General features: G+C 42.9%; 1 protein-coding gene across 1 annotated transcript; it reads right to left on the bottom strand.

The window, feature by feature from the left end:
• Nucleotides 1-37,598: 37,598 nt before the first annotated feature.
• LOC124595161 (esterase E4-like) lies at nt 37,599-129,111 on the bottom strand. The gene is made up of 10 exons (XM_047133771.1): nt 128,924-129,111; nt 87,931-88,068; nt 87,686-87,845; nt 80,743-80,928; nt 78,647-78,846; nt 71,878-72,046; nt 55,851-56,020; nt 45,830-45,983; nt 38,193-38,322; nt 37,599-38,022 (listed from the first exon to the last, which is right to left on the bottom strand). Exons 1-10 carry the CDS (start codon nt 129,056-129,058, stop codon nt 37,839-37,841), a joined length of 1,626 nt encoding a protein of 541 aa, XP_046989727.1. The 5' UTR covers nt 129,059-129,111; the 3' UTR covers nt 37,599-37,838.
• Between the last annotated feature and the right edge of the window lie 15,068 nt (nt 129,112-144,179).

Raw genomic sequence — 144,179 nt, 5'->3', positions numbered from 1 at the left:
GCGCGCTTGGCATGCTGCGCCAGTGATGGGAATAATTCACATTTCCAGTTAAAGGGAGGAGCTGTCCGAATGGAAAGGTCTGTTGGAATCTAGGAATGTAGCTGACTTAACCGAGTAATCCTCTAGACGGCTGTGTTGGGCAGCTTTCGTCTTCGCTTGCAAATTTGAGAAAATTCAATATGGAGATGTGTCTGTGCTGGACCATTATTCCCTCCCATGTCAATTTTCGGACTGACTGTTTATTCACAATTGCCGCCTTTATTTAGTTGGGGGAACATCGATTGTGGTGTGTGCATCTAGCAGGTGAAGGGCGCGTTTGCTGATCTCTAGACATGAGAAACACCTTAGTATTATGGTAAACCATGCGAAAATACATTTTTCTTGTAATCCTAGAGTCTGGAGCTGTGTGTAGAAAAGCAAGCAAGCAAGCAGGTCCAGACCAGAACCAGTAATGCATTTGCACCGAGGTGAAACGAGCTCGTCTTTGCACTACGGTTCTGAGAGTGAGTTTGATCCACTGAGGGCACTCTGGTCATGCATTGGGAGTGGATGACCACCCAAACTTGCATGGAAATATCTAGTGCTGCAAGTATACCTACAGTGCTGTCTGTCTTTTTGGTATATGTATGAATAATGTTAAAGGGTGATTTTGTATGGTGCAGGAGACGAACTGAATGTTTACTACATCGACACAGTACAGAGTGATATATTGCTGGGTTGGAGATCGGTTTCACACTTTAATATTCAAACTGCTGTCCTCAGTGGGAGACCGGTGTAATTGAGTAAAAGTCTTTCCGTATCTGACACCACGTAGGGCACTTCCTGAGGTTTAATTGTCAGTGCACTATGTCGATCTGTGTAATATAGCTTTTTGCTGCTGAAAGTCTCGTCTACAGAAAGAGAGAAAAAGGTGAACGGTGCTTCCACTCAAGCAGCATCAGTAATTAAGCAGGTAAATTCGAGAAGAGCCAATCATAATACCCTTTCATTCACAAGACATCATTTGTGTTGGGATATAGGAGTCTCCACATAGTGGTGGAAACGTTTACGTATGTTGAAATCAGGAAGGGTAGCACGTGATGGATGGGGTACCATGTTAGGACCACGTTCTGTTAGGGCAAGAATTTCCATGCGTACAAGCCGAGACATCACGAAAGCTCCTACAAAAGCTGCTTTACATCTACATCTACATCTACATGATTACTCTGCAATTCACATTTAAGTGCTTTGCTGAGGGTTCATCGAACCACAATCATACTATCTCTCTACCATTCCACTCTCGAACAGCGCGCGGGAAAAACGAACACCTAGATCTTTCTGTTCGAGCTCTGATTTCTCTTATTTTATTTCGATGATCATTACTACCTACGTAGGTTGGGCTCAATAAAATATTTTCGCATTCGGAAGAGGAAATTGGTGACTGAAATTTCGTAAGTAGATCTCGCCGCGACGAAAAACGTCTTTGTTTTAATGACTTCCATCCCAACTCGCGTATCATATCTGCCTCACTCTCTCCCCTATTACGCGATAATAATTTGCACCCTTTCGATGTCCTCCGTCAATCCCACCTGGTAAGGATCCCACACCGCGCAGTAATATTCTAACAGAGGACGAACGAGTGCAGTGTAAGCTGTCTCTGTAGTGGACTTGTTGCATCTTCTAAGTGTCCTGCCAATGAAACGCAACCTTTGGCTCGCCTTCCCCACAATATTGTCTATGTGGTCTTTCCAATTGAAGTTGTTCGTTATTTTAACACCCAGGTACTTAGTTGAATTGACAGCCTTGAGAGTTGTACTATTTATCGAGTAATCGAATTCCAACGGATTTCTTTTGGAACTCATGTGGATCACCTCACACTTTTCGTTATTTAGCGTCAACTGCCACCTGCCACACCATACAGCAGTCTTTTCTAAATCGCTTTGCAACTGACATTGGTCTTCGGATGACCTTACTAGACGGTAAATTACAGCAGGTCATTTATATAGATCAGGAACAGCAGAGGTCCCAGGACGCTTCCCTGGGGAACACCCGATATCACTTCAAAAAAATGGTTCAAATGGCTCTGAGCACTATGGGACTCAACTGCTGAGGTTATTAGTCCCCTAGAACTTAGAACTAGTTAAACTTAACTAACCTAAGGACATCACAAACATCCATGCCCGAGGCAGGATTCGAACCTGCGACCGTAGCGGTCTTGCGGTTCCAGACTGCAGCGCCTTTAACCGCACGGCCACTTCGGCCGGCGATATCACTTCAGTTTTACTCGATGATTTGCCGTCTATTTCTACGAACTGCGACCTTCCTGACAGGAAATCACGAATCCAGTCGCACAACTGAGACGATACCCCATAGGCCCGCAGATTGATTAGAAGTCGCTTGTGAGGAACGGTGTCAAAAGCTTTCCCGAAATCTAGAAATACGGAATCAACTTGAGATCCCCTGTCGATAGCGGCCATTACTTCGTGCGAATAAAGAGCTAGCTGCGTTACACAAGAACGATGTTTTCTGACACCATGATGATTACATATCAATAGATCGTTCCCTTCGAGGTGATTCATAATCTTTGAATACAGTATATGCTCCAGAACCCTACTACAAACCGACGTCAATGATATAGGTCCGTAGTTCGATGGATTACTCCTACTAACCTTCTTAAATACTGGTGCGACCTGCGCCAATCTGTAGGTACAGATCTATCGGTGAGCGAGCGGTTGTATATGATTGCTAAGTAGGGAGCTATTGTATTAGTGTAATCTGAAAAGAACCTAATCGGTATACATCTGGACCAAAAGATTTGCCCGTATCAAGCGATTTGAGTTGCTTCGCAACCCCTAAGGTATCTACTTCTAAAAAACTCATGCTAGCAGCTGTTCGTGTTTCAAATTCTGGAATATTCCATTCGTCTTCCCTGGTGAAGGAATTTCGGAAAACTGCGTTCAATAACTCCGCTTTAGCGGCACAGTCGTCGGTAACAGTACCATCGGCACTGCGCAGCGAAGGTATTGACTGCGTCTTGCCGCTTGTGTACTTTATATACGACCAGAATTTCTTCGGATTTTCTACCAAATTTCAAGACAGTGTTTCGTTGTGGAACGTATTAAAGGCATCTCGCATTGAAGTCCGCGCCAAATTTCGCACATCAGCAAATTTTAGCCAATCTTAGGTATTTCGAGTTGTTCTGAACTTCGCATGCTTTTTCCGTTGTCTCTGCAATAGCGTTCGGACCTGTTTTGTGTACCATGGGGGATCAGTTCCATTTCTTACCAATTTATGAGGTATGAATCTCTCAATTGCTGATGCTACTGTATCTTTGAATTTGAGCCACATCTCGTCTACATTTGCATAGTCAGTTCGGAAGGAATGGAGATTGTCTCTTAGGAAGGCTTCTAGTGGCACTTTATTCGCTTTCTTAAATAATATTATTTTGCGTTTGTTTCTGGTGGATTTGGAAGAAACGGTATTGAGCCTAGCTACAACGACCTTGCGATCACTTATCCTTGTATCAGTCATGATGCTCTCTATTAGCTCTGGATTGTTTGTGGCTAAGAGGTCAAGTGTGTTTTCGCAACCATTTACAATTCGCCTGGGTTCGTGGACTAACTGCTCGAAATAATTTTCTGAGAAAGCATTTAGGTCAATCTCGGAAGATGTTTTCTGCCTACCACCGGTTTTGAACAAGTATTTTTGCCAACACATCGAGGGAAGGTTGAAGTCCCCATTAACTGTAACCGTATGAGTGGGGTATTTATTTGTTACAAGACTCAAATTTTCTCTTCAGTAACTATATCAACGGAGTCTGGGGGTCGGTTGAAGGAGCCAATTATTAACTTAGTTCGGCTGTTAAGTATAACCTCCACCCATACCAATTCGCACGGAGTAACTATTTCGACTTCACTACAAGATAAACCAATACTGACAGACACAAACACTCCACCACTAATTCTGCCTAATCTGTCTTTCCTGAACACCGTCTGAAACTTCGTAAAAATTTCTGCAGAACTTATTTCGGGCTTCAGCCAGCTTTCTGTACCTATAACGATTTCAGCTTCTGTGCTTTCTATTAGCGCTTGAAGCTCAGGGACTTTCCCAGCACAATTACAACAATTTACAACTACAATTCCGACTGTTCCTTGATCCAAGCACGTCCTGTATTTGCCATGCACCTTTTGAGATTGCAGCCCACCCCGTACTTTCCCCAGGCCTTCTAACCTAAAACACAACCTCCGCTACCCGTGTAGCCGCCAGCTAAGTGTAGTGAACTCCTGACCTATTCAGCGGAACCCGAAACCCCACCACCCTATGGCGCAAGTCAAGGAATCTGCAGCCAACACGGTCGCAACACCGTCTGAGCCTCTGATTCAGACCCTCCACCCGGCTCTGCACCAAAGGTCCGCAGTCGGTTCTGTCAACGATGCTGCAGATGGTGAGCTCTGCCATCATCTCGTAAGCAAGACCGGCAGGCTTCACCAAATCAGATAGCCGCTGGAATCCAGAGAGAATTTCCTCAGATCCAAAGCGACACACGACATTAGTGCCGACATGTGCCACCACCTGCAGCTGGCTGCACCCTGTGCTCTTCATGGCATCCGGAAGGACCCTTTCCACATCAGGAATGACTCCACCCGGAATGCAGCGGAGTCCACTCTGGATTTCTTCCCCTCCTTAGCCGCCATATCTCGCTTTCTGGGACACTACACAATTTCCGAGAGGTCGACTTGGTTCTTAATTTATATAGCCATTTGTCATCAGTATAACACTGAGAACCTTATGTTATATGCTCTTGCGATGGTGTGTAGCTATACACGTGAGTTTTGCGGCGATGCGTCGGTCACGCTGGGCAGTTAAAAGCACAGCTAAATGGAGCTCAAATGTTCAAATGGGATCATGAGGAAGAGAAAGCAGCCTGTGGTATTCTGGGAAGCGCTGGAACAGATTTCTGCAGCATCTGTGAGGGTGTGTCACTCTGCAGTTAGGTCTTTGCTCCCGTCTAGTGGACCGGGAGCGGCTGGCGGTGCATGCACGCATTGTTTGCGTGTCTGTTGCATTAATTTGCGAGCAGGTCTATAGGCTGTGCTATGTGTTATTTGAACAGTTTACGAGTAGCGAGCGTGTCTGCTGAGCGTTTTATATGCATTATTTTGATAATTTACGAGTTGATTTCGTGTCTGCACTTCAGTGTACTGCATAATTTCGGTGATTTACGAGTACTTTACTGGTCAGTATGCTGACAGCTGCATTATTTCTGTAATTTACGAGTTGTTTGTGTGTCTGTACCTCAGTACCTGGCAGCATGCATGGACTGTCAGATCGAAGGCCTGTGGTCAGGAGGGTGCACGACGTCTTAGTAAACCGGATCTTGCAAGCTTTAAGTTGAATGCATTTTGATTCGAGTAGAGAAACCTCCACCATTGTGAGATCTTGCGATTCTCCAGTGTCTTAGGTTCGTGTTGCTGCTCGTAGTGTTGCTGAGGCGAAGAACAGCGAGTGGAGTGCTTGGGGATGGCGGATCTGATTTGCTTTCCTGGACTTGTAACTGCTATTTATTGCATTCCGTTTGTTACTACCGTATTGTTAAGTTCAACTAGTGGTATGTTTCCTGTCTCGTGGCCACTACTGCCACAGTTACCTGCCCTGGGGGTTAGTGTATGTAACGGCAGTGTATGTTTACTCGCCTTGCTGCTGCTGGCCGGTGAGGCATGTAGTTTTGACAGTTTTCTTGATTGTAGGGTGGTTGGCAATTCTTCTACTCTGGTGGTAGTGATTCCTTTCTCGTTCTGGGCGCTCTAAGCACAGTATTCTGCTCACAGAGTCCAGACCGCTGGTTCCGGCTTTGACGTATTTTTACATCTCTACATATGGTTTGTTGGACGCCATTTAGCCTCAGCAAGATTACCATTAGTCTTCGTTAGACTGCCACTAGTCTGAGGTACCATCTTGTGAAGTGAATATAACTCTTGGCTGCCTATCGCATTGCTCACAAAAGTGTTTTTTGCCGGACCTACTCAAAGGTTGATTCCTGTTGCACCATCTGTGACTGTACCTTGTGTTTTATTATTGTATTTGCTGTTTTACTGTATCTTTTTAAAATTTCCTTTATAATTGTCATTTTTGGCGTTACAGCAGGGTTAAATAGTTGTGCTACCAAATTTACCATCATATTGTCTCACCCGTTTGGTGATCAGTTGACTGTCTTTTTAAATTAACCTTTGCTATTGCAATTCTGTTTTACAGTATGTTTGTTAAAATTTTTAATAACTGCCATTCTTGGCCTTAAGCCATGACTGATTACTTTCCTTAAAATTCTAATAGGGATCACACTGCCTTGTTTTTAAAACAGTATTTGCTATATCTGTATTTTATGCACATTTGGTAAACTGTAATGCACTGAAAGCACTATTAATTACACAGTTGTTTAATCCTTCGATAATAACGAGTGATACCTTTATTTGCTGCAGAGATGGAATTACCCTTTAAACAAATAAATGTGTGTAATTGCAAAAGGGAACGAATAGTACGTGATTATGGCCCCATCCACAATCATAACCGAATCCTGCCTTTCTTGACCATCAGGTCACGCATACGGCATTATTTAAGAGTAGTTTGCATGCCTGCAGAATGTGTGCTGGGACCCCAAGCATGTCAGTGTGATAAATGAACTACGTGCAATCTGTCCCTAAATAAATTGTTCGAAAATAAATAAAGTACACTCCTTCCTCTCTCCAGCAGTCCAGCAAAGGCTGTCATTTTCCCGCCATTTTCCCCTCCAGACTACCATCGTGGATTATGTCACAAGAGGGACGACAGCACCCTCTGGTGGCAGTGCTGTGTAATATGTCAGTTTGACTCCTGACCCCATGGTGAACACACAGGATGGAGGAAATTCGTCTAATTGCTTAAATAACGACATAAGTCCTACTCCCGCCATTTTCCCTCACTCCAGACCGCCATATTAGATTAGGTCACAGAACGGACGACAGCATCCTCTCGTGGTGGTACTTTGTAGCAGGTCAGTAGGACTCTGGACCCCATGGTGAACTCACTTGATGGTGGTACTGCCTCTAATTGTTTAAATAAAGACTGAAAATAAAGACTTATGTCCTTCACAGGCTGAGTCCTCTTCCCACCAATTCCTAGGAAGAGGTGGCGATTGGATAACTTAGGTTAGTGGAGGCAGCCCCAGTGACCTATTTTCCCACCATTTTCTTAGGTTAGTAGTGGTAGTAGTGGTGTGTTGCATTGTCCTGCTGGAGATTGAACTTCCAGCAAGTCCCTAGGAAGAGGTGGTGGTCAGGTGACTTAGGTTAGTGGAGATGCCACAATATACCTATCATCCCGCCTTTTTCTTAGATTAGTGAAGTTAGCTATGGTTTCATTGTCCTGGGGCGCGTGATGGGTGGCGTGACACTTTCCCGCCAAAAGAGGCCATCAGCCTTAATGGTACTTGCATCAGCAGCAGATGTTAAGGCCGCCATCGTAGATGATGTCATGTGCTGTTGCCATGTCTTGCGTCATCAGCTGACGTCACGGCGACCATTTTAGATGATGTCATCAGCTGATTCCACAGCCGCCATTTTGTATGACATCACCAGCTGACGTCACGGCCGCCATCTTGGAAAACAGTACTTTGGTGCCACATCCCTCTTGTCCCCCTACTCTCGTCCCATTGAAGGACACAACATTGGTCAAGACATGTTCAATGTAATTGACGCAGTTGTGGAGAAGATTGGCGGGAATTACTAACTTCCCATAGAAAGAGACAATGCTGGTGCTACGACTGGTGAAATCACTGGCTTATCAGGGCGCGTTCAGAAAAATGAAGGATCACCATCTGTTTATCCCTATATGCTGCCTAATGCGACAAAATCATTTGTGTCCCCGCGCGGTCTTGGGCGCCATGTGACGGTCTGTGCAGCTCGGCCCGTCAGAGGTTAGAGTCCTCCCTCGGGCATAGGTGTGTGTGGGTTATCCATACAGTAAGTTAGATTAAGTAGTGTGTGGGCTTAGGGACTAATGACCTCGGCAGTTTGGTCTTATAAGATCTTACAGCAAATTTCCAAAACGTTGTGTTCCAGGAGTGTAAAACTGAGTTATGTAATGAGTTTGGTTGTGAAAATCACTGATTCTATTCGAGCAAAAGGACTTAACCGTCGCTTGTTCAAAGAGTTTCTGGACGATTTCGCTTGTGAATATAAAGATTTACCTTACCTCTATGAGGTTCGCTTGCAAGGCAATGGTGTTCTTATCATCCATTTCTGTGACAATATGAAGGATTCAAGAAGAAAACCGACTATCTGGTAAAGGAGGCCGGAAGTCAGAAACTTCTCTTACTTTTCGAAACTGTCAGCGTTCAAAAACGTCGTCACTGCTGCAGATTTTGGAGAATGATACCTTCTCTCGTGGATTCTAAAGGGGAGGATAACCTTTGGAGCCGGTCAAGCTAGAAGACAATGGTTAAGGTGTGTTAAGATGCTGAGCACAGTAGCTGAACATTTATTAGCTTACTTAGTTTACACAGGCGTACACAGGCATACAATTATTCATACATATTTTCATTAAAAACGTTAAAACCACTGAACGTTGAAACATAAATATGGCGTAACTTTTTTAGAATATAAAATATTTCAAAATATTTAAAAGTAATTACTGAAATTCAAAATTACTGAAAATTTCCCCTTTTACATTAGAACCTTTAATTCTCAATGATCCAAGGTATTTAGAAGAATTGCTGAACTTCTAGATTGCTCAAGTTCCTTTTTATTTTAAATATTAGAACCAAAAACTTTTAAAACTTAAAATTATTCAAGGTATTCTTTCTAGACCAAATAATATTAAGTTCATAAACTCTTTCACATTAGTGCAGTGTAACTGTCCGTAGGGTAACTGACATGTGAATTTCTTAACGCCAGTTCAACCAGACTGTTTGCGATAAAACGAACGTTATGGTGGTTGTAGAAGAACCAATAAAATAAATTTAATTATAATTCACTGAATCATAATATACGCTATTGCGGCCGCACACAAATCAGCTTTTCATCAGTATCAGATACATCAGTACACGGTTCATTTTGCTACCGCCCCAAGCTAAGGACAAACTCTATAAACAACAAATTATCAGTATCAGTCTTAACCAACTTTGGGTTCATCCTGCCTCTTCAACAGGAGTCAATTTGGAACAATACAATGAAACCTTGATGGGATTGATTGACAGCTTTGTAATCACAGAAATTAATTAACTCCCTTACATGTGAATTCCGGCTAATGGAGCCTGTGAGCACGTATCCACAATCACGAATTTCCCTGTAGTTGACACCACTTCCCTAGAATACCGTGCACACAGTTCAACATGATTTACGCAGTCCGGAAAGTCTGCATGAGAAAGCCATCCGATTAGCGACACATACATGGAAATTTGCATAACAATACCAGGCTACAATTTTGTGACACTACAGTCAACGATAAGCCCATCTCGCTCTTCGGAGCAACATCCAATGTGATGTGTCCCAGAGGAAATACGGAACATGCTATCGAGACTTGAAAATCGAAATCTGTTTAATTTACAGGATGACCCTGCACGCAACCAGCGTCGATCACAACGGACGAATTACTGTTCCATCTAAGACGAATGACCCAGCTTAAATTTCAAACAGAATTCCGAAGCTAACCAAAATCATTGGAAGTGCGAGGTACTAGTTCCGTTTGATGTGTTCCCCGCCATCCGCCGAACTAACAGCAAACTCCGGGCTGCTGAACCATCCCTCGGACGACGACATAGCTCTTCCCTCGCTTCAGTGCTAGTATGCGTTCAGCTCTCGGTGCACGGCTGACTCCACCCTCTGTCGTCCAGTCCACCAGTCCCCCCAGACTCGACCGGCGAGCGCTTAAGACCACTATCCACGCCCGGCATCTCTGACCACCGAACAATCCCCCTTTCCACAACGGCGCGGTGACGCCAGAAATCGATACAATCCCATGTATACATTGCACATGTGCAAACCGAAAATCATACGACCGTACCAGAGAGTATACAGATGTTTTAAGAAAACTGCGTATTGAATTTGAAACAAGATTCACTGATATTTCGCGCTTGAAATCATATTTAAGAACTTTTTCCACAGCGTACTCTATGGACGTAAGTTGCGTAAGCCACCCTCTCCAAAGGGAAATCATAGATCTTCAGTGCTGTTGGGATTTGGAAGTTGGATATCAGAGCAGAAACATTTCTATAAACATTTGTTACGTAAGCGTTACCCGAAGCTTCATATATATGCATCACGGGTGCTTAGTCTTTTCGGATCAAAGTACAATTCTGAGCACTTCTTTTCCCTAATGAAACTTGTAAAACTCAACTGAGAGGGTCCATATCAGGTTATAGTCTGGAATGTGTTTTGAGACTGAGCTGTGCTGAATCAGTCTTCCCCAACATTGAAGCTGTTACTCAAAGAAAAGTAAATAGATGTAGAAAACAGTAATATAAAACTGAGGTGGATTAATTTCGTATAGCTTCTTTGTTATTTAGTTCCCTAGTTCTGCCTTACAGTTTGCCATCGTCTGTTACACTACTGGGTATTAAAATTGCTACACCACGAAGATGACGTGCTACAGACGCGAAATTTAAGCGACAGGAAGAATATGCTGTGATATGTAAATAATAAGCTTTTCAAAGCATTCACACAAGGTTGGCGACGGTGGCACACCTACAACGTGCTGACATGAGGAAAGTTTCCAACCGATTTCTCTACACAAACAGCAGTTGTACGGCGGTGACTGGTGAAACGTTCTTGTCATGCCTCGCGTAAGCAGGAGAAATGCGTACCATCATGTTTCCGACTTTAATAAAAGTCGGATTGTAGCATATCGCGATTGCGGTTTATCGTATCGCGACATTGTTGCTCGCGTTGGTCAAGATCCAATGACTGTTAGCAGAATATGGAATCGGTGGGGTCAAGAGGGTAATACGGAACGCCGTGCTGGATCCCAACGGCCTCGTATCACTAGCAGTCGAGATGACAGGCACCTTATCCGCATGGCTGTAACGGATCGTGCAACCACGTCTCGATCCCTGAATCAACAGATGGGGACGTTTGCAAGACAACAACCATCTGCACGAACAGTTCGACGACGTTTGCAGCAGCATGGACTATCAGCACGGAGTCCATGGCTGCGGTTACCCTTGACGCTTCATCACAGACAGGAGCGCCTGCGATGGTGTACTCAACGACGAACCCGGGTGCACGAATGGCAAAATGTCATTTTTTGGATGAATGCAGGTTCTGTTTACAGCATCATGACGGTCGCATCCGCGTTTGGCCGCATCGCTATGAACGCACATTGGAAGCGTGTATTCGTCATCGCCATACTGGCATATCACCCGGCGTTATGGTATGCGGTGCCATTGGTTACACGTCTCGGTCATTTACAGCACTTTGAACAGTGGACGTTACATTTCAGATGTGTTACGACCCGTGGCTCTATCATTCATTCGATCCCTGCCAAACCCTACATTTCAGCAGGATAATGCACGACCGCATGTTGCAGGTCCTGTACGGGCCTTTCTGGATACAGAAAGTGTTCGACTGCTGCCCTGGCCAGCACATTCTCCAGATCTCTCACCAATTGAAAACGTCTGGTCAATGGTCGCCGAGCAACTGGCTCGTCACTATACGCCAATCACTACTCTTGATGAACTGTGGTATTGTGTTGAAGCTGCATGGGCAGCTGTACCTGTGTACACCATCCGCGCTCTGTTTGACTCAATGCCCAGTCGTATCAAGGCCGTTATTACGGCCAGAGGTGGTTGTTCTGGGTACTGATTTCTCAGGATCTATGCACCGAAATTGCGTGAAAATGTAGTCACATTTCAGTTCTAGTGTAATATGTTTGTCCAATATATACCCTTTCATCATCTGCATTTCTTCATGGTGTAGCAATTTTATTGGCCAGTAGTATATTTACGACGCCACAGTCTTCCACAAAAGGAAAATCAGCCAGCTTTGCGCAGCGCCGCTTGGCTGTCACTGTTAGGCGAGAATTCAAGTGCTCAGCGTTCCTGCTCTCAGAGCTCCGACGGAGCCGGAGCAAAGAGCGTAATCATGCTGCCCCATGCAGCGGTGCCTTGAACGGCACTGGTCTACATTCTTCCATATGAGCCCAAATTTCTCGTATCTTATCTTCGTAGTCCTTATGCGAAGTGTATGTTGGCAACAGTAGAAGCTTTCTGCAGTCACCTTCAAATTTCGGTTCTCTAAATTTTCTCAATATCGTTCCTCGAAAAGAACATCGCCTTCCCTCCAGGAATTCCCATTTGAGTTCACAAAGTATCTCCGTAACACTTGTGTGTTGTTTGAACCTACCAATAAGAAATCTAGCAGCACACCTCTGAATTGCTTAGATGCCTACCTTTAATCCCACCTGTTCGGTATCTCAAATATTCGATCAGTACTCGAGAAAAGGTCGCACTAGCGTCCTATATGAGGCCTCTTTTACAGATAAACCACCCTTTTCCAAAAATTCGTCCAATAAACCGAAGTTCACCATTCCCCTACCCTACCAAAGTCCTCACATGCTGGTTCCATTTCATACAGCTCTGTAACGTTACCCTCACATACAAGGAGAATGTGACTGTGTCAAACAGGACACTACTAACGCTTTATCCGAATATTTCAGGTATATTTCTTCTACTAATCTGCAGTAGCTTACATTTCTCTATATTTAGAGCTAACTGCCATACGTCCCGCAAACTGCAAATTTTGTATAAGTTATTTATCATTAATTTCATGCAGGTCGATTTACGACTATTTGGCGTTACTTCTTTCAGCTCTTGTCATCATAGTTCACAAACTCGAGAAATAAAATTCAGTGTCAGTATATGGTAAATCTTGGGCCTTTGTAAGGTGTGTTCATGTAATTAAGTTTTACTTTTCTTCGTCGTTCGTTTGTAAAGTACTGCAGTACTCGGTACAGAAGTTTTGTACTGAAACAAATGGTTATTTCTGCCGATCCTGTGATAGTGTTATTTTTCAAAACGTGTTATACTGCAAGAAATAAATACTACTATTAACTTGCAAATTTAATGTTAATTTAATGAAATTTGAATATGCACAGCCCTCTACCTAGTGAGACAAGAACCTGAGCCAGACCCAGATCGAATCCATGCTGCAGGTTAACGACAGTACCTGGTGCACCGGCCAGCCCAAGTGTGGTGTGTAGGCGGTTTCCAACGCTCGTCCACGAAAATGCTGTGCTGGTATCCAATTTCTGCCTCAGAAAACCCCACATACTCACAGGTAAAATACGATGACGCACAGAACGAATTTCATGCAGTTGACGAGACAAGTGGCGTACACAACTTCCTTCACCTTAGGTAACCGACAGCTGCTGCGGCAGGAAGGGTATCAGGGCGCAAAAGTCACATAAAATAAAACTGTTACAACGTGAGTAAAGCGGACCCTGTACTAAACGGAAATAAAGCTAAGTGAAGGGAGAAAAGGAGAATGAATTTAGAATACAACTAAACACTACTTCCATCCAAACTGAGGTGTACAGACGTTAAGCGAAGTTCTGCAACAGCCACAACAATAGATTAGTAGACTTGTGGGACTTTGTGGGATGCAGTTATGTGAAAGGTGACAAACAAATACTGTATTACTGTCAGGTTTGATTCTATATGGACACAGTTGTGCCCAGCGACTGTGTTCACTTCAAGTAATAAAGGGCACAGCGACGAGTAGCAAATGACGTTTACAGCAAATCTATGTTTCGGTCACTGTGTGGGTATCTTCAGTGCAGCAAATGTAAGTTAAAACATTAAAAACACTTGTATATGCACGTTATCGCAACTGTACTATTCATGTCAGAGGTTGAGCTCACACTATGAATTCAGTCTCTGACATGATTACTGTACTACAATTGGGATTTTGTGCATATACAAGTGTTACACTTTAACTTACATGTACTGCGCTGAAGACGGCCACACAGTGACCGACATCTATATATGCAGTATATATCTTTTGCGACTGATTGTTGTACCTTTTACTGCTTGAAACAAATATTAATCCACCGAATTAACTTGTTTATGACAACAGTGATTATCAAGACGTAAACTACGAAGAAAAGGTTTTAAATAACAACAGCTGCAAAATAACACGAAGTAAGGAGTTGACTTTTCATCATATCAAACAGGTCAACAAATACAAAAAAATTGATAACTTACATTATGGGAATTGATTTCCATCTGATTAAGTATACAACTGATCTTACCGTTGCCAAAAAAGATGTTTCCTTCTTTAGATGGCCATAGTATCTTGCCACTATTTTCCTCTCATTTCTTGCCCTCATATGCATGTTCTCTCTCCCAAAAAGAGGCACAGAAACACGGTGTATATCAGTTTAGTAAATAGAAGCCTACAAAAGAAACGTAAGAAACATGTTTTGGAAAATACACTTTAAATTGTGAGATCTGTGCACTAAAATGTCGTGGAGTGTTCCACTACTTCAAGAAAACACACTTTCTATAAATTGTCGGCAGCTGTAAAAAGTTCAACAACTAACAAAAGTCCATTTTAATAGTAACCTAAAGAATTATTTGATGACCAACTCCTTCTTCTCCATTGATGTATTTCTTATTAGAAATAACTGATGTATTTATGTTAGTAATAATATCAAATAATGCCAATATTAGTATTATACGAATTATTAGTACTATGTGACTTCTGTACACATTCAGTGCAGCAATGCGATCATTGTAAACAGTTGTTATGCAATTATTTTTCTATTTGATGATGCACGGCTACCTCAGTGTATTGAATATTTCAATGTTTTGTGACAAGTTATTTATTACTTTTTAAATAAAAGGTGTTCAAGGTGATTTTTACATATTCCACATCCACAAGGACCGTTTCACTTGCAATCTGTGGTAGATAGATTATCATATTTTTATTTTTAATTGACTATTGCATTCTCTTGATTTTCTGCCCCTTTTATATCTTGGAGGATCTGCTCATTACGGACCCACTAGGGGAATAGTGTATCTACACTAATCTAATCTTTAAACATGTGGCATATGAATGATATCTCACTTTCTACCAGAAAATGACTTACTCGAAGTCGTTAAGAACATCGTCTTGTAGTCGAATGGTAGAAATTAACTGAATAAATAATATTCCAATTATTTTACAAAATACTTTGGTAATTTCCGTACTGAGAAAGGCTCTCTGTGCAGGTATCAGCAATGACATGTGGAGTACACTGAAAACCTATACGAGATGGAGGAACTTTCTGATGGTGGGATGGAAGAAACAAGGGAAGTCGGTATGGGAGACATAGATGATCCATTACTTTTTAGAGCTAATAGAGCTTCGGAAGTCATAGACAACATAACTTCGGAATTTTTAAGAGCACTAGGTTAGTGGAAACCGGACGACCAAATTAGTTTGTGACTGGGGACATAATATCAAACTATTGGACAAAAATCATTCACAGAACACCAAAGATAGGAAAGGTCAATAAGTGTAAAAACCCTCCTACGATCAACTTAACATCTCAAGCATCAAAGATATTAACAAGAAGAACATACAGAAGAATGAAAAACAAAACTAACGATCTGTCAGACGACAATCAGGTTGGTTTTAGGAAACGTAAATTCACCCAAGAGGGACGTTGCGCTTGATACTGGAAGCAAGACTGAAGCAAAACTAGGAGACGTCAGTAGGATTGGTAGACTTGGAAAAAAATTCGACAATGCAAAATTATGCAACATGTTCGAAATTCTCATAAATATAGGTGTAAGCTACAGGGAAAGGCGGGGAATACACAAAACAAGAGGTCACAATAAGAATGAAAGACTAATGACAAAGTCTCAAATGAGAAGTGGTGTATGACAAAAATATGCATTTTCTCCTCTACTGTTCATTGTAGACAGTAAAATCCCAGTGAATGAAATGAAAGAAAGGTTCAGGTGTGGGAATAAAATTCAGTGTGAAAATATACCAACGATAAGATTAGCTGCCGGCCGGGGTGGCCAAGCGGTTCTAGGCGCTACAGTCTGGAACGGCGAGACCGCTACGGTCGCAGGTTCGAATCCTGCCTCGGTCATGGGTGTGTGTGATGGCCTTAGGTTAGTTAGATTTAAGTAGCTCTAAGTTCTAGGGGACTGATGACCTCAGAAGTTAAGTCCCATAGTGCTCAGAGCCATTTGCACCATTTGATAAGATTAGCTGATGGCATCGCTATCCTCAGTGAAATCCAGAAAGAATTAAGTAATATTGCACTGAAGGAACAGTCTACTGAGAGCATAATGTGGATTTAGAGTGAAGCAACAAAAGACGAAAGCAATGAGCAGTATCAGTAAAGAGTTTAAGTTAGCAGCACTGGGGACCATAAAGTAGATGAAGTGAATGAATTCTGCTAACTTGCTAGTGGAATAACGTTTCAGAAGCGGATCAAAAATTTAAAAAGCAGCTCAGTCAAAGAAAGTATTACTGGCCAAAATAAATCTACTAGTACCAAACGCGAGTCTTAGTTTGAGAAAGCAGTTGCTGACAACATACGTCTGGAGCACAGTTTTGTACGGGAGCCAATCGAGGCCTGTGGGAAAACTAGATACGAAGACAATCAAAGCGTTTAATATCTGGTGCTGCAGGAGGATGTTATAAATTAACTTACAAAAGAAGTAAGGAGGAGATTCTTTGCACAATCGACGAGGAAAGGAACATATGCAGAACTCTAACGAGAAGAAGGTACAGAATGGTAGGGCATATGTTGAAACATTAGAGAATAACCACTTACATGTTACTAGATGTATCTGTAGATGGTAAAAAAAATAACTGAGAACATTAGATGCAAGTGCTACTCTGCGATGAAGAGTTTCACATAAGTAATGAGGCAGAATATATTCTGGTCCAGTTTGTATTGTTGCCAGATCTCCTTGTGGAACGCCCTCCCTCCCTTCCCAAACCCTCTCCCCTACTGTACTTCTCTGGGCCAATTTCACTGGGCGTCAATGACAGTAAATTAAAAGGGACTTTATCGTAATGACCAGGAGAGCTGTTTAAGACTGGATGATTCCCAGACTTCGCATGTATATTTAGGAAATGATACATGACCCAATTATCTCAATTTAAGAGCCATTATCAAATGACTGCCTGTGTACTTTGCTTTATCTTAATTATTATAATTTATGACTCAATATGGTTGCCTCTTAATTATCAGAATTTATGACTGAAAACGACATCACAGTCAAATATGAATACCCCGACAGTTCGTCATTACAGTGGGTGTGTAAAATTGTGTGAAATCAATATGAAGTGGCATGTATTGACTAGAAAACGTACCAGAACAGCGCAACTGTAAAACTATAACTTTTTAATTAATTTAAGGTACTTGTTTTTACATTATCAGTGAGTTAAGACACATTGCACTGTGCTGACTGAAGTATCATAGCTTAAGAAAAAGACCATAAGAAATTTGTTCTTACAATAGAATTGTGTTGAAACACGTTGCACAGCACTTGCTGGCATATTATAACATTTTTAAAAATTATGGAACTTGTTCTCAGAGTGTCAGTGTGCTAAAATACTTCACACTGAACTACATCCCACACAGAGGGAGACAGACAGGTCTCACTGTGTCAACTGGCTACAGAGCTGATGAGGCGTGCTGTGCTGTACCTCGCCACATTATGTAGCATGAGAGACTTAACATGCCCCCAGCCACCTTGGTGTTGACTAATGACCTTGCGGCAGCTTCCACACACTCACTTGAACATCAACACACACACACACACACACACACACACACACACACACACACATTCAGGGTAGTAGCGAAGGCATCACAGCGCATGTGGATGGCTCTTTCTTGCTCTACCTCTAGAAGCTCCTGCGGTATTTTACTGTGGTGAGAGAGCCAGGCTGCTGATTAATATCGTGCACTGTTCTGAAGCATCATACTCACTTACCTCCATGTCATATACCATAAACTCTGCTTTTAAGTTATACATGCAAGTCTTTGCCTGACACAGAAGCAGCTGCAGCCAGTTTGCTGCTCCATGAGTGCTTTGCAAATTAAAAAATAGAGGATATATAATGCCAATATTCTATATGTACAAATATGCCACAGTAGACTTATAATTTCTGCCAGGGTACTTGTTGATTATATGATGCCATCAGACAGTAAATTTATTTTACACACATCAAAAACGTTTTGCATCACCCCAGTTTCCAAAACCCCTGAAGTCCGACGTTGACTGTGGATATTGTATCACAGACACAATTGCTTTGATTGTTCAGAGATGTCACTAAGCACGCCCAAAGATGTAAACAATCATGCTTGAGTAGCGCCTATTAGACGGAGGGGGTCCGACAGTCGATCATTTCCTGTCATTCCACCAGGAAGGAGGTGCACAGCTCATGTTGTCTGTAGTTCAACCATGCCAAGACGGTCAATACCGCAGTTCGATCGCGTCCGCATTGTTACTTTGTGACAGGAAGGGCTCTCAGCAAGATTAGTGTCCAGGTGTCTCGGAGTTAACCAAAGCGATGTTGTCCGGACATGGGGGAGATACAGACAGACAGAAACTGTCGATTACACACCTCGGTCAGGCTGGCCAATGGCTACTATTGCAGTAGATGACCACTACCTTCGGATTATGGCTTGGAGGGATCCTGACAGCAGGGTCACCGTGTTGAATATTGCTTTCGTGCAGCCACAGGACATCCTGTTACGACTGAAACTGTGCGCAATAGGCTGAATGATGAGCAACTTCAATCCGTAAGTCCATAGCGAGGGCCATCGTTGCAAACAAGACACCATGTAGCACGGTACAGATGGGCCAAACAACATGCCAAATGGACAGTTATCGACTGGCATCACGTTCTCTTCACCGATGAATGGCGCATATGCCTTCAACCAGACAGTCGTCGTAGACGTGTCTGGAGGCAACCCGGTCAGGCTGAGCGCCTTAGACACACTGTCCACCGGTGCAACAAGGTGGTGGTTCCCTGCTCTTTTGGGGTGCCATTATGTGGGGCCGACGTACGCCGCTGGTAGTCATGGAAGGTGCCGTAATGGCTGTACGATACGTGAATGCCTTCCTCCGACCGATAGTACAACCATATTGGCAGCATATTGGCGAAGCATTTGTCTTCATCGACGCCAATTAGAGCCACCATCCTCCACATCTTGTGAGTGACTTCCTTCAGGACTTGAGTGGCCAGCATGTTATCCAGGAATGAACACTATCGAACATGCCTGGGATAGATTGAAAAGGGCTGTTTATAGACGACGTGTCCCACCAAACACTCTGAGAGACCTACGCCGAATCGCGTTCAAGAGTGGGACAATCTGGACCAACAATGCCTTGATGAACTTGTGGATAGTATGCCATGGCGAATACAGGCATGCATCAATGCAAGAGGACGTGTTACTGGGTATGAGAGAAACCGGTGTGTACAACAATCTGGACCACCAGCTCTGAAGGTCTCGCTGTATGGTGGTACAACATGTAATGTGTGGTTTCCATGAGCAATAAAAAGGACGGAAGTGACATTTATGTTGATCTGTATTCCAATTTTCCGTACATGTTCCGGAACCCTCGGAACAGAGGTGATGCCGGCCACGGTGGCCGAGCGGTTCTAGGCGCTTCAGTCCGGAACCGCGTGACTGCTACGGTCGTAGGTTCGAATCCTGCCTCGGGCATGGATGTGTGTCACGTCTTTAGGTTAGTTACGTTTAAATAGTTCTAAGTTCTAGGGGACTGATGACGTCAGATGTTAAATCCCATAGTGCTCAGAGGCATTTTGAACAATAGAGGAGATGAAAAACGTTTTTCGATGTTTGTGTTTGTTAATGTACTCTCACACAATTCCCTGACAGACAGATCATAATAATTTCCTGCAATGCGTGTGTTTACTATATTAAGTTAGCAATCAATGCATACAAAGGGTTCCTCACACATTTCACAGTAAATTTTTTAACTGCCTGCAGGGCACATACAGCCTGATTATACCCCCTCGTATACAGGTTGGCTGCACCTTGTTAAACAATGGACACAGAAGGTGTAAATTTTGAATATATGACTGTAGTGTCAACATCATCACTCCCCTCTTAGTGGCTGAAAAAGATATAGTGGGATTTATCACAATGGCTGGTTATATGTGCACCCTACCTTCTCCTCCTTGATCAATTTAGTGCCTCGTAAGACAGCTGCAATAGCATCATCTCTCTCTCCTCATACTAGTCGAGAAAATGGAGATAAACTATACCATTGTCCGTTTACAAGTATATTATGGCAAAATAATGTTTCAAGAAACACATTAGTATCATTATGTTTGGTGAAGAAACTACGTGCCAGCAAAAAAGGGAGCAGACGAGCTCACAGCAATGCGCAAACCTTTCAAGAATGTGAACGATAGGTTTCCTCTGTTGTATATATAAACCAGGAATTTATCCCGCCATTGATGAGATACACAGCTTGTCTAGAGGACACTGTCCCGTTGAAGTGTCTGTGACGGTGAAATTGTACAAATATGGCATACTTATACACGTGATGTCAGACGCAATAGACAGAACAGACACAATAGACAACAATATGTAACACAATGTAGGTAAATTACAGGATTTATCCTAGGAAGAACGAGGTTCAGCAACTGTCGTTAAACGTCTGGCAGTGCCTGTGAAAAATACTTCTTGAAATGTTACTACGGAACGATATTACACATTGGTGAATTTGGCTGAAGAGTTATACGAAGACTGCAGTGCTACTATAGGAACTCTTCAGCCAAACAGGAAGCATATTCCAGACATACTAAAGAACATCAGAGCGAATCGAGAGCGATATTCATTAGCGTTCTTGTCCACTGACCGAACAACAGGCAGGCCACCAATTACCTAGGTGTCCTACATGGAAAGGAAAGAGAAAGGGCCAGAGAAAAATCCTGCTAACGTTATCAATAATGCTTCAAGATGAAGTTGCTGTGGGAGCGGAGTACGAAAAATCCAACATAAATATATTGCTGTGTCATTCGAACAAGACGCAGCCAGGGAAAACGCACCACAGCCACAAAGATGCGAGCTGGTACCAGCGCCATAGGGACTCGCCCCTTGCGCGATTTCCACCAGCGCCACGGGCGGCACTGAGGATGAGAATATCGACTTGGCCTCGGACAATTGCCGGCCAAGTACAGACCGCCAATGACCGGACGTCAACGGGCAGAAGTCTACTCGGAAGACAGCAGAGCAGCTCTTGCGCACTTGGATGTAGATCATCGCCCAGTGCTGACTTAGACAGGGAATGTCGTTTAGTGATCTCTCAGAAGTGAACAGACAATTGTTGTGAATTGCATTAGCTAGGTACTGTGAAGTTTACTTATGATTATTTGCACTTAGCCATTGAGTTCCTTTTTTGTTTTATATTACAAGGAATTATGTAGACTTCATAATTCAACAAAGATATGTAAACCTTTTTAACTCATTTGTGTGACACGGTTACTAAGTTCTTGGAATGTTGTAGAACCTTCGTTCTCCTATCCTGTTGCCTGACCCTGGGACATAGCTGTGTAAAACTGGCAGGGAGTAATTGCGTTAGCGGTGTACTGCACTAAAAGCCGTTTCACGAACTCACAAACTCGGCCTACAGTAACGACAGTGGCAACTCTGTCTCCACCGCGGTAGCGACCAGGCCTTTTCCAAACTGGCGACGAGGGACTTACAAAACTGGTCACAAGGGTTTACAAAATACACTACTAGCCATCAAAATTGCTACACCACGAAGATGACGTGCTACAGACACGAAATGTAACCGACAGGAAGAAGATGCTGAGATATGCAAATTATTAGCTTTTCAGAGCATTCTCGCAAGTTTGGCGCCCGTGGCAACACCTACAACGTGCTGACATGAGGAAAGTTTCCAACCGATTTCTCATACACAAACAGCAGTTGACCGGCGTTGCCAGGTGAAACGTTGTTGTGATGCCTCATGTAAGTAGGAGAATTGCGTACCATCACGTTTCCGACTTAGATAAAGGTCGGATTGTAGCCTATCGCGATTGCAGTTTATCGTTTCGCGACATTGCTGTTCGCGTTGATCGAGATCCAATGACTGTTAGCAGAATATGGAATCTGTGGGTTCAGGAGAATAATATGGATCGCCGTGCTGGATCCCAACGGCCTCGCTCACTAGCAGCCGAGATGACAGACATCTTATCCGCATAGCTGTAACGGATCGTGCAGCCACGTCTCGATCCCTGAGTCAACAGATGGGGACGTTTGGGAGACAACAATCATCTGTCCGAACAGTTCGATGTTTGCAGCAGCATGGACTATCAGCTCGCTGCATCTCAAACAGGAGCGCCTGCGATGGTGTACTCTACGACGAACCTGGGTACACGAATGGCAAAACGTCATTTCTTAGGATGAGTAGGATGAATCCTGGTTCTGTTTACAGCATCATGATGGTCGCATGCGTGTTTGGTGACATCGCGGTAAACGCACATTGGAAGCGTGTATTCGTCATCGCCATACTGGCATATCACCCGGCGTGATGGTATGGGGTGCCATTGGTTACACGTCTCGGTCACCTCTTGTTCACATTGACGGCACTTTGAACAGTGGACGCTACATTTCAGATGTGTTACGACCCGTGGCTCTACCCTTCATTCGATCCCAGCGAAAGCCTACATTTCAGCAGGATAATGCACGACCGCATGTTGCAGGTCCTGTACAGGTCTTTCTGGATACAGAAAGTGTTCGACTACTGCCGTGGCCAGCAAATTCTCCAGATCTCTCACCAATTTAAAACATCTGGCCAATCGTGGCCGAGCAACTAGCTCGTCACAATACGCCAGTCACTACTCTTGATGAACTGTGGTATCGTGTTGAAGCTGCATGGGCAGCTGTACCTGTACACGCCATCCACGCTCTGTTTGACTCAATGCCCAGGCGTTTCAAGGCCGTTATTACGACCAGAGGTGGTTGTTCTGGGTACTCATTTCTCAGGATCTATGCACCCAAATTGCGTGAAAATGTAATAACATGTCAGTGCTAGTATAATATATTTGTCCAATTAATACCCGTTTATCATCTGCATTTCTTCTTGGTGTAGCAATTTTAATGGCCAGTAGTGTATATAATTCCACTAATGGTGGAATTGATAGCATTGATCAAATGGATCGTACGTCCATGTCCAAGAGGAGAACGAAGAAAAGTACTTTACTCTCTCATCAATACCTGGGCTATCAACGCAACGTCCCAGATAGAATGAGAAGAAATGCATCAAACGGAAACTTTTCCTTCTGCAAGCTGGGTTGGAACTAGTGAAACCACTGGTAACAGAGAGAAGTAAGTAATGTATGGTTATCTAAACGAATGTCCGCCTGCTTAACCGGGTGGTAACGTTCTTGCCTCCCATGCAGCGGGCCCGGGTTCGATTCCTGGCCGCGTTGGAGATATTCTCCGCACGTTGACTGGGTCTTGTCTTGTCCACATCATCATTGCACCTTTATCCTCGGCCGCAAGTCGCCCAATGTGAGGGCGACTGAAATCAGACTTGTACTTGGCGGCCGAATCCGAAACGGACCTCCCGGCCAAAAATGCCATACCACCATTTCATTTCACATCCAAACGAATGCTTGGCCAAAAAAGGTATTATACAAAAGAAAATAAAAAAACGTGAAAAGACACGCTCATCAGATTCCCGCAGGGTAATTTCGTTGCCATGTTTATGTAAGAGATGGTAAAACAAGGAAGCAGAAGCACAGCAGTCTAATTAAGCGAAAATAGTATTGCAGACAGTGTCATAATCATGTACGTGACACACATTCAGAGAGAATACTGAAGTGAGTCTTCTGCCTTGAAGCTCAAGACTCAAAGAAGTTTGTGTGGAATATGTAGTGTATCACGTATGGTAACATAAAAATTTTTTGAACCTTTACGAACTGCGTTGAGACATAGTAAATAAGGAGAGCAAGTTGCGGCTCCTAGCTGATTTAGCCAGTAAGTGAGACGGACAGATGAAAGTGGAACGCGCCTCGAAAAATCTGCAGTAATACGGCGAGATGGACGCCCATCAGTTCGTCAACAGTGAATTTTCTGAACGGATAATCATTCTTTTGAATTAAATCTGATATGTATATTCATTTATTAAATTTTAATCACGATGGTATGAAGATTTGTGCTATAAAGACGTGTACTTAATTTAGGGAGATTGAAGTGCATTGTTGAGTACCTTAAGAAAATAATTTTTAATTTGATGGGGTTGCTTAGACACAGTCGACTTGAAGTCAAGTGCACGCTGTTTACAGATCGTTGAATGGAGAATGAAATTATTTTCAGTCTAAACTGGCTCGTGAAAAAACCAGTTTATTAATTGCACCTGATTATATTAAATGTAATTATGGGGTCTGAAGTTGAACGTTCACTTCGAAAGTCTATAAAGTCTGCCGTTCACTTGACTCCATCACAGCCAAATGCCCACATAGCAGTTCGTCATTGCACTACGACAATCAGCCCTGTTTCATGCACACCTTATGATTAACTGAACGTAAGAAAACAAATAACAGAGTGTTAGACGTATCACTGAAGTTTCAGAGAGAAGCAAGTCGATTGATCTACTACAAGTAAGTGATTTTCGGTTTTTGTATATAAAAGCGGGACTATAGCATTACATATTCAAACTGACGAAACCTTGGAAGTGAATGTATAATTACTTGTGTTTAGCGAGACACTAAATCCATAAAGATTTCGTTAATCTCTTTAAGGTTACCTACATTGCTGATATATAATTTATTGCTGTAACAGTAACGATAGGAATTCAAGATGACATTCTGAAATTTACTTTTTGCAGATATCTAAAGTACTAATTTAAATCAAGCTGACTGACTGGGTGATTGCACTGTATGAGTGTGAAGAAAGGACATACTAACGTATAAACGATTTTCAACATAATTATTCGAGATAATTCTGTAACAGAGAGCTTTCCCAAGTACAGGTCACAATTACACTGTCCCACAGTAACTGTACGATGGCACACCAGTGCACAGGCACACAACTAATAACTTCATACTAATAACAGTAAGGACAATAGAATATGGCAGACAGAGTGCAAAAGATGACAGAAGGAGTGAATGGAATATAGTTGAACAACAAATGTGGTAGTATATTTAGCTGTTGGATTAATTTTTTGTTTTGATGCTAGTGACTAAGTAATTTTTGGTTCATGGACGTGCCCGTGAAAATGAGGATCTTGCTTGAAGCAGCCGGGAGCAGTTTCGACTCGCCACACGCCAACTCTCGCTGACGCTAAAAGAGGATACGGGGGAGTACTTGCTTCCACTTTTTTGTCACCTGTTTGTGTTGGTTTTAATGTGCTTTCGTTTATACCAGCAAATAGCTTTGGCATTAAATGCACTGGCACAAACAATCTCATGTAGAAAAATATTCTGCTATAGTAAAAGCTTCCAGGATTTCCAAAAAAAAGTTAAAGAAATTCAAGATTCACAAGCCTTGGTAATTTCTCACTTTCAAAAACTGTCTCCATATGTAAATTTTATTAGAATACATGAAGATGAGGTAAATAGTGCTGTGGAAAATATGAGTAAAAATGTAAATCAGATCAGTTTATGACATGAAAAATTGAATGAAGAAACATTTTAGATTTATGGTCTAGTCATTTCCATTATAAGAAGACACTGGATGGATCAAAAGAATAAACAAATATCCGCTCAGGTTACAGAGAGTATACAATCCGCAGTGGATGAACTTCCGCAAATTCTTGCTTCAGCTGATAATTCAGTGAAACAAGACGTCGAAATTTTGAAACAACCCACAGGTTCTGACTTGACGCGATGGAAAGAACAAATAACTAAAACGTTAGAAAATGTCTCGAAAAGGGTGCAGAAGGCGAGGGGGACTAAATTATACATGCCCTCTGTAGCTTCGATTGCTAGCAGAACACAGACTTCAGACGACAGAAGAGATTTTGTTAACACTTACTGTGTAGCCCTCATGTATCACAAACTGTGATGCTATCCGAATCTGCAGCTGTACCACCGCAAAATCTATTCACCTCTAAGCTCATGGAGGATATCTCCTAAAGCACTGGCAATCCCAATAATTTGTGCCTGATAAGAAAAGTGTGACTCCTGTCGTATTCATGAGAGGATTTCGCAACGTTCTTGCATGCTCATGGTCAGAGTAATAGAAGACAAACTAATGTGTCTGGATACATATATGGTGACGGGTTCATTATGGGGATGGGAGGCAATGGAGAATTGTGCTATGTATAAAGTGCTCGAAAAGTCATTTCTGGCGAAATGTTAGCCTAAAGGTATTCAATAAAGATTACGCACATAAGTGTCAGATCCAGAGCCATTCTCATTCCATAGTGAAGTGCTGAGAAGAAATTGGGGAAATACTTGAAAAAAGCTAAACAGCGGGACGCTCCATTGCCACTTGTTGACATAATACGATTTCTGAACGATGCATGTTGATTTACAGGGAAAACTGCTGCGTGTGCCAGGAGACTATCGTTAAACATTTCTGAGCGCAGTCGGTTCTGTCTACTCAAATTAAGAAGAGGTACGGACACGAAATAATGGTTATGAAACAAGGATGAATGGGAGGAGGAGGAGATTAGTGTTGAACGTCCCGTCGACAACGAGGTCATTAGAGACGGAGCGCAAGCTCGGGTGAGAGAAAGATGGGGAAGGAAATCGGCCGTGCCCTTTCAAAGGAACCGTCCCGGCATTTGCCTGAAGCGATTTAGGGAAATCACGGAAAACCTAAATCAGGATGGCCGGAGACGGGATTGAACCGTCGTCCTCCCGAATGCGAGTCCAGTGTGCTAACCACTGCGCCACCTCGCTCGGTCAAGGATGAATAAATGGAAATAACATGACAGCACACCACAAGAATTCGAATGGGTCATTGCACGCAGATAACAGTGAAGGGAGACAGCCAGGAAACCAATTGAAAACAAATTGCAGTGACAATAACGTTCCGTGAAAACAACTGCACGTGCTCAAATAAATTTGGTTGAATGGTTGAAGATATCACCTGACTTATCCATGTGATAATAATAACAATAACCAGAACAGGAATAATGAGGATATAACTAGCCACCATTAATCACAGATGTGAGGCTGTGTTAAGTGCATACAAATGTTCAGGAACTGCTAAACTAGAGGTGGCTGAATTTCGGCCCAAAATTACAACCGTCATTAAAGACCATGGTCACAATAGTCAAATTTCTTCCAATTCGAAAATTAAATGCATATTAAAGATGAACTAGTTTAAGATGTGAATAACTGTGGCAAAAAGCATCCATAAGTATCTTCAATACAATTAACTATAGATGCTATACCCATAGAGGTTACTCTCTGCATGGTCACCTCTGTGAATGTTCTGTGAGAGTCTGTTTAATCAATTGGCGCCTCGAATAAAACCGTCAGTGTTTCCAATTCGAAACTGTTGGATAGATTAGAGTTGTGGGCTCTTGTTCGAAGAATGTAAGGTTTCAGACCGGGTTATGTATGAGCGGAGCAATAAACTGCACATTCCTCACAGTGAAAGATTTGTGGGAAACCTTTACCCTGGGCTTGGATTTTACCAAGCCACTCTTAAAATTCGAGGAGCTACAGTAGCAATTCCACGTACCCAGAAAGAGGGTGGACATGACAGATGTCAAAATAAGCCATTCAATATTGTGATGCAATGGAGAACTAAAAGTTGGTTCCTTCCGCTTTTCTTCATAAATCCAGTGCAAACCTCTGAAATTATCCATAAGACACTAAGTGAGCCCAACCATTTAAATGAATATGAAAGGAAATATTTGGCAAATGTGGCATTATCAGGAAGTGTCCAAGGACTAGCCAGGAACTATGTGTGGCTATTAATAAAAGGCTGAGATGTTGCAACATGAAATGTTCTCCCAACATTTATATCACATAGCCTGGTCCAAGAAGAATGCTGTCAAAGATGAAATCGAACCGATGCTGGAGTGGGGATTAATAGAACATTCAAACAGTCCATATTGCAGCCCACTGCTCGTAGTACCCAAGCCACATGGAAAATTGCGCCTTGTAGTTGATGCACAAGAAATCAGTATGATCATTGTACCTGGTATGCACATATTCTGAAAATATAGACGAACTTATTCAGAGATTTGATATAGTGTATTATTTGATGAACATCGATTCCTGAGCCTCTTACTGGCAATTGCCCCTCAATCCCAAAATGAGGCAACACCTAGCTTTTGTCTTCTCTGGCTATATCTACCAGTTCACTGTGCTACCCTTGGATTAAATGTTAGTTTTACTGTTTTTTTTTATTTTTGCATTAAACACCGTGTTAGGGCCTGAGCTCTGTTGTCAAATCACTTTGCCCGTTGATGATATTTTAACAGCAACCATAGCTTGGGCTGAACATACGTAGTGTTTCAAGGGTGTTGGTGGCATTCTGATGAGTCAGAATCACAGCCAAATTACAAAAATCATATTTTTCATTGCAGAGTATAAATGTTTCAGGGCCATTGATTGATTCAAAAAGGATTTTCCACACATTGAGAAAATCCATACCATAGCATTTTTCGCAACCCCATGACAAGACAAGCATTAAAAGGATTTAGGGGGATGACATCTTGCTTTAAACACTGTCTACCCCATCCAACAACTAACTATACTGTGGTCTATCGTAGGTCCAGAAAACATTGAAAGAATGAATTGCAAATAAGTTGCTCCTGGTAAACATTTCGGGGTATAATGTCATGGTCCACCAAACTCTACCGTACCTAAAGTTTCGTCCAGAACTGCGCTGGACACCGTCAAGGGCATCTTTTCTTCGTGAGTTTTGAAACTGACAGATCGGACATCCGCGAGTGACACATATATTGCAGAAAAAGGAGGGTGGATGGAGTTACATGTAATAAGCAGAGATGATCCTTGTGAACGATGAAACTGAACTATCGATTGTCGTCTTGTCAAAGATAGAGTGTTAGTGATCCTGCAGAGCTACTGCCCATATATCGCTAAGTTTCATGGTATCTTATTTCCCATTAAATTATTCCTATGTTTGCATATTTCAATGACGTTGATAGTGCTTGGTCGTCATAGATAAAATTTTTGTTTCAGAAAACTTAACCTCGTGACTCCCTGGCTGAATAGCATGCTCTGTTACAGTAATTTGTCAACTATTTCCTACTGGCAAGGACATTGATGTTCCTTTAGCCGTGTACTCACCCTTCTCTTTGTTGTTTCAAAACCGACTTTACCATATGTACACGGAATTTTATACATGGCACATGCTGAAAGAATATACTACACAGATGTTCTTTGTCTAAAAACCAATCTGATGTCATGTTTCTGTAAAATCTTTCCGATCTGACCAGTTACTTTTTTAATAAGAGAAACGAAACTACACTCCTGGAAATTGAAATAAGAACACCGTGAATTCATTGTCCCAGGAAGGGGAAACTTTATTGACACATTCCTGGGGTCAGATACATCACATGATCACACTGACAGAACCACAGGCACATAGACACAGGCAACAGAGCATGCACAATGTCGGCACTAGTACAGTGTATATCCACCTTTCGCAGCAACGCAGGCTGCTATTCTCCCATGGAGACGATCGTAGAGATGCTGGATGTAGTCCTGTGGAACGGCTTGCCATGCCATTTCCACCTGGCGCCTCAGTTGGACCAGCGTTCGTGCTGGACGTGCAGACCGCGTGAGACGACGCTTCATCCAGTCCCAAACATGCTCAATGGGGGACAGATCCGGAGATTTTGCTGGCCAGGGTAGTTGACTTACACCTTCTAGAGCACGTTGGGTGGCACGGGATACATGTGGACGTGCATTGTCCTGTTGGAACAGCAAGTTCCCTTGCCGGTCTAGGAATGGTAGAACGATGGGTTCGATGACGATTTGGATGTACCGTGCACTATTCAGTGTTCCCTCGACGATCACCAGTGGTGTACGGCCAGTGTAGGAGATCGCTCCCCACACCATGATGCCGGGTGTTGGCCCTGTGTGCCTCGGTCGTATGCAGTCCTGATTGTGGCGCTCACCCGCACGGCGCCAAACACGCATACGACCATCATTGGCACCAAGGCAGAAGCGACTCTCATCGCTGAAGACGACACGTCTCCATTCGTCCCTCCATTCACGCCTGTCGCGACACCACTGGAGGCGGGCTGCACGATGTTGGGGCGTGAGCGGAAGACGGCCTAACGGTGTGCAGGACCGTAGCCCAGCTTCATGGAGACGGTTGCGAATGGTCCTCGCCGATACTCCAGGAGCAACAGTGTCCCTAATTTGCTGGGAAGTGGCGGTGCGGTCCCCTACGGCACTGCGTAGGATCCTACGGCCTTTGCGTGCATCCGTGCGTCGCTGCGGTCCGGTCCCAGGTCGACGGGCACGTGCACCTTCCGCCGACCACTGGCGACAACATCGATGTACTGTGGAGACCTCACGCCCCACGTGTTGAGCAATTAGGCGGTACTTCCACCCGGCCTCCCGCATGCCCACTATACGCCCTCGCTCAAAGTCCGCCAACTGCACATACGGTTCACGTCCACGCTGTCGCGGCATGCTACCAGTGTTCAAGACTGCGATGGAGCTCCGTATGCCACGGCAAACTGGCTGACACTGACGGCGGCGGTGCACAAATGCTGCGCAGCTAGCGCCATTCGACGGCCAACACCGCGGTTCCTGGTGTGTCCGCTGTGCCGTGCGTGTGATCATTGCTTGTACAGCCTTTTCGCAGTGTCCGGAGCAAGTATGGTGGGTCTGACACACCGGTGTCAATGTGTTCTTTTTTCTATTTCCAGAAGTGTATATACTTCCATTGTTGTTTCTCATACTTCTCCTATGGCCTTCCATTATTTGGTCATGGAATTCTGCTTAGTTTCTTCACCGAGTACCTATTTTTCTTGAAAGCCTGCTTCAGATGTTTTAATTCAGCATCCAGAGTGCAAATCCGTTTGGCACTATCGGAAAAACTTTAATGACACTTCTCTTTTCCTTTGGATGGTGATAAGAGTTCTCACGTAAATATCTATCCATTTGCATTACTTTTCAAAGAGATTTGTGTTCCAAACTTCCATTGGCCTCTCTCATAACTAAGCAGAGAAGCAACTGCTCTGATGATGTCCAGTGCACTTCTGGACGAAACTTTAGGAACAGGAGACCTTATTTCCCCGAAAGGTTTGCCAGTAGCAATGTTATCTGGTCGTGAACGCATCCACTGTATAAATACATTGCTAAGAGCCAAGACAGAAGAGTAGTCATCCGAAGAAAAGATATGGAAAGCAGTAATAAATCTACATCACCAACCCATCAAAAAATGGACACATGGTAAAAAGCTGGGAAGGATACAATTATTTGAAATAGAGCAAGTGCTGCTGCAAAACCATCCACCTTTGTCTTTGAGAAAAAGGTTCAAGTAAAAGACAATTTTAAGCTGCAATGTTATGTTAGGATACTAAATCCCGATGCATATGTATCAGGATATCCTAACACGAACAGACTAAAAGGAATGTATCCACACCAGGACATTAAAGGTAAATATACCTGAGTGTAAGATTTTGCATACTGCAATGAATTTTGTACAGCTTTTGAATAGTGATTTGTGTGTTACAAGTGTAGTTTTCTAATTGCATTTTGTCGTTATCATCACAGAAAGATGGACTTTTCTTTCAGCTATTTAAGGTAGATTCTTATGAAGTAATCTTGTGCATGTAATTAACAAGATTTATTTTGAATCTTGACAATAGATACACAACCTTATTGAGTCTATTGTACTGAAGTTAAATAATATTGATCTAGCTCGATTTCATGAATGACTTACATCCAGTAGGTAGTGAATGTGGATAGGAGTAAGTTTTCAATTCTTGCAGTTATCGTCTTAGATTTAAAAGGCAAATATCTAGTAATTTTCTAATGTTCTAATGAAGGGGAATTTTTATGTATATTTTATTTCATACTAACACTCCAAATTATTACATTTACTTTACAAATATGTGTGGGTTTAAGTCCTTCGTCTGTTTAGAGTATAGGATAGTCATGACTACAAAAGCAAGGCTTCAGTGAGAAGTCACATACTCAGACGAGGGTGATAGATTATGATAGCTATGTTAGAATCATGCAGTACTCTTAATTCAGACTCGTGTAATCATATCGTGAATTAAAATGAATCATTATCAAGAACTATAGATCGTGGTTACAATTCAGCCTAAAAGGACTCAATGTAGGAAAACATTGACTGTATCCTGTAACAAATTAACAACGACACAGAGTTGTGCATCGATAAAACGAATTAGTCATGAGTCAGGAATTGTGATGGTATCGAAAGAGCAAAGATACTCTACAACAGAATAAGAATGAACTTTGTTGCTGTGGGAAAATCATTCTGAAACTTCGCCATTCTGTGCTTTTACGTGGAATCGCAGTGTGAACAATGCACAAACACAATATTACCATCTCCATTGGTAAATGAATGTTTGATTGAGCAGGATAAAAGTTCAAAAGAAATCTTTTACAGCCAAACCAACAGTAATTTGAAGAATAACCTTCAACAATATGAATTGATAGTGTCTTCTAATCCGTTTCTTTTCAGCTTTGTTACATCGTGTGAAATGACAACTCGATTGTATATATGGTCTGTTTCCAGTTATCGAACTGTTGTAATGTCCAAAGCAACAGACGATCAATTCATTCCTGTTAACCCTGAACAAGCAGTCATTCCATTTCATGCCCATCACACGCATCCATCCCAAGCAGATCTGCTCTATCGAAAACCTACACCGATTTCCCACTGCTGCTTCAAAATTCCACCAACCTAAAATCTTACTTGTAAAATATGCATCACTGATGCCTTGAATATTCTTCATATTATGTACAATGACACTCATCTTATGGATCACTGTTTGATGTAAATGTCAATTGGCCTAATGTTTTTCTGATGATCACTGAATAATTGATTTTCCGGTATTCATGAAGTTGAAATTATTATCGAAACCGAATTTTTTTTACTTTTATCCTCTGAATTTTGAAGTACAAAAATCCTTTAAATTAGTGTATGCCAAGGTTGACGAAGTTTCTACCCAGGCTTTCAGGATGATAGAAAGCAGGCATCAGTCGTCGTTTCCGTTCTAGTTTCATTGAAGTAGATCCAAATTTGTGCTAGAAACTAGCCATTATTAATGCACTATCTCAGAGTTATTATACATGCGCCAGTATGTCAACATCTGTTGTTCAGGCTCCTGTCGCAGTTAATTAGTGAACTGTGACAGGAGCGCAAACAAGAGATGTAAACGTGCCAGGGAATCTATAAAAACTCTGAAATACTGCACTGATTATGGCTAGTTATTAGCTCGTATTTGTATCTACTTTAATAGAGAGAGAACGGAAGCGATGACTAATTGCTGCTCTCCATCATTTTCAATCATGTCACAGTCTTTGAGCACATTCCGCGTTCCTAATCTAAGGATATTTGATCTATACTCCGTTTTTTCTATGGTTTTTCCTAGGGTCCAGTGGGAACATTGGAAACGGTAGCAACAGTGCTACCACTCCTATATTCTTTGTGCCATTATCCATTTTCAAACTTGGTTTGGATTAAATTAGTTAAAGGGACCCACCAAACAATATCTTAACTAGTGAAATCGGCAGTCAATTTGTAATGATTCAATTATGTTTTAAATTACAATATTTATGAGACTTTTCACGAGCATTATTGTCTGAATAATGTATGATATCTGGGATTTTTATTCTTAAGGTGTATACGACCATAGTTTTTAAACTGCACTTTCCAAATATAGTTAATTGTGGACACTTGTGCAATAGTGACGTGGCCCAAACTATGGTAATAACGCACATTTGTTGTCAAGAGCAATCATGTACTGTATCACGCACGATTATTTTAAAAATTTTATAAACGTTTACAAACCATACTTTCTTATACCGAAACGTAGGACACTAAGCGCCCAAGTGGTGGGTCAGAGTAAATGTAGCCAGTGAGTGAGGGCGACGAACAGGTGAAAGTGCAGTGCACCTCGAACAGTCAGAGGTAATACAATAAGATAGACATTGTCACAACAATGAATTCTCTGACAAGGTAATTACTCTTCTGAATTAAATTTAATATATCTACATCTACATATATACATACATATTCCGCAATCCGCCATATGGTGGGTGGCGGAGGGTACCTCGTACCACAACTAGCATCTCTCTCTGTTCCACTCCCAAACAGAGAGAGGGAAAAATAACTGCCTATATGCCTCTGTATGAGCCCTAATCTCTCTTATCTTTGTGGTCTTTCCGCGAAATATAAGTTCGCGGCAGTAAAATTGTACTTCAGTCAGCCTCAAATGCTGGTTCTCTAAATTTCATCAGTAGCGATTCACCAAAAGAACGCCTCCTTTCCTCTAGAGACTCCCACCCGAGTTCCTGAAGCATTTCCATAACACTCGCGTGATGATCAAACCTACAAGTAACAAATCTAGCAGCCGGCCTCTGAATTGCTTCTATGTCCTCCCACAATCCGACCTAATAGGGATCGGAAACTCTCGAGCAGTACACAAGAATAGGTCGTATTAGTGTTTTATAAGCGGTCTCCTTTACAGATGAACCACATCTTCCCGAAACTCTGCCAATGAACCGAAGACGACTATCCGCCTTCTCTACAACCACCGTTACATGTTTGTCCCACTTCATATCGCTCTGCAATGTTACGCCCAAATATTTAATCGACGTGACTGTGTCAAGCGCTACAGTACTAATGGATTCTTTTTCCTATTCATCTGCATTAATTTACATTTATCTATATTTAGAGTTAGCTGACATTCTTTACACCAATCACAAATCCTGTCCAAGTAAACTTGTATCCTCCTACAGTCACTCAACGACGACACCTTCCCGTACACCACAGCATCAGCGAACAGCTGCACATTGCTATCCACCCCATCCAAAAGATCGTTTATGTAGATAACAGCGGACCTACCACACTTCCCTGGGCACTCACCATCGAGGACGACGTACTAGGTTCTATTACTTAAGAAGTCTTCGAGCCACTCATACGTGGGAACCAATCCCATATGCTCTTACCTTAGTTAGGAGTCTGGAGTGGGGCACCGAGTCGAACGCTTTCCGGAAATCAAGGAATATGGCATCCGTCGAATACCCTTCATCCATGGTTCGCAAGATATGATGTGAAAAAAGGGCGAGTTGCGTTTCGCAGGAGCGAGTTCTTAAATATTAATCACGACGGTGCTAAGGTTTGTGGAAAAAGAACTGTACTGAATTTCAGGATATTTAAGCTCATTGTTAGACTTCATTAGAAAAGAATTACTAATTTGATGTAATTCCTAGGTTATAGTTAACTTGAAGTCAAGTGCATGTTGTTCATGGACCATTAAATGAAGACGGAAATTATATTCAGTCTAAACTGGTCTGTGAAAATAATTATTTGAGCCATTTCACCTTATTGTATTAGACACTGATTTGACCGCAGAAAGAGGGTACGTATGCTCTGGTTGAATGGCAGAGCCTGCAGATAATTACGCGGTCTAAAGCTGAACTTTCATTTCGAAACTTTGAAAAAGCTTCCCATTCACTCGACTCCGACACAGCCAAATACCTACACAACCGTTCGTCAATGCACAACGATGATTTCGGCATTTTCATACATAACTTATGTTTCATTATAATGAAAGAAAAGGAATAACTGAACTTTACAGGAATCAACGATGTTTCAGAGAGGAGAAGTAGGCCGATTGATCTACAGCAAGAAAGTGATTTTCGGCTTGTGTACATGAAATTGCAATGATCAGATTACTTATTTAGACTTATAATTTTCTTGATGTTCAAACCTTGGAAGCGAATGTTTAATTACTCGCTGTAGGAAATGATAAGACACGACAGGAATTAACGAAGACATCAATTCAGATCAAGCGGATTGATGTGAATGTGTGGATAGAGCACAGAGACGTTTACACCACGTACAGCATCATCATTCAAGATAATTCTGTACCAGGCAGCCTTTCAGCATATAGTTAGATGATCTCAGTCACACAGTCAGATTTTATGTTTACAGTGGTACACACAGACTAATATTAATAATGGCAAGGACAATAATATATCAAGACAACTGTATTTTGTAGTGTAATATGCCAATTTTTTATTGACTGAATCCAATATGTGTAACTATTAACAACATATGTAAGTCACCACTTTAGTTAAAATACATAAATCTTTGAGAATTTTAATTTTTTTATCTGCAGACTATTTTAATACCAGTGGGTTGACCATGCCACAACCCTTTTCAGTAACCACTTTAAGAATAAAAGCGTAGGTAACCTGGGGTTAAGTAAACTTGGTTATGAATTGTACCTTATGAATTGTACCCTAAAAGTATGTGGAAAAACTGCTAATCATGCTGGCTTCACCAGATCTCCTGATCCTTTGAGTTTCCCAACATTTGTACATTATCAAGTTTACGTACAGGGACTTGGGAACAACGCAGAGTATGTCACAAAGAAGAAGATTCAGCGAATTAAGGATCGAATTTTAAAATTGGTCTCTTTGATAGTCATATCATTAGAGATGGAACACTTGTTCAGTTAGGCAAGGATGAGACAACGCGTCGTTTGACTATTGGGCAATAATCCTCCAACGTGGTGGTTACTTACAAGGTGTTTCCATTATCAGGTGGAAGTAAGAAACTTTCTTTCAGTGCACCTACGAACATTGTTTGATCTGTTATTTTCCTGAGGGTTACTATAACGAATTATAATTATCTAAATCGAACATGTATTTTGTATTATGTAGCTGATGTATTTAAACTGGTAAGTGGTCTGTTTCAGTTTTCGTCAGCACAATCTGTCAGGTTTCTATATTTGTTTCCAGGCACCATGATAGATGGTGCAGTGGTTAAACAGGGAACTCGTATTTGGGAGAAGGATTAGAATCACTAAACAGACATTTAGATTTAGAATTTCCATAGTTCCCTGATTCTCTTGAGACAACCACCACATGCCCCTAATACACTCTTGCTTCCTCTTAAATAATGTTTCTGTCGATTTCGAAGCACCATATTCCAGTACTTTTTTTATACTCGTCGAGCATGCTGGCGAAAACTGAAGCAGTGAGACTATAAATTTCTACTATTTACATCAATAGAGGGTGGAGTGCGGTCTCTGAGACGTGCTTTCAAAATTTCTGTAAGTTAATGATTCTTTGTTTCCCTTCAGTTGAAGAGTCACAGATTTCAGGTTAATCTTTTTTAAATTTTAGCCCTTTACATTACTGGTACAGAAACTAAAGAATGACAATCTGGACTACCCGCTATGAAGAGCAATATTTATTTTCCAAATTGAACGTATGAAATATTGTCACTGCTCTTATTAGATATTTTACTGTGTGATTTGATTGTCAGAGACACGGTTAGTAGTGCTCTAAAAGAAGTACGGGAACTTAAACTAATGAGAAATGTCTGTTACGCGACATGGAGACAATGATTTTAGCATACCAGCTGCAAAAGAATTGTCATTAAAGCTTCAGATTTACGAAATGAGGGTACAGTCAGATGAAATACAGACTTCGATCTATTCTACCAACATAAGCAGTTTATTTTTCGCAGTGGTTTACAAGTTTCAAAGTATTTTATAAGATAATGAAGGAATACTGTCGGTAATAATTACACATAATTACACCATAATTCAACATACGGCACCGCACACACTTTCTTGAACCCTGAATACAAATGCAGATACCGCGTTCCTCTGTTCCGTAAAGGTGCAAGTTTCCTTTTCAGTGCGCATTATTGACAGCTTTTGGTGAGTGACGTTACGAAGATGACTTAACACCAGCTTTCTTTTTATGCAGCGCATCCCAGAAATCCATCCTCTCCTTGAACAAATTTTCCTTGATTGCAAGTCCATCGTTCGTTATCTCCAGGTATTGGCAGTGGTCCGCACTCACTGCAGGCCAAGTTACAGAGATAATCTCATCGCCTCCTGGTGTTGGTTTCCTGAAAACGATGAGAAATTGCACAATGTAATTACGAAATCACATCTTCATTACATACCAAAAACCGACTATGTACTGGTTCACAGTAGAAAAAAGTTGATAAACCAGAAAAAAATTCATCTCTACTCAATATAAGTAAATAAGGAATAGCAGTAAATGTAAGTAATTTACCCAGTCTTAGCGAAATTGGTCCAAAGTTTAGTCATTCTGGCGATGACCCTTCCCTCCACACTATTCGGTGGGCTGGGGTTGAGGAGTCCAAAACGAAACAGGTACGGGATATCATCAGCGTGAGCCGCTCCTGCACATAAAAAACCATTTGCTGTCACTGTCATTTCTTTAAGATATCTGATTTCATATAGAAAGGTGGAACACGATCAATCAATGCCGCTAGACAGTATAATTCATGTGGAAACTCACCTAGTACAATAATCCCCTCTCAAGTGGGTGTGTAACTATTTATTCACTAAGCTATTTATTTTTTACTGTTTATCTAGCAAAGCACAGTATCACAAACAGGAATACTTCTCCGATTATTAAGATACAATGTATACTGGAATTTAATGAGATACTGTTTTTGCCCTTGATTTCTGTCCTTGCTCTGTGAAAACCGACTACCTGAATTGAAGTAGACCTGCACTTACGCGGGACAGGTATACGATTTATACAGAAGAAAGGCTATTCACATACCACGTATACTTCCATTCAGCTGTGTTTATTAAATTATTTGCAGTCTATTTCGGATCATCATTGTCTTCCTCATCATTCGCTTCAACACCGTTATTGTTTAGTGCACTTCAGTAACTACATCCTATTAATGCGTTTCGTAACTATGAGAGTTTTGAGTCTTATAGTTAAATGACCTGAGGCATATTTCTAATCCTGTGCTTTTTATACATCATAACACTATTGTAAGACATATTTCTGTTGTCTATCGTCAAACCACAATTAATTAAAATAGGATTGAATAGGAATAATTAATATTTGTCACGTTGGAAATAATTGTGGTAGCAGGGAATATCTGCACCAAAGTATTGTTGATATAATTTTAACAAAGGGCGGGAGAAACCACGTACGGATACATTTTAAGAAAAGAGCTGGAAAGACCGCGCATTGATACATTTTATAATGGTAGCAGGGATTGTCTGCACCAGAAAGCATTGTTGGCAGGAGAAACGGCACTTCAGCGTTCGTAGGAAGTCAGTAGTAAGCGAGAAGTGAAGCGAGAGGTTGAGAGGAGTAGTGTGCCTGCCAGCCACCAGCTATGATTTACAAGAGATTATAAACGGATGTACAGAGACAACAACTATTATCATAAGAGGAACTAATATTATTGAATTATTTTCTTTGCGAAACTCAAGACTACTGAAGGTATGTTTGTGAAATGCTAGTTGTAAGATTATTGTAAAAAGTAAGTCCCATTTGAACGTCTGCAAAATCATTTCATTACCAACAGTAAATATTTGAAGCGTTTTCAGAATAGAATTAATTTTTGCCAGCAATATTGCATTATTGATTATATTCCATCCAAAAAACCATCAACGTAAATCTTTGCAAAATTTTATTGTTGTCAAGAGAAAATTTAACTATGAATTACGTAACTTCTCTCAAATTAATTAAAGAATAACGTGAGCTTTGCTATTAAAGAATAACGTCAGCTTTGGCAATAAATAGAGCCACTTATTATGAAAGCCCACCAGCAGCTAATAGAGGATAGTGAAACAGAGTAAGTATATTCATGTCGCAGTTCGATGTAGCAGTCAGATGGCGATCCAGTAACAGTAAAAAAGGTAAGGAACAGTTTTTGGTTATTGCAGATAACGACTGAGGGCCACGACGACGACACATTCTACACTCCTGGAAATGGAAAAAAAGAACACATTGACACCGGTGTGTCAGACCCACCATACTTGCTCCGGACACTGCGAGAGGGCTGTACAAGCAATGATCACACGCACGGCACAGCGGACACACCAGGAACCGCGGTGTTGGCCGTCGAATGGCGCTAGCTGCGCATCATTTGTGGACCGCCGCCGTCAGTGTCAGCCAGTTTGCCGTGGCATACGGAGCTCCATCGCAGTCTTGAACACTGGTAGCATGCCGCGACAGCGTGGACGTGAACCGTATGTGCAGTTGACGGACTTTGAGCGAGGGCGTATAGTGGGCATGCGGGAGGCCGGGTGGACGTACCGCCGAATTGCTCAACACGTGGGGCGTGAGGTCTCCACAGTACATCGATGTTGTCGCCAGTGGTCGGCGGAAGGTGCACGTGCTCGTCGACCTGGGACCGGACCGCAGCGACGCACGGATGCACGCCAAGACCGTAGGATCCTACGCAGTGCCGTAGGGGACCGCACCGCCACTTCCCAGCAAATTAGGGACACTGTTGCTCCTGGGGTATCGGCGAGGACCATTCGCAACCGTCTCCATGAAGCTGGGCTACGGTACCGCACACCGTTAGGCCGTCTTCCGCTCACGTCCCAACATCGTGCAGCCCGCCTCCAGTGGTGTCGCGACAGGCGTGAATGGAGGGACGAATGGAGACGTGTCGTCTTCAGCGATGAGAGTCGCTTCTGTCTTGGTGCCAATGATGGTCGTATGCGTGTTTGGCGCCGTGCAGGTGAGCGCCACAATCAGGACTGCATACGACCGAGGCACACAGGGCCAACACCCGGCATCATGGTGTGGGGAGCGATCTCCTACACTGGCCGTACACCACTGGTGATCGTCGAGGGGACACTGAATAGTGCACGGTACATCCAAACCGTCATCGAACCCATCGTTCTACCATTCCTAGACCGGCAAGGGAACTTGCTGTTCCAACAGGACAATGCACGTCCGCATGTATCCCGTGCCACCCATTGTGCTCTAGAAGGTGTATGTTAACTACCCTGGCCAGCAAGATCTCCGGATCTGTCCCCCATTGAACATGTTTGGGACTGGATGAAGCGTCGTCTCACGCGGTCTGCACGTCCAGCACGAACGCTGGTCCAACTGAGGCGCCAGGTGGAAATGGCATAGCAAGCCGTTCCACAGGACTACATCCAGCATCTCTACGATCGTCTCCATGGGAGAATAGCAGCCTGCATTGCTGCGAAAGGTGGATATACACTGTACTAGTGCCGACATTGTGCATGCTCTGTTGCCTGTGTCTATGTGCCTGTGGTTCTGTCAGTGTGATCATGTGATTTATCTGACCCCAGGAATGTGTCAATAAAGTTTCCCCTTCCAGGGACAATGAATTCACGGTGTTCTTATTTCAATTTCCAGGAGTGTATGTTTCGTCGGAATAATCAGAAAATCACTTTTAATAAGCAGCAGTTAAATTTATATGCGAAGATTTAGAAAGAGAATAAATTTCAAAGGGAATATTTCATTTGTTGTTATTAAGCAAGAGATAGAAATCCTAAGGGAAGGTTACGTAATATATTGTAAAATGTAAGGTTATCATTAACAAAAGAGGTATAGAGGAGACGGGAGGTTTCACTATTGACAAACATTGTTCTAAAGATCAGCTGCATTATTCTGTAACGTGGTGTTTTCACTCGATCACCTGTTTTTATTCCTCTCCGAGTTAGAAGCTTGTCTCCAAGATTTTGAATGGAAATGTGAAGCTATGCTGGACCCTCTCCTCACTAAATGCAGACACGCCACACAGGGAATAAGAATTACTCGGCTGGCTGCATCTACGATAACCTACAGTAGAGTATCTTCCGAACACGAGCAGCCTTAGGGACGATTAGATTTTAACATCTAGTCAACAAAGACGTTATCAGAGAGGAAACGTAAGGTCGGATTGCAGGAAGGAAAGAAAAAGGTTGTGCCCTGTGAGGTAACGGGCGAGTTGTGGTGCCCTGTAAATAATATATCTTCGAAGTTGGGGCTGCAGCACGGGCCGCTCGACCAGCCGGGGCCCGGCAGCCAACACGTGATGCCGAACGCTAGCCGGACGAGAGAGGCAGCCCCAGCGCATGGTCCAGCCACGTGGCTGGGAATTCCGCTGTGACGAGGACGGTGCTTTGTGTGGATGAAGGAAATGTCTATGCCGGGAGTGCCAAAGATGGCGGACTTTGTGAAACCATAATTAATAGTAGCCAGATGAATCATGATACCTCAAAACGAAACATGTACATTACCATTATTTGCACGACGATTCTGATGGTGTAATCAGAGTTCGATTATCTTCATTACTTTAAAGTTTTATATCTGACGATAAATTATACAAATAACACCCAGCAACGAATTTCCAAAATCTAAGCACTTCATCCCATTTTGTCGATCGCCGTATCTTTAGAAGGCTATTAGTGTAAACCTAAATTAGTATGAATTATAGGCATGTAACTTGAATAGTACACGAGTTATTGGAGGTCAAAGTGGCTGATTACTATCGATCGCGTCCGGCCATAAGTACTCCACAGTTACACGAAAAACGGTAGCAGCATGCTTACAAATACATTTCTTCATCTGTGTCTTTGTTTATATCCGATATATAATATTCATGAAGAAACTTGTTAAATATGTTCTGTGTTTTAAAAAGCACAGAGGCATTAGCCTACTGGCCAACCTTTTGCTCTATTCCTTTGATATGTGTTTATTTAATTTGTTTATGTATCTAATAATGTGTGTTAGAGCGTGTTTATGGTCCAGCTGTAGGAATATTTATTTTATTTCAAGTTATTTAAATGCAAATCCAGTTTTTCGATTGTGCTTCATTATGTTTGTGTGGATATGTTGGCATGGAGACATGGAGTGAGCGCTCTAGGCAATGACAGAGCTCGTTAATAGTGAGACTGTATGGAACTGGGGGAGGAGAATCATTTCGGCCACAGGGCACGCAGTGCCCACGACGGTACGGCACAGGACAGGGGACGGCACGACGCGACGGACGCACAGTTGGCGGAAGGACAGAGTATGGAGCGGTTTGTGCGTGGTCGTGGCAGACAGAAATACTTTGGAGTGCCATCTTGTGCACTTGTGGGATTTCCGTGGCATCCACGGTGAAGATGTAGTGTGCGTTTCGAAGTAAATATCTCGCGAGCTGTGTTGTTGTTCATAACTAATTTCGTGCTGTAAGAATCTATTTTTTCCCTGTTATTCAACTTATATTTATTTAATTGCTGGACCATCGATACCAATAAGTGTTTTGCAGAAATAACCACATTCTCGGAAGTACTTTTACTATCGTACTCATCATCTAAAGTCATTAGGATAATACCTACAAATTTTTTTAATTGCAGTCTTTCATTTATAAATTTATATCTAACATTCATAATTCGCTGTTGCCGAGTGATAGAAACCATCGACCATTCGATTCATGTGTGTATTCTTATCGTATACTGTAGATTCAGCAGTATTTGGCCTGTAATGCGGCAACTACGTATCCCAGCCCCTAAACAAAGAAACCAGCCAAAACTTTTAATATTGCAACTCTTAGTCAGAGGATACGTAGTTGAAGGCCACCCCACAACATCGCATTATTTTGGAAATCCCGCAGCCCTTTTCAGATACTTTATCCCTTCACACACCGTTTCGATTTAAGGAAATCACCGCAAATTATTATTCATTTCGTTGGAGGGTCGGCGGGATTTCTCATAAAAATGCTTGTCGTAGACGATTTGTTAGCTATGTGCCGGCTACGACTCAGATACTGTAGGTGGTCAATATATTGCCTAAACGAATCACGTTTGAGAACGTACTTTGAGGTTGCGTGTAAAAGAAACATTCCTCCGTCGAGAATATCGTTTTCTTTTGTATATAATGTGAATCACCCCCTCATCGACCTTAAAATGTCTGCCAACTGCCGAGTCGTACTGCGTCTGTCGTCGCGAATGACACCAGCTCGCTGCAACATGTCAGGTATGATTGCCGTGGACGCCCTCCCCGACCGCTGCAAATTGTGGAGCTCCGCCTAACCGCCTTCTATTGACCTCACCGCCCATGCCCAGCGACTGACTGTACTTCTGACGACAGTAGATGCTGCAGAGACTTTGCACAAGCGTTTCTGAATATTCCCCACAGTTTCTTTCTCTGCAGTGAGAAATTCAATGTAGCACGTTCCTTGTAATGTTAATTAGTTCCAGACATTTTAAAACTGTCCTACAGCTACACTGTCTATAGGAAGTTACGGAAACTTGGCGCGCTCACTCACGAGACTTGAAATAATACATACGTAAAGTATCGCATTCTTAGAATTGTTTTCGGCTGAGAAGAAAAATGAGATACATTACTGTCTGCACTACCCTCGTACTAAGCTCATAATGTATCAGGATATCCTACAGACAACACAACTGCGTTGATCATTCAGTTACGAGCTAGAAATAAAGCATATTTCGGACTTGCGAAGAGGTCAGGTAAGGAGAGGTACTACGCCTGGGGAAGAATCTATGTGGAGCGCAATGTTCCGTCTCCTGATGTTAATGCATCGCTGCTGTAGACAGTGCGCTCAGGAAGGGTATCACTGAATGAAGAGCTGCAGAAATAAACAAATATACTGTCTACTGCGAAAGAGGTGAATGGATGGTGATGTGAGACACCATTACGGTGTATAGTAAATGTTCAAATAGTTTTTTTGCACAAAATAAAATCCAATAACTAACATCAACTATTAAAGGGCTGTGTATTTCCATATCTAAATTAGTTAATTATCACGGTACAGACATTACTAGACGTAAGTCGCTCGGAGGTGAAGTTTGGAACGATAATTCGAACCTGCATTTTCACGGTCAGAATTCGTCGAGAGATTATCTCCGAATTAACAAAGTTTAACATGCTAAACTGTTGGATCTATCACTCAGACTCGTCAAACAACATAGCACACATTTGTGCCGAACGATCTGCGTAGCGAGCAGATTTTAGAGATTTCAGTTGGAGCAGATAACGGCGAGAAATTTCCGCGAGATTGCCGCTGCGGAATGTATCTGTTGCCCTCCTGTGGTATTTAAAACGAAATACATATATTTTCCAGGTTTTCAGGAGAGTAAAATTAAAGGAAATAAGGAACTAAGCTAAACCAACTAAATCCAATAATTAAAATAAAAGCAAACATAAAGAATATTTATTAATAATAATAAATAAGAAATATTTTAAATTAACTAACTTATAATAATATATTAAAATAATAAGTAAGAACTTTGGGAAGTAGGTTACGCACGGGGTCCTACGGTAAGGTGCAACCAGATTGGCGTATTGTCAGAGGAGAGTACATGTTTCAGGTGTCCTGTAGCCAACAGTTCTGTTGTGGTACTAATAAGAGGTACATCATACTATGAGAGTGAAATGATCCGGGAACTACAAACGTACACCAAAGATGAAATACGCCAACTAGTACGATTCTTGTTAGCAAAGCGTCTAAATTGCGCACAGATTAAACGTGAAACTCTGGCAGTACATCCCGACCAAACGTCACATCCGTCCGACGATACGGAAATGGTGCAAATGATGTGCGCAATATCGCAAAATCGTGGGTGGTGCTGATATGGAATGAAAGAAAATCTTGCGCCACAATGTTTGCACATTTTCGGCAAATTGACAGAACAACTGGGGGAAAGATATGCCAATGAAGAGACCGTTAACACAGCCGTTTTCTAATGGCTTGGTAACTACACTGAAAAATAGTGTAATGTATTATCTCGCTTTGAAGTGTACTCCAGAATCAAAAAAGTTACTTAGCTTATCATAATAATGTCTGACACACACACACACACACACACACACACACACACACACACCAGCCACACTTGCAGTTACGATGGCAACTGCGCCGTTTAATTAACAGACGATAAAACAGTACTGCTTGCTGAAATTTATACCTTTGTATTTCGAGGCTCCGAACATCATCTTGAAAATGTTTAGCTTCGTTTCGACATCGAAGAAATAGAAGTAGACGGGTTGCGCTGCAGGGACTGAAGCATGCAACCTGGTGACTTCCAGCGCTGTGTACACGAAATAGTAGTCTCCTCGTAACTGTAACACATGAAAACACATTGATCGCATTCTTTCGCGGGACTGAGGACTGTAGTTTCTCACGGAACAAGGACATTCTTTAGTATACTAACGAGTAGGTACTTACGCTGGTAAGCTGTCTGCAATACCAGTACATATTTTCATGATCTCTGTCCCAGCGACCCACTTTACTGTAAACATTGCGTAAATTGACATGTGTGAACAATGCTCGAAGAAAGGAAAAAAAAGCTTCAAAAAGACGAACGTATCAGTAACTGCTGCTGAGTAGTTAGCTCCCAAATGGGTCGAACAATTTTGCATGGGGGCAAGCTATGTTGAGGTTTGTGCCAGCACACTTCTGTTAGATATGCAATGCCTGTCAGGGGGACAAATTCTCAAACTATTTGAAAGTAAATCTCATGAAAGCTAAACTTATCTTTTTTCAGTCTTCAGCAGAAAGTAATTTTTATACACAAATTTTAAGTAATAAATGAATTAATAACGTATTTTTTCCAATTTTATAACCTAATTCTTTTCGGTTGTTTCCATCGTTCATGTTTTAATTTTCTACTTTAACACATTTATTTAATGATACATTTATCTAGTCTATTTTTTTCAGATATTGCTCACACATAACAGTAAAGAACGTCTTTGAGACAGTGTTCATGCAAAACAAATGACTGTTTCATTTGTTAGTCGAATTACATATATAACAGTCGCATACTGGTTGTTTTGTTTATGTTGTTAGTAGTAATTATATTAATAGCTGACTGCAGGACCAACGTTTGTCCACGTTTTGGTTGTACTAAGTTAAGAATAGATGTCCCTATTCTGACGCTCCCTCTAGCTAACTAATGCAAGAAGAACATCTTTTCCTTCACTCTTAATGGAAGAACTGAGATGCCAAAGTTATATCAGAGGAGAAACACCATGACTAATTCCATTTCTGCAACCAACGTTGGTTAGTCCGTTGCCTGATATTATCTCTAAATTCATGCGAATTTGCGATGTTAAACACCATGATGGAATATTTGGATGTATATGTTGGTGGTGAAAGTTTAAAGAGGAAAAAGCTGTAAGTAATGTTTAGCATCAACATGAAATCATAAAAAGGTCGCAAATTAAAGGTTTAGACTACATAAACTACAGTGGGAAGTTACTTTAAAAGAAAAAAACATGGGTGAAGGCTGCAAGAAAGTAATGTCATGATAATAAAGGATATGTATAATTGAAAAAATTAATGATTTATTGTGTCAGTGAAGTATCTGTATGATTTTCTAGACGTTATCACCAATACTTTGAAAGAATTTTCGAAGAGGAAGGAAATGAAATATTGTCACATTTCCATGGCGTGACATCAGAGAATGTACACTATTCTTATCTTCAAGGATTGACTTCTGTAGGTAATATTTGTTGAAGGAGAGGAAGAGTACCAGAAGCAGCTAACAGCAAACCAAGGCATAACAACTTACAATATTTCATTACTTCCAGCAAGTGCCGATCAGGGGTGTCCAAGAAACATTTCATATTTATCCTTGGCGTCACAAGCCAAAGGCTCAGAAGGATAACCAATCTCTTTGCTTGTGAAATGTCCCCTATTGATAAGAGGGGTAAAAATGCACCAGGAAATCTCATCTACAATGCAGAAATAAGTATGATTATCGATCACATAAATTCCTATCACGAAAAACTAACTCACTATGAAACGTTTAAATGGGCAACTGAATGTCAAACTCATGCATGAGCAATTTCAAATATGGCATCCCCACACAAGTAATATTAAGTATGACTTTTGGATAAAAATATTCAAAGAACGGTTTACACTTACTCCACAGGTTAGCAAATATGGAACTTGTTAAGGGCTTAAAAATAAATTACGAAGATACTGAATGAAATACCAAGATCGTTCCTGATACAGTACCGATGGACCATAAATGCAGAGCTTCAAATTTTTCTGGAAAAGAAGTAGGTCAAAAAGAGGGTGATGTTGCAGGTATTGCCATAGATTTTATGTACAATCTGTCACTTCCTAGCATGCCGGTGCCAGATGCGTCCTACCTCTGGAAACGTAACGTTTGGGTTCAATATACATTACCTCAAAACAGGACGTGCAACATTCTAAACATTGTAAATTTATGATGGCGTCGCAAAAATAGGCCTGATGAAGTGTGTATTTCTTTACTGGACTTCACACAAAATTATTTGCGATCCAACATAAAATTATTTTATATATTTTCAAATAGGTAACTCAGGGAACATTAAGAATTAATCTACGATAAGATTCCTGTGGCAGTTACGGTTTCTCAGCGTTTTGTCGCAATTACTTATTTCCCGGTTAGAGACCATTCGCTACTGCGATATGACAAGGACTTCATGGTCATTAAGAAGAAAATGTGAGCTGTTTATAGTATTCACAGGACATGCACTTTGTAGAACTTATTGCTACTGCTAAGTACCTTACAAAACTATCAGGCGAAAGTTGTTTCAACTGAATATTATGCAGTTCAAAAATGATGGTCAGAAAATTACAAATGCAGTGTCATGTCCTTAGAATCGGTGAACAGGAAAGTATTCCCATGAAGTGAGAAACAATCTTTCACTGTATCAGAATTCATGGAATTTGAATACAAAAGTGAGTGTAGTGGAAATGTGACAGCAAAGCGCACATTGGAGGCCTAGTTAGGCATACTTTTTCGTTTACTTATTGATTTAAACACAAAAGTAACTGCTGCATCATACGAAAACTGTGTCACTGAGCGGCAAGAAAACGGCTGACTCCAAGAAACTGGAGTCATATCCCTGAAGAGCACATTACCTTTTATGGAGCACTCTACATCTGACTTTTAGCGGACTATGAAGAGCCTGAATGAATAAGAAATATGGGGATAGGAGCATTTTACCAACCCTTCTGTTTCATTGACTGTGTTCAATAGTTAAAAGTTGGTGTTCAGAACCTGTATGTAAACTTACAAAGTTTAGGTATTGAGAAACAATAAAGCTGGACTTCAGATCCTATTATGTAGCTTTACAGTAACAGTTTGTGTGTTCAAATCAAATTTTGGAGTAAACTGTTGAGTATCACGAAATTGCATTTGTGAAATGCAATTGATTTCAGGAACAATACATGTCCACCAACATTAAGCGTTAAAATAATTGTATAATCACGACACTGAAAATAGTGTTTGGTTATCATCAGAAACTGTATCCTGTTTTCCCTCCGCACGTCTCATAAAAATGTATTCGCTTGGCGCCGGCAGCGCTAATTCGAATTACTTGGCTTGTCGCCGGCAGTTTTGACATTATCGGGAGATTATAAATTGTTAAGTTTTACTAATCTCATCGTTAGTTCTCATAAGTTCACAACCCTGTTACCCTACTTTCATAAAATTCCGAAGAGATACATACGAAAATATATACTAAATTTGTTTGTTTCATACACTTTTTTATTTGCATTGTCTTTCGCACTTAGTATATCTCTTTCGTATGATATGCAGAAAAAGTCTCCAAGATGTAACGCAACTCCGCAAGACTTGCACATTAAGTTTGTTGTTCTTTTTCGTTTTTGAAACATACATGGCAGTTCCTTCGTTTTAGTTTATTCGTTTCGGAATTAAGTATTAGCTGATGTTGCTTTATGTGACCGGAAATGCTGTCAACCGGATCATGATGGGATGTACGCGATGTAGTGGCAACCCCTAAGTTTTGCTCAGAAGCAGGTACATGATCTTTCATCTACGACACTTTCAATAAAAAATCGTGAAATAAGAGACTCTTGTGGTCTGTATCGAAATATTGCCATGTATGGAACGCATTAAATAATGCGCAATTAAAAACGTGCATGCAAACATTTTTTGACCATTTTATACTTTTTCTGTATGTAGGGTAATAGCTCAAATATAGGTCTGCCCGATCCACGCCTTTCATGTATGTGCTATAGTCTAATTCACTTTCAGGTTTTTTTAATTGTGTAATTGGTTTCTCTTCATTTTCTTTGAATATCAGTCAAGGTGGCATTATGTACTGTAGAGATCATTCGTATCGTTAGTTTTCGACACTATACAAGCCTGTGCGAGAACTTCACCTTTCCGTTGATGACAAGCTTCAAACACATTGACTTTTGCGCGCTTCAAATTTTCCGGAAATCCTCTGTTTTGCCGTATGGTTCCACAAACTCTAATTTTCTTTGGAAGTAACTTCTCTGCGAGTTCTACACTTTTTTAATAGTTATCCATGTAGAGGTGATGTAGTTTCCATAAGAAGGTCTCAATAGTTCCATCACTGTTTTCGCCCAGCGCCGGAATATATCTTGAACGAGGAAATGTATCCAGCACTCGAATCACACAGCATCCGAATGAGTGTGCCATATTTCGTAAGTTTCAACGGATTGTACACTTTAAAATTTAACCGTCCACTCCACGGTATCATTCCATCATCAATTGAGATGTTTTTGACTTGGGTTAAAGGTTTCTTTCAACTTTTTGGAAAATTAATCAGTTACGAATTGCACTTTGAAAAGCCGGTCGGCATTATCCAGTTTATTGCTGTTGTCGGAAAAATGAAAAATGATAGTATTTGTCTGAATCGGTTGCAGGACATCGTTTTGTGAAATATTGATGTGTATCAACGGATTCGTCGATTGTCATCGGTCCTTGCTTTTTTTACAGTTCCCGTAAGGTAAGCAAGCACAGGCCATTTTCAAAGTTCGGGTCCCGTAACGTCGACGAACTTTTTTTTTTATCCAGTTTCCTTGTATTGCAATTTCGACTGTAGTACTTGTTGGTTTCGTTGCTAATATATTCATATAGATCGTTCCCAATATATAATTCTCCGATATTTTCGACGCTCTGTGTATCTTTGGGAAATATGTTTGAACCCGCAGATAATTGAAATTTATTATTAGTCCTCGGTAAATCAAAGTCTGACCACCGTGCGCTGTCTTCTTCTGATTCATACCAACCAGTTGGCAACCGTAGCGTTCGCCGAGTTGTTCTTGGACGAGTTGTCTTCCGACGATTATGCTTCACCTTCATTTGTTTTGATATTCAATGTCTTCTTCCCAATCGGCCAAGTCGTCCGCGCATCCACCGTGATTAATCGTGTCGCCTCTTTCGTCTGCCATGATGAAAGAGCACAAGTACTTACGAAAACAAGAAATTTGTTGGCGTGTGTAACTTACTGCTACCTAAACCAAAAAAAGATCATGCAAAAGATACTGAAGTGCTGCCGCCGGCCACTGAGCGATACTATGCACACGACACCTCTGTGGTGTCGCTGGACGGCATAGTGTTAAAATAGTTCTATAATCACGACACAGAAAATAGTGTCTCGATATCATCAGAAACTGTATCTTACTAAGTGTAATTGAACTGACAAGGCAGCAAATAAACATATTTTTCCATTTTTCTCAAAAGCAACAGGCATGGACTAGTGCTGTTTCTGCAGTCAGTGATTCTGCGAGTGGGGTTAGATAGAAATGCTCCTCTACATAAGTTTCGCCGTGAAAAGTTTGAGAAGAGCTGCTCTACAATACTTGAGTATTTGTCTGCATAGAAGTGGCTATGATTAGAAAATGCAGTTTCAGTTTGTTGATTGCCGTTTCATATTCTCAGAATTACCGGTTTCGGGCAGTGATATTTATCTTCTGATCTGTTAAAAAACACAAAGTAAACAGCGATAGAGTTCTGCGTTTACAATATCACAAAGCTAAAGAGTTTCTACTTATTTACAACAGTAACGTTGTATACACAGCATTCACGTAGTTACAGAGTAACACGCCTCAACGAAAACATTGCCACTTCAACTGTACTATCCTAAAGCTAACTCGTATGCCGTAGCCTTATGTAATAAATTTAAAAGAAATTTCATTGATAGAAAAAGCCTGTAGTGTTACTGACAACAGAAGTAAGTGACCTTGACCGCTCACATCCGCACGAAAAGTGCTCAGAATATAAACCCTTCATCCCAAAAACAGCGCTATAAGAGATCCGCATGCAAAACCGCGTCTTACCACGGAAACCATTTGAATGGTCAATCATTAAATGTCTAAGACAGGAACTTTGGTAAAACAAATTGCTGTATTTCCCTCTGCTAAAATAATTGCTCGATTTGAATAACCATCTTATTTTACTGGCGTAATAGTGTCACACAGCTATTCAGTCTTCAAAGTGCAGGTGTGGGATTTCAGTGATGTGGTCAGAGCAAAAGCAGAACGGAAAGATATTCATAAGAACAAGCCTATCTAACAGTATGTTTGGTAAAAGGCATGTTATGACGCTGACATTCCAATATCATTGTCTGAAAACTTAACTGGTGCGGTGTTCTATATTGGCCGGCTTGAATCAGGAATGTGAAAAACTGTTTAGTAAGCTGCCTATATTGTACTGTTCCACTTTGCTTTGACCACATCATTGAAATCCCACATTTACACGACTAGCAGCAAATATAATTGTGTACTTTGAAGACGGAATAGCCGGACAAAGTCTATTTTTCAGAGAGCGCGATTATTTTAAGCAACTTACGACCGCAAAATATGTGTGATTTGCAACCCATTATTTAAATACTTTGTCTCTTCGCTTTACCAAGGTTCCTCTCTTAGATCTTAAGTAATTAATCATTCTAATATCTCTCGTGGTAAGACGCGCAGTTTTGCATGCGAATGGCTCATGCTACTGTTTTAGCATTGTGTAAGCACATTTTCGTGCGGTTATGAGCGTTCGAGGTCACATTTTTTACGTGTGCTTTCTGTACGTACCAACTGATTTAAAAACAAAATCTGGAGGTAATTTGTGTAGTAAACATGCCAGAATATCTAAGATAAGAAACTGAAGAGATTTTCCTAAATTGAAAAACTTATTTTATTAAAGGTTATGAGTTACAAAAGTTTTACGATATCCGCCCCTTCCTTACCATTAAATCTTCGTTGAGGGAGCTGCGTAAAAGCCAGACCAAGTACAGGTGTCTAGCGAAGGAGTCTTTGATTTCAGAATTAGACATCTTGAAAACTAAGATCGATAGGCGAGTGCAACAAACGGTATGTTTATTGTGAAAGCTGTGAGCATTTTATACAGAAGTTTCGAAACTGTTCGAAAAGCTGCTAACAAATCGCGCTGTAAATGCAATACGTCGTGCCTATACAAAGTGCAGTGCAGAAGAATCACGTCCACCGCTGAAACGTTGAAGGAGGTTACCGAACCGAAGGAAGAGTTTGAAATCATGTATTTCACTGAACAATGTGTTTTTCTGGTACTGGAGTACCACAGGTTAAAACACAGTCCTACAGCAAAAAGGCCAGTTTTCAAACACGTCTGAATGTTCCAAAAGAATATTCGCAAGCTATTCGCCAGAATCCGACGGACAGGCTACGCGGTCGATGATGTGGAGGGAAATTTTGGGCCAAGGAAAAATATTGTTTCGTCCTGAAACTGTCGCCCAGGTTTCTGTGATTATTCAGTGAAATAGTAATACGACCAGAACGAAGAACTGCAGCAGATATTGGTTCGAAGCGTTCCAGCACGTACAAGCCGGCCGCTGTGGCCCAGCGGTTCTAGGCGCTTCAGTCCGGAAGCGCGCTGCTGCTACGGTCGCAGGTTCGAATTCTGCCTCGGGCAGGGATGTGTGTGATGTCCTTAGCTTAGTTAGGTTTAAGTAGTTCTAAGTCTAGGGGACTGATGACCTCAGATGTTAAGCCCAATAGTGTTTAGAGCCAGTAAAACCAGCACGCAGAAAATACTGAGACAGGGACTACACATGTTTCTACTCAGTATCCAAAGCTATTATAGCACACTTGTACGACCCGTGCGACAGACAGCTGACTTTGCGAATCACATTCTGACAATGATTCATAATGAAAGATTTGACGCTGGCTGCATCTGATTCACAGGCGAAGTGCTTGCACCGAAATGGCGGTGTGAACACACAAATTAATCAATTGTGGGGTTCTCAAAATCCTTATTCGTGTCAAGCTGAATTACTGTATACTGTTACTATTTAGGCTGCTGCGTGTAGCACAGACTTTATTGCCCCTTCTCCCATGCGAGAAAGCATCACTAATGAATGTTACGCTACATTTTGGAACACAGCGTGGGAGTGTCGATCGAGCACAGAGTGAGTGCTTCAAGCAAGATGAGGCCAACCCACATCGCAAGGAACTGGTGCTTGGTTTTCTTCAAGAATACTACAGGAATAGAGTCACTGCGCTGGATTATTGCACAGAATGGAATGGCCTCCATATCCGTGCGACCTGACTTCCTGTGACAGCTGTTTGTGGTGCACATCGAAAGACACTTGTTCGTAAACCGTCCCACCGTGCTGGACGAGCTACAATCGCCACTCTGCTTGGCATCTGAATTCATTTCCGTCGAAACACAGTAGTATTTGATGGAAATTTCGTTGTTCATTTGCGTCACCTCTATACTGTGTCTGGTGGATATTCCGAAACGGTTGTTATTTGGTTGCAATGACTGCCTACCGCGGACTAGTTAAATTCCTACAAGCTGCTCAAGCTACCATGTGTTAGCTACTTTTCGAGCCATTTCGAAACTTTTGTACGACTTCTGCACAAAATTCTTACCGCTTTCACCATCAATATACGCTTTTTGCACCAATCTATTAAACTCATTATTCCATATATTTAATTTTGAATTCGAGGACGCCTTCATTGGAGACCTTGTATGTCCAGTTTTTATCGTGATGATGATTGTTGTGATTGCAAAATACTGAGACGTATTCTTTAAAGAAGAATAGGAAAACTGTTAGAAGCCGACTTTGGGGAAGATCATTTTGGATTCCGGAGCAATACTGCCCCCACGACTTCTTAGAAGGCAGGCTAAGTCACGGCAGACCGACGTTTATGACATTTGTAGACTTAGAGAAAACTTTCGACAGTGTTGACTGAAATTCTCGCTTTGGAAGTCTGAAGGCAGCTGGGATAAAATACAGGAAGCGGAAGGCTATTTACAACATATAGAAAAACCAGGCAAGAATCATAATAGTTGAGGGGTAATGTCTGAAAAGGAGGCGAGAAAGGGCTGTAGCTTATCCCGATGTTATTCAATCTGTACACTGAACAATCAGTAAAGAAAGAAAATTGTTGTGTAGGAGAACTAAAAAATTTGTGGCTTACCGATGGCAGTGTAATTGTGTCAGCAAACGCCTTAGAAGATCAGTAAAACGGTATGGACAGTGTCTTGAAAGGAGAATATAAGATGAACATCAATGAAAGGAAAACCAGGATATGGAATGTAGTCGAATTAAATCAGTTGATGCTGAGGGAGTTTGTTTGAGCAGCAAAATAACTGATGATGGCCTAAGTGAAGAGGAGACAAACTGTTGGTTGACAATGTCAAGGAAAGTTTATCTGAAGAAGACAGACTTGTTACATCAAATGTAGACTTACGTGTTAGGAAGCATTTTATGAAAGTATTTTACGGAATGTAGCCACGAATGGAAGTGAGACATTGACGACGAGCAGTTCAGCCAACACGATACTAGAGGCTTTTGAAATGTGGTCCCACAGGAGAATGCTGAAAATTACATCGGCAGATGGCATAAGTAATAAGAAGTTACTGAACAGGACTGAGGCAAAGAAATTTGTGGCACAACCTGACTAGGAGAAGGGATCGGTTGATAGGACACGTTCTGAGAAATCATGTGATCACAAATTTAGCATTGGAGGGAAATGTGAGGTAAAAGCCATAGATGGAGACCGAAAGATGAATAAACGAATTCAGAAGGATGTAAGTTGCCGCAGTTATTCCGAGAAGAAGAGGCTTGCATAGCATAGAGTAGCTTAGACGGCTGCTTCAAACCAGTCTTCGGATTCAAGACTACAACATAAACGTGATCGTCATAGTAACCGTCTAAGAACCGCGTTGCCACCTCTGCACGTACCTGCGCATACTGCAAGAACGTGTCGTCGCCTAGCGGCCGGTCTCCCAAGTAGAAGCGGCGGATTTCCTGCGCGGCCGCCCGCTTCTCGTCTGGTGTCGCCGCTGCCGTGGACGGAACCAGCGCATCGAAGTTGGCGTTCAGGTCGCGCCACGCGTCCTTCTTGCCCAGCACTGCCGGAAATTCAGATGTTTGATCGTATCGTCACTGTAAATGAGTAAGCATGGCGTCAGCCCGCCCGGTTAGCCGTGCGGTCTATCGCACTGCTTTCCGGGCGGGAAGGCGTGCCGGTCCCCGGCACGAATTCGCCCAGCGGATTAGTGTGGAGGTCCGGTGTGCCGGGCAGTCTGTGGATGGTTTTTAAGGTGGTTTTCCACCTGCCTCGGCGAATGCGGGCTGGTTCCCTTTATTCCGCCTCAGTTGCGCTCTGTCTGCGATTGCTGCGGAAAGACTTTCTCCACGTACGTGTACAACGTAATTACTCTACCACACAAACATTGAGGGTTCCACTTGTCTGGTGTGAGACATTCCCGAGGGGGAGGGGGGAGGGGCGAGGGGGAGGGGCGCGGGGGAGTGGGGAGAGGGAGGGGGGAGTGGGTCGGGGCGGTCCACTGGGTGCCGAACCCCGAACCGCACATTAACCATGGGTTCAGAGTGGGGCGGCGGTGGCATGAGTGGACTGCTGTAGCCTATTGTGGGGTTGTGTACCATTGTCGGCTACAGCGGGGACGAAGCCTCTCCGTCGTTTCTAGGTCCCCACTTCCATACAATACAAGCATGGCGCCGTTTACCAGCCGTTACAAACGGTGACAGAACTGGCACATGAGATACCGGTAATTCATGCCCTGCAGCGGATGTTGTGACAAGTCTCTCTTTTCCACATAACTACATACTGCGTACGTCACATGTAATGCTACTGATGTGTACACTGCGTTAATAGATGTACTGGAGAAAATGTAACTTTAAATAAAGCAAGAGCAAAAAACTAATAAAATATACAAATTACATATTTTACGTTTTTGATAACTTTTTTAAATACAAGTACTCTAAAGAGTACACAAATGTCAATGGCCATCATATCCTAAGATCTTGAGGCAGAGAGACAGCTTTGTGTAAGATAATTCTATGAAAGCGCCAGAAAAACTACCAAGATACAAACGCCCACATTGAAAACTCTTATGTAAATGAACAATAAACGATTAATGGTACAGCAATGAAGTTCATTTTAAGAACATTGTCTCTAATAAGTGTAACAACGGAAAATCATTAACAACCAGTTGGAAAAGCGCAGTGCTTTTGTAGGCACTCCTTGTCTATCGCGCACTGCTGATAATTGCGAAAGTAATTGCAAAGACAACGCCGACGCAAATACTATTAGGTCTAGCGTATATGGATCCAATATGTAGTGTAGCTACAACAAATATGTCTATGTTCGTCTGTGAAAATAAACTGGATAAGCAACTTGAGCTATCAGTAAACGGAACCTAGCTGCATAACACTGTGTGCGTGTTGTGTGTCAGTTCGACTGTCCTTAAGCCCTCAACCGATCGTTACATGAGAATCTTTAATATTTGGATAACCTATCTGACTGCGTATCTGAGTAAGAATTTACGGGTGATACAGAGTCGGACTTGTGCAATGGAATGTACTCGATTAGGGTACATGACGTGTTGTGGTGTGTCAGTGTGTCTGTTTTGGCCCTAAGGTTTGCACTCACCTTTCCAGATGTCTGCCCTTTTCCATGTGGTTTACAGCAATTCGAAGCAACATGCAGCAGCAGCGGCAAAAACTTATTGTCACTACGAATGAATTTAATAAAAAGAAGTTGCTTGGTTCCTTTTAACTACTAAATAACTTGTGAGAAGGCATTTAATTAATTTACTTGTAACTTCAGAAACCAATAATAATAATAATAATAATAATAATAATAATAATAATAATAAACCCCGTGGAGGCCCAGGAAAAGAGTAGGCCTCTGGTATGTTCTGCCAGTCGTAAAAGGCGACGAAAAGAACAAACTACTAATAGGGCTAACCCCCCTTTTAGTGTGATTAGTTGGTTCAGGACAGAACTAATGAAGCCTAGGACAAGCGCTATCACGAAACTTCCTGGCAGATTAAAACTGAGTGCAGGACCGGCACACAGTTTTAATCTGCCATGAAGTTTCATATCAGCGCACACTCCACTGCAGAGTGAAAATCTCATTCAAGTGCTATCATGGTCGGGGATGACGTTTGAACCCTATACCCGTCCACAATGGTAACGACACTGCTAGCCACATGGAAAATGATTTAAATCCAAATAGAGGTGTTATGATGGATATGCTTCCTGCAACCACCCTAGAAGGAAAACAAAGACAGAGGATGAGATGGTCAGATGAAGTTAACCAACACCTCATGTTCTGTTATTACCAACCAACAAACTTAGGAACCAACACAACTGGATACAGATCACAAGTATACAAAACATTTATTACCAGATACCCTAAATTAAAGTTTTTAACATAACAATGGCTGGCTGATCAGATCCGTGTAATAATCAAAAATAACAGGATACCCAAGTCAGAATTAGAAAACATCAAACAACAATTTTAACGAATACTGTAACAAAGTAATGTGCAACCAGAAGAAGAAGAATATACAGTAATGGACTCAAACATCCCAGAGCAAACAAACAAAGAACAACACGCATAAATTAAACAATCAGAGGAAAACGAAATCTTAAGACAGCTACCAGAACAAGCACAAATAGAACTCGAAGTAACACACACGTTAGATATAGAAGAAAATTTCAGCTGACATATATAGAATACAAAGACACAAATACAGACATTAGACCATTCTTGCATAGACCACCAAATAACCCACAAGTCGAAACAACAATAAAAACTATCAACACAATCATACACAACAAAATAAATGAAAACACAACTATGGAAGAGTTACAACTACTGGTTTATATAGGAGCACTCACTACACTAAATATACACACTAGGCAGAGATCAGAACCAACCAACACACAGAAGAAACCCACAAAACCAGCATGGCAACACAGGCTACAGATCAGAATAGAAAAACTGAGAAAAGACATCGGACAGCTAACACAATTTATAGGAAATGAAATGTCACAAAAAAAACGAAAAAGGTTAGGTAAAATTTCTCTACAAGAAGCGATTGAGCAATTAGATGAAAAGAAGCAGATATTACAAGCATTGGCCAAACGACTTAGAAGATACAAAAAAAGTGAAAATAGAAGAAAACAAAACCAAACATTCAACACAAACCAAAAGAGATTTTACCAGACAATAGATCACACACATTAAAATAGACAATCCACCAAACATAGCAGACATGGAACACGTCTGGAGCAACATATGGCCAAACCCGGTACGACATAACAGGCATGCACAGTGGATACAAGCAGAAACAGATACATACAAGATGATACCACAAATGCCTGAAGTGATAATTTTGCAACATGAAGTCACCCAAGCAATTAATTCTACTCAATTGGAAAGCCTCTGGAAAAGATAAAATAGCAAATTTCTGGCTAAAGAAGTTCACCTCAACATATTCACATCTAACTTAATTATTTAACAATCACATTGCAGACCCATACACATTCTCTGATACACTTACACATGGAATAACTTATATGAAACCTAAAGATCAAGCAGACACAGCAAACCCAGCTAAATATCGCCCCATAACATGCCTACCAACAATATAAAAAATATTAACTTCAGTCATTAAACAGAAATTAATGACACATACAACACAGAACAAAATTATAAATGAAGAACAAAAAGGCTGTTGCAAAGGAGCACGAGGATGTAAAGAGCAACTGATAATAGATGCAGAGGTGACATATCAAGCTAAAACTGAACAAAGGTCATTACACTACGCATACAATGATTACCAAAAAGCTTTTGATAGTGTACCCCACTCATGGTTACTACAAATATTGTAAATATACAAAGTAGATCCTAAACTGATACAGCTCCTAAACATAGTAATGAAAAATTGGAAAACCACACTTAATATCCAAACAAATTCAAATAATATCACATCACAGCCAATACAGATTAAGCGTGGAATATACCAAGGAGACTCATTAAGTCCTTTCTGGTTCTGCCTTGCTGTGAACCCACTATCCAACATGCTAAATAATACACATTATGGATACAATATTACTGGAACATACCCACACAAAATCACACATTTGCTATACATGGATGATCTAAAACTACTGGCAGCAACAAATCAACAACTCAACCAATTACTAAAAATAACAGAAGTATTCAGCAATGATATAAACATGGCTTTAGAACAGACAAATGTAAGAAAAATAGCATAGTGAAGGGAAAACACACTGAACAAGAAGATTACATATTGGATAACCACAGCGACTGCATAGAAGCGATGGAAAAAACAGATGCCTATAAATATCCAGGATACAGACAAAAAATCGGAAGAGATAATACAAATATTAAAGAAGAACTAAAAGAAAAATATAGACAAAGACTAACGAAAATACTGAAAACAGAATTGACAGCAAGAAACAAGACAAAAGCTATAAATACTTATGCTATACCAATATTGACCTACTCATTTGGAGTAGTGAAATGGAGGAATACAGACCTAGAAGCACTCAATACACTTACACAATCACAATGCCACAAATATAGAATACATCACATACATTCAGCAACCGAAAGATTCACATTAAGCAGAAAGGAAGGAGGAAGGGGATTTATTGACATAAAAAACCTACATTATGGACAGGTAGACAATTTAAGAAAATTCTTTATAGAACGAGCAGAAACTAGCAAAATACACAAAGCAATCACTCATATAAATACATCGACTACACCACTGCAATTTCATAACCACTTCTACAACCCTTTAGATCACATAACATCAACAGAAATGAAGAAAGTAAGTTGGAAAAAGAAAACACTACATGCCAAGCACCCGTATCATCTAACACAGCCACGCATCGATCAAGACACATCCAACACATGGCTAAGAAAAGGCAATATATACAGTGAGACGGAAGGATTCATGATTGCCATACAGGATCAAACAATAAACACCAGATATTACAGTAAGCATATAATTAAAGATCCCAATGCCACAACAGATAAATGCAGACTTTGCAAACAACAAAGAAACAGTAGATCACATCACAAGTGGGTGTACAATACTAGCAAATACAGAATACCCCAGAAGACATAACAATGTAGCAAAAATAATACATCAACAGCTTGCCTTACAACATAAACTTATAAAACAACATGTTCCCACTTACAAGTATGCACCACAAAATGTACTGGAGAATGATGAATACAAATTATACTGGAACAGAACCATTATAACAGATAAAACAACACCTCATAACAAACCTGACATCATACTCAGCAATAAAAAGAAGAAATTAACACAAATAATCGAAATATCCATACCCAATACAACAAATATACAAAAGAAAAGAGGAGAAAAAATTGAAAAATACATCCAACTGTTTCAGGAACTCAAGGACATGTGGCATCAGGATAAAGTTGACATTATATCAATTATACTATCAACTATGGGAGTCATACCACACAATATCCACCAGTGCATCAATGCAATACAGCTACATCCAAACTTACATATACAACTACAGAAATCCGTAATTAATGATACATGTTCAATTACCCAAAAGTTCCTAAATGCAATATAACATATACCGTACAGTTAAAAGGAAGTCGCGCTTCATCAAGGTCCACGTCACTTTCCATTTTCGAGCAGACATAACGTCTGAGAAAAGAAAGAATAATAATAATGACATAGGTAACAATAATGGCTGAGTGCCAGATTAACAGATTATTTGAATTTCAACGTTACGTTAACATAAAATAACCGCAGTATATTTGTTAATTAGACACGGAAAATAATTTGTATTATTTGGAGGCTAAGGTGGCTGCCTTATCTGACAAGAAAAACATCGGATTATTATATACCCGGACTAACAATCATGAGCGTAACCCTGAAATTGCTCTTTACGATATGCTTCAAAATTTAACTTGGATTCCATCTTCAAGTGTAGCTAAGCCATGTAAATCACTCTTGTCTATATAAATGTAATCAGGCCTTGAGTGTGGTAAGATCTGCCATCACCGACGTGAGGGCACGTGACATTTTCTGTCTCCCATCTCTCGACCGACGCTACTACTTCCACTATCGCAGGCATCTCGTCTCGCAACAATGCTTAGAATAGCGCTCCCTTGTTTCGCCCTCAGATAGTTACTATCGATATCTGAGTGCTTACACAACGCAAAGAGTAGCGTTAAGTTGACTATATTGTTTTCAGTGTAATAGAGACACACTCTTTACACAGGCCGGCCGGTGTGGCCGAGCGGTTCCAGGTGCTTCATTCTGGAACCGCTCGACCGCTACGGCCAGAGGTTCGAGTCCTTCCTTGGGCATGGATGTGTGTGATGTCCTTAGGTTAGTTAGGTTTCAGTAGTTCTAAGTTCTAGGCGACTGATGACCTCAGATGTTGAGTCCCATAGTGCTCAGAGGCATTTGAACCAATCTTTACAGAGGTTGGTGCATACGGTTACTATTCGAGTTTACATATTATCATTTTGTCATTTGGAAATCGAGTGTGCAACTGACGACTCTAGAAAATGAAGTGCCAAGTGGAGAAATCGGAAAATTTCCGACATATTCTTGTGTGTGTTCAACAGAGGCGTGACAACAGCGGTGGCAGCCAGAAACATTTGCGCCCTGAATGAGTAGAATGCCACTGGACAGAGCACGGCATGAAGATGGTTTCTTCGTTTTAAGAAGGATCGTTTTCATTATAGCGACTCTCTACGTTCAAGAATATCTGCGGGATTTTATGAACATTGATTAAAACCAATAACCCACAATGATCCTTGTCAGTGTACTCGAGAACCAGCAAATGTGGTGAAATGTTATTCTACCATCGTGCCACATTTGCACGCAGTGGGGATGGCTCAAAAATCGGGAGTATGGATTCGGCTTGCTCTAGGCCAAAAATCACAAAAATCACCGGGTGGCCACATCTCTGCTTGCTCCTCACCACTTGGCTCGAATGACATGGACCATTCCTATCCTGCATTGTTACTGGTGACGAGAAATGATGCCTTTATGCTGACATAAGGAAAAGAAAGGAATGTGAGCCAAAACAAAGCAGCAGTCCCCCGCACAAAGACCTGTCCACAAAAGATACTGTTATGCGTCTGGTGGAACAGCGACGGTGTGATTTACTACGAATTGCTTTCCCGAGGTGCAGCCACCGTTATATTTATTGTCAATAACTGAGATGTCTTGCAGACGCGGTCCACGACCAACGACCAGGAATACTGTAAAAAGTGATACTACTCCATGATAACGCTTAGGTGCTAGACTGACAAAAAATCTGTATAAAAGTGTTGGGAAGTCATTCCACACCCGCCTTATTCACCTGACACTGTGCCCTCAAAATTTTCACCTTTCCCGCTCTTCTGGCGAATAACGTTCAAGGAACTTCTTTCCGGACGAAAAAACCACTCCGAACGCGGTTCGACGAGTGCTTCACTTCTAAACCACGTGATTTCTAAAGTCGTGGAATGGAAAAGTTACCCCAGCGTTGACAGACTGTTGTAAATAGTCAAGGAGAATATATTGTTGATGACTAAATTCTCTGTAACGTGTATCTGTTGTGCTCATTAAAGTTACGGGAGAACGCTACGAAATTGTGCGCCAACCTTAAGTTCTCGCATTACCCATATAACATACGTTTTGATAAAAACGTAGGTAGTGAACTCTTGTGCGTGGTTGAATAATCCTGAAAGGACATTATACTGAAAAGTCAAATGATATTCCTGCTTCTGGACAGCCATGTAACAGCTACTAGTATTATTTCAGCTACAATGTTTGCGAGTTTATGTCAACTCTAATGAATGAAAAGAAAAAAAAAACTGTTTCTTTTGGTTGAACCGATGTCAGAGCAAAGTCTTGTATAAAATGAACATCTTTGACACATTGTTATATCTGAGCAATATGCAACACCGTATTTTCTTCTACTTTTTCTGACAATGAGGCCATATATAAATTTTACTAGATATATATTATTGCCAATAAAAATTAGAATGTTCCAATGTAAGCTCGTTTTATTGTAAAATTTCAAACCTGTCAGCTCTTCTGTTAAATTAAATGAGGAAATTAATTTCTGGGCGTTTAACTTGGAAACGGCTGGTTTGTTGACGCAAAGAACGAGCGCCATCAATGTTCTATCATTATTTATGTTAATAATAACATCTTACTTTGAAATCGGACTAACATTTTACAAAATAACATCTTTTATACGAAAATTATCTACTTGTCAGGCCCTTCGTCCCCAAGTTCAAAAATGGCTCTGAGCACTATGGGGCTCAACTGCTGTGGTCATAAGTCCCCTAGAACTTAGAACTACTTAAACCTAACTAACCTAAGGACAGCACACAACACCCAGCCATCACGAGGCAGAGAAAATCCCTGACCCCGCCGGGAATCGAACCCGGGAACCCGGGCGTGGGAAGCGAGAACGCTACCGCACGACCACGAGATGCGGGCGTCCCCAAGTGCACCATCAATCAACAACGGCGTTTACGCCTCATACTAATTTACGTTTAGTCCAATAAAGCCAATCAATATGATTTCGTTTGAGGTAAAAATAAACAGCACTTACAATAATTTCAATTCCAAATGAGAGTAGTTGCACTTCCGCTCTTTTATTGCCTGTGGGGCATATCCTTTTGTTTGCGTCTTTATAATACCTTCTAATCTGAAAAATTAATGATTTATACAGAAGGAACCACTTCGCCTAGTAGAGAACAGTGTTACCCTAAAGTCAGTCCATTTTCCTGAAGCTTTAACATTTTAATGTCAATTTGTTGCTCTCGGTTGTTCGTAAATGTCTCTAATAGTGACACTCTTCCTATACTTACATGAGAAGTTTCACTTCCCATTGTCTTCCACAAGCACAATATACAGACCATGCGACATTATTTTAATTCCAATTTCTTTTATCCTATAAATTTTTTTCTAACGTTATGTCAAATTTTACTGTGTTTTAAATTTTTTAAATCGTTTGGCAGAATATTGGCGAACCGTAACCGCTGACAACCCACTTCCCTCCCATATGGGACGAGGGTGATGAAGCAACAATAAATAAAAAAAGGAATCATGTAAGTCTTTGACGTATTTTATACCACTTATTTTCAGAATGTATTTAACTCGAGGGTTTTTGTATTACGACGAATCTGTTTGTGAATTAATTACCACATCTGATGATGGCAGTAAATTTCCAGAACCGGTAATGTGAATACTGTAGTACTCAGGTAATCTTGTCGTTATTAATAGTTATGTAAGCATCAGTGGCTGCCCTTGTTCTGTATTGTCGAGATAATGTGTTTGTTCGATGCAGAGTTGTTATAAATGATATGCTTCGGCGACCTATAGGCAGCAGGTTTTGATAAAGTGCAGCAGTGGGCGCAAATCTGGTCAGACATGGTTTATACTGTATGAGCTGTGAGCTATTCTTTTGTTCTACGCCTGGTTGCTATCACGCACAGTCTTGGACTGCGTTTTCTCGTTCTCCTTGGACCGTAATGACATGACAACTTCCGCAATTTCAAGGTTATTTCACAATGGTGCCATTAGTCAGCTCACAATACACGCACACAACATTAGCATGTGAACAGGTAACAAGTACACTGTTCCAGTTATTGTGCTAATCTAATCATTTCATAGTGACGCTCTCAACGTCCTAAATTATTAATATTATTGTTATTGTTATTGTTGTTGTTGGTGGTGGTGGTCTTCAGCTAAAAGGCTGGTTCGATGCAGTTCTCCACAGTAGCTTGTCTTGTGGAAGCCTCTTCATCTCTGTGTCATTACAACAACGTACACCATTTGAATTTGGTTACTGTATTCGAGCCTTGGTGTCTCTAGAATTTTTATCCCTGTAGCCCTCCGTTAGCAAACTCACGAAGCTTTGATGTTTCAGGACGCGTCCTATCAGTCGATCCCTTCTTTTGGTTATGTAGTACTTTAAGTTTTTATCTTCTTCAATGCAATTCAGTATTTCATTTTCTAGTTATTCGATCTACCCAACTACCCTTCAGAATTATTCTGTGACAGCATATTTTAAAAACTTCTGTTCTTTTCTCGTCTGAAGTGTTTATCGACTAAGTTCCAGGCATAAATCTTCAGAAATGAATTCCTAACAAATTATATTCGATGTTAACAGATTTCTCTTTTATAGAAACGCTTTTTACTAGCTGCTCGCGTTCGGTGGCTAATTTGAACACCTGTCAGTTTACCGCCCAATTAGCAAAACTCATCTCTAGTTGTAGTGAGTCATTTCCTGATCTAATTCCCTCAGCATCATCTGTTTTAATTCAACTACATTCCGTTACCTTTCTTATATTAATTTTGTTGACGTTCATCTTACAGTATCTTTTCGAGGCATTAGTCGTTCCGATGAACTGCTTTTCAAGCCCCTTGCCGTCTCTGATGCAATTACATTGTCGTCAGCCAAACTCTAGGTCTTTATTTCTTATTCCTGAACTTTAATTCCCTTTCAGAATTCTCCTTGGTTTCCCTTAGAGCTTGCTCAATGTATAGATTAAATAGCAATGGAATAGGCTAAAATCCTGTACTACTACCTTCTCAAATACAAATTCCTTTCCATGGTCTTCGACTCATAACTACAGCCCAGTTTCTGTTCAAATTGTAAATAAAGTTTAAACACTGCACAATTATTGTCCTCTATTGCTCCACTGCACAATGAAAGTTATTCTTCGTACATGCCGTATCTCTTTTTTCCTTAAACAAATTGGTTTCCATTTATATCTCGCCTCGCCAGTCCTACAGATACGCTGCTCTTTCCTTATCTTTTCGCTTAACTTTGGTGTATTTGTCGACCTTTACATGTCAAATCTTTCCATTCTCCTCTTACTCGCTTTTCACATTTCTTGATTCACTTCCATACAATTTCTTTCTCAAACCAGGTGAAGTGGGACAGTAGTCAGCATACAACACACTCATTTCGGAAGAAGGCGGTTCATATCCCAGTCTATCAAAATGAACACTGTCGTCATTGTCCCAAATGGTTTATGGCGAATACAGGAATAGTTACGTCGGGTAGGATACAATCGACTGCCTGTTCTCACATTCTTGCAATTTAAGTTTGTGCTCTGTCTACAATGACATATTCGTCGAGAGCACGGTAAACAATAACCTTTCATTTCTTCCTCCAATTGAAGCCTATGCTTCATACATACTAACTTCTTTTGGCGAAGAATGGTCTATGCCTTGGTTAATCTGCTTCTTACGTCCTGCGTATTTCACCTGAAATACATTAGTTTGGTTCGAGGGCGGCAAAAACGACTTCGTCTACTGTACCTAAATTTTGACTTTTGGTTTGTCACCTTTCTCATTTCTGATGCTCAAGAGACCGTTCATTCCCTTTAAGAGAATTTTTAATTCTCCCTGACTTTCACCCGGGACGGCAATAGCATCAGTGAATCTTGTCATTTCTACCCTTTCACTTGGATTTTTCTTCGACTTTTGGTGTTTTACTTATTGTTTCTAGTCGACAGACAGTAAAAATTTACACCCTGTTACGCCCTTTTTAATCCGTGGTCTTCTCTTTTTGTCTTCTATTCGTATAATTTTCTCTTGATTTCTGTAAGTACTGCATATTACCCGTCTCGGGCTATCAGTTGCGTAACTTTTACCAAACAGGTTTCGGACAGCCCACGTTCATACTTCAAAGTGGACAACAAAAGATATATAACTTACGTATAAACACTCCTGAGCAAAAACATTGTGATCACCTCCTTAATAAGTTGTTTATCCGTCTTTGGAACGAAATACATCACTGATTCTGCATATCACGTATCCGATAGTTTCTTCGTAGTTTTGTGGCGGTATGTGGCATTAGATGTCTACGCAAAGGTAATGTAATTCGCGTAAATAACGGGCTGCTTATTTGCGAACGCGGTGACAGCCCTCGATAGCGAAACAGATGGGTTCCGCAGGATTTACATCACGCGAATTTGAGCGCCGAGACATCAACGTGAGCTTACTATAATGCTCTGCATCACATTTGTGGCTCCGAGACAAGGATATTTACACTGCTGAAAGATGACATCACCGTCGGGGAAAACATGAAGCATAAAATGATCCATGTGGTGGTTCGACGACTACCACAGGCACCATGCAAGCGCACGAGCATTCCTCCCACAGCATAATACTGTTCACATCAGCCTCCATCTACGGCGCGCTACATGTTTCGAGTCGCCGTTCACATCGATGACGACGTTTATGGAGACGACCACCGGCTTTTTTTTTTCTTTTGGGGGGGGGGGGGGTCATATCAGTCTACTGACTGGTCTGATGCGGCCCGCCACGAATTCCTCTCCTGTGCTAACCTCTTCATCTCAGAGCAGCACTTGCAACTTACGTCCTCAATTATTTGCTGGATGTATTCCAATCTCAATCTTCGCCCTCTACAGCTCCCTCTAGTACCATGGAAGTCATTCCCTCATGTCTTAACGTATGTCCTATCATCCTATCCCTTCTCCTTATCAGTGTTTTCCACATGTTCCTTTCCTCTCAAATTCCGCGTAGAATCTCCTCATTCCTTATATTGTGAGTCCACCTAATTTTCAACATTCGTCTGTAACACCACATCTCAAATGCTTCGATTCTCGTCTGTTCCTATTTTCCCACGGTTCATGTTTCACTACCATAACTATGCCGTACTCCAGATGTACAATCTCAGAAATTTCTTCCTCAAATTAAGGCAGATATTTGATATTAGTAGAATTCTCTTGGCTAGGAATGTCCTTTTTGGCATTGCTAATCTGCTTTTGATGTCCTCCTTGCTCCTTCCGTCACTGGGTACTTTACTGCCTAGGTAGATGAATTCCCTAACTTCATCTACTTCGTGACCATCAATCCTGACATTAAGTTTCTCGCTGTACTCATTTCTACTAGTTCTCATTACTTCTTTGATTTACTCTCAATTCAATCTTCTACACTCATTAGACTGTTCAGTCCATTCAGCAGATCATGTGGTTCTTCACTTTCACTGAGGGTAGCAATGTCAACAGCGAATCGTATCATTGATATCCTTTCACCTTTAATTTTAATTCAACTCCTGAACGTTTCTTTTGTTTCCATCATAGCTTCCTCGATGAACAGATTGAACCATAGGGGCGAAAGACTACATCCTTCTCTTAAACCCTCTTTAATACGAGCACTTCATTCTTGGTCGTCTACTCTTATTAGTCCCTCTAGGCTGTTGTACATATTTATGTGACCCGTCTGTTCATATAGTTTATCCCTATTTTTCCCACAATTACGAACGTCTTGCACCATTTTACATGGTCGAACAGTTTTTTCAGGTCGACAAATCCTATGGACATGTCTTTATGTTCCTTTAGTCTTGCTTCCATTATTAACCGCAATGTCAGAATTACTTCTCTCGTGCCTTTACTTTTCCTAAAGCCAAACTGATCGTCATCAAGCGCGTCCTCAATTTTCTTCTCTACATTGTTCCTGTCAGCAACTTGGATGCGTGAGCTGTAAAGCTGATTATGAGATAATTCTCGTACTTGTTATCTCTTACCGTCTTCAGAATTGTGCGGATAATGTTTTTTCCGAAAGCCAGGTGGTATGTTGCCAGACTCATACATACTACACACCAACGTGAATAGTCGTTTAGTTGCCACTTCCCCCACTGATTTTAGAAATTCTGATGGAATGTTGTCTATCCCTTCTCCCTTATTTGATCTTAAGTCCTCGAAATCTCTTTTAAATTGCTCTGAGCACTATGGGACATAACTTCTGAGGTCATCAGTCGCCTAGAACTTAGAACTAATTAAACCTAACTAACCTAAGGACACCACACACATCCATGCCCGAGGCAGGATCCGAGCCTGCTACCGTAGCTGTCGCTCGGTTCCAGACTGTAGCGCCCAGAACCGCACGGCCACTCCGGCCAGCAAAGCTCTTTTAAATTCTGATTCTAAAACTGCATCTCCTATCTCTTCCTGTTTCTTCTTCTGTCACATCAGACGAATCTTCTCCCTCATAGAGGCTTTCAATCTATTCTTTCCACCTATCCGCTTTCTCTTCTGCGTTTAACGGTGGAATTCCCGTTGCACTCCTAATGTTATCACCCTAGTTTTTAATATCACCGAAGATTGTTTTGACTTTCCTGTATGCTGAGTCTGTCCAGCCGACAATTATTTCTTTTTCGATGTCTTCACATTTTTCCTGCAGCCATTTCGTCTTAGCTTTCTTGCACTTCCTATTTATTTCATTCGTCAGCGACTTATTTCTGCATTCCTGAGTTTCCCGGAACATTTTTGTACTTCCTCTTTTTTATTGAGCCGGCCGAAGTGGCCGTGCGGTTAAAGGCGCTGCAGTCTGGAACCGCAAGACCGCTACGGTCGCAGGTTCGAATCCTGCCTCGGGCATGGATGTTTGTGATGTCCTTAGGTTAGTTAGGTTTAACTAGTTCTAAGTTCTAGGGGACTGATGACCACAGCAGTTAAGTCCCATAGTGCTCAGAGCCATTTGAACCATTTTTTTTTTATTGATCAATTGAAGTATTTCTTCTGTTACCCATGATTTCTTCGCAGTTACCTTCTTGTACTTACGTTTTCCTTCCCTAGTTCTGGTGATGGCCCTTTTCAGGGATGTCCATTCCTCTTCATCTGTACTGTCCTGCTGAACTATTCCTTATTGCTGTATCTATAACCTTAGAGAACTTCAACGGTATTTCGTCATTCCTTAGTACTTCAGTATCCCTATTGTTTGCGTATTGATTCTCGCTGGTTAATCTCTTAAACTTCAGCCTACTCTTCATCGACACTATATTGTGACCTGAGTCTATATCCTCTCTTGGGTACGCCTTAAAATCCAGTATCTGATTTCGGAATCTCTGTCTGACCATGATGCAATCTAACTGAAATCATTCCGTATCAGCTAGTGTTTTCCAAGTGTACCTCCTCCTCTTGTGATTCTTGAACAGAATATTCGCTATTGGTAGCTGAAACTTGTTACAGATCTCAATTAGTCTTTCTCCTCGCTCATTCCTTGTCCCAAGCCCATATTCTCCTGTAACCATTTCTTCTGCTCCTTCCCTTCTACAACCACGGACCTAGTGTACCAAAAACATAATTAACCCGAAGAGCCGACCTGTTTCCATTGATAAACGGTCGAATCACCATGGTGCAATGCCCACTGCAATGGTAACTGACTATGTCGTTGGGTCAGTCAACCTTTGAGCACGTAAGGATGGTCTGCTGCGCAGTTCCGCGTTCAATAATTCACGATGAACGGTGTGCCCCGAAACTCTTGTGCGTGTACCAGCATTATGCTCCTTCGGCAGATTGAGACAACCATCTACCGTACTCTACAGAGCAGACAAGCCTGCGAACCACATGGTCTGTGACGGACTGTGAACGTCCAACCATTTAGCGTCTAGTATTACTTTCACTGTCCTACCTCTTTCCGCAGATGTTCACGGCAGTAGAACGTGAACACTCGACCATATTCGCTGCCTTCGAGATACTCGTTCACAGGCATTGCGTAATAATAATCTGCCCTTTGTCTCAATGGATTTCCCCTTTACAGTCCGTATCTTCTCTAGGGTGAACCCCATTTGTGTATGCTTTGCTAACACACTTTTCTTATCGCGTCACGTGCCCCCCCCCCCCCCACCCCCACCCCGAAACACCACCACACGGCATCCAACATCGCAGTGGTCGTAATGTTTTGGTTTATCAGTTTATGCATGTATGTAAGAAGTGACAATGCTAATGTAACTCTACAGTGTTAATATAGTTCGTGCATTAATGACATGGACAGACGTATGAATATGGTGAAGTTAATTTCAGACTGCGACTTCACGCCCTTTGTCCCAATTGCGTGAAGTATGCGCACTGTACTATTAATATCTTAAAAGCGTTACTTACCGCCGGCGTAGATTAAGCCTTCCTGCGACGTGACACCGAATATGATGGGCACGGGGGTGAACTGGCCGCTGCTTATGATGTCTGCCGGGTCTTCAGTTATCAGTGTGCCTTCAGCGCCCGCCGGCTCCAGCGTCGGCCGGAAAGGGAACATTTCTTGCAACGTCTTGTCCTGCGAACCCAAGTTGTTTTTAGTTCGGCACCGTGGTTCTTATAATGCTCTCAGAATAAGTATTTTTCGATTTGACTTAACGGACACTTTCCGCTACAAGATAAAATTACTTTAGACTAGTCGTCCCTTTCAGTACAAGCAATTTTATAATAGTAACTTGTTGGTTAGTGATATATTTTGTAAATAATTTTGACCGTCAGTCACAATATTTTTTATTTTCTAATTACTGTTCAAAGCATTTCAGAACGACAGCTACATTTTCAAGGACTGTATGTATAGACGTAATGGGCTATTCAGACCAGAATGTCACGTGACAAATCCCATGAAGCCGTGCACCTGTATGTCTAACACATCAATGTCAGCAACAGTAATTATATTCTCTGGAACTATGAATTTGGGTTTGTACTAACATGAATTCTGGGTGATTCGACTCCTTTCCGAAAATAAAAGTAGGTAGAACTCTTAGTTCGCAGATGCGTGCGGGTGAAATGGTTATCTTATTTTCTGTGGACGGAAAATCTCACATTGAAGGCATGACTCATTTTGTTTACCGCATTAAATCTATTCTGATATCGCTATCGGCATGTCGTAAGCCTACCATTCACACTGGAGCCATGTTCTTTAACAGAAACACATTAGTTGAGCGTTGGAGAGCAGAAATGAATACAGAAATGAATAGTTTTGGATTTGAGCGCTCGAGTTTAGTTGAGGCAATCAGGATTTCTAGGAACATTAAATGTGAAACTAATCTAGATGACAGGGGAGCGCGGGAAAAAGAAAGGAAGAACATTAATTTGTAATACAGAGGAAAAAAATGGTAATAAGAAGCTATTAAGGAGGTAGTGAACAGGCCGAAAGTGGCTGAAGTGGTTAATAAATCGTATGTGAATGTCAAGAAATAGTAATTGTTCTACACGAAATTTCGTTTAATTAGTCTGGATTTTCGTAGTTTATAAGCTCAACGGACAAAAAGTTAGTTACCCGTAGAAGAATCTTTACAAGCAGCCGTTAGTACTGCGTAATTCGGCTCCTGGACATTTTATCTTCCAGGATCGACTGCAAGCACACTATCTACGTGTAATAGAATACTTCACACTGGTTTTTCTTTGCTTATTATAATGTAAAAGCAGTTGGGAAGTGATTCCACAAGGCTGTGCAGTTACGTCGCATCTCGGTTAAGCTAGCTGAGGATTCCTTCAACATGGTTCCACCAAATTGTAGGGCTGCTTATGTCGGCATTTTACTCACTGTTCCAAGAGATTCCAAAGATTTCCTTTTTAGGTGCAAGTCACGTGATTTTGCGTACCAATAGAGACATAATAGCACGAGGCCGTGTTCAGGAAACCAGTCATATACTCTTCCAGCCCGATGAACTTTTCTGTTGTCTTCATGCGTCTGTGTGAGCAATGGCCTCTTGCGAGGTGACCGACTCCAGATGTTCAGCATGTCGTTCCTGTCGCGATGTTTTAACAGGTTGGAATGGACCTTCAATCACAGCCTGCAGCCATTCGTGTCGGGTGTTGAAGCGATTTTGATTTACAGTGCCGTGGTACGCACCTTCGGTCCCTCTCAGTGAGGACGTACGTCTACGTCTACATCTACACGTAGACGGATATTCTGAAAATCATACGGATGTGCCTGACAACGGGTTCATCAGACCACCTTCACAATAATTCTTTATTATTCCACTCTCTAGCGCGAGCGGAAAAAACAATCCCCTATGTCTTTCCATGCGAGCTCTGATTTCCCTAATTTTATTATAACGATCGTTTCTTCCTACGGAGGTTGGAATCAACAGAATAGTTTCACATTTGGAGGAAAAAGTCTGGTGATTGAAATTTCGTGAGAACATCCCGCGAAAACGAGAAACACCTTTCTTCTGGTGTTGTCCACCCCAAATCCTGTCTCATGTCCGTGACACTCTCTCCCCTATTTCCTGTTAATACAAAATGTGCAGCCCTTCTTTGTACTTTATCGATGTTTTCCGTTAATTCTATCTGATAAGAATCCCACATCCTGCAGCAGTACTCCAAAAGAAGACGAACAAACGTAGTGTAGGCAGTCTCTTTACTATATCTGTTGCCTCTTCTTAGTGCTCTGCCAATAAAACGCAGACTTTGGTTCGCCCTCCCCACAACATTTTCTATGTGCTTTTTCTATTGAAGTTGTTCGTAACTGTAATTCCTAGGTATTCTGACGTGTTTCGCAACCGATGTGTTACACCACTGCTTGTAGTCACATTGAACAATCCGCCACGAAACACCAACGAACGCAGCAACTTCACGGAACGCTCGGCCGTTGGCATGGCCAAACACGATTGCAGTTTTACATGCTTTGTTAAGTCGGTATAAATACCCATGTTTATGTAGCATGTCCGCTTGAAATACAAATTTCTCTCATCGCTACTCCCTTATGCTCAAAGAGAGACAGTGCGCGCGTGGTTGACCACATGACTCGATCGTTGCGCCATCTGTAAAGGCTTAAAGATTCAGCTGCGACTGTGCACTAGGGTGACCAGTTTTTGTTCGCTGAGGTTATATCAGAACCACACCAGTCGGAATCAAAATAGTATCGTCACAACAGCCTGCGAAAGCGTTAGCAAATTGAATTTATAAGGGGTTCCAATGCTCGTGTAATAAATAATGTTTACATTCACATATTTTGATTGTCTGTGTTACTGAATATGAGCAATTGACATCATATTGGCGGTCTGCACTGAAAGTAGTAATAATAAATTGTATTAGGTACTAGTCCCAACGTGAGAGTTCTTAAACCTCACCCTTAAGTATTTCTTCAGTTTTCATCGACCTTACTACATTACACTACTGGCCATTAAAATTGCTACACCACGAAGATGACGAAATTTAACCGACAGGAAGAAGATGCTGTGATATGCAAATGATTACCTTTTCAGAGCATTCACACAAGGTTGGCGCCGGTGGAGACACCTGCAACGTGCTGACACGAGGAAAGTTTCCAACCGATTTCTCATACACAAACAGCGGTTGACCGCCGTTGCCTGGTGAAACGTTGTTGTGATGCCTCGCGTAAGGAGGAGAAATGCGTACCATCACGTTTCCGACTTTGATAAAGGTCGGATTGTAGCCTATCGCGATTGCGGTTTATCGTATCGTGACATTGCTGCTCGCGTTGGTCGAGATCTAATGACCGTTAGCAGAATGTGGAATCGGTGGGTTCAGGAGGGTGCTAAAGAACGCCAGCTGGATCCCAACGGCCTCATATCACTAGCAGTCGAGATGACAGGCATCTTATCCGCATCTACATCTACATCTACATATACATCTATACTCCGCGAGCCACCTTACGGTGTGTGGCGGAGGGTACTTATTGTACCACTATCTGATCCCCCCTTCCCTGTTCCATTCACGAATTGTGCGTGGGAAGAACGACTGCTTGTAAGTCTCCGTATTTGCTCTAATTTCTCGGATCTTTTCGTTGTGATCATTACGCGAGATATATGTGGGCGGTAGTAATATGTTGCCCATCTCTTCCCGGAATGTGCTCTCTCGTAATTTCGATAATAAACCTCTCCGTATTGCGTAACTCCTTTCTTGAAGTGTCCGCCACTGGAGCTTGTTCAGTATCTCCGTAACGCTCTCGCGCTGACTAAATGTCCCCATGACGAATCGCGCTGCTTTTCGCTGGATCATGTCTATCTCTTCTATTAATCCAACCTGGTAAGGGTCCCATACTGATGAGCAATACTCAAGAATCGGACGAACAAGCGTTTTGTAAGCTACTTCTTTCGTCGATGAGTCACATTTTCTGTAACGGATCGTGCAGCCACGTCTCGATTCCTGAGTCAACAGATGGGGACGTTTGCAAGACAACAACCATCTGCACTAACAGTTCAACGACGTTTCCAGCAACATGGACTATCAGCTCGGAGAGCATGGCTGCGGTTACCCTTGACGCTGCATCACAGACAGGAGCTCCTGCGACGGTGTACTCAATGACGAACCTGGGTGCACGAACGGCAAAACGTCATTTTTTCGGTGAATCCAGGTTCTGTTTACAGCATCATGATGGTCGCATCCGTGTTTGGCGACATCGTGGTGAACTCACATTGGAAGCGTGTATTCGTCATCGCCACACTGGCGTATCACTCGGCGTGATGGCATGGGGGCCATTGGTTACACTCTAACATTCAGCATGTTGTCTGTTCTGTATCGTGTCTCCTTACCACTTTCGCGCAACGACGCTCTGAGCGTGTTTTTTAGGGAATTTTCTAGTTTGAACCTGGGACCTGTTGCTGGTAAGGAGACGCCAGACCACACATGACATTTAGAATTCAGAAGAGTTCAGTGATACTAGCGATGATGTAACCAAATAATTATTTCAGTGTCAGCTCCACTGCACTCCCTGTAAAAGAATCTTAATACTAACTAAAATTAGTGGAAGGGGTGCAAGGCTTTCCTGTTTTTAGTTAGATGGTAAAATAACGTCGAAAAATCAGTTCAGTTTACCAATGGAAATTTATTCTACTCACAAAACATCGTTTGTAAATTGCGCTATTGATAAAAGGAAATGTTTTAATACAGGATAATAAAAACAAACTGCGTTCAACAAAAATGTGAACGAATATTCCCTGAATGGGTTTCCAAGTTCTACAATGGATCGAAGGATGACCTGTGCCATATCACATCTATAATCTAGGTTCAAATTAAGTTTCACAAAAGAGAAAACTATCAAAATGGTCTACAGTGACCCTCAATTATCTTTAATTACTTACGTAACTTGCTATGAATTACAGTGGCTGATGTGGCTTCTCAATAACTATATAACAGAAACATCATCGTGTTTCAGATTTTTACTTCAAGTGGCAAATGTGAACACTATGAGCTTTAATTGACGATCGACACTAGTATTACGCAAAAAGGGGGTGTAACAGATGAGACTTCTGCAGTTCTGAGTGAAGCTTTATGTGCTGTTATGCGGCATCGCGTGTGTTCATTACCTTGTCGGTGTTCGTCAGGGGGTGGCGAGCAGCACAGCTCCGCTCACCTCGCCGTCTCGGAAGCAACTCCCTTCTAACTTCTCCTTACTACAATTTACCGAAGTTGGTTTAAAAACTATCTGGCTGTTTTTTCATCCGACCAATCAGGGTCTCAATGTTAACCTTAAGCTCCGCCTACAAAAATTCTGTCTATCCAATAACAATCATACTTTTCGTGGTGGGGCAATGTTTTTGAAGTTTTCAATGTAACAGAGACGCGAAAAAATCTCACACTAAAACTTGCAGCTGGTTTGGTCCTTTTAGCGTTATCGTAAGATCTATAATGTTCTTCTGGAGGGCTCTAGCTTTTAACATGGGCTGGGGGTGGTCCTAACGGTTAACTGGCTACGTGGTTGTCCGTCCCTTATCGTAGGGCCTTCTAAGTTAACACGGTTCTGCTCTCGGCTTCTGTTCTCGTTTCTCCCCTCGGAACTGCGTGTGTCTCACGGTGGGAAGGTATGACATGGATTTAGGCATTCTTGTGTTAGTCTGTAGTATTCCATTAGCTCACTCGTTACTCGTACTACTTTGGTTAATTTAATGTCACGATTTATTCGGAGCTATGTGACATACTACTGGATTTGCTTATCATGTCAGGGTTTTCATGGAAGGTGTTGGATTTGCCTGATACCTTACAACGCGTCTCGGTCACCTCTTGTTCGCATTGACGGCACTTTGAACAGTGAACGTTACATTTCAGATTATTACGATCCGTGGCTCTACCCTTCATTCGATCCCTGCGAAACCCTACATTTCAGCAGGATAATGCACGACCGCATGTTGCTGGTCCTGTACGGGCCTATCTGGATACGGAAAATGTTCGACTGCTGCCCTGGCCAGCACATTCTCCAGATCTCTCACCAACTGAAAAGGTCTGGTCAATGGTGGCCGAGCAACTGGCTCGTCACAATAATCCAGTCACTACTCTTGATAAACTGTGTAATCGTGTTGAAGCTACATGGGCATCTGTACCTGTACCCGCCATCCAAGCTCTATTTGAAAAAATGGTTCAAATGGCTCTGAGCACTATGGGACTTAACATCTCAGGTCATCAGTCCCCTAGAACTTAGATCTAGTTAAAACTAACCTAAGGACATCACACTCATCCATGCCCGAGGCGGGATTCAAACCCACGACCGTAGCGGTCGCGCGGTTCCAGACTGAAGCGCCTAGAACCGCTCGGCCACCGGAGGCCGGCGCTCTGTTTGACTCAATGCCCAGGCGTATCAAGGCCGTCATTAAGGCCAGAGATGGTTGTTCTGGGTACTGATTTCTCAGGATCTAAGCACCCAAATTGTGCGAAAATGTAATCACATGTCAGTTCTAATATAATATATTCGTCCAATGAATACCCGTTTATCATCTGCATTTCTTCTTGGTGAAGCAATTTTAATGGCCAGTAGTGTACATTGGATTGCCTTAATCTGCGACCAATAATCTTCACTGAAAAATGGTGGAAGCTAACCACCGGACTAATTCAGGGAATTTAATACATTGTTCGAACAGCCTCTACAGGCTTTGTGGGCAGTCCGCCTGCGTAGAGATATCGGGATTTTGTCGCTGTTACTAGCAGCCGCACTTACCTTCTGGGAGCGACAGTGCATCATCTCCTCGACCAGCTTCCTGGCGGGGACCTCCCTCATGAAGGCCAGCAGCTCCTCTGAAGAGGCGCCCTGCTTCAGCCCCATGTGGTGCGCCAGCCGGAACGTACGCTCCGCCACCGGCGCGTCTAGGCTGCCGCGTGACGCCACCGAGCTCTGGCAGATGGCGCGGTGGAACAGGCCTGCAAAGTGTTCCGTGTAGCGTCCATCACAAGTTCCTCACTCTCCGGTCTGAGCCACATTACTCATCAGTGCCAACAGGTATCTACAATAATCCAGAACTAATCCAAGTTTGCATACACTAAGAGCCTAATGAAAGGGTTGGAACCAGCGCAGATTAAGAAAATATCGTTCCTTATTTTATCATTCATATGACAGGTGATCTCCGGTTGATTCCATATTTCTGTATTCCCAGAATGCTTTTCAAACCGAACCTCACAAGTGGTTTCTAACCAGATTAGCTGCCTGTGGAGTATCCTCTCAGTTATGAGACTGGATCCGTAATTTCCTTTCGGAAAAGTCACAGTTCTTACTAACTGACAGATATGGTGACACGATAGTCTTGCCTGGCATTCCCCCAAGGAAGTATTATACGACCTGTGCTGCTGCTAATTTATATAAAAGATGAGCAGACCTCATATATTCTTTTGCAAATCATGCTGCCGTTTACCGTCTAGTGAAGTCACAAGAAGATCATGAAGTACACAATGATTTAGACATCGACATGGTGGAGTAAGAGGCAACGGACTCTTGGCATTGAGATCCGCCATACGAGTACTAAGAATTTACCTTGGCAACATAGAAATCTGGAGGCTGTAGATTCGACTGAAAGCAAGAGATAAGCACTTAAATCGGGACCATCACATAAAATATTGTGATAAAGGCAAACAACGATTGTGTTTTATTGGAACACTTAGAAGATACAACAAACCAACAGAACACACTATCTACACTACCCTCGTCTGTCCTCTGCTAAACCGTTTCTACGCAGTATGGGACCCTTACCAGATGAGACTGATGGAGGACATCGAAGTAGTACAGAGAAGGGCAGACCGTTTGCGGGTTGAGGCGGGAGTTGTCGTAATAAACTTGTGTCAAACATCCCTCTTCCGACTGCCAAAACATTTGTTTACTCTGTCCCATATATGGGGGATGACTATGGTGATTACAATAAGAAAAATCAGTGCGTGCACGCACGGAATGGTGTAGGTATTTCTTTTTCCTACGTGCTACTAAAGAATGAAAGAGTAGAGAATTTGGAAGTGGTGCTATGTACCCTCTGCAAACACATATGTGTGAGTTGCTGAGTAATCACGTTGATGTAGCTGACAAATTTTTATCAGTCCAACTGAAGCATCATTGGTAGTACTAGACATACGAGGGTTGTAACTTAAATAGTGGCAACTGCTATTTATTCACAACCGATACAAAAGAGTTACGTGTTTGCACCTGTTACTGTCCTTCAAAGTAGTCACCAGCGTTGTGCAGAACCCGTTGCCTCCAGTCGGTCAGGCACAAATGGCGAGCACGTCAATGAATTATCGTGTTCAATAATGTCGCCAGTTAATTAAAATGTTAAAGGAGGACTAAAAATTAATGAAGAATACGTAGTTATGTGGATGAATGAGGAAAACTGCGAAACAGACCAAATTTGAACAGATAAAGAAATAATCAAATGCGGGCAAAAATGGTATGATTAAAGTGATGAAGGAGAGGACGTAGAAGGTGATTTCATGACGATTTCTCACACTGGTGGTGCTTTATCTGTATATATCTTTGTGGAGTATATTATGGAACGACCAGATTTATGAAGTACTTACGTCATGCTTGTAAAGCGATTGCGTGTCGGCGTTGCATACAGTCACTGAGACTATTAAAACTTCTGGACCTTATTCATAGTGCGTCATCCTGTTATTTACTTATTCATTGGAAATCTAATACTAAAATATACTGTTGTTAATGTTCTTTGAAACACCTAGGACATAAGGCAAGTACACGACGGCAAGTGCGTTCATGACCACGCAGAGACTAACTGCTACAGAGTATTCGCGAAGCAGTGAGCCGAATCTGTTTCTTACCTTTGGCCATTGGTGACAGGACGTGCAGATGACAGGCCCTGCTACCAGCGCTCTCGCCGAATATCGTGATGTTGTCGGTGTCTCCACCGAAGGCAGAAATATTGTCCTTGACCCAGCGGAGGGCCATAACTTGATCTTTGAGTCCCATGTTGCCGGTGACAACCGAATCACCCGTACTCATGAAACCTGCATAACAAGCAAAGCGTTACGTGGAGAGAAACTCAATATAAAATGAGTATGAACTTAGGACTAGGCATGAGTACACAAGATGAGTCCACCATTAAGTTGAAGCAGCTCCAATGCAACTGAGGATTACTTTGCCCCTTACTGACTTAAAAAAACCGGAACGAAATATAAGAGACCCTTTCATTAGTGTCACACGTACGTCACGGGGCGAAACTGCAGTGAAGTTTCGAAGTCAGTATATCGTCCTGCTGTTTCTGCAGCAAGTTTCACTGCTAACATTGGAAGTTTTGTTTGAAAACTCATAGTTGTTGCCATATCTCGATACACCAAATAGCTTCGTGTGTTTAATAAATTTCGACAGTAAGTTCTTTCATATCGGGTGCCACAGCTAGATATCGCACTATCAACTATACTCAGCGATGTGCCATTTTCAAGTACTTCCTCGTATCCTCATAGTTTTAAGTGGCCTTCCTGTGTGGGTGTGTACATTGTATCTGTTATTTAAATACACCAGCTAATAGAAGTATGTGAACACCTATTAGTGGACATTAACATGGAATGTGTCCATCCTTCTCCTTTATGGCGGCCTGAATTTAGCTGGGGGCACTTTCAGTCAAGGGGCTCATTGTCTGTGGAGCAATGGCAGCCTAGACTATCCCAAAAGCTGGTAACATGGAGGGTAGTGACGTTGAACGCTTGGTTCTGGAGCGTAGTCGACGATGTAACTTATGTCGAAGGTATTCCATTGGGTGCAAGTGGCGACTCTGGGGCTCAGGAATGTTACTGCCAATAACCACTGCTGCTATATGACAGGGTGCATTCTCATGCTGATTCAGTAATCGTCTCAGAATTGTTCCTCTGCTCTACAAAGTACACAGTGCTATAAAATGTGTACACGTAATTCTGCATTTACCGTCTTCTTAAGTGCAACAAGTGGATCCACCCAAACCACAAAAAATACGGTTTGCATAACTTCCTAGGCACTTCACGGTTGCCACTACTCATGATGGCACGTAGTGTTCTCCAGACATTCACCAAGCCTAAACCATTCTATTGGATTGACATAGGGTATAGTCTAATCAATTGATATCACTCGCTTTCAGTAATCCACTGTCCGCCTCAATCGTCGCTTAGCACTTACTACGAAAGCCCTTGTCTTCTGAGCGTCTGTTCGACCGTTGAACTCCTACGCACAATCACAGGACTAATTAGACTGCTGACAACACTTCGTAACTCTCGATTAATTCATTCCGCCGATTTCAAATGATTTTTTTTACACACAACCTTCCCCCCCACCACCCTGCCCTCCTCCCTCCTACCACCTCCACAGTGCTCGACAATCCCGCCCCCTGTCTGTCAGAACAAAACGCGAAGCAACTACGGCTAGAACAAGACCAGGCAGCAGGTCTTGTTCTAGCCGCAATAGTTGCTTCGCGTTTTCACTTCACAGTCACATGACCAACAATCGACGTTGCAGCTTTACAAGAGTTGGAAGATCCCTGTTGGATCTGTCAGTTCCAAGTCCTGCCCAACCCATTGTAGTGTTACTGCTTCTGTAGTGAAAAACACAATACAACCTCCTCTCGCCAGCCTCTCCCCATCCCCAACCCCCACCCCCTCCACCCCACACACAAACACGGCTTTCCATGTTATACTGGATCCGGGCGGGATTAGCCGAGCGGTCTTAGGCGCTGCAGTCATGGACTGTGAGGTTGCTCCCGGCTGAGGTTCGAGTCCTCCAACGGGCATTGGTGTGTGTCTGTGTCTCTGTGCGTACGCCTGTGCGTGCGCCTGTGCGTGCGCCTGTGCGTATGTCTGTGCCTGTGCGTATGTCTGTGCCTGTGCGTATGTCTGTGCCTGTGCGTATGTCTGTGCCTGTGCGTATGTCTGTGCCTGTGCGTATGTCTGTGCCTGTGCGTATGTCTGTGCCTGTGCGTATGTCTGTGCCTGTGCGTATGTCTGTGCCTGTGCGTATGTCTGTGCCTGTGCGTATGTCTGTGCCTGTGCGTATGTCTGTGCCTGTGCGTATGTCTGTGCCTGTGCGTATGTCTGTGCCTGTGCGTATGTCTGTGCCTGTGCGTATGTCTGTGCCTGTGCGTATGTCTGTGCCTGTGCGTATGTCTGTGCCTGTGCGTATGTCTGTGCCTGTGCGTATGTCTGTGCCTGTGCGTATGTCTGTGCCTGTGCGTATGTCTGTGCCTGTGCGTATGTCTGTGCCTGTGCGTATGTCTGTGCCTGTGCGTATGTCTGTGCCTGTGCGTATGTCTGTGCCTGTGCGTATGTCTGTGCCTGTGCGTATGTCTGTGCCTGTGCGTATGTCTGTGCCTGTGCGTATGTCTGTGCCTGTGCGTATGTCTGTGCCTGTGCGTATGTCTGTGCCTGTGCGTATGTCTGTGCCTGTGCGTATGTCTGTGCCTGTGCGTATGTCTGTGCCTGTGCGTATGTCTGTGCCTGTGCGTATGTCTGTGCCTGTGCGTATGTCTGTGCCTGTGCGTATGTCTGTGCCTGTGTATGTCTGTGCCTGTGTATGTCTGTGCCTGTGTATGTCTGTGCCTGTGTATGTCTGTGCCTGTGTGTCCTTAGGTAATTTAGGTTAAGTAGTGTGTAAGCTTAGGGACTGATGACCTTAGCAGGTAAGTCCCATAGGATTTCACACACATTTGAACATTTTTTGTTATAATGGCGGCTCTTCCTCTGGTGACATCTAGTAGTCACTCCCACATTACTTAAGTCTTCATCTACATGCACACTATCGTACTATGCAAACCACTGTGAAGTGCATGGTCGAGAGTACTTCCCATGTTACTAGTAGGGCTTCTTCACTTTTCATTCACACATGAAGCGTGTGAAAAGTAATTGCTTAAGCACCTCCGTCCGTGCTGTGGTTACTCTAATCTTGTCCTAAGAACTCCTTGGGGAGCGATTCATGAGATTTGTTGTATGTTTCTAGATTCATCATTTACATTTGGCTCTTGAAACCTTATAAGTAAACTTTCACAGGATAGTTTTCTTCTGTCTCCAAGCCACTGCAGGGACAAATAAACCTCTCGCCATTCCCTACTCCTCTTTACATACGTTCAGTGTCATGTCCCTTGCTGGTCCTATTCGGTAAGAGTTCCACACACTTCACCAAAATTCTAGGAGGAATCGCATGAGTGTTTTGTAAGCAATTTCCTCTGCAGAGTGATTGAATTCCTTCAGTATTCTAGTAATGACTGAAGTATTCTATCTCCTTTACCTACGATTGAGCCTATACTCACTGATATTGTCACAGAATACAACTTTTATTCGTTTTACTATGTGCACAACTTCAAGTTTCTGAACATTTGATCCAACTTGCCAATATACGCACCACTTTGAAATCTCATCAAAAGTTGACAATATTTGTGCATTTTTTCGGACAGCACTTCGTTATCGATAACCACATCATCTACGAAAAGTCAGAGTTTACTATTGATGTTGTCCGGAAAACCGTACGGAAGTGAGGTCATATGGCGCGACTGGCTGGGAGACCTCCAGGGCCACGCTTTCCCTACCCTGCACCGAGCGTGGTGGCGCACTGGTTAGCACACTGGACTCGCATACGGGAGGACGACGGTTCAATCCCGCGCCCGGATATCCTGACTTAGGTTTTCCATGATTTCCCTAAATCGCTCCAGGCAAATGCCGGGATTGTTCCTTTGAAAGGGCACGGCCAATTTCCTTCCCTAATCCGATAAGACCGATGACCTCGCTGTCTGGTCTCCTCCCCCAAAACAACCCAACCCAAGCCTACCCTGCGCGTGCAGTGGCATCTTTCCTTCGTGAAGTGATCGTGATCGCTTCTGAGTTTTGGTTACTGATAACTTGATACCAGTGTGTGTGTGATTTGTACACCACAGCACTGACGATGATCACTATGTGATCGAAAATCGATTCCGCTATCAATAAAACATCAATGTCTGAGTGTGTAGATGACTGGACTGTGTGTGTTCGGTGTGGTGTCATGTTTGCGTCGTGTGATGGTGAGAGAAAGGAGAGGGCGAAACGCGGTGCCGGCACAGAGGCTATTCGTGTCGAGTAGTTCCTAGAGTGTCACCGATCTGAACGTCCCCAGCTGACGAACGAATCGCTATCAGGTGTCACACACCCCCGTTCTAACACACACTGCGAATAGGTTTAAAATTTAATCTAGGACATTGGTGAAAAGCCTTCCGATCAGGAAATTTTTGCGACCACCTCTACTCCCATTTCCCGCAAAGACAAAGGGAAAGCTGCCAACAGCGCTTGCCATCCAAATGCCGCCCCCCCCCCCCCCCCCCAACGTTGTTTAACTTCGATGACTTTACGTGAACCAGTGTATTCAACTAGGCAAGGACGTTGGCTTCATTGTCAGTAATATGCAACATGAAAAGGAATGGCCATAAAACACTTTCCTGGGGCACACGTAAATTTGGGTATACATCACTCGATGAGTCTTCATCGATTACATCAGTTCAACCAGTGGTGAGAAATGTTATACGTGATATACGACGAACTTTTTCGTAGTTATGCCACTATGGCATTAGTATCAAATAGTTGATGGGTATGGAACGTTGTTCGATTCTACTAAGACAGTGATTATTATTTTTCTTCTGCTTTTTTATGTTTTTCGTTTCTACTATAGGTTCTGCTGTATATGTCAAAACAGGATGCATCACAGTTTTATGTATTTTTATTTTAATATCAGTTGACTTATTATTTGTGTCTCAATACAGTATTTTGCAGGCATGCGGCTACCATTATTACTTCATCGCTTAATTTTTCACCTCAATGGTTAGGTCCTTATAGCTTTAAGACAAATTGTGGAGAATTGCATGGATTTTAATAACCCAGCCAACCTGCGATTCGTTGACTTGTCAAAAGTCTTTCATAGGATTAGAAAAAGGATATAGCTCAACCCTTAACCGACGAGAGTGTACCAATGGTTTCGCGAAAATCATAGAAGATATACAAATATTCAAGTAATGAAACGTGAATTGAAACGTACGAAGGATTCACAGATGAATTATCTAAAAGAATTAGACAAGGAGACTTATTAATCCCACTCCTGTTCAACTTACAAATGGACCATATGATTGATGACGTGAGATTAAACTGGGATATAAAATAGGAAACAAAATGGTAATTATTATATGTTATGCTGATGAAGCTGTACTGATAAATAGTGGAGATAATTTACCAAGATCACTTCAGTAATTTATCAAAACAGCTAAGCAATGTAACATGAAACTCATCTAAAAAAAAACCTAAGAGTATAGTAATATCAAAAGCAGCTGTACCATGTAATGTAGAAGTAGGTGGTGTGTCAATCTAGCAAGTGATAAGCTTTAATTATCTAGGGACTGTTATCTCCACCTATAAAGACTACAACAGCACCTATATACGTATTTAAATGGCAGTAGAACATTGCACGCAGCCACTTTGGGTGAGTGTGTAAAACTACAAAGACATAAGCAAGCACCTGAAAATAGCACATCACCGATATCAGCTACTGCGTATGAAATAAATGACGGTGTTTGTAATACGGCCAAGGTGGGAAACGACAATATTTTGAAAGCCTTCTTCGATATGCCGAACGTTTTGTGGAAAACAACTAGTTCTACATCTGTGTTCCGTGCGGCATCCTGCGATGTTGTAAAGGGAACCTCAAGTACATTTATCAGTTATCCCTTTACTGCTCCATTCGCGAATAGTTCCATAAGAAGAGCCACTGTCGTTAAGCCTCTATAAGAGCTACAATTCCTGTGATTTTTCTTGCGTTATTTCGCTATACTTTTCTGGGATGAAGTAATGTGCTACCTGTTTCCGCTTTCGACAAACGCATTCGGCATTTCAGCAGCAGAAAGAAATGTTATCCTACACATATGATAGATCCGATGTAAAACATAATTAATGATTCTGTCGCAATATCAGAGTTCAGCCAAGCTGTAGGAACTAACACACAATTAAGAATGTGGCCATTTCCAAACACAAGAAACAGCGCAGAATATGTATTTTCTGTCTAGAATGATTGCATGTCAAGAAAGTTACAAGGGCGTTGCAATAAAAGGGGAGCACGAGTGATGTATACACAAGCTGAAATGTAATTGTAAGAAAAACGTACTGAACGATATGTATATGGACTATTCGTCGTTTACATATTAAATTCGTTTAGTTATTTCTGCAGTGTTGCAACATTAAGTTTTCAGTGATAATGACTAATTTTTTTTTTTATAAAATAAAGAAGAACGTCTTCAATCACAATTGTAATTTTATTTAAATGCACGTTGGATTGGTATATGCATATCTTGAGGTGCTTGCGGAGCCTACAACCACTTTCTTTCAAATTCAGGTTTAGTCCTGATAAGATTAATTTCATACATTACAGAGTGGCACTTAGTGACTGTCAGTTTATAAACCCAAAACAAAATTTAGCTTACGGGTTCCAGTAGTGGATCCATGGTTTTAAAGTAATGTTTAAACTTCTATTCACAATGTGCTACTCTATAATGCAACAATGTGTTCTTACCGGGACCAAAATTAAACTAAATTAGGGAAAAAAACTGATATAAATAGTCAAAGCACGTGAAGATGAGTCTTCAAGACTCGATATGCATCGTGCATTGAAGTAAAATCTTGATCGTGACCGAAGGTGATTTTTTTTTATTTTACGAAAGTAATACAGAAACGGAAGAAAAACTGAGAAAATGGATAAAATTAAGTGATTATTTTAATCTTGAAGTTAGTGCTGACGCACCCAGGACGCCGAGACGGTAGTTGAGCGTGACCACGACGACACCGTGCTCGAGCAGGTAGTCAGGGCCGTACATGTCGGTGTTCCCAGAGCCGACCGTGTAACCGCCGCCATGGATCCACACCATCACCGGTGTCAGGGCGCCGCTGCTATCTCTCGGCATCTGCAGCAGCACGCAACCAGACCTGCACGTTAAGCAGGAAAGGCACTTGCGCCAAATGATCGCAATTAAAATACAGAACACAGACCTGAGGTGTGTAGACGTTGAGGAAGAGGCAGTCTTCGTCCCCCATGTACTGCTGCGTGGTATCACTGAACTGAGGGGCCACATTGCCTTCCTTGGTGGCGTCTCTCACTCCGGTCCATGGCTCCGCGGGTTCAGGTGGCTGCAAAGATACGTATCAAGTCAGAAGTCTCTGCATCTGGAAGGCATGGGGTATCAATGGAAAGATACTTTTACTGCCAAAAGATTAAAGCAAACTGGCCATTAGGGTACACACAATCTCGTCAAAACTACCAGGACGCCTATTAGTGGCCTTTAAGACAGCTTGAGCTCTGCTGGGGACATTTTCAGTGAGGTGTCTGAATATCTGTTGAGGAGTGGCAGTCCATTCTTCCTCAAGAGCCGAAACCATAGAAGGTAGTGATGTTTTACGCTGGAGTCTGGAGAGAAGTCAACTTTCTAACTCATCCCAGAGATGTTCCAGTGAGTTCAGGTTGGCACCCTTGACAGGCAAGTCAACTTAGGAGTATTACTGTACACAAACCAGTGCCAGACAAACGCAGCTTTATGAGAAAGTGCTTTGTCACGCTGATACATTCGTCGCCTCCGAATTGTTCCTCTGTTGTAAGCAGAACATTCAATGGTTCAAATGGCTCTGAGCACTATGAGACTTAACTTCTGAGGTCATCAGTCCCCTAGAACTTAGAACTACTTAAACCTAACTAACCTAAGGAAATCACACACATCCATGATTCGAACCTGCTAGCGCAGCGGTCGCGCGGTTCCAAACGCAGAAAATTAGGCTCTAGACTGTTTCCTTATCCTTGTGCATTTAGAGTTCTCTTAAGGGCAACGAGGCGACCACGTCCTAATCACGGAGAACACCCACATACCGTAACACATCCTCAGTGTTGGCGCTACACATGGTGGTTGGTAAAGTTTTTCAAGCACTAGCCAAACCCAAATCTTTCCATCGGTTAGTCACAGAATAGAGAGATATTCATCGCTCCAAATCACTCGTGCACAATTATCCACTATCCGGTGACGTCGCTCTTTACACCACCTCATGCATCGCTTGGCAATGACTAGAGAAATGTGTGGCTTACGAGGAGCTGGTCGATAACTGTGTCCTATTTTTTTTTTTTTACTTCTTACGTACAGTTATTGTACTAGCCGGGCTGCTAGTAGCACTTTGAAGCTCGCTAGTTATTCCTTCATCTGATTTAATGTGATTTTTAGACACCTATCCTCCGCAGTTCTCGACGTCCCCTATCTGTCGTTGTGAGCTCTTTCTGGTCTACGTTTATCTGTGTTTGCTTCTTCGCGTTTCCACATCACCAACAGTCGTTCTAGGAAGCTTTATAGCGTTTGAAATGTCCTTGAAGGATTTTTTCCTCATATGGCATACGATAACTAGACCGCGTTCCAAGACGCTTAGCTCTCCCGTCTCACTACGTGTTATCGCTTCTCTACTTACAACAAAATACTCCAAAATTTCTTTATACTGGCTAGTTCGCCTCTGATGACATCTAGTTGTCAATGCAAGTCCAGTATGCTAACCATTGCACCACCTCTTTCGGCACGCCATTGTGGTATCCACAATCCGGAAAGTTGTTTTCTTAAATAACATAGCAGATACACAACGAATGTGTTCTTGTTGCCGTGAGATACAACATATTGTGACAGCTGTACGAGGCACCTTCCTGAGCCAGAGATACTGCAGCTATTTAAGTAACTCTACCCGTGACATTTCAGCAATGAACCGCTGCATACTGCGAAGAATTCTATAACAGAGAGCGACGGTACCACCGTGCCTCTGACCTTCCTCCATGGCGTCCAACAACCCTAATTCGGGTATCTGTTGGTCTATCATGACCAGGGGACATCGGCTCGTTAAGTAATTGTCAATGTCAATAAAATTCACAGATATCCGTGTATTTTAAGATATTTTATTTTATTCTGAAGGCAACCAGTTTCGGCATTTCATTATGCAATCTTCAAGCCCCATACCCTTCTATCTAAATAAACGAACTTGTCGTATAGCGCCATAAATCACTGGATATCGTGAATTCAATCGTTATACAATTTATATATATATATATATATATATATATATATATATATATATATATATATATATATATATATATATATATATATATAAAGATTAAAAAAAGTTATAGTTGCAGTTTGCCTGGAGGGGAACGTTCAACGTGGAAAGGGGGGGGGGGGGGCGCAATTTTGACATCTTCAATGAAAACCATTTTTTTATTGCACGTTACGAAGTCTACATACGTTTTGTCTGAAGCATTTTCTTCGTTCCGTCACAGATGGCGCTGCGATCGGAGGAATAGAAATGTAATTTACAACAAACTACTCAATGGCTGTTGAATATCCAAGGCTTCGTCGGACCCCACTCCAGGCTGCGAGGGTAGGTCAGGCCAGTATTTCATGATTCCTGGTTGGAAAAGTATACTAAATATGACCTGATGCTAGAAATAGGATGTTAACTACATGACGAAAACAACAAAAATGGAGACTTACTATGCAAATTAGCAACAAGGAATAATATGACTACTAAAAGTACCTGCTTCCCACACAAAAGGATCCATCTGAGAACTTCGAAGTCTGCAGTCTATGGAGGAGTCAGTCAGATTGACCATATTTTAGTGATTGCAGGCAACTCCACGTCAGTTACGGATGTACGGAGCAGCAGAGGACCGAGCTTTGACTCAGACCACTTTCTAATAAAATCAGTCTTCAGAGAGAAACTGTCACTAACAAATGGCAAAAGAATAGGAAAGATGAGGACATGGAACACAGACAAACTCAAAATTCCTGATGAAGCTACGTGGTACCAAGTAACACTAAGCAGGAATTTTAGCAGTGAAGGGACCGCAGTAGGAGTACACGAAGGTGGAGCAGGATTGAAAAAAGCCATTAAGGATGCTGCAGAAAAATAATAGGCATAAGAGGGAACAGAAGAACTCAGGAATGGTTTGACGAAGGTTGTAGGTCAGCAATAGAGCAGAAGAACAGGGCAAGAACAGAAGTGCTACAGAGAGGAGCCAGGAAAATATGGAACAATACAGAGAATTAAGGAGAAGAGCTAACAGACTGAGTAAGGGAAAGAAAAGAGAGTGGACCAAGAAGAAATTTCAAGAACTAGAAGAGCTAAAGGTACAGAGCGAAATAAGAAAGCTGTATCATGATGTAGGCAACATAAAGAACAGATTCCAGCCAAAAATAATGGCATGTTCTAGTAATGACGAGAAAATGATAAGGGAGGAAGAACAGATAGTGGTAAGATGGACAGAGCATTTCAAAGATACACTAAGCACCTGTCTATAAGAGAGCTCTACACGAGCAAAGAGTGGAGCTGGAAGTAGACAATTATGCCAGTGAGGCAACAAAACCACAAGAGGCCTCCCAGGTTGTACACAAGTAAAAAACAATCTAGCCCTTGGGAAAGACAGCAAAATCCCTGAATTAATAGAAACTGGTAGCGATGCTGTAATAAAAGAGCTCCAAACATTAATATCAGACATATGGGAAACAGAAACTATACCAGATAATTGGAAAACTGGAATAATAATCCCCATTTATAAGAAAGGGGATAGAACAGCATGTGAAAACTAAAACCAAGCACAGCTTATAAGATCTTCACACGTATATTAAACGATAGGATACAGAATTGCACAGAAGACATACTAGGGGAATATCAGTAAGGCTTTCGACCAGACACAGGAACAACTGATCAAATATTTGTGATAAGACAAACGATGCGAAAGTTCCATGAAAATGATATTGATCTGGATTTCCTATTCATCGACTTCAACAAGCCTCTGACAGCATAAACCGGCAATAACTGTGTGTAATTATTTATATATATATATATATATATATATATATATATATATATATATATATATATAATGTGCTAAACTAATAAGATTAATCAGAAATACAATGACAGAGACAAGAGCAAAGTAAAGATCCTTAGCATAACAAGTGAAAGCTTTGACTGTAATAAAGGCGTTAAGCGAGGTGATAGTCCCTCCACTGTCCTATTCAATATAGCCCTGAATAGTGTAGTTAATAAAATCAACAAAAGAGGTACAATATTTATGAAAACTAGCCAGATATGTGCATACTCTGATGATCTTGTTATAGTAGAAAGAAATATCAGCATACTCTAAGAAACATACCAGGCAATGGAAACCAAGGTCTGAAAAATTCGCCTCATAGTAAATGAAAACAAAACAAAATACATGGTAATGACACAATATGAGGCCAGAAGAACCCCTAATGACCTAAACATCAATGGGAAATACTTCAAAGGAGTGTCCTCTTTTAACTACTTGGGAGCCCTGATAAAAGTAACAGTATAGGAAATGCTATAAGGGAGAGAATACAAGAAGGAAACAGAGCTTACTTTGCAAATATGCAACTTTTCAGAAATAGCGTCGTTACAGGAAAAACAAAACTGCAAATATATAACTCCCAAGTCTGCCCAGTTATCACATACGGGTCAGAGGTATGTACGTTCACAGAACACGACAAAGATTCACTAAGGACTCTTGAGCGGAAAATACTTCTCAAAATCTATGGTGAAATAAAGGAGGAAGAAGGCTGGAGAATACGGTACAACGCCAAATTACAAGTGCTAATACAAAGTAGGGACATAGTAAAATTTCTGAAATCACAGCCAATACAATGGCTAAGACACGTGGAGAGAATTGCAGATGATCGAATTCCAAAGAAAACGATGAAAGGTGTAATCCATTCAGCTATGGGAAAAAGAGACCTTGAAGAAGATGGATTGACGAAGTAGTAATGGAACTCACCAGTACGGGAGTCTGGAGGTGGAAATGACCAGAAAACAACCGAGAAAAGTTCAGGAAGATCGTTGAAGAAGCCAAGGCTTACGAAGGGCTGTAGCGCTACTGAAGAAAAGGAGGAGGAGAAGAAGAAGTTGGAAACCCCATTCACAACGCTATATTCCTCAGACATATCGTACAAGGGACTACTCGACGCTTCACGGTGACCGCATAGCGAACTACGCCGCACCATAACAGGCAGTGCACCGCGACTGGTTCTCATGTACTGTGCAGACGTAGAACAGATAACACATCTAACAATTACAAAACTTGCACAGTGTTTATTGCCTGCACACCTACCTATCATTTGGAGAATATACGTGCAAATGGACGATGAATGTTGCAGCCATAGAAGAGAAAATTGAAACAATCCCGATTTACAGAGAACGTAGGAGAAACGTTAAGGCTGCTGTTGTCTTGTTGTCTTTCGTTCTTTGACAAGGTTGTGAACGCCTTTATGTCTGATGACAGCGCAGACGAGCAAAAGGAAACTAAGAAAACGTGTTACAGAAGAGGATAATGAAATAGCTGTACTAGCGGCAGTGCACCAAAACCCACGGTTAAGCACCCGGCAAATGTACCGTAATTTCTGATCAACGATACCACGTATCACTGCATCGAGAAGTTCATGGCGCCGATTTCCTTGACCGGCAGTGTTCACTGAATGGACATGTCAACAAATGGAAACGACGCCGACGTTCTTTGCCGAGGTACTGTTTTCCGTTGAGTCTACATTCACATAGCATGGTAGCGTTAACAGGCACAGCATGCATAACTGGAGTGTAGACAGCACCCACTGGTTGCGGCAAGTTGACCATCAATGTCCTTAGGTCAGTTAACATTTGGTGTGGCATCATGGACAACAAATTCTTTAGTATTTTATCGACGGCACATTGAATGGACCCAAATATGGAACATTTTTGGAACAGGTATTACCGGTACTATAATATGATGTATCCCCAGACGTTCGACAAGGTATGTGGTTTCAGAAAAAACCGTTGCCCATCGCATTAGGTAACTCAAGAACGGGAGGTATTTGACCGTTTTTACACTGCTTGGTGGATCGGGAAAGGTGGCCCTATTAAGTGGCCCACTAAGTCGGCTTTGACGTTGCCACAATTCTTTCTGTTGGTGTATTTAAAAAATAAGGCGTACCAGCAATGCCAACAGGCCCTGAAGATATGGTCCACTGCATCAGAAATTCCTGTGCCGACATTCCCGCAGATATACTTCTGTCCTGTGTACGGTTATTTGAAAAGTGTATTGAAGTTGGCGTTATTACGTTTGAACACTTGCCGTAACTGGAAAAGCAGAGTAGCGTTCGGCTAGAGAGACGGTAGCAGTGGCACCTCGAGTAGTCCCCTTTTTGGTATGTCGGAGAAATAAAATGTTACAAATGGGGTCTCCAATGAGAACTTTTGAAATACTGGCCTGTACTACCTCCATAGCGTGGAGATGGGGTCCCACTTGCCACTGAATATTCAAGGGCTATTATATAGCATGTCGCAAATTACTATTGTGTACCCATTTCTTTTCCACCGATTACGGCACCATCTGTGGGGAAAGAAAGAAAATGCTTCAGACAAAACTTATGTAGATTTTGCCGTAGAATCGTAATCTGCAATAAAAACAGAAGTTCCCCTTAATGATTTGAAAGTTGCCACTCGTCACCACACACAGGGTGGAATCGGGGAGGGGGGGCCGAGTGTGGTAAGATTGGCTGTCTCCCTTCTTTCGAGACTTCTAGGTGCGCCAGCACCAGATCAAAATCATCCGGCCGTTTCACGACGACAATCGGTGTGCCACCCAGTCTGCAAATGGTTTTTAGGCGGTTTTCTGCATCCCACTAGGTGATACTGGGCTGGAACCCAAGTCCGGCTTCAGTTACGTGATTTGCAAACATTTAGAAAATTTTCCCTCACTTTCACACAGATAACACTACAAGTAGAACAGCTGGAGTACACGTATTCCATCCTGGGGTGTGGGTAGAGTGAGAGTGGGGTGGGGGGGGGGGGGGGTAATGGGGTGCCGACAGGCCACACGCCATCCGACCACTGCTTAAGTTAACCATATGACATCCGTTATCCGTTAATAAGCAATCCAACCCCGTGCCAAAGTGAGATAATGGCAAAAAAATTGAATGATGATGAGTGTAGTGTTAATTAGTCACTGACAGTTGCGTCTTACTCATTATCCACCACTACACACACTGTTTGCCATTTACTTGTTCCTCCATTCTTATGTAATATTTATTATGTACAAAATAATAATGATTTTAAATAAAACAGGTTAAATAGAAAGTGCCAGTGCTGTAAACTCCTGTATGCCGGTATTAGGATAAACAAAAGCATTAAATAGTACGGAAGAAGGAAAACATCCGTTAATGGCGCAGCAAGTGAACAGCCTGCTTCTCTAGAGTGACACAAAGGCGACCCTAAAACTAAACGTCACCTACATTGAGTGGGTCATCATCGAGACTAACACCCCTTATTCCGTATAAAACGAGGAAAGGCATGAAATTCAAACCCAGAACACTGTGGACAACGTAGTTTTTCCCGGCTGCATTCTGGAATAAATGCTTCACGGAGCTCTCGCTGCGTCAGATTGGTAGACAGTCCCGAGACTGAATACAAATCTGATGCGGCAAGAACTCCGTAAGGCATTTACTGTAACAGTATTGTGCATTCTGGTGATCAGGAATTTTACTTCATCACAAATTCTCGCTGCCTTTTGGCCACACAGTGGTCACTAGTGTCTCGTGACCTGTAACCTAACCAGCTACACGCGGATCATGAAGCATTGCACACGTATGTTCTTACCCTCCTGCCCCCACATACCCGCCGCCAATTCTTTATCGAACTTCGTTTTTAATAACTTGTCTTTCACGCATCTCAATGTTTATGACTTCATGATCCTGACCTGGGTATCGTATGATAAAATAATTTTGTAGGTACATTCGGTTATATATGTGGATACTGTCTTAAGATGTGCTGCGAATAGAGCAGTAAGAAGAACTACATTAAAACTTCAGGTTGATGCTGAAGTCGAATTGCATGTACAGCGAATAGTGTCAGCGAAAACAAAATCTAAAAGGTTTGAAATTATACGAAAAGTCTAAGTGCTCTCATATAGGATGAAAGTAGTCAGGTAATTGACTTACGTTGGTTCGAGACCTGTGAAAAGCTGCTAATTTTAATTTTTGACTTTCGTATTAAATATGTAACGTATGATTGTTTACTTAATGAGTAGATGATAATTTCAATTTTTAAATTCGGGCAATAATTATATTAAATAATGAGAAACTTCTTTTGCTTCTGGATCCATTAGATACGTAAAATCTGAAGCTGGGACCATATATGTCGACCGGGTTAGGCGTTTAGTAATAAAGATTGCATACAGAAGTACGTGTACAAAGGGGCATCAAAAGAGGGAAGACATTTTTCCAAGGCGTCATTTAAGAAATACTTCTTTGCAGCCATTAGAGAAACTAACGACGCTGTAATGACTGTAGTTCCTTGCAATGCCTGCCTGACGAATACCTGAAAATGGGTTTACCTAGAGACACAAAGTGTCTCTGAAAGCCTTCAACCATTATATGAATGACTGGTTAGGTCTTTATCACCGCTAAGTCGCTGATAATAAAAAGTAACATCTTGTTATTAGCGGCTTAAACGACTGCAAAGACGTCGTCACTGCCTAAAAATAGTTTTACTACCGTAATTTTGGACTCATTGTGACCGACATATTTTCTGCCGTTTCCCTTCAAAGACTGGCAGAATACAGTCTGTTTTTATATCACTCCCAAGAAAACAAGACCTACATGATATAAGAATGTAATATGCATGTTTTGTGATTTAGCTGCACCGTACTCACGGTCTTTCTTGCTTTATCATTGCACTATACCGCTTCTGTTAAGGGTTCCATGTCACTAGTACGCCGGAATACAGCGTCGTGTTTATCTACTGTTCAGCAGCGCCTTGCAAACAGCCGAAGGGAAAGAGTTGTTAAATGTGGGCTACGTTTGTGCTATCCTGACAAAGATCGCAAAATTTTTTACAGCATATCCAGTGGCGTCATAGCATAAACAGTTTCCATAACAAATTCGTCTGCGTAACACTATAGTGAAGAAAAAATAACTTTACTGAAAGTCACAGGGACACATTAAAATGGAACTTGCAATAATAAGAGCATGTGCACTACTAATGCGACATTTAACTTCCACATGAGTCTCACGTGAACTCCATCCACAATACGCTCACGACAAGCTCTAAGCCTGGTGAACAGAATAACAAAATGTCCCACCAGGAGAAAAAATCGATTGATTTGTTGGTTGGTTGATTGGGGAGAGAGAACCAAATAGCGAGGTCATCAGTCCCATGACAAAGTGGAAGGAACAACACAAATACCACAGTCCAGTCAAGGGGAAGGGAAACGAGCAAACGAAGTACAGGTATCATCGGGCCAACATGAAGTTCAAAGAACAGGGAGAGAAGGGGAGGGGGAAGGGAACAGCAAGAGCAGGGGCGTCCCAGAAGAGGTGCTACACACATTGGGCGCCAACACTGCCATCGAACCGCCAAGATTTCCACACCATACCATGATCATGACAAAATGCGGACAGTACCAGAGGAAAGAAGACACAAAAAAGGGAAACAAAACGGTACAAAAGCCCAAACAAAACAAAAGAGAAAGGCAGGGGGAAATTCTGGATGGCGTGTGGGCAATGCTGCGGCCTCTGTAACCAACACCAACGTTAACTCCAGGACTACAACCCCAGAGGGAAATTCAGGTACTTGAACATGGGAGGACAAACCACTTTCGTGAAGAAAACCGAGGACAGGCGTAACCAGGCGAGGGTCGTCCATTAACACCCAGGCCCAGGAATGTGGGCATGCATATTTAGTGTGAAGGGCCAAAAGGCAGGATCACCCAGCATAATATTGGCCACCATGAGGGGGATTTCACGAAGTCATGAAATATGCTATTCAATACCGCTTCAACCGCACGCCGGAGATCCGTCATTTTGGAAGCACATCAAGAGTTCGCCCACAATTGTGCATAAAGGGATCTGATTTAAGGCAGCAAACCGACTCGCAGAGGGGTCGTGGAGAATGAGGTAGTGAGGCAGGTGAGGGTTGACAATTACCAATCCCCCCTTGCGCCCCCCCCCCCCCCCCCCCGCTAGACGATTAGAATGTTCATTAGTCACGATACACACATGGCCAGGAATCCAAGGGAAATCAACCAAATAAGTAGAAGGACCAAGGTCGACAAGAAGGTTGTGGATGGCAAAGACCAAGGGGTGGTGGGAAAACAAGTAAAGAACTCATAAGCCGAAAATAACTCCACTATATAAACGCGATCCCTGTGAACTGTGAGCTTTTTTTGTATAACTTTTTTGTATAACTGGGAATTAAGGCACTTTCGTCGACTAGCGGAAGTCAGCATATAATCCAGGTTTATAGTATCGTGACCAGGCCAAATATCTCACGAAATAAGCGTCAAACGAAAAAACTGCAAAGAACGAAACTTTTCTAGCTTGAAGGGGAAACCAGATGGCGCTATTGTTAGCCCGCTAGATATCAGCTGCGTTTTCCTAATAAGGAACCTCCATTATTTATTACATATTAGTATAGTATATAAGGAAATATTAATGTTTCAGTTGGACCACTTTTTTCGCTTTGCGATAGATGGCGCTGTAATAGCCACAAACACATGGCTCACAATTTTAGACAAACAGTTGCTAACAGGTAGGTTTTTTAAATTAAAATACAGTTTATTTCGGTTGTTCAACGCATGCTGTTACAGCGTGATTACCTCTACATACCACATTAATGTAATAAATGCTCAAAATGATGTCCGTCAACCTAAATGCATTTGGCAATACGTGTAACGACATTCCTCTTAACAGCGAGTAATTCGCCTTCCGTAATGTTCGCACATTCATTGACAATGGGCTGACGCATGTTGTCAGGCGTTGTCTGTGGATCACGATAGCAAATATCCTTCAACTTTCCCCACAGAAAGAAATCCGGGGACGTCAGATCCGGTGAACGTGCGGGCCATGGTATGGTGCTTCGAAGACCAATCCACCTGTCATGAAATATGCTATTCAATACCGCTTCAACCGCACGCGAGCTAAGTGCCGGAGATCCATCATTTTGGAAGCACATCGCCTTTTTGTCATGCAGTGCAACATCTTTTGGTAACATCGGTAGAACATTACGTAGGAAATCAGCATACACTGCACCATTTAGATTGCCATCGATAAAATGGGGGCTAATTATCCTTCCTCCCATAATGCCGTACCATACACTAACCTGCCAAGGTCGTTGATGTTCCACTTGTCGCAGCCATCTTGGATTGTCCGTTGCCCAATAGTGCATATTATGTCTGTTTACTTTACGCCGTTGGTGAATGACGCTTCGTCGCTAAATAAAACGCGTGCAAAAAATCTGTTATCGTCCCGTAATTTCTCTTGTGCCCAGTGGCAGAACTGTACACGAATTTCAAAGTCGTCGCCATGCAGTTCCTGGTGCACAGAAATATGGTACGAATGCAATCGATGTTGATGTAGCATTCTCAACACCGACGTTTTTGAGATTCCCGATTCTCGCGCAGTTTGTCTGCTAATGATGTGCGGATTAGGCGCGACAGCAGCTAAAACACCTACTTGGGCATCATTTGTTGCAGGTCGTGGTTGACGTTTCACATGTGGCTGAACACTTCCTGTTTCCTTAAATAACCAAACTATCTGGTGAACGGACCGGACACTTGGACGATGTCGTCCAGGTTACCGAGCAGCATACATAGCACACGCCCGTTGGGCATTTTGATCATAATAGCCAAACAACACAATATCGACCTTTTCCGCAATTGGTAAACGGTCCATTTTAACAAGGGTAATTTATCACGAAGCAAATACCGTCCGCACTGGCGGAATGTTACGTGATAGAACGTACTTACACATTTGTGACTATTACAGCGCCGTCTATCACAAAGCGAAAAAAGTGGTCCAACTAAATCATTCATATTTCTTTACGTACTACACGAATATGTAATAAAAATGGGGGATCCTATTAAAAAATGAAGTTGATATCCGTTTGACTTACGGCAGCGCCATCTAGCAGGCCAACCATAGCGCCATCTGGTTTCACCTGTCAAGCTAGACGAGTTTCGTTTTCTGTAGTTTTTTGTTTGACGCTTATTTCGTGAGATATTTGGCCCTGTCACTATCAATGGACCACCCTGTGTACACAACTGATGTGAATCATTTTCGTTAGTCACCACTGTACTTGTTTTCTGTTGTCTGATTGATTTATTATGGGGACTATTGGACTAAACGGTAAGGTCATCAGTCCCGCAATTCAAAAATTACTTGTGTAAGATAGAGGTGTCCGCTAAAAGTGGGCGAATCGAGTCAGAAGTATCGAACTACAAACCGAGGAAGCTGAAAACACAAGAGAAGGCATAAAAGAGTAGGCCAAATCTAAAAACGGGAAAAACAGAAGGATAAATAGCTGTTTTTGAGAGGGGGAGTAATCATGGTTCCCTTACCCAGAAAACGCGAAGAGAGGCCCCAACCACAACCACTCTGCCCCTGCTCCAAATGTAAAACAAAACCTTACAACTGAAAATATAAACCACTGTCATCTAGGAAACTGAGGACCAATCCTACCATTATTTACTAATATTAAAGTGAAGGAGTCTGATAGGCTATACTTAGTATAAAGGGCCAAAAGAAGGGGACTTTGCACCAATATATTGGATACCGTCAGACTGGCTACACAGGCACTTTGCGGGGGTGGCTCGTTACACAAGAGAAAAAAATGGGTGAGCCTTTTGTGACCGATGCATAGACGGAATAAGACAGTGGACTCGTTCCTAGAAGAGTGGAAGGAAGAGCGCCAAACGTCAGTAGTCTCCTTGATTGTGTGGAGTTCATACTGAGGGCAGCAGCGCACCAGATGTCATTTCACTTTTGAGCAAAGAGAGATCTGATATGTAGCTACAGATCTGCAAGTGAAATAATGAAAGGAAATTGGGGGCAAGTATCTGACCCTCTACCCAAACGGCCAGCCATTTAATTCCCTGGGATGCACACATGAATTGGGACCAAGAAGAAGACAACTGATCAGGCGGCACGGCCAGGGGCAGAAAGCTTGTCATGGATAAGAGAGACCAAAGTCAATAGCCTGCAAGCTCTGCATTGTGTCGGTACGTATTGAAAGACTGTGGATGGAGGTCAGAGTGACAAAATGGAGAGCCCTGTTACTGGTTAGCAGCTGTGCTGTGATCACAGTACATAATCCCATGAGTAAATGGTGTTCCGTATGTGGCGAGTGTGTGTGCGTCGGCTATATGGAAATGGATGTTCAAGTCTGGTTGACACAGGTCGGCGTTCGTCGATCGCGACAACTCCGTTCTGTAACTGTTGTAACAAACTCTTCACTTTGTTTGGTTAGTTTCAGATACTATCTGCCTTTAACCGATATCCGCGTATCGATGGAGCAGCACACCGAAATGTATAAGCGGCCCTCGCTTATAATTGAAGCAATGGTGTTCGAAGGATGTCTGTCTTCTTTACTGCTTCACACAGCGTCTGCACCACTCGGTACCGCAACATCTCCCTTTATCTGAAACAATAAACCAAATATCCTTCGCGTGTTCGCGACCGGCTTCTAAGCTTATGGTAGTTTTTATGCCCTATTTGCAAATGAATGTTCAAACGTGTAAAATATATCTCGAATTATAAGTTACACCATTCAAGCCGATGTCACATTATAGTCTAGCGAGAATGTTGATTTGTGATGTATTATAATGTCGTTAATGCGTCGCTACGGGGCTAATTCAACGACTCCCACGTCGTATATCAAGAGATAAAGTATTCTCTAAGTGAAGTACAGAAAGCATCGTAATACAATGTTCAATTACTGCTCCCTGTTAATAACGTCACTCAAATCAACTTTAGCTTCAGTGTTCTATCAAGAAAACAATTATTCACAGTTACACAATAAAGTTCAATTAAGTGATGTAGACAACACGAAGTATTGAAGTTATAACTGAGTTTATTGAACTTCTGAATTATCTAAACACTGCACTGGAAAGCACACCCATCTGTCATTCAGCGAATTGAAGCTACGATTTACATTAGCAATTCTGACATTAACTACAGCTTCCGACAACACGGCGTCCCTGTGAATTCTGCATGATTGCGTGTATATGTTTCCTACTCAAGTCTATTTGTAGAGTTTATGTAGGCGTCTGGTACATTGTTGTGTCCTTCAATGTTCGTGACAATCACAGGTCACGACCACGAAGTCCCATAATTGATTAAGTATGACACGAGATACTTTTCCCTCGCGTGTAACATCTTTTCCATTGTCTGGCTTAACGGCAAATGTTCTATCACCTTTCTTCAGAACTTTGACTAATACGTCAAGACGATACTTAAAAAACTTTGAAATTCCAGATCTTTCTGAAGCAATCTAATATTGGTCAATAAGCGTGATTCTATTGCGACGTCTACAAAAGAGCGAATTAACATCTCCCCCGAAATTTTTTATTTTAGTCGCAGCGAACTTACATCTCGATGTGGCTACAACTCTTTTCTTGTATAAATCTTATCTCTATGTTATCTCTGACCACTTTATCTCGTCTGGTTTTTAACCTTCGTAAAGCATATGTTTTGTATTCTTTATTTAGAGTTTCATACTTTGTAGATTAAGTGTTCATCTGATAGTCTTTCATTTAGTTCTTTCCGTGGAATATGTTAGTTCCTTAGAATTTCTGTTGGTCAAATTTTCAATAGTGTTAATATTTTGTCGCCAGTAGCTACCGTCAAGATCAGCATCAGTAATTTTTATATCTTTTGCTGTCAAAAGGGATGTCATTAGGGGCTCTATATCTGGGGTGTTATACATACCAGAAGGAGAAGTCAAAACGTATCCCCCGTGTCTATCGTTTTAGAACCGTCAGTGTAGAAGACGGTAGCACCCTGTAGCTCTACAAGCATCAAAAGTTCGGGACGCCAGAATATCTCACAGACCCAGACAATTTTACAAGACCATTGATGGCGACGAGGGAGAGTGTGACACTTATCGCAGAGCCCTGTAGGATACTGTTCTTTTGCATACCAGGAGTGCCGAGTGAAGTGCCAACTCTAACCTGGAAGAGCTGGAGACATAAAAACTCGTGGGTAAAGATCGGAAGGGGCCACGAAAGCTCCTGTCATGCAGGGTAACTGAAATGTGATGTCGCCACGCTGTGTTGTAAGCCTTATGTAGGTCAAAGAAGACCAGACAAGGTTTCAAGGGACGATAGAATCACCAGAAAGTGGTCACTAAGATTATCATGGAAAGGCCAGTGTAGTGAAGCCACAAGAGCAGCAGAGGTGGTAATGAGATGCATGGTAGAAAAGGGGCCATGAGTGTCACTGAACTGTGTTGGAGAACAATCACTGAGTAGATGCAAATCAAAGTCTGTAATAAGTTGGTCAATTAGAAGATCACTATCCTTACAAGGGGTGCTGTACAATGAAGTCCCAGAGGGGGAGGTAAAGGAATGGGAGCTGCTCCGTTAAGGTAGGCAGTAACGAGCTGGGCTACCTAGATGGAGGTAGATAGTGCAAATGGTGATTGCTAGTGCCATTCGCTCTCATGTCACCATTGTTTCCGGGTTGGTACTCAGGGGTATCCAGTCTCTAATGACTTTGGTGCGAACTAAAATGCAGACCCCTCCACGTGCTATTTCAGGGCCGGAATGGTTCCAACAGAACGTCAAATAACCACAAAACGTTGGAGAATGGTTATAATCGAAGTGAAATTCTTAAGACAGAATTCAGAATAAGAATAAACAAGTTGTTTTATTTCCGCTAGGTGACGGTGACGGTAATATGCATTGCAGTTATACTGGATTCTCTTGAAGCAAGAGCCCAGGTTAGACATAAAAAGCCGAGTGGAAGTCATGTCATTGGATCAGTTTTCGTCACTGATGAGGACAGGGTGGCATCAATAAAAACTGGGTATGCTTCAGAGTGAGGAGGAGGGGTGAGCCCCAGGATGCTGGGGAAGCCTCGTCCTTTGTCTTCTGAGTCCCTCGTCTGATCTCAAAAACACCGTGCAGGACGAGGAGGAGGAGGAGGAGGAGGAGGAGGCGGGAAAGGGGAACTGCAGGGTAGGAGGAGAGGAGAGGGAGATGGGGCCAGGGTAAGGAAGAGGCAGAAGACATCGCTACTGGGTGGAGATGGTCATATTTTTGATGAGCCTCAGCATAAGATAGATGTTTTAGGGACTTGACTCTTGGATCTTCTTTTCTTTCTTGTAAACTGGGGAGTAGTGGTCATGACAAATTACACATACAAATGGCGGAACACAGGGGCTTCCCTCATGGGATGGGTATCCACACTCACCACACAGAGGGTTCGCCATAGAGTGGGAAGACATATGCCTAAAATGCAAGTACCAAAAGCCTCTCATGGTTGGCGGGACATAAAGCTTCAAATCACATTGGTAACACGTAACCTTTACATTCTCTGTAAATTCTCTTGACATTCTCAGAGAAAAGGCACGAGTATTGATACAGCTGTCTATACCACTGTTCTGCACACATCCAACAAAATTAACGCCTGTCACTCCAGATTAGCCCAGAGTCCCTCATCAGTTTGAAGGATGAGGTCCATAAGAAAAACAGTTCCCCAGACCGTATGCAAAGGCTGGGAAGGGGTAATAGATACTGGCATGTCACCAAGACACAACATCACAAGCATGAAGAGCTGCAGATTAGGCAACACAAGAAGCTTTGATCAACAGGGAGCCTGACCACATCTTACTGAGAGACTTCACTTTGCCAAACTTGTCCTCAATATTTTCCACAAAAAAACAATGGCTTGCTGGCAGTGAATGTGACCCATCCTTCATCATACAGACTAGGTAGTGGGGAAAATGATTCATCTCAAGATGCTGAGACTTTCCCTCCTCCCATGGTAGAGCCAGGAAGGGAAGGCGGCAGGGTCATACGAAGCAACATACAACGATTCGGTACCACTTGAAGAGACGGCCATTTGGAAAGGGCCAGATTTTCATAGCTTGATGCACTTCATGTGCCAAGCATCCACCTAGGAAGCACCCACTGCAATCACGAGCTCTACCCATGGGCGCCACCCAGCCACAGCAAGGGCTTTTTTTTGTTTTGTTTGGGGTTTAAGGGCGCTCAACTACTGAGGTCATTAGCGCCCAGTCACAATTGTTAGAGCACATAGAATCTAGTAAAACTCAAGGGGGGGGGGGGGACACCAGAAAGTTCTTACAAAGATGCAGATAAAATAAGTGAAGGAGTTAGATGTCTTTAGACAAGCCAGTCAAAGTAATGAAACGAAGAACCCGAGCAGCTGCTCGAGCGTCATCAGATAAAATATCCTGTAAAGTAGATGGCAGAGACAGGACAACACGAGATTGACTAAAACGGGGACACGACAATAAAACATGGCGCACTGTTAATGCCTTACCACAAGGGCACTGCGGGGCTGGGTCACCGGAGAGCAGGTAGCGGTGGCTAAACCGGCAATGCCCAATCCGCAACCTGGTCAGAAGGACCTCCTCTCGCCGAGATGGTCGAGAGGAGGTTGTCCAAGCAGTTGGGAGTGGTTTTACTGCCCGGAGCTTGTTTCCTTGGAGGGATGACCAAGCATCCCACCACAACGACACAAGCCTCTTACAAACATCCCCACGAACACCAGATGACGGGACACAATGGGAGGCTGGCCGAGGCAGGAGGACTGCAGCCTTGGCTGCAGCATCAGCAGCCTCATTTCCAGGCACTCCTACATGGCCGGGAACCCACAGAAAGCGGACAGGAGAGCCATCAGCAGCAGAAGAATGGAGGGACTGCTGGATCCATTGCACTAAGGGATGGACTGGATATGGAGCTCCAAGGCTCTGAAGAGCACTGAGTGAATCAGAGCAGAGTACATACGATGAATGGCGGTGGCGGCGGGCATACTGAACGGCCTGATGGAGAGCAAAAAGCTCGGCCGTAAAGCTGGAACACTGGTCGAGGAGCTGGTATTTAAAGGTGCCGTCCCCGACGACAAAGGCACAGCCGACACCATCGTCAGTTTTGGAGCCATCAGTGTAAATAAAGGTGTGACTGGCAAGTCGCGCACGAAGTTCGACAAACCGTGAGCAATACACTGCAGCCGGAGTACCCTCCTTCGGGAGCGATGGTTGGTTGGTTGTTTGAGGTTAAAGGGACCAAACAGCAAGGTCATCAGTCCCTTGTTTCAAATAGACTCCATTCTGCTAACGGGACATCTCAGTATAGTCAGAAAAATAAAACGGATAAAGGGGAAACGTAAAAGGGCAGTCACGTTGTCATTAGTAAAAACAAATGAGGGAAGTTGGCAAAAGAACGAACCCAACACTATGCTGAAACAGCATAGGCAAGACCACCTGTGACTTAAAAGGTACAACTGCTATAATGCAGAAAGTACGTATGGGAATAGAAAAACTAACCAAGCCTTAAAAAGAAGGGGTAAAAACAGAGTAAAAGGGAAAGAAAAGAGGATTCCGGTCAGGGAGGTGAATCGGGAATCTCTGAACACTGCCTACAGTGGGAGACACCCAAATACTCACCGCCCTGCCCCAACACCAGAGGGAGATTAAAAACTTTAAAACTGAGAATAAAAACCACTCTCCCGGAGGAAACCTAGAACCAGAGAGACCATCCGGGAATCGTCAGCCAACATCAAAGGTAAAGTGTGGGGGAGTCTGTACTTAGCACGCAGAGCCAAAAGAAGGGGGCATTCAACCAAAATGTGGGCCACTGACTGGAAGGCTCCAAAACCACATAGCGGGGGTGGCTCATCACGCAAAAGGAAACCATGGGTCAGCCTGGTATGGCCAATGCGGAGACGACACAGTGTGGTCGAGTCCTTGCGGGAGAGGCTAAAGGAAGAACGCCATGGGCCTGTATTCACCTTAATGGCACGAAGTTTATTAGACAGTGGAGTAGCCTCCCAAGAATTGGCCCATGACTGTGCAAAGTGGGATTTGATGTGAAGCCGTAAATCCGCTGCAGGAGGGGTTACAGAAAACGGGGGGTAAGTAACTGCTCCCCCAGCCAAACGATCAGCGAGCTCATTACCCGGGATACCCACATGGCCCGGGACCCATAGGAAGTCAATGGAACAAGCAGCACGGTGAAGATCAGCGAGATGGTCATGGATGGCAGAGACCAAGGGATGGCGCGAAAAACACCGGTCAATAGCAAGAAGGCCACTCATCGAGTCCGTACATAACAAAACGCGGTTGTGTTGGGATTGTTTAATAAAGGTAAGGGCCCGGGAAATTGCCATCAATTCCGCAGTAAACACCCCACATGAGGGTGGCAGTAGATGATTTTCCGTTCCAGCAAAGGACGTGAAGGCATACCCAACATGATCAGCAGATTTAGAGCCATCAGTGTAAAAAACAACAGCATCCCGAAACTCCCATAAAATTTGGCGGAAAAAGGAACGGAACACCACCGGGGGGATGGAATCTTTCGGACCGCGGCGGAGATCCATCCGAATTCGAGGCCGAGGAACTAACCAAGGAGGGGTGGAGGGTAGGGAGCGAGGAAGACAGGACAAAGAAGGAAGCCGAAAATCACGGGTAAGAGACGCAAGGCGCAGTCCAACCGGTAAACCCGCCCGAGGGCGGGAGTCAGGTGGGCGACGTCCATGGTCTGGGAATAGGATAGAATAGGAAGGATGAGCGGGAGAAGAACGGATAGTAAGGGCATAAGACACCAGAAGCTGGGACCGCCGAACAGAAAGGGGGGGGATCCCAGCTTCAACCAGGAGACTATCAACAGGGCTAGTAGGGAAGGCACCGGTGGCCAAACGGATACCACGATGGTGGACTGGATCCAGCACGTGCAGCGTGGAAGGAGCAGCTGAACCATAAACTTGACAACCATAGTCCAAACGTGACAGAACTAGAGCACGATAAAGACGGAGGAGGAGGGAACGGTCCGCACCCCAGGAGGAGTGGGCAAGGAAGCGAAGGACATTGAGTTTCAGGAGTCTGATATGGGGCAGCCAAGTGAGCTTGTTGTCGAAAAGAAGACCTAGGAAACGAAACTGTGGAACCACAGGCAATCTTTGTGCAGCGAGATAGAGCTCTGGATCAGGGTGGACCGTAGTACGGCGACAGAAGTGGACCACCCGCGATTTTAAAGGAGAGAATTGAAACCCGTGGGAGAGGGTCCATGCAGAGGCACGCCGTATAGCCACCTGCAGCTGCCGTTCTGCAGATGGCATCGAGGAGGAACTAACCCAAATGCAGAAATCATCCACATACAGGGCAGGGGCGACCAAGGGAACGACAGAGGCCACAAGTCCATCGATAGCAATGAGGAAAAGAAGGACACTCAAGACAGAACCCTGTGGGATGCCCGTCTCCTGGGTCCGTGGAGAACTAAAAGCAGTACCAACTCGAACTCTGAATGACCGATGGATCAGGAACTGAAGGATAAAAATCGGGAGTGGGCCCCGAAGACCCCACTGATGAAGGGTTAGTAAGATGTGATGGCGCCAGGCCGTGTCATAGGCCTTGCGAAGGTCAAAAAACACTGCAACCAAATGGCGGCGCTGGGAAAAAGCCTGCCGAACTGCGGATTCCAAGCGAAGCAAATGATCGATTGGAGATCGTCCCTCTCGAAAGCCACACTGGTAAGGGGACAATAGATCCCGAGATTCGAGGACCCAAGTGAGCCGACGGGCTACCAGCCGTTCAAGTAACTTACAACCAACATTGGTCAAACTAATTGGCCGATAGCTGTCAACAGATAGGGGGTTCTGACCAGGCTTAAGGACAGGAACCACAATGCTATCCCTCCACTGAGAAGGGAAGTCACCCTCGAGCCAGATACGGTTAAACACCCGAAGAAGATGGTGCCGTTGTGGAGCACTGAGATGTTGAAGCAGCTGGTTATGAATGGAATCTGGGCCAGGAGCCGTATCATGAGAAGCAGATAGAGCAGAAAGAAATTCCCATTCAGTGAAAGGTTCGTTGTAAGATTCTGACTCACAAGTGGTGAAACATAAGGTGACAGCTTCAGCCTGCTGTTTTTGATGAAGGAAAGCAGCTGGATAGGAGGCCGACGCTGATGCCACTGCAAAATGGGTCGCAAGATGTTCTGCGAGAACTAATGGGTCCGTACAAATGCCATCTGGGAGGTGAAGGCCTGGGAGGGTGGACTGCCGATGGCAACCTTGGAGAGAGCGAAGTGTAGCCCATACCCGTGACAGAGGGACAGTGGAACCAAGGGAAGAAACGAATCGTTCCCAACATATCCGCTTGCTCTGTTTGATTAAATAACGGGCTTTAGCGCGAAGGCGCTTAAAGGTAGAAAGGCTGGCTACAGATGGGTGCCTCTTAAACTGTTGCAAAGCTCGACGGCGATCACGGATGGCAATGGCAATGGCCGTACTCCACCACGGGACTTGCCGACGACGAAATTGTCCAGATGAGTGCGGGACAGCAAGGTTAGCAGCGCGAACAATCGCGTCAGACACGTCACGTAGGACGTCATCAATACAACCCGACAAAGAGGGAGAAAACTCAACCTGTGCAGTATATAGAGGCCAATCGGCGCGGTGGAAAGACCAACGAGGTAACCTCTCCATCGGGGAGCGGGAAGGGAGCGTGATAATCAACGGGAAATGGTCACTATCACAAAGGTCGTCGTGTGGCGACCAGTGTAATGAAGGGAGGAGAGAGGGAGAAGAAAGAGAAAGATCAATGGCAGAAAAGGTACCATGACCAGCACTGAAATGAGTAGGGGAGCCATCATTAAGAAGGCACAGGTCGTGGTCTGCAATAAATTGGTCGATAAGAAGACCTCGTCTAGATGGAAAGGCACTGCCCCACAAAGGATGATGAGCATTAAAATCCCCAAGGAGGAGGAAGGGAGGAGGAAGTTGCTGAAGAAGGGTGGTTAAGGCAGCAGGTGTAAGAGTCCTGTCAGGAGGGAGATAAAGATTGCATACTGTGACTGCAGAGTCTAAGTGGACCCTAACAGCAACTGCTTCCAATGTAGTTTGGAGAGGAATCCACGTGCTAGCAATGTCTGTACGGACCAACGTACAAACGCCACCAGAAGCCCGCAAGGGTCCGACCCGATTTCGACAGAAAACACGGAACCCACGGAGGGTCGGTGAGTGAGCATCAGTAAAATGAGATTCCTGGAGAACCACACAAGCTGCTGAGTAGGACGAAAGAAGGGATTTCAATTCCGGAAGGTGACGATAGTAGCCATTACAATTCCATTGGAGAACCACAGAACGATGGTTTAAATGAGGGCTGAACACGCTAAATCCAGTCATACCGCCGGGTCCCCACCCGTCACCGACAAGGAGGGGGCGACATCCATAAACGACAGGTCAGAATCCGGTTGTGAAGCCGGGGAAGGGACCTCCGGTGACACCAGAGGCTCTTTGTCCCGGGACTTATGTTTCTTCTTCTTTTCAGGCTGAGATCGAGGAGGGCTGTGTGGCATAATGGAGCCAGCTGCAGCAAGATCAGGAACAGAAAGAGACCGGGCGACCTGGGGGCCGATAGACCGCGGCTCTCGCGGTCGCCGCGCTGCAGCAGACCTTTGACCTGGAAGGTGCCGGGAAGGGGCATCCCGGGAGAGGCGCCCTTGACCGGCAGACGCCGAAGGAGTGGGACACTTCTCCGGCTGGGGAGGGGGAGCGGCGCCCAGAGGAGAAGGTGTGGGAGCCGCAGGGGAGGGGGGAAGGAGAGGGGTCCGGGACGGGGGTAAGGAAGGGGGAGGAAGGGATGAAGATGTAACCAAGGCGTAACTAGATGTCATGGACACAGGGTGCAATCGTGCATATTTCTTACGGGCCTCTGTGTAGCTTAAACGATCAAGAGACTTATACTCTCGTATCTTTTTTTTCTTTCTTATAGACTGGGCAATCTGCTGAACGTGGAGAATGACTACCATGACAATTTACACATACAGGAGGGGGAACACAGGGACTCCCCTCATGGAGTGGACGTCCACAGTCACCACAGAGAGGGTCCTGGGTACAGCAAGAAGACATGTGGCCAAAACGCAAGCACTTAAAACACCGCATAGGAGGTGGGATGTACGGCTTCACATCACAGCGATAGACCATAATCTTAACTTTCTCAGGAAGGGTATCCCCTTCAAAGGCCAGGATAAAGGCACCAGTATCAATACGATTATCTTTAGGACCCTTCTGAACACGCCGAACAAAGTGAACACCCCGCCGTCCGAGATTGTCCCGAAGTTCCTCATCAGTTTGAAGGATGAGGTCTCTGTGAAAAATCACACCTTGTACCATATTTAGAGACTGGTGAGGGGTAATGGACACGGGAATTGTGCCAAGATGGGTACAGGCACGAAGGGCCGCAGATTGGGCAGCCGAAGCAGTTTTTGTCAGTAATGAACCCGACCGCATCTTGCTCAGGGAGTCCACTTCGCCGAACTTGTCTTCAATGTGTTCCACAAAGAATAAAGGTTTGACACTGGTGAAAGTATCTCCATCAGTCCTGGTGCAAACTAGATAACGGGGGAAAGGTTTTGCCCCTAGACGACGGGCCTGACCCTCCTCCCAGGGGGTAGCCACGGAAGGGAAGGCCGAAGGGGCAAGAGAAGCAGCACTTGAGGAATCAGTACCACGCAGAGAGACGGCCGCAGAAGAGCGGCCAGAGGTGTGGACCCTTATGCGTTTCATCTGCATAGCGTCCGCCCTGATACCACCCACTCCGATCAGGGGCTCTCCTCACGGGCGCCACCCAGCCACAGCAAGGGCCGTCTGGCACGGCGGCCATTGCCGGGAGTTCCGATGCTCCAGGATGACGAGCAACCACTCCAAGGCATGCATGAGGAGGTCACAGCTCAGGTATCAGAAGTGTGATCCCTGTGTGTTCAGGGGGCTCAACCAAAAGGGTACATAGCGACCCCACCACACGGGCTGGCTACCGTGCTGGCTATGCACCCTAGCATCAGACAACGACGTAGAAGAAAAGGTGGAATATACTAGGAGGGCACACGTCGGAGACACTAGGTAAGGTGCTCTTCCCCAAATGGCTCACACTACGGAAGATAAATTTTGGAATGGAGGTCAAACCCCAGAGGGGGACCAAGGAATGCCAAAAGGAGGAGATGATTACGCAACAAAGCCAGAGTGTAAAACCAACAGAACCAGGAGGATAGCGGGGGCCAACATAAGCAAGGACACCAATAGAGGGAGAGGAGAGGGCGAGGGGAAAGGGGTATGGAGTGGAAAGGAGGGGAAGAGAAAGGAAATGCAGCCCGGGAGAGAAAGAAGGCTGCAATGGCTCGGGGCCCCGTGCTCGCCACGCACGTATCCACGAAAGAGTTGTGGACCCCCTGGGGGGCTTCGGGAGCGAGCTGAGGTCGAGATAGATATGAACCGGAGCCTGGAGCCATGGTGGTGTCGGGCTCTCACCCTCTCTGAAGGTGGTAGGGAGGGCAAAATCCAATTGTCGAAGCAGGCGACGAAAGCGGACACCAGGTGGTAGCAGGGCAGACACATACAACCCATACTGATGGTCGAGAGAATCGGCGAAGAAGGACTGATAAGAGGGGTGGTCAGGCATTGACAACAGCCGGCAGGCATACCGACAAAGCAGTACGTCGCGCCGGTAGGTCAATGGTAATTCGGCAGCTTCAGCATAAAGACTCTCGACGGGACTGGTGTAGAATGCTCCGGTCGCAAGACGTAACCCCCAATGGTAGATGGAGTTGAGACAGCGTAAGAGGGATGGCCGAGCAGACGAGTAGACGAGGCTCCCATAATCCAGCTTTGATTGGACTATGGACCGATACAAGCGAAGCAGGACAGTGCAATCCACTCCCCAAGATGAACCACTAAGAACTCTGACGACATTAAGGGAACGTGTACAACAGACAGCCAAATAAGAGACGTGCGGACACCAACAAAGATTCCTGTCCAGTGTGAGCCCTAGAATCTTAGTTGTTCCCACGAATGGGAGAACAATGGGACGGAGATGTAATGATGGCGGAAGGAACGCTTTATATCGCCAAAAGTTGATGCAAACCGTCTTCTCTTCAGAGAAGCGGAAGCCATTTGCCACACTCCATGAGTATAGGCTGTCTAGACAATGCTGAAGGCAGCGCTCCAGGAGGCATGTTCTCTGGGCACTCCACTAGATCGCAAAGTCATCGACAAAAAGAGAGCCTGAGACATTAGATGGAATGCAATCCATAATTGGATTGATCGCTATGGCAAAAAGGGCTACGCTCAAGACAGAGCCCTGAGGCACTCTGTTCTCCTGGAGGAATACATTGGACAATACGGAACCCACACGTATTGTAGACTTTCGATCTGTTTAAAAGGAATCAATAAAAAGGGGCAGGCGACCGCGTAGACCCCAACTCTGCATAGTTCGGAGGATGCCTCCTCTCCAACAGGTATCATAAGCCTTCTCCAAATCGAAGAACACGGCTACCGTTTGGCGCTTTCGCAAAAAGTTGTTCACGATGAATGTCGACAAGGTCACAAGGTAGTCAACAGGGGAGCGGCCGCGACGAAAGCCGCATTTAACATTGGTAAGTAGCCGTCGAGATTCAAGAAAACAAACTAACCGAGCATTAACCATGCGCTCCATCACCTTACAGACACAGCTTGTAAGAGAAATGGGGCAGTAACTAGAAGGAAGGTGTCTATACTTCCCGGGTTTGGGTATAGGAACAACGACGGCGTCACGTCAACGCATGGGAACGTGACCTTCGGTCCAGACGCGATTGTAGGTACGAAGAAGGAAGCTTTCGCCTGCTGGAGACAGGTGGGCCAGCATCTGAACGTGAATGGCATCTGGCCCCAGAGCAGAGGACTGGGACAGTGCAAGTGCACGTTCGAGTTCAGGCATAGTAAAGGGGGCATTATAATTTTCCAGATTCAGCGAGTGGAAGGAAGGTCGCCGAGCCTCTTCTGCCTTTTTCCTGGGAAGGAAGGCAGGGTGGTAATGGGCGGAGCTTGCAACCTCCGCGAAAAAGCGGCCGAAGGCGTTGGAGACATCCACAGGATCAACAAGGACCTCATTACCTGAAGTCAGGCCAGGTACCGAGGAGTGGGCCTTAATGCCCGACAGCCGGCGCAGGCCACCCCAGGCGACAGAAGAGGGAGTAAAACTGTTAAAGGAGCTAGTGAAAGAGGCCCAACAAGCTTTTTTGCTGTCTTTGATGACTCTACGGCATTGCGCTTGGAGTCGTTTGTATCCAATACAATTCGCCAACGTAGGATGGCGGCGAAAGGTGCGTAAAGCACGTCGTCGAGCACGGATAGCGTCTCTACAAGCCTCATTCCACCAGGGGACGGAAACGCGACGTGAAGAAGAGGTAGTACGAGGAATGGAACGTTCGGCAGCATTGATGATAACAGCCGTGAGGTATTTGACCTGACTGTCACAACTGAGAAAATCGTGATCTGGAAAGGTCCCAGAGAGGAGTAAAGTCCCCAGTCAGCTTTCGGTATGTTCCAGCTCGAAGGACGTAGGGATGAGGTGTGGTGCAGGAGATGAACGACACAGGGGAAGTGGTCGCTCGGATAGGTGTCTGAAAGGACATACCACTCGAACTGACGGGCAAGAGTGGTAGAACAGATCGAGAGGTCCAAGTGGGAGTAGGTATGAGTAGAGTCCGAGAGGCATAGACACCGGATGGGGTGAGGAGGTGGAGGGGGGACAGGATAGGGGGGAGGATACTGTGGAAGGAGTGGACACGACTGAGGCAAATGAAGTTGTCAACGTCACGGGATGGAGGCGGTCATACTTATTCCTGGCCTCAGAATAAGAGAGGCGATCTAATGTTTTTAATTCTTGAATCTTCTTCTCCATCTGATACGCGGGGCAGTCTAAAGATCTAGGCGAGTGGATGCCAGGACAATTGATGCACCAAGGTGGTGCGGTTCATGTATGTTCCTCACGAAGAGGACGTCCACAATCGCCACAAAGGGGCCCAGCCTCACAACGTGACGACGTGTGCCCCAAGCGCAAACACCGAAAGCAGCGCATAGGAGGTGGGACGTAACGTCGCATGTCGCACCGGTAGCACATCACCTTCAGCAGGAGAACATCCCCCTCGAAGGCGAGGATAAAGGTCCTGGTGTCGATGCGACAGTCTTTGGGGCCACGCTGGACTCGCCAGACGAAATGCACGCCTCGGCGCTCCAGGCTGGCCCTGAGCTCCTCATCAGATTGCAGCAGGAGGTCCCAATGAAAAATAACCCCCTGCATCCTATTCACTGCCAGATGCGGGACAATGGACACTGGGATGTCCCCTAGTCAGTCGCACGCCTAGAGCGCCGCCGACTAAGTGATGGAGGTGATCTTTATGAGGACGGACCCCGAACGCATTTTACTGAGAGCCTCGATTTCCCCGAAGATGTCCTCGATGTGCTGGACAAAGAGCATAGGCTTGGAGGTGGCGAACGTCCCCCCATCGATCCGAGAACAGACTAAATAACGGGGGAAGTACTTCGCCCCAAGCCGGCGGGCCTGTCCTCCCTCCCAGGTTGTGGCCAAGGGGGAAAGGGCAGGAGAACCAGAACCAGAGACAGTACCATTCTTTTTAAAAGTCTCAGCTGCAGAGTGACCCGATACATGTTGACGTTTCATCTGCGAAACGTCCACCCCAATACCACCCACTCCGACCAGGGGCTCTCCCCACGGGCGCCACACAGCCTCAGCAAGGGCCACCTGGCAGGATGACCGTTGCTTGGAGTCCTGATGCCCCAAGGAGATGGGCATCTACTCCTTGGCCAACGTGGGGAGGGTGCAGTTCAGGTATCGGCAGTACGATCCCTGTGTTGTCAAGGGGCTACAACCTGGAGGGTACATGACGACCCCACCACAACGGGCTGACTACTGTGCTGGATTTTGGGTGCCATGGAAAGTCCATCATGATCGTAGGTGCAGATGGGGACGCACTATGAGCGTAACTTGTGCAACCCATCAGGCGTTTAGGCCCAATTTGAGGAATAGTGGGTGTGGTTACAACGCCATTACAATGCTGAGTGCCGAGGTCTTAGTGCACTGAGGACCAGTGAGACACCACGTAAGGCGTCCTTCCCCAAAAGGCTCGTACTTCTGTAGAATTTTGATAACTGGAGGTCAAACCCCAAGGGGGACCATCATATGAAAGGCCGAAACAGTTGAAACTCCTTTTAGTCGCCTCTTACGACAGGCAGGAATACCTCGGGCCTATTCTTACCCCGGACCCGCAGGGGGGCAGCAAGGGCTATTTGGCAAGTTGGCCGTAGCCAGGAATTCCAATGCTCTGGGATGACGAGCAACCACTCCTTGGCATACATAGGGAGGCAACAGCTGAGTTATTAGTGGGGTGATTCCTGAGTTGTCAGGGGGCTCAGCCAGATGGGTACATAGCAGACCTACCACAAGGTTACATGTGCTGGTGACTCAGAGGGCCACTATGGCAGGGAAGGAAGATAGAAAGGAACACAGGGACAGAAATCCACACTGTAGGTACTATGGAGCGAGTTCTTTCACACATGGCTCACACTTAAAACAGATAATTTAGAAGTGGAAGTCAAACCCGAAGGGGGGATCAAAAACGCCAAAAAGGATGAAGGAGAACAGGCAAGAGGAACAAAACTGCAAGGAATACAACGAAACAGGTGAAGAGCCCGATCGTCATAAATAAGAAGAACGAGAGGGGGAAAAGAGCGCAGTGGGGAAGGGGCAAGGATGAGGAGAGAGGGGCACTGAGAAGGAAACGCAGTTTGGGAAAGAAGAATCGGGTGCAATAGCTTGGGGCCCCATGTGCACCATGCACGAGCTCACGAAAGAATCGCAAGTCCCGTTGGGGGGGGGGGGGGGAGTGTACTTGTTTACTGTGACGATATCGCGTGTTTCTGATAATGGCCGAGTGCAGATTAAACCTCAAGAAACTACAAAAAATAGGAAATTTTAGAGAAGTGAGTTGGCTAAATTGATGGAACCATGGCTTTTGAGACTTGCAGAGGGAGCATTAGGCAACAGTGCACTGATACAGAGAAAGGAATAGAACAGAAAAATGAACGAAATGGGAAGCTATGAGTGATGAAATAGGGAAGGTATAAATCGCATATGTAAAAAGACAACACTTAGCAAAAGACCCACAAAATTTTTGAGGTACATGGTAGGGAAGCTATAAATATACACAGAAATGTAACAAATGAAGCAAGTGAAAGGGAATACAAACGTCTAAGTAATGAGATTGGCAGGAAGTGCAAGATGGCCAAGCAGGTGTGGCTCGAGAACAAATGCTAGGCTGTAGACTCTGGCGTAACTAGGGAAAAATGGAAGCCACGTTCACGAAACTTGAAGAGGCGTTTGGAGGAAAGAGAAGCAAGTCTATTATGTTAATGTGAGAAGAACCGTATATTATTTCAAGACAATCATCTGCAGAAGTTTGCTTTTATATAATTTTAAGAAAGAAATTTTTTATTGCCGATACAGTTACTTTCTTCCTTATTGTCCAGAAAAAGATAATTTCCTTTTCAAGTGTCTAGAAATATGTTTTATGGAACCTAGAGTAATATGTAATTACTTTCAGTCAGTCATTTTTCTTACTAAAGGAATATTATCGCTCCATAAAATCGGAAAAACGACATCGTATTTATTTCATATTTTCAATATTATGATTTCATTATGAGGAAATCAACAGATACAATTAAACAATGACTCCGAATAAAGTATTAAACAGATAGCCTTTATGACATAAAAACACATTTACTTGTAAGTGATGACCGGTTTCGATCCGATGTTTAACTTATTTGGTCCATGCTCCACTGACGACGTGTGCAGATGATGGCACAGAACAGGAACTGTGGATACCACCCACTGATATTGTAGACTCAGTGTGTGGTACCCAAAGTTCCTGTTCTGTTTAGTCACTGGAGATGATTCAGATCAGGTCGAAACTGGTAATTCCTAATAAAAGCGTTTTTGTGTGATCAAGAGCGTTCTATGTAATATTTTAATACCGTTCATGGTGATCGCTGGTATTTTTTTTTTGTGGTTTTAGGGCGCAAAACTTCTATGGTCATTAGCGCCCAGCCCGTGACGTAGAAAACAGGAAAAAAACGAAATTTAAAATCAGCAGCAATGGGAACAAGGTCATAAAATTTGAGAAACTAAAGGCAGAAGGAATGCTTAAAAATCCACTATAGAAAGGGGTTGGTTGTCCCCCAAAAAAAGCTTCAAATGACTGACGTCATTTCACTGTCACTAATAAACTGTAGAACGCGGTCAGCTGAGCGCATGTCATCTGCTAAAATCGACGATAGATCAGGCGATAGCTGTAGACGGGAGCGTAACGGATTAAAATAGGGGCATTCAATTAAAAGGTGTCTGACCGTCCACAGCTGAGAGCAGTGGGGACAGAGTGGGGGAGGATCACCGCTTAAAAGATGTCGATGACTAAAAAGACAGTGCCCTATCCGGAGTCTAGCTAAAATTACCTCCTCCCGACGACGCGTTCGGGAGGAAGAGGTCCAAGCGCAAGGAAGGGCTTTCACTTCCCGCAATTTATTATGGGGAAGTGTTGACCAATGCGCATGCCATAAATGAGCAACTTGGCGACATAAACCGCTCCGTAGATCGGTAAACGGAAGAGACTGAATAGCTGCCCGAGGAAGAGAGACTGCAGCCTTGGCCGCTATATCGGCCGCCTCATTTCCACAGATACCAGCGTGTCCCGGGAGCCAGAGGAACGCCACTGAGACGCCCCCCAGGTGGAGCAAGCGCAGACAGTCCTGAATCCGGTGGACCAGAGGGTGCACAGGGTAAAGAGCTTGGAGACTTAGGAGAGAGCTGAGAGAATCTGAGCAGATTACGTACTGTATCCGCTGATGGCGGCGGATGTAGTGGACAGCCTGGAGAATAGCGTAAAGCTCCGCAGTATAAACCGAACACTGGTCGGGAAGCCGAAAGTGATTTGGGGTGACGCCAACAATATAGGCACTCCCTACACCTAACGATGTTTTCGAGCCATCGGTGTAAATAAATGTGGCTTCCGTCATTTGCGCACATAGAGCAGCAAATGCCCGACGATAAACAAGTGTAGGGGTACCATCCTTGGGAAATTGACATAGGTCTCTGAGCAAGTCGATCCGGGGACGGAGACAAGGCGGTGCTGTACCCCAAGTTGTCAAGAAGGTTTTAGGAAAGCGGAAGGAAAGAGAATGGAGCAGTTGACGGAAGCGGACTCCCGGGGGTAGTAGGGAGGAGGAGCGGCCTGCATACCAGACATCAAAGGAGGCGTCGAAAAAAAGGTCATGGGCTGGATTAGCAGGCATGGAAGACAGATGGCTAGCATAACGACTCAGAAGGACTGCCCGCCGATTGGACAGCGGAGGTTCAGCAGTCTCAGCATAAAGGCTTTCCACAGGGCTGGTGTAAAAAGCTCCAGACACTAAACGTAATCCACGGTGGTGGATAGAGTCGAGACGCCGAAGAATAGACGGCCGAGCAGAGGAGTAGACTATGCTTCCATAATCCAATTTCGAGCGCACTAAGGCGCGATAGAGGCGGAGAAGGACCACTCGGTCCGCTCCCCAAGAGGTACCATTCAGGACACGGAGGGTGTTAAGGGAACGCAGACAGCGAGCCGAAAGATAGGAAACGTGGGAGGACAAGCACAGTTTTCAGTCAAACATAAGACCCAAGAATTTAGCGACGTCGGAAAACGGAAGGTTGACAGGACCTAGATGTAAGGAGGGCGGAAGAAACTCCTTACGTCGCCAAAAATTAACACAAACGGTCTTACTGGGTGAGAAACGGAAGCCGGTTTCGATGCTCCACGAGTGGAGGTGATCGAGACATCCTTGAAGACGTCTTTCAAGAAGGCTGGTCCGTTGAGAGCTGTAGTAGATCGCAAAATCGTCCACAAAGAGGGAGCCCGAGACATCAGGAAGGAGACAATCCATAATTGGATTAATGGCGATGGCAAACAGTACAACACTCAGCACGGAGCCCTGGGGTACCCCGTTTTCTTGGGAGAAAGTACGGGAGAGAGTAGTGTTCACCCGCACCCTAAATGTGCGCTCTGCCATAAATTCGCGAAGAAAAAGGGGCAGCCGGCCTCGAAAGCCCCAAGAGAACAGTGTGCCGAGGATGCCTGTCCTCCAACAGGTATCGTATGCTCTCTCCAGATCAAAAAATATTGCTACCGTTTGGCGTTTCCGGAGGAAATTGTTCGTGATATAAGTGGAGAGAGCAACAAGATGGTCAACGGCAGAACGATGCTGTCGGAATCCGCATTGGGCTGGTGTTAAAAGACTGCGGGATTCCAGCCACCAAGCTAAACGGTAATTCACCATACGCTCCAAAACCTTACAGACACTACTCGTGAGAGAAATGGGGCGATAGCTAGAGGGGAGATGTTTGTCCTTTCCAGGTTTCGGAACGGGAACGACAATAGCTTCCCGCCATCGCCTAGGAAAGGTACTGTCGGTCCAAATTCGATTATAAAGGCGAAGGAGGTAACGCAGGCTATGGGTTGATAAATGCAGCAACATTTGGACATGGATACCATTCGGTCCTGGGGCGGAGGAGCGAGAAGAAGAGAGTGCATGTTGGAGTTCGCGCATGGAGAAAACAGTATTGTAGCTTTCGCGATTTTGAGAGGAGAAAGCAAGATGTCGCACTTCCGCTGCACGTTTCTTCGGGAGAAACGCTGGCGGGTAATTTGAAGAGCTCGAAATCTCAGCAAAGTGCTGACCCAATGAGTTAGAAATTGCGACGGGGTCCACTAAGGTATCATGCGCGACAGTGAGCCCAGAGACCGGGGAGAAACTAGGCGCGCCTGAGAACCGCCGAAGCCGACTCCAAACTTCCGATGAGGGAGTGAAGGTGTTAAATGAGCTAATAAAGAATTTCCAGCTTGCCTTCTTGTTATCGTGGATGACGCGACGGCATCGCGCACGGAGCTGCTTATATCGGATACAGTTGGCCAAAGTTGGATGGTGACGGAAAATGCGAAGAGCATGTCGCCGCTCACGTATTGCGTCACGGCATGCCTCGTTCCACCAAGGAACTGGGGGGCGCCGGGGCAATTCGGAGGTGCGTGGTATTGAACGTTCCGCAGCTATGAGAATAACGTCGGTAAAATGTGGGACCTCATCGTCGACGCTGGGAAAGCGACGGTCATCGAATGTCGCGAGAGACGAAAAAAGTGTCCAATCGGCTTGGGCAAACTTCCAGCGTCGCGAGCGCATATATGGCAGTTGAGGCTGCAGTCGAAGAACACATGGAAAGTGGTCACTCGAGTGTGTATCATCAAGGGCGAACCATTCGAAGCGCCGAGCTAGCGGAACAGTACCGACCGCAAGGTCCAAATGAGATAAATTTGCCGTGGAGGCAGACAAAAATGTGGGGACCCCAGTGTTGAGGCAGACTAGATCCGCTTGGTGGAAGACGTCTAGCAATAGTGAGCCACGTGGACAAGGATGTGGAGATCCCCAAAGCGGGTGGTGGGCATTGAAGTCCCCAACCAGCAAATAGGGGGGTGGAAGCTGATCAAGAAGATGAAGGAGATCAGCTCGTGCCAGTGGTGTAGACGTTGGAATGTATACCGTACAAAGAGAGAACGTGTATCCAGAAAGGGAAAGACGGACGGCGACAGCTTGGAAGGAAGTGTTTAAGGGGATTGGGTGATAATGGAGAGTATCATGGAGCAGAATCATGAGTCCTCCATGGGCTGGAGTGCCTTCAACAGAGGGGAGGTCATATCGGACGGACTGAAAATGAGGGAGAACAAAGCGGTCATGGGGACACAGCTTTGTTTCCTGAAGACAGAAGATGACCGGCGAGTAGGATCGTAAGAGGATCGACAATTCATCCCGATTGGCGCGAATGCCGCGGATATTCCAGTGGATAATGGACATAGGGTGAACAGAAAATGGAGAAACGTGACCAAGGGTGCTGTCAACTCAACGACTGCTCAGAGCTTGCGACCGACAGCATGGAATGGCAGTCAGTCGAAGGCAGAAGATCCTGATCCATAGGTTGGTCAGGAGCAGCTCCTGCCACCAATGATCGGCCAGTTGACCGGCCACCAGCAGTGCGCCTCGGCGACACAGAAGATGGCCGAGGGCGATTTCCGCCAGGTGGTGCTGTAGATGGGACACGCCTTGGCGGAGAAGGAGAGGAACTGTGTTTCTTCGTAGCCTTCTTGGAGGTATGATGTTTAGATGAAGGAGGAACCGATGGTTGTGAAGTTGCAGTACGTAAAAACTCTTCACGAGAATGCTCTTTTTTCGAAGACTTGGCGTCTGACTTTTGGGCTCGAGATTTAGCAGCACCCGACGAAGGGTGAGCCATAGAGTGGGCAGGCGAAAGTGGTGAGGTCGAATGGGCGATCTTTGCGCTGGCCGATCTGACGACCGTGGTACTAAATGTGAGGTCGCAAGTCTGCGTGGCCGCCTCCTTTGTTGGCCGAGGAGAAGCAAGGACAGTGCTGTATTTTCCTTTCTGAGGCACGGTGGGCTGTCGACTGGCGAGTAACTTTCGAGCAGCAAAGGTCGACACCTTTTCCTTCACTCTTATTTCCTGGATGAGCTTTTCATCCTTAAAAACGGGGCAATCTCGAGAGGAAGCAGCGTGGTCACCCATACAGTTGATGCAGTGAGGGGATGGAGGTGGACAAGCACCCTCATGGGCATCCTTGCCACACGTAACACATTTGGCCGGATTGGAACAGGACTGGCTGGTGTGATTGAACCGCTGACATCGATAGCAACGCGTAGGGTTTGGGACATAAGGGCGAACGGAAATTATCTCATAGCCTGCTTTGATTTTTGATGGGAGTTGAACTTTGTCAAATGTCAAGAAGACAGTGCGGGTTGGAATGATGTTCGAGTCAACCCTTTTCATAACCCGATGAACAGCGGTGACGCCCTGGTCAGACAGGTAGTGCTGAATTTCTTCGTCAGACAATCCATCGAGGGAGCGTGTATAAACGACTCCACGCGAGGAATTTAAGGTACGGTGCGGTTCCACCCGGACAGGGAAGGTGTGGAGCAGAGAAGCACGCAGCAATTTTTGAGCCTGGAGGGCACTGTGTGTTTCTAACAACAGGGTACCATTCCGTAATCTGGAACAAGACTTTACAGGACCCGCAATTGCGTCGACACCTTTCTGAATAATGAAAGGGTTGACCGTGGAAAAGTCGTGACCTTCGTCAGACCGAGAAACAACAAGGAACTGTGGTAGCGATGGAAGAACCGTCTGTGGCTGAGACTCAGTGAACTTACGTTTGTGAGCAGACATAGTGGAAGGTGAGGAAACCATTGCGGAAGAATCCCCCATGATTACCGGCGTCTCCGATGGCGCGCTCCTCCCTTGTGGGGGCCCTCACCGAGGGCACACCCGCCTTTGTTCACACCTCAGGTCACACCTCAGGTCACACCTCCCGACAAACGGACGGAGGGACCAATCGGCACTTTCGGAAGGTATCAGCTCGGGTAATCACCCCTCCCTGGGCCTGGCCGTTACCAGGGGGTACGTACGTGTCCTACCTGTCTACCCGGGGCGGGGAATTACGCGTTACCCCGTCACCGGCTACGCATGGAAGTGCGTGGGTCGGCCTTCAGACACGCACAGGGAGGAAAAAAGAGAAAGGGAAAGGAAAGAAAAGGGGGTCTCAAACGCCGCAGCGGAGAAAAGGGCAAGGAGAAGAGGGAAGGGAAAGAGAAGGACAGAGGAAGGACGAGGACTTGCAAGTGTAAAAGCAAGGAATTTGGAACAGTTTCGAGCGTCCGTCTCCGGACGTAGGCACAAACTATACTCCCAGAGGGGGAGAAAGGGAAGGAAAGAGACAGAGGTGAGGGGGGGCGAAGATGGGGGACGGGGAGGGATGCGGAAAGGGAAGGGAAGGTATGCAGCCCGGAAAGGAATGAGGGCCACATTAGCTCGGGGTCCCGTGCTCGCTACGCACGTGTCCACAAAAGAGTTGTGGACCCCCTGGGGGGGATCGCTGGTATGTCCAACTTGCAGAGGCTATAAATGGTACTGAGTTATAGTCGATGAAAACACAATTGGCGAGACGGAGGAAGGGTTATGGGGGAGGAAGGAGGCAAAAAATTCTGTAGATTCCATGGGTAGATCGAATTACAGATGCTGAACAGAATTTTGGAAAAAATTAATTTACGGCACAAGTTAACCAAAAGCACAAATAGGTTAAGAGAATACTTCCTGAAGTATCAAGGAAGTATCAGATTGGTCATGAAAATGTTTACGGGGAATACCTGTAATGGAAGACCAAGACTCTTATACAATGAGCAGGATCTAATGGATGTATGGGGAGGTGACTCGGAGAAAACGACTGCAAAACCAACCGATGGATAACGTTCTACGAGTTGAGCCGTGGAATTTCGAATGTCAAAGTGGCAGAGAACATTGAAAAGGAAAATGCCCAGGCTCAACCTACGTACAGTGAAGGGTCAGTGAAGTGAAGTAACGAGAGTAGGATTTAGCTCAGATGAGTACAGGGTAATATCAACTGCAGCAGAAAATGATATAATGGAATAGGATGCGTTATGAATTGGTAGGGCAGAGAGTAAGTTACTATGTACAGTTCACTGATAGAACTGTTCTCATCAGAATCAATACCAAATCAACATTGACAACAATAGTTTAGGTATACATACCAATGTCACAACCAGAGGATGAAGAGACAGAGGAAGTATATGAAAATATTGAACAGCTCATTCAGTGCGTAAAGAGAGATGTAAATCTAACGGTCATTGGGGATTTGAATGCGATTGTAGGGGAGGGAGTACAAAAAAGGGTTACGGGAGAATGTGGGCTTGGTATTAGGAAGGAGACAGGAGAAACATTGAATTCTACAATAAATATGTTAGCAATAGCGAATACTCTGTTCGGGAATCACAAGAGGACGACGTGTACTAGGAAAAGTCTTGGTGATACAAGAATATTTCAGTTACGTTACATCACAGTCAGGCATAGATTCCAAAATGAGGTATTTGATTGTAAGGCTTACCCAGCAGAAGATACGTTCTCAGATCCAAATTTAGTAATGATGAAGAGTTAGCTTAAGTTTAACAGACTAGCCAGGAAGAATCAATGAGCATAGAAGTACTAAGTAATGAAGAGAGATGCGCTTGAAGTTCCCTGAAGGCAACTGAGAAGAAAACATGGATAACAGATGGAATACTTCAGCCAATCGATGTAAGAAGCAATTACAGAAATGTTCATGGCAATTCGGAAATACAGACATACAGGTCTCCCCGGAACGAAAGAAAAATGAAGTGCAGGACAGCTAAGGCGAAATTTCTGGATAAAAATTTGAAGAAAATGAAAAAGAAATGATCGTGAGAAGGACGGACGAAGCATATTGAAGAGCCGAAACAATCTGCGGTGAAGTTAAAAAGCTAGGACCGTAACACAGAGTGCAATGAGGATTCCACTGACAAATGCAGAAGAGAAAGCGAATAGGTGGAAAAGAGTGCACCGAGGGCCTCTATGAGGGGAAGGCTTATCCGACGGAGTGATGGAAGAAGAAACAGACGTTATACTGTCAGACTTCTGGAAAAACATCATCCACACGATCCCCAAGATAGCAAGAAGTGACGTGAGACTTATCGCACCATCAGCTTAAAAGTTTATGTTTACAAGCTGCTGACAAGAATAATGTACACAAGAATGGGAAAGAAAATTGATGATTTGTTACATGACTATCGTTTTCGCTTTAGCACAGGTAAAGTTATCAGAGAGGCAGTTCTGACGTCGCAGTTGATAATTGAAGCAAAAATCGAGACACATTCATTGGCTCTATCGACATGAAAAAGTTAGACAATGTAAAATGGTGAAATACGTTCTAAATTGTCAAAAAAATAGGGGTAAGCTATACAAGAACCAAGATGCAGCAATAAGAGTCGAAGACCAAGTAAGAACTGCTCGGATTACAAAGAGTGAAATTCATGAACGTATTCACCCCTACTGTCCATTCTGTGCATGAAGAAGCAGTAGCGGAAATAAAAGGGAGGTTCAAGAGTGGCGTAGCACTGATGAGATTCCCTGATGACGTTGATATCCTCAGTGAAAGCGAAGAAAAATTACAGGATGCGTTGAACAGAATTAACAGTCTCATGAGTACCAAATAAGAATTGAGAGTAAATTGAAGGAAAAAGGAAGTAATGACCAGCAGAAAAATGAGAACAGCGTGAAACTTAATATCAGGACTGGGGATTATGAAGTAGACGAAGCTGAGGAATTCAGCTACCTAGACTGCAAAATAACCCATGACGGCCGGACAAGGAGGACATAAAAAGCAGACTAGCATTGGCGAAAAGGGCATTCTCGGACAAGAGAAGTCTGCCTTGTATCAAACACGGCTCTTAATTTGAGGAAGAAATTTTAGAGTATGTAAATTTGGAACGGAGCACTGTATGGTACTGAGTTATGGACAGTGGGAAAACTGGAGCAGAAGAGTATCGAAGTCTTTGAGACGTGGAGCTGTAGGCAAATGTTAAAAACTAGGTGGACTGATAAGAAAAGGAATGAGGAGGTTCTGCGCAGAATCGTAGAAGAAGGGAATATGTGGAAAACACTGACAAAAAGAAAGGACATGATGATTGGATATCTGTTAAGGCTTCAAGGAGTAACTCACGTGGTACTACAGAGAACTGTAGAGGGTAAAAGCTGTAAAGGAAGACAGAGATCGGAATACAACCAGCAAATAATTGAAGAGAACAGTTGCAAGTGCTATTCTGAGATGAAAATGTTGGCACAGGAGACGAATTCGTGGCGGATGGCATCAAAACATAAGACTGAGGACTCAAAAACTAATCGAAACACAGTTACTGCTGCTTCTGAGTGCTGTGCATCCAGCTAGTGTGTAACTGCATAGTGTAATACAGGTGTTTATAAATTGTTTTCTTACTGCTGATGCTTTCTGTGTGTTATCTCCCATTTTAAGTTTTCAGTAAATGCTATGGTTGAATTTTTGTATTTTTAAGTCTTTTTCTTAATTGGGTGATGGTTGTGGGTCACTAAGTGGTCAGCAAATGTGCTAATCTAATCATTACTTTTAGAGGAACTTAGAAACAGGCTGTTCAGAACAGCTCCAGTATCACATTTCCTGACGACTTTATGGGCCCCGACTATCACCCAACTAAAACAGACTTAAAAATACCAAAGTCCAGCAACAGCCTGTGCTATAAACTTAACAACAAGAAAATTTACACGTGCACAAGGCATTAACAAAGCATAACAGACCATAAACAACTACTCTACAGAATGAGATCGCACACTAATTAAAACATGGAAGGAAATGTTACACACACACACACACACACACACACACACACACACACACACACACACACAGAATGTAAACCAATTGGCGTCAAAGTGATATGAAAACAAGTCTCCATCAACAGGGACTTGACACATGGCTGCAACACTAACATCGATTTTCGTAAAGTGGACATGTGTTATTTAAGGCTGAAAATCCACAAATATGTGCAGTGTTTTTGTGTGCTTAACAACGACACAGGAGAACGCAGATTAGGAATGATTTTCGAAAGCTGGCTGTAAATAATCACAGAATATAGCCACGGAATAATTTCGCAGAACAAAATTACGTTGAAGGATAAAGTTACTTGTTAAATTGTCAACAATATTCACAGGAAGATCGTTTAATTTCAGATAACACGCTAACGGCATCGAACAGTCTGGGACATACATAACAGAATACGGTAAAATTTAAGGTAATGACACCAAAGAAATCTTCCTGTAAGCCTCGCTTTCGTTTAGTAATATCTCTCAAAACATGTTTGCATATACCCATTGACAAGGGCTTTCATACGATCATCGGTGTTTTTTTTTTTATGGAGTTTGTCCTGGGGAGTATGGAGTATGTTTAACCTTTAAGTCGCCGTAAAAACCCTCATAATACCGTCATTTATATCGTTTTCTAAGAACATCTGAATGCACTACATTTTTTTCTACGAGGGGGGGGGGGGGGGATGGGGGATTGTGCGGCCCCCATTACCTCCCAGGTATGGGCGCCCCTGCACACGGACGATAGCAGAAATGTGCTGTCACGTGTATTAGTTTTTATATAAAAAAAGTTGTTTGCATCAGAGGCGCGCCTTATATCCAGAACAAAATTTCTCTACTACGTAGGCCCTATTACTCACTCACCGAAATTTCTGTCAAAAAGAAGATTCATAGAGTGCTGTGCTTTCGAAGCCTGCATATTGCCCGCTTTCTAACGAGAACGATTAAACGTAATTTGCCTGTTAGGTGTAGACGGCTGCGATGAATTTCTCTACATTTTAGATTCCGGGAACAGAGTAAGACCTGGTCAAGGATTTCTTCACCAGGGTCAGGTTTATTTTTATAAGGACTCTGTGGGAAGCAATTGTGCAAGTGAATCAGGACACGCAGTAAAATGAAACAAATCCATTTACAATATTTGGTCGTAAGGACATTCCTATAATGTAAACAGTGTAAAGTTAAATACTGAGTACATAAAAATAAAGTTTGTCTTGACGAAGGTGTTTTGCGCTGTTTAACTTCCAAGTATTGCCACCCGGGCAACGAATATCACGGGACACTCGCATCTCATGAAGAAATATAAAATAAATAATACGCTACCGGCGTCTGTTTATCTGTACTTTATCGCAAATTATGCAAACAGCTGTTTCTCTTGTTTCATCCCGTGAATGACATGGGCCCCGAGCAAAGTAATTTACTGAAGTAAGTCCAACAGTGGCTGCGAAATTAACGACCCAATAAATGATATGTTATTGATGGCGCATTTCTGGAGTTATTGGAAGATGATGATGTTCTTATGTTGTAGTCCTAAGAAAGGCAAATAATATCTGTCAAACACCAGCAATTTAACCACCTAAAGTACCATAATCGATATATGGTAGATGTTTATAAACACGAAGTGAACGTAAAGTGTATCAAATAGTAGTACTGTTCCGTTATATTTGCTGCAACTGAAGTCCAAAGTAATATTTAGAGTTTCGATAAAGGGGCTCCGGTCAGGCGAGTCAGCTGACTTTAAAACTCGGTACTACTGCGCAGGGATACTAACCTTGAACCTGAGCGGGCCAACCGGCGGCTTGGCGTAAGGAATGCCCTGGAAGCTGTAATACGTCTTGCCAGTGTGAGTGGTGGTGACCTTTCCCCGCAGAGCTCCCTGGCGGACGGTCGCTGTAACGGAAGACATTCTGCTCCGCTCTCTCGCACAACAGGGCCTGCCTCGTACTAGCGCACCGCGTTGGAGCATTGCCTGGTGTCGTGCGCTGCCGCCAAGGTCGCTGCTGCTTCCCGTCGAGTTGGCGCTGGAGGGGGGAGATGGACAGAGCAGTGAGCCAGCATGACCGCCATCTGCAACCTTCGCGTTCCACTTGTTATCGCAGTGCTCGGGGCAACACAGAGGCAGGCGCGTAACACGCGCGCCCTGCACTTCCACTCCTTCTGATGCCTTGCTCAAAACTACGACTTATCAAAACTTATTAACACTTTGACTCATCTTGTTCATTTTCTGTCGTGTTAATAACAGAGTGCAACAGCGGAGTTATTGCAGTGAAATACAGTGAAACTCGAGTAAACTTACATACTTAAAATGAAACTGTAAAACTGTCGCGTCTGTTTGAACGACGTAAAACTCGAAAAGTGCTAGACGAATTTTGATGCGATTTCACAGGTAACTTCAACGTAGCTTGGAGCAATATACAGCCTTTATTTCATCAAAATAATATCACTAACTAAGATGTGTCTGAAACAGTCGTGTGTGTGTGTGTGTGTGTGTGTGTGTGTGTGTGTGTGTGTGTGTGAACTTGCCAATCTCCAAAACTACGGAACGAATTTTTATGAGGCTTTCACAGATAACTTTAGCTTGCCCTGGAGGCAACGTACAGACTATATGTCATCAAAAGCGGATCACTGAAAGAAAATCTCATCACTGAAAGAAAGCTATTAATACATGAAATGTATTCGTAGTTTCAGTATGGACTACTGTCAGCCGTATAATGAAAGACAATGAAAGTTTGTGCCGGACTCAGACTCGAACCCTGCTGACTTCCCTCTTTTCGCGAACGGTCGCCTTACCTTTCGATTCAAATGGTTCAAATGGCTCTGAGCACTATGGGACTTAACTTCTGAGGTCATCAGTCTCCTAGAACTTAGAACTACTTAAACCTAACTAACCTAAGGACATCACACACATTCATGCCCGAGGCAGGATTCGAACCTGTGACTGTAGCGGTCGCGCAGTTCCAGACTGTAGCGCCTAGAACCGCACGGCCACTCCGGCCGGCTTACCTTTTGGCTATACTTGCACGACTCCCGGCTGGGCCCAAACTTCCGTGTGTCGTCAACCTGTTCTCGTACATTTATTATGTTTATTTTCATGTAGGTGAGACATTTTGCTTGCAAGTCCGTCGCCCGGTGTCGCCGGATAAATACGATATTGTAGTGCCTGTGTTATTTCGAGTTACGATATGAAAAACCTTCGTTCACGCTTGGCGACATATGGAAGCCCGGGCCTCGCAATGAGCCGTGCACGGATAGCCCAAAAGAAATGCTGGCACGGTAGCTCAGCGTTTTCGGTCAGAGGGTAAGCTGCTCTCTGTAATAAAGTACTGAATGAATGGATCAATGACGAATTTGGATGAGTGTCATGATACGTCCACCCAGAACAAATCCAACAAACAATAACGAACAAAATGCGATAAAAGAAAGTGTTGCGACCGCTATAGAAAAGCAGAAATTCCGAGATCGGGTCCTGGTTCGGGACAAATTTTTATTGTCGTCGTTCCATTATATAGCTCGTGTTAGTCCATATTTGCGGATACACTTCATGTGTTTCAACACGGCTCTAGCAGCTGTAGTGCCTGTTCCTTTGGGCATGATCCAGTGTTCGAAGGAACTCTAGATCGTAATTCGGAATAACACAGGCGCTGCAATACCATATTGCGTTTTAAAATTTATCTAAAACCGTCGTGTCTGTTTCCCTGTTGAACACGCAAAGATCCAAAACTACAGTATGAATTTTCATCGGGGTTTCGCAGGTAACTTCAGTTTAGCGTGGACCGACATACAGGCTGTATTCCATCAAAATCGTGTCATTGTTTGAAGAATATACAGCGGCATAGGGAAACATAATCAACCTTTGAAAAAGCTCTTTGGCGGTTGACCTGTATCATTTGTGAAAATGATTCTGTTTACTGATATTTTCTACTTAATACGGTTCAACATAATGAATACAGTGCTTATACTGTCATTAAAAACTTGAATACACAGCATTAATGTTGCACAATAATATTTACTTCATAGTTCGTTATGAAGCATCTTTCGGCTTCCTAGACAATCATCATATAAGTTAATAGTAAACAGATAACCCACACAAATTCAGCAAGGGTTCATAGTTTTACAAAGATTGTTACATAAATATGTGAGATTTTATGACTATCGATACCAAACGTAAGCATAATGTAATACCCAAAGAGACACTGAGCAAACAAATCTTATATTACGGTATACTCAGATATTAAAACAACCTTATATTGAAACGTCCCCTTTGAACAATTATACAACACTGTACTTAAACTGACATACAATATTTTTAGCGCAACGCAATCTGACTTTCAAAAATCCCTGCAAAAGAATGGCCCTGAGTAACATTAAACTATACCTTTCAGAAATCACTTACCTCACAAAAATCTTCATTAGTCGAACAACTGCAGTACAGCGAGCGCCACTACTGCCAGCTAAATAAAAGATTCAAACTACGGAAGGCACTAACTACTGATAGGGATAGTTAGCAAATGAAAGATATTAATAGAGAACAAACAATGTATTTACCTTAGTATCATCAAAAGTCATAATATATATAGCAGTTCATGACAAATTACAAAACTCCGCCATCTCTCTCCCCACATCCACCACTGCTGGCGGCTCACCTCCAACTGCGCAACGCTACGCGCTGTTAACAGCCACCTGCCCAACACTACAATGGCGAGTATTACAACAATGCAAAGCAGCCACAGACTGCACACAGCACAGCCAGTGATTTTCATACAGAGGTGGTGTTACCTATAAAAAAAACCTAAACAGCCTACTTACATAGCCCCCATGCTCCCCACAAAAAATTTTACAAATTGGTTTGGGCAGTGGCCAATACAGATTTGAAAAAAAATTTTCATAATTACAATAACAAAGAAATCAAATGCACACACTTATTGATACAATGTTGGTCAAAAGCTAAAATTTTCTCACAGTCCATAAAGATAGTCCTGATCATTCATCATAATAGTAATTATAGTTTTTTTTCACAAAGTCTCATTAGTAAAAGAAATTGCACACAGAAGTAGTGGATTTCCATGCAGTCTTGAAGAAGTAGTGTTGTCCTTCCAACGGGAAGACAGTGCTGACTCTTGACATGCAGACAGGTAATGGGCCACAACAGATCAAACCCACAGCAGAGTCAATCGAATTTTTGAAGAGTATTGGTAGGTAGGTCATCACAGAGTAGACCCACTGTGGTCCTGGTAGAGATTATGGAATTGGTGGGCCACCAGAGGTCCAGACCCACTGCAGTCCCTGTAGAAATAATGGTATTGGTGAGTCATCAAAGGTGTAGACCCACTGTAGTCCTAGTAGAAATAATGGTATTGGTGGGTCATCAAAGATGCAGACCCACTGCAGTCCTTGTAGAGATGGTCAGCAGCCATCTGTTGTGACTGTGCAGGTGCACAATCACCATTGAAGAGTCTTGCGGATAATGTAGCAAGTCCATAACCACCACTTGTGCACTCACAAAGTTTTTGGAATTGTCCTTAGAACCAGCAGTGCTGTTATCCAGTCCCTTGCTGAATTATTAACACACGTGCAAACACTATCAATCCCAACTTCTTACATATTGTGCATTACTATGACCAACAGAAATGTGTGCAGTGAAATGAATGGTTACAAGTTACTTAATTTGATGAACTGGTGTCAATTACAATATTATAACATAAGAATACAATTACAAAGGTACAAAATACATCATTAAAGAACATAGCAATATAGATAACAATTGTAGTAACACAGGCTTTACAAAAGAATAGAAATAAACATATACATCAGTGTTACAGGAATTATGACATAAGTACATACATAAAAGATCAGAATAACTTTCGAAACATCAATTTCACACATGACCATTAAAACAAAACAGAATAAATAATGTCTAAGCATATTTACAAGGTAAATAACATATTATTAATGCCAATTATATTTGAGGATAAGAGTATTCCTCATTATAGTGAATGTAGCTTAGTATTAGAAAAATTCTACAACGTAAGTCTTATCAGATAAACATATAAGTACAGGAAAAACATTAGTACAGAAGGGTACACAAACATATAGCGGAATAATACAAGGAAAGGACAGGATTTGTTTTACTGCAGTATTTTGCAAACAAAACTTTCTTTACTTCTCGGAGATCTCCCTTCGTTCTTCATTATTTCCAAAAGTCCTATCTATACCTGAATTCTGTACTTTCTTTTCGTATAACTTCTCAATGCATTTTTTTCCTATTGTCCATAGTCAGTTTCTTATGTAGTCTACCCCCTCTTAAGCTAACTTAAATCTACTGAGCTCAGATGCTAAACTAAGGGATGAGGCAATGCAGCAGCACAAAACAATTAACACACACAGCAATGATCAAAAATACAAATGGCGAAGCAAGCAGCATAAATTACAACTAATATAAGGCAATGAGCAGCAAACAAGAAAAATAAATCAGTAGTAAACTGGCTTAGCAGAGTAACAAAAATTAAAATTCAGTAGCACTATGCCTGGCAAACAGCAGAAGCAAATGATATAACTAGTACCTAAACATGACAAAGCACAAACAGAAAAAATTTTACACTAAAAACAACAATGCAGATAAGGGAATTGTTTATTCACATCTTAATGTCTATGTAATGAAAGTTATGCACCACCAGAAGTTATTCTACCAAAAAAGTTACCAAGTACTTGAAAAGAAAATTATGAATGCAGTTCCTGTGAAGGTAAACGTCTTTTTGTGCTCCCTCATTTTTTTTTGAAAAAATTATTATTTACTCGATCTGTAGACAGAAAATATTTATATTAGTACATCTATAAAATTTTATTTTAACCAATGCTGCAGTGCAGCTAGAAACTAGATATTAAACAAAATGAGTAAATAAATACTTAAAGGCAAGCCATATGGCATTTCTCTCAATTAGCAAGGCAATAGCCGTGAAATGATTCTCCGTTTCATTAGGTATTTTAGTAAATATCATAAATTAAGAGCTCCACAGTGTAATCATGTTTTTAAGTTTGAGAGTGTCGTATTTACGATGCTTTCTACAAAGGAATGTCAACAGCGAGGATAATGGCCTCCCTTTTTTTTTTTCTTCTCCACCTGTGCCTCTGACACACACTAATGGCTTTTTTTTTCCAGGCGTCTGTCACACAGCTGGGTGCTTACAGAGACCTACCTTTCAGCTGGGCGCCAAAAACGCATTACGCCAAGGTCACTTACCTTTCTTAACGAAATATTTACGACAGCAGTTTCCGCTACAGTGACAGTCTCATATAAAAATTTCATAGGTCGTGAATTTGCGTTACAAATGTAGAAACAAAATCCTGTAAATATAACATTGTCCAAAAAATTTTCGCCGGCATTGTGATACATTCACGCATTTACACACATTTCATAACTCTTAAAGTACGATGCTTGGTTTCCAACATTCATTTCTCACAAATCAGCGTCCCTAACCACTACTCATTATTCCTTACCTTATTCGTCGACACTTCTTCAATATTTCATCATAACAGATGCATAGTATATTCAAATAACTCATATAGCATCAGCTTATTGATCATAACCATACCGCAACAGCATAATACACATAGTCATCGTAATGATAACATCATAACACCTCAGTCAACTCTCAAAATCGTCGTAACTTCCTCCAATAATTTCTAAGCCTAAAAAAATTCTCTGCTCATGTCAAAAGTGTCAGCTGCCTCAAACGTACTTTAAAAATCATGATCTCATACCAAATACATCATTCAAAGCTCTCATAGTATCACAATGGTTCCGAAAAAATATGAACAGTTCACAAAGTACAGACAAAATACAATTTCATAAGTGTGAAGTTATCCAACGGTGTGATTACGTAAACGTCTGTCACTGATGTAGTAAAATAAATGTTTGTCTCTCTCAGGTAAATAATCAGATAGCTGTGTAATTCTGTGTTAGAGAAAGATGGTACCGATGTGTAAAGTTGTATAAGCAAATACCATATCAGCTAGGGCTCCTTGCACTTGCCAAACACATGGTACACAAAGTAGGCGTGTACCCCCCTGAGGATTAATGTAATTATACCCTCAGGTGTTACAGATTACAGCAATGGAATGAAATGTGTCACGGAAAACCTTTGTATCATTGTGCTTCAAATATCTTTAAAAATAAATGAATTAAGTGCAAAATTAATCGCTCAAATATGTGTCCTGTACCGCTAAATGTGCGTCTTGCTGTAAGATAATCTCTGTGGAAGTGTCGTAGTTATCGTCCTCCGAAAGCTAAGTTCTGCAGAAGCCAATGTACTTACCTCATGATACACCAAATTTCAAGTAAACCAAAATGTTGCATTAAAATCTCATTAGCAGTACTGGTAAATGTTCTAAGTATGTAAGCCTTATAGTCGTTACGTAATCGTACAACTAACAAGCAAGAATGTACAAATAACAACATTGCGTCGTCTGTTCACTATAAAAATGCATTCGTAATTTCTGTTTAAGTAAGTTCTCTTGGTTCTTGATTGGATATTTAACTTCAAACATTGTTGTATGTTAACAGATTCTAAGTCTGACAAAGCATACTAGCAATGTAAAGTGAAAAGTTATATGGCAAAGACAAAGTTAAAAAGCAGATTATCTTTCAATAAACGGTTTTACATGTGAAATGTGGTGTAAACCTTTACTCTTCCTAGTACGCAGAGTTTATACTTCAACGCAATTATCGTGTGGTATACGTCGGATTCTATAAGGTCCATTGTAAACTAGAAAGAATTTGTGACTCAGGTGTTTCTTCTTATGTGACAATGAATGAGCTTTAATGAGAACTTTCTGACCAATATACAATTTCTTTGCATTTGCTTTACCGTGTAGTTATCTCCTTTTGTCTGCTGCAGATTTTATATTTTTAAGAGCCAAATCAATTATGTCTTTGTGTCGAAGTTTACGCGTATTCGGGAAAGGTACAAGCTCTCTGATTCTGTTCGGTGGTTCTTCATTCTTCAGTACAAGAGTAGGTGGTAAAGCAGTGGAGTCGTGAGGCATTTCATTCAGCACGTTTTGAAATAAGTGTAAATATCTGTCCCAATGCTGATGCTTTCTGTGACAATAAAGTCTGCAAAGCTTATTGATTTCTTTCATAATCCGTTCAGACGGGTTACAATGTGGTGAGTACAATGAAATAAAAACGGGTTTGATTTTATGGTTGCGAAGCATGCGTGACCAAACAGCAGATCTGAATTGCGGTCCGTTATCTGAAATGACTTTACGAACGTGTCCAACTTCACGTAAGAAATTTTTAACGAAGGCGTTGGATACAGACCGTCCAGTGGCTTTACGTAACGGTGTGAAAGAAACAAATTTTGAAGTACGTTCAACAGCGACTAGAACGTACGAAAATCCATTAGATGTTCTGACAAGCGGTCCCAAGAGATCAACAGCAGCAAATTTTTTTAATTTAGAAGGAATAATAGGGCACAACGGAGCACGATGTGAAACAGTAGATGGTTTCGCCTTTTGACAAGTTTACAAATAGACAAGACTCTTCGAATTCTTTTTTCCATATAGTTAAAATAACAAGTCGTTCGAAGAATATGATAACATTTTCGTGGACCAAAATGTGCGTAGCTGAAATGAATGTACCAAATGAGCTTATTAACAAAATCGTCTGGAATGCAAAGTACCCATAGCTTGTCATCAACAGTGCAGCGTTTGAAGAGTATGTTGTTTCTAACCAGGTAATAATGCCGAATCTGAGTGTGTGTCTTTTCATGCCATTTACTTTTGATGTCTTTCCAAATCGGATCTTTATCTTGTTCATGACCAATGTCCTTTAAAGATGTGGTGATGAAGTTTTCAAAGGCGACTTTCTGAATGTAAAGAATACTGAAATTTTTCTCGAGGTTGCCTTCTGTGTTACTTTTCTCAAGCCCAGCCGGTGCGCGTGACAGTGCGTCCGCAACAATGTTCTCCTTGCCGGGAATGTATACTATTGTGAAGCGGAATTCTTGCAGAAACAATGCCCAACGTTTTAACCTGTCATGATTTAGTTTTGAAGACATAAGAAATTGTAATGCACGATGATCACTGTATACTTTTACGTGCTTACCAGAAAGAAAGAAACGGAATTTGTTAAATGCCCAAACGATAGCTAAAGCTTCTAATTCAGTAACGGAATAATTTTTTTCAGATTTTGTTAGCACTCGGCTAGCAAAAGCAATGGTTTTCTGAACGGTAGTGTCATTTTCTATGGCTTCTTGAAATAAATGGGCACCAAGACCGACTTTAGAAGAATCCGTGCTAAGGCAGAAATCTTGTGACAGATCTGGATGAGCTAGTATTGGCGCGTTAAGTAGCGATTCTTTCAAAGAATGGAATTCCAACTGTGCTTGTTCATCCCAGTTCCAAATAGTATTTTTTCCAGTGAGAGAACAAAGTTTTGGTGTAACAAGAATTTGCACGTTCAGAAAACGACGGTAAAAATTTGCGAGACCTAGAAAACTGCGGACTTGTCTTTTTGTGGATGGAACTGGAATGGCTCTGATTGCTTCTAACTTTTCAGGATCCGGCTGAATACCTTCAGAAGAAATAATATGTCCCAAATACCTCACCTTTGACCTACCGAATTCAGACTTTTCCAAGTTAACTGTAATTCCAGATTCTGCAAAAATACGTAACAAACTGTTGAGGATGCGATTATGTTGTTCCCATGAAGCTTCCGCTATTAGAATATCATCCACTTATAAGGTGATGTGACGTTTTAAGAACTCAGGTAAAATGGAATTTAGCCCGCGAATGAATGCTGCCGAAGAAATGTTCAAACCAAAAGGAAGTTTCCGAAACTGATAACAAACGCCGAAACAAAGGAAAGCTGTGTATTTTCTACATTCTGGATGAAGTTTGATCTGATAAAAGCTGGATCTGAGATCAATAGAAGACAACACTTTTACGCCATTAAAATTTTCAAGAAGTTCTTCCAACGTTTGCGGCCTGTCTGTTTCAGGAATGATGATAGTATTGATTTGCCTCGAATCTAAGACAAGCCTGATCGATCCATTTTTCTTCTCGACAACATGTAATGGATTGTTGTATGAGCTTACTGCAGGCTCAATAATGCCCTCATTAAGCATAGATTGTATTTCTGTTCTAACACGGTCCCTATAATGTGCTGGAATTACATATGGTCTAACACAAAATTTAGTATGCTCACGAACACGAAATTGGTATTGAAATCCCTTGATTGTTCCTGTTTTGTTAGTAAAAACTGTGGAATGTGCTTGTAAAATCTCAAAAAGGTCCTGCCTATCAGTGTCATTACAATTCTCAATTGTTTGAATTTTATTATGAATTAACTCATTAATTTCAAATATGCCGTCAATATCATCCCTGTTAGTACTTGCAGAGTGATTGTTAGTGTCTAGTTCCATAGAAAATTCCGAACTGTTGTCCAACAGAAGGTAAAGCCGATTAATTTCCTCGTCATGGTTTGAGAGCCAATCTTCAAATTTCAAAGCTATTGACTTGCCTTCTTTCTCTAAACTTATTTCAGCATCGTGAAAGTTTAAGATTGCTATGTATTCATTCAAAAAGTCTACTCCCAATATAATTTCCGTCGACAATAATGGAACAATAAGAAAGTTCATAGAGAAGCTGTGGCTTTGACAAATGAATTCTAAGTTGGTTTGTTGGCGTACATCTACACTTTTTCCAAAGATTGCATCTTGTAATTTAATCTTACGTAACGGAAGTGTGGGACAATCGTTCGCTTTGTTGCATTTGCTAAAAGCTGTTTCACTAATTACTGAAATGGGACTGCCAGAGTCAAGTGCTGCCGTAAATTTTACGTCATTTACAGTAATGTGAATCATGGGATATGCAATGTTGTTATGTTTTGCGTCGTGTTCCTGGAGTAAGATGTCCCTAATGTCTTCCATTTTTACGTAATTACTAGCTACGGCAGCTGCATCGTCAGTTTCATACGTACGTTTTGTGGCTGCCAGCGGTGTGAGTCATTGCCTATTGTCTCTTTGTTGGCGCGCGTCGTTATTGGGATTTCAAGACCTAAATTCTACAAATTCACCATGACGAGAGGGCCCTGCCCTGTTTAAATCCCGCCAGTTCTGATGCAATTCAGGTCTGTCGTTACGATCACATCGTCTGTCGTCATGTCGGTGGTTCCTGTAGTTTCTTTCTTGTCGGTTAAGTGGTGGAGAATTTCTCCCTGAATCGTAACTGCGTGCTGGACCGTTGCGTCTAAAGTTATTCTGTCTCCCTTGATAATAATTATTTTGGTTTCCAAATTGTCTGTTTCCCTGATTGTCTCTGTGATAGTCACTACCGCGGAGAGGTGATCTTTCCCTGTAATTATTACTACTCTGCCAACGGTTGTCATACGGGTGGTGTCTGTTTTGGTCACGATATGTGTTGTGAGAATAGCCTTGTCGTGTCCAGTTATTATTTCTTTCATCGCGGAATTGTGACAGATGTGACCTGTAATTGTTGTGCTCCTGTTTCCGCGTTCCCCGATTGTCAGTGTCAATATCCAGTTCTTGTAACAGTCCCTGAAAAGCCTCAATGTCTTCTTTGCAACGTCCTGCTAAGATAATATGTCGTAAATGTTCAGGTAATTTGATTAAGCAATTGCGGATGAGTTCTGAGGGGCTGTATGGGTTTGACAGGTACTGATTCTTGTGCAACATGTCTTCAAAATGTTTCACAACACTGGAGAATTCAGATTGTTCGAAATGTTTCATCATTATGATGCCATGTTTTACTCGGTCTTGTGTGGCTTGAGACCAATATGCTGAGAGGAAGGCATGGTAAAATTCTCCTTCACTGTGGCAATCGTGAATGACCGATCGCATTCTCACAGCTGGTTCATTCTCTAAGTAGCCACACATAAATTCTAATCTGTGTTCTAACGACCAGTTGGGAGGAAAACAGTGAGAGAATTGATGGAGCCATGCTTGTGGATGAATGTCGTTGCCAGAATTTTTAAATGTTTTGAATTTACGTGTAGTAATGAACAGCTTATAGTCAAAATCATCGTGTCGGCGAGTAGCATATCGGTCATTGTTACGTCGTGTCGGCGGTTCCATCTCAAAATTCGGTGCACCTTGCCAATTTCCTCCATAACTTCCGAAATGCGCTGTGTTATTATTTTGTGGCTGTTCCGTATTTCTATGTCCCTCTTCCTGTACTGGAGCGCGAGTGTCCTCTGAAATATGTAATTCTTGTATTACCTGTGTCAGCTGATCTTGTACTTCCCGGATTTCTCTTTGGTGTTGCGTATTAATTTGATTCAGATTTTGTTTCAGTTTCCTAATTTGTTCGCACTCTTCTGTGTCATTAAAGACTACCGGTTTTGTGTCATTCAGATTATCATTTACCTTCGTAGATAAATTAGTGAACTGATCCAAAAGTTCGGCTACCTTCTCCGATAGTGTACTTATTTCCTCAGTGTGTTTTTCTGAACCGGGTTTCAGAGTATCTACTGTGTCCTGTAAGTTTTCCTGAGCTTTTGCAAGTTGCGTAACCGAATCGGTAGATGCAACTGAGTCAAATTTAGCTTGCAAGGTCTCATGATTTTCATGAACAATAATTTGCAGTTCTTTTATGGCTGCTCCGTGATTCTGTAATTCATTTTCGTGCCGTGAAAAAATAGATTGGAAATGCTCACAAATTTGTGTTTTTACGTCATTACAAACTTTTTGACATTTCGATTCGATGTTATGTAGCTCAGTAGTTAAATCTTCACGCGTTTGTTCAAGAGTTTGTTCCAATGAGTCTGACTTTTGAAGCTGTTGCTGTGTTTGTCTCTGGTGTTGTTCCATTGTGTCTAACTTTTGAAGATTTTGTTCCATTGTGTCTAACTGTTGCTGTGTTTGTCTCTGGTGTTGTTCCATTGTGTCTAACTTTTGAAGCTTTTGTCCCATTTGTCTCTGATTTTGTTCCATTTGTTGCATTAATTGCAATAATAATGTATTAGTGTCTGGAATCTGTTTCTCTATGCTTTTTGGCAGTGCATTTTCACCGGCAACATTCACATTTTGACAAGCAGGAAATGTGTCTTGACTAATTTGAGAAAACGGTGAGGACCCAAAACCTAAGTCTACAGTATTTGAAATATTGTGTTCTGTCATTTCGGATTCCTGAGGCGATCTGTTGCCGACCGATCGATCGATAATGCTTCCCTGTTCACTAATTTTTTCACTGTCTACACCATTGTTTGCAGCCCGCTCCATTTCCCTATGCACAATTACCAAATTACTACTTTGAACATCAGTTAATTCATTACTCGGTGGCGCTAACACACTGCTTTCGTCTTCACTGTCATTTCTCAGTTTACTTTGGAGCCTAGTATTACGTTTTTCACACGCCATTATTGTCACAATATTTCACACGATAACACAGAAAAGCACAATTTGAAGAGCATAAATAAGAGAACACATTAACATAGTACTGAAAATAATATCTCGTTAATTGCAAGCGCAGCAGCGAATACTTGGTGCAAATTAACATGCATGCCACAACAACAATGAAAGACTGCAACTACAAAGGAGATTCTCTCTACAATTACGCGCTAGCAATAAACAATAGCTACACTAATTACACAAACTACAAGAAAAAAATCAGAAGATTCCAGTGAGGTATCCTCGGCTAAGGGTCGGCATATGAAACGTCCCCTTTGAACAATTATACAACACTGTGCTTAAACTGACATACAATATTTTTAGCGCAACGCAATCTGACTTTCAAAAATCCCTGCAAAAGAATGGCCCTGAGTAACATTAAACTATACCTTTCAGAAATCACTTACCTCACAAAAATCTTCATTAGTCGAACTACTGCAGTACAGCGAGCGCCACTACTGCCAGCTAAATAAAAGATTCAAACTACGGAAGGCACTAACTACTGATAGGGATAGTTAGCAAATGAAAGATATTAAGAGAGAACAAACAATGTATTTACCTTAGTATCATCAAAAGTCATAATATATATAGCAGTTCATGACAAATTACAAAACTCCGCCATCTCTCTCCCCACATCCACCACTGCTGACGGCTCACCTCCAACTGCGCAACGCTACGCGCTGTTAACAGCCACCTGCCCAACACTACAATGGCGAGTATTACAACAATGCAAAGCAGCCACAGACTGCACACAGCACAGCCAGTGATTTTCATACAGAGGTGGCGTTACCAATAAAAAAAACCTAAACAGCCTACTTACAATATGAATGCATAAACCAGATACGTTGTACGAGAGGGTAGTGTCACAGGCTTCTATGTCATATGCATAAACTGGTGAACGTAATCTTTGTACAATGATCGTTGTACAGATATGAACTCTCGCTGAAGTTTTGTGGACAATCAGTTTAGTAATAAGTTATCTGACGAAGACCTAAGAAGCTTATAGCGGATTCTTAAAGAACTATTAAATTAATATGGTTGTGGGTCATTAATATTGTTATTCAGTAAGTCTATGTTCCTCCGAGAACCGACGGAGTATTCCATAAAAATTAATCCCCAAAGCGTTTAATCCATACTTCCAAACTCATATTATCAAATGCGAAATTAACTTTGCCACATTTTCACAACTAAACTGCCGAACCGATTTCGATGTAATCTGGTGTGGAGATAGCCTTGAACCAAGTGGAAGAACTTTATAAAATAACAAGAAGAAAACTGCCCCCTACGAGTGTGAGGTAGGGGATAGAACATACTTTTCTACACCAGTGAACATAAACTATGCTACAAATATTAAATCTGTCGCTTAATATCCACGCTGTATGATGCACAGGTACTTGAATAGCACGATGCACAGATGCCCTCTGTTGTCAGTAACCCTCGCACCCCCCCCCCTCCCCACTGCAGTGACGCAGCGCGTGCTGCCGATTCGTCGTGCTTTTGGGAAATGGAGCGACGGGGTCGCCATAGGCAGGGGGGGAGGGGGTGGAGGGGGAGGGCACGGAATGCACACCATGGCTGACATTAAACATAAGGAAGGCTGGTCCCGGCAGAGGTTCGAGTCCTCTCTCGGACATGGGTGTGTGTGTTTGTCCTTAGGATAATTTAGGTTATGTAATGTTTAGGGACTGATGACCTTAGCAGTTAAGTCCCATTAGATTTCACACACATTTGAACATTTGAACATAAGGAAATGTTTCATGGCTTAGCGAAAACCGCCGCTCAAAACGGCAATTTTTTAAAACACATATCTCAGACAGACACGTGACGGTAGTGAAATTACTGCATGTACAGTTGATTACTGTCACATCATAACAAAACTGATGATGTGCGAGCGCAGCCATGGGTAACAGCCAGTTCAAAATAAATGGGGTGAGTCCCAGTCCGAATTACATAAATGTTTCCTGCAACTGTTATTTGAGGGTAAAATAAGGAACAGAACATACAGAGTGTGCAGTGGTTACACTGAAACTATATATAGTGTGATACTAACTGCAATTCTGTACAGTATATTTAATTTCAAAGCAGCCAGTGTAATAATATGTGAATAAAGAACAATGTCTCTAAAAAACTAAATTTAAAAAAAAATCTGAGACAACATTGAACAAGCTTGAAATGTAAACGGCTGCACATATATATTTCCATTGGTATTCCAAAATGAATATTGCCAGTACTGGAAAATTTGTGTGTTATATTTACTGTATGTACTTAGCCACTTATTTGCTGTGTCACCTGGATCTACAATTTCCCGGCCAGAGCAGCCAATGAGGCACTACCGTCTGATGTTGCAATTTTTTCACTCTCGAAATTTGTTGGACCAGTGAAAGCATAACTCTGTGGTATATAAGCCCATTTCTTACTTAACTTTATAGGTGCCTGGTAGATTCTGCATAATATTGTTAAAAGACCTACATTTTATAAATTTCCTACTTAGGATTGATTTTAAGCCATCAGTAGTAGCACACGAAAGAAACAGTGATTCATTCCTTACTTAATGACCAAGTATCGAACATTAATTCTCTATGAACTGAATGAACACTTGCAAAGTCTACACATAAGGTA

Source organism: Schistocerca americana, chromosome 2, assembly GCF_021461395.2.
Source record: "Schistocerca americana isolate TAMUIC-IGC-003095 chromosome 2, iqSchAmer2.1, whole genome shotgun sequence".
Lineage (NCBI taxonomy): Eukaryota > Metazoa > Arthropoda > Insecta > Orthoptera > Acrididae > Schistocerca > Schistocerca americana.
Note: the sequence above shows the minus strand (reverse complement) of the source record. Positions and strands in the feature narration are given on the sequence as shown.

Bases quoted from the DNA above. Each gene is read 5' to 3' on its own strand.
- LOC124595161 (XM_047133771.1), bottom strand. From the start codon at position 129,058: ATGTCTTCCGTTACAGCGACCGTCCGCCAGGGAGCTCTGCGGGGAAAG. The intron at 87,846-87,930 runs GTCTGTGTTCTG...GTGCTGCTGCAG, and splicing joins TCAACGTCTACACACCTCAG to ATGCCGAGAGATAGCAGCGG. The intron at 80,929-87,685 runs GTGCGTCAGCAC...CTTGTTATGCAG, and splicing joins CTACCGTCTCGGCGTCCTGG to GTTTCATGAGTACGGGTGAT.